This window comes from Tachypleus tridentatus, chromosome 13 (genome assembly GCF_004210375.1).
Source record: "Tachypleus tridentatus isolate NWPU-2018 chromosome 13, ASM421037v1, whole genome shotgun sequence".
NCBI lineage: Eukaryota > Metazoa > Arthropoda > Merostomata > Xiphosura > Limulidae > Tachypleus > Tachypleus tridentatus.
Window position 1 is genome coordinate 223650349 of NC_134837.1, and position 144179 is coordinate 223794527.

At 32.6% G+C, this 144179-nt stretch overlaps 1 protein-coding gene and 1 long non-coding RNA gene across 8 annotated transcripts in view; both read left to right on the top strand.

Moving 5' to 3' along the window:
* The first annotated feature begins 2937 nt into the window (after positions 1-2937).
* LOC143240327 (uncharacterized) lies at positions 2938-86852 on the top strand. Of its 7 annotated transcripts, none has more exons than XM_076482575.1 (16): positions 2940-3200; positions 11642-11746; positions 12171-12343; positions 18844-18982; positions 24485-24573; positions 49910-52904; positions 53333-53513; positions 53757-53850; positions 54466-54859; positions 58461-58594; positions 64666-64832; positions 67160-67271; positions 71527-71805; positions 72976-73119; positions 82261-82362; positions 83803-86852. In XM_076482575.1, exons 2-15 carry the CDS (start codon positions 11647-11649, stop codon positions 82339-82341), a joined length of 5082 nt encoding a protein of 1693 aa, XP_076338690.1. In that variant the 5' UTR covers positions 2940-3200; positions 11642-11646; the 3' UTR covers positions 82342-82362; positions 83803-86852. The 7 variants fall into 7 exon arrangements, with proteins under 7 accessions (XP_076338692.1, XP_076338693.1, XP_076338695.1 ...); XM_076482574.1 differs by having other exon boundaries at positions 2941-3214; XM_076482576.1 differs by having other exon boundaries at positions 2942-3214; positions 58461-58585.
* A 54056-nt stretch (positions 86853-140908) lies between these two features.
* Positions 140909-144179, top strand: part of LOC143236280 (uncharacterized) — a 6439-nt gene continuing 3168 nt past the window's right edge. Inside the window, exons 1-2 of the long non-coding RNA XR_013019518.1 lie at positions 140909-141173; positions 143119-143483. This is a non-coding gene — a long non-coding RNA (uncharacterized LOC143236280). The remainder of the gene's footprint in view (positions 141174-143118; positions 143484-144179) is intronic.

Genomic DNA, 144179 nt, shown 5'->3' on the forward strand with positions numbered 1-144179 from the left:
GAATAGTCGTTCTCCATACGTTGTAAGTAATTGTTAGGAAACATACTCATAAAACATTTATTTGGATATAATTTTGAGAAAAAACAGTAATCATTTTTCCTTTTATACGATGGACATTCAAGTTGTGATGAATAAAACTAGGCAACTAATATTACCAAAGCTGTCGAAGGTGAAACCAGCAAGTAGTTAACTTAAGATAGAGATATATATTGTTTATATATATATATAACTGAACAGCGAATCCGTAAACAAAAACATTCCAAATGAACGTGTACAACAATGGTTACAAACACTTGAAACAATAGGAAGTTGTGTATGTATATAAACACACAGACATAGTTTTCCTGTACATACACACATACGATACACACAGATATATGCACACATGCGTTCGCGCACACGCACGAACATATATGACTGTATATGTATTATAGTTTTTAAACAAATTAATAGATAGATACATAATTCACTGTTGTTGCATATTACAATTTATTTCAAATGAGTTGTCATTTTATTATGTACGTATATTAAGGTATTACTATTTCAAATAACCGGAAATTTCAATTTGAATGTAGAAGTTAATAAAGTGTTAATATGTATCAACTTTATGTTTATTTGCCAACAAGACTGATACACACAATTTCATTTTTTAATACAAACATATTAAAATGTACAAACATAAAAATAATACAATTTATTATAACGGTTATTACTAATAGTTATTACGAATGATGGTTTATATACAAAGGTTTTACATACTTACAAACGATACTGATTCTCATATCCAATCAAGAACTGAATATTTTATGTACGATCCATGCCCACGACGAGCAAATTAAGTCTGAGTTGATACAGTTACACCTCTCTTAAGCTTGCTAATTAGTTACAAGCATCAGCTTTCGCCGACGACAATATCTAATGTCCTCGCAGAAATACTAACGTCCGAAGTAATTCACTGAAGTTGAACTGTTTGTGATGTTCGAAATCTACAACGTTCTTGGCTAAATTCTATAGTTTCCCCATTAATAGGCATTGATCACAATGATAGCTTCCGAGGCCTTAGGATACTGACTGTAGCTAACAGATAATAACAGTTTTATTTCTCTCAGGCGTGTCCATTTTCATACAAGAATCACTCCAGTTTCTCGAAGTTTGAACAATATTCTAACGCGTTTTCGTATAACAAATACTGTTGATTCTCACTTTCACGAATTTTCTACAAATTCCGAGAACAGTCAAGAATATACATCACATCCAAAAAAGAAAACTACATAGGAACAAGTGTAGGCACTAAATTAAATGTATAGCAGTACATCCGTTTCACTGTATAAAACTATTTACGTGTGGATAAAACAAAATCGAGAAACATAACAAAAACTAAAAATTACCAGGCCAAAAATTATTTTTGTTTTCTTGTAATTTACACTTATGTTTATTTGTAGGGACCTTTTTCAAAACAGGTATTTTGAGATGGTCAAGGGTATGTTTGTGCAATTTGAAGTGTCGGGCCACTGGTTTAACTGCGTTACAATTTATTATATCTCTAAGATGTTTTCGGGTACGTTCTGATAATAATTTACTGGTTTCTCCTATGTATTATTTTGCACAACATGATAAGCATTATTAGTTTTATTCACACTTAAATGATTTTATACAATGAATTATATATATATATATCCATTTTTATCAAACTATAATACATATATAAATAGTAATGTGTGTGCATATACATGCACGCATGAGTGTATATATTATATCTGGATGTATCTATGCGTATATGTGTATATTTACAAGGAGAGGTATGTGTGTGTGTTTATATACTATACAACTTCCAGTTGTTTCAAGTGTCTGTTAGCATTGTTGTACAACGTTCAGGTTAGTGATACCTGAAGAAAGGCAATAGAATATATATGTGTGTTAATGTGTGTAGTTAACTTCTTGGTGGTTTGACTTTCAACATTTTTATCTCTTTCAACAACAACTAGGCGTAATTTCCCATACAATTTAATATCATCAATGGTTGCTAGTTACGCTTAAAAACAACAGAAATGTGCTTGTTCTTTCTCGAGGTTGTTTATCGCTTTTTGTTATATTTTGGTCCGTTTTCAATCATGGTCGATTATGGTGCAAATTGAAAACACGATAATAAAGTGAACTATCAATTAAATATTATTTTCAGCTAAGCAAAAACTTAAACACATAATAAACAGTGATTAAATTAAGATTATGTAATGTTCACTTGACCGAAAATGAAACCTAGAGGTGATTGGGCTTGTTTTCAAAGTTCTGTTTACTTATTTCATAACTGAAATTTGGCAACTCTGTATAGTTCAGTCATCCCACTTTGTTTACTCGTAATTATTAGTAACATAAAAAAGAAAATTACAAAGAACTGACGTTAGTAAAAACAACTGTTAACTTTGGGGGATAAATAAAGAAATCTTAGAATATATATAGATAATCTTGCTTTGTTACTTTTTGTTTCTGTTTTGACGGTGTGTATTTTCTTATAGCAAAGCCACATCGGGCTTTCTGATGAGTCCACTGATGAGAAACGAACTGTTTTGATGGGTACTAGCATAATACTACCGGGTTTACTACTAATAATAGTTAAACATAATATCAGTGAAACTAGTTAGATCAGATATATCTTGCGAAAATGTAGTTATAGCCTATAGCTCTCTGTAAAAGAGAAACTGACAACCCAACTGCATTGATGGATTTGAGGCTCATTATCGCTGTTAGCATTACAGTTAATGTCAAATAAAAGTATTTTACAATTTTCTTGAATTTAATTTTCAAACCAGTTTGCAATTACAAAGTTAAGTATTAGCTTAAGAAAACTAAACCATTAAGTAATATATTTATGATCAACATCTTGCTGCTATGCGCACCAAAGTACAATTTGCTGTTTCACACATAACAACTTCTAATTTTACTTTCATCATTCTCTTCGATCTTTGCTTTTCGTTTTTTAAGTACTCTTGTTTACAGTTTCTAATATTTAGCTCAAAATAGCTTTCTCAGTCTATAAAAATACTTATAAGTGTTTAAACTTAAGATAAAACGAATTTAATTTTAGTTACAATGTTCATTCGAAATTGTTCTAAACTGAAGATTAATTGAGAACACGAGTTAGTCATATTTTTGGAAGTTGCAGACGACGCGGAGCCTGACCACACCTCGATGTAATGGGCAAAGTAGGGGTTGTCAAGTAAATATACAATTTTAATTGAAATATAATCGAATAATAATTGTTTGAAAAGTTATAATTTAAATTAAATTTTAAAACTTTAATTTTGGTTTGTGTAGGTATTGGTAATTAAGATACATGACTATATAATCAACTTAGTCCAACTAGCGGTAGTACTAGTAGTTTTCAAGTACAATTAATATTAGAGTTACTATTAAGCCTAGTAATGGTATATCATATTTGTAACTATCTTACATAGCCTTACCTTTAGTTGTATTAGCAATTAAACTTCTAAAAATGATTCTGTAAGTGTGTGGGTTAAGATAGATCGCAGGATAGAAAAATGTACTTATGCAAGTTTGTTTAAAATGGGATTCAGTCCAACTGTATTAATCTAAATTTTATATCAAGAATGAGCTGTACCTCAAGTCTCAATGTTACAAATGTCCAAATTTCCTGAAGTTCAAAGCAGGACGCCAAACTAATGAATAAAAAATTGGTTGTATTAAAAAAATTAAAATTACTTTTCATGAAAAATGCATACCATCTTATACTTTTCATTATGTATTTTATTTAACAGATCAGGAGTGTGTTTTGAAAACATACAATAGAAAAGAATGACTTATGAAAACTTCATATCATTTAATTTTCTGTAATTATAATTAACCAAGACATGAGAATTGTTAACAAAATTATCTGAAAAAATACAAAATAATGATGGTATATCTGTAAGTTAAATGCCATTTTAGTAACTGTTTGCAGATTGGTGTGAGCCACAAAAACTTGAGACATGAAAAAAGTTTATAATAGACTGTCAAAGGAGTTTTGGACATTCAATGCATGTTTTGAAATAAAGCAAACTAATTTCATGTTGTTTTGTCAGTTATACCAATATTACTATGCACTGGTGCCCATCATGGCCAGGTGGTTAAGGAACTTGACTCATAATCCATATGTTCGAATCCCTGTCACACCAAACTTGCTCGCCCTTTCAGCCGTGGGGGCATTATAATGTGATGTTCAATACCACTATTCATTGGTGAAAGAGTATAGCCCAAGAGTTGGTGGTGGGTGGTGATGACTAGCTGCCTTCCCTTTAGTCTTACACTGCTAAATTAGGGATGGCTAGTGCAGATAGCTCTTGTGTAGATATGCGTGAAATTCAAAACAAAGCAGTAATATCTACTGAATGCTAATATACAACATTTTGATAAATTAATTGTATAAAGGTCAATGGCTAATGCCTAAAGTATTTTATGAGACAATAAACTAATTTCACATATTGTGACCTCAATAAGTATATGATTATATATTTAAATATTAATATATGAAAACAAAGGATATTATATGATTAGAGGAAAAATGTTATATAGAGTCATAGTATGGTAGTGCTTACTTACTATTATTAATTTTGATAATATAGGACATTTAAGTTAATTTTCTCCCAAAGTAAGACATTTTTGCATATCCTAAAGTTTTTGAGGATATTTGGAGAGGCAGCTTAAAAATAGGACTGCCCTGCCAGGATTGGAATGTCTGGTCATAGTATTTGCTCTGTCATCAATTGAGGAATTATTAATATATTGCTTAAATTTTCTAGTGATATTAAGGTATTGGGTATTTCTGGCTGAAAGGAGGATGCTGCTGCTTCACAAAATGAATTTAGATTTAATATTTGGTGTGTTGGATGAATAAATGGCAGATGGATTTTAATTATAATAAATCTACAGTAATGTAAGAGGGTTATCATAATATAAATTATGAGTATAATTTTGATGGGAATAATTAATTGTGTCATGGAAGAAAAGGATCTTGGTATTCTGGTTGATTAACCTTTTTGGGAGCATATCTGATTTTACATTAAAAATTTTGAGATAGCTTGACTGGGTAATGAAAAACTTTATTATAAATGTTCAGAAATAATGAATATTTGTCTATAGAGGTTATACTTATAATTTGCTGTATATGCCACTGTTCAGACATGATTTGGAGTAGTGTTCAGTCATGGGCTCACCTTAGGAAGCCTAATGAATTGAAAGAGTTCAGAGAAGGGTTACTAATGTGGTATACTAAGGTGAAATGAATATATTTTCAAGCTATTGGATAAGTCCACTCAATAACTGGAACATGAAAATAAGACTGGACGCAAATGTAACACAAACACACTGTGTGCATCTCTGTGTGTGTATGTGCAGTTTTTATACCAAATGATTGCTTTTACTGACACTTCTGTAGCTGAGTTTTCAAGTTGAAAATTTATATACCAAGCTATTTAGGTCAAAACAAAGTTCAAGACTGTATAAATACCAGGTTCTTTAATTTACAGGAAACTTTGTGTTTCTAAAATGGTACTTTCATCTGCTCACAAGATTAGTTATTCTTGTGTATTTCTGCTCTTAGTATGCAAACCTTTTTATTACACATGCCATAAGCCTTCTACAATATTTTATTGATTCTGACATGTGTCTCATGAAAATCATCATGCATCACCTATCCACCAGTAGGAGCATCCTTCACTGAACTGTCACTTCTCATTTGACAGTGATTGCACTCAGATGTCTTTTTTTATTATTCTTGTTCAGTGTTTGAGATCATATTTTACTCAAAGTGGTTTAATTTCACATACTGTTTTTTTTACATTATTTCCCTTTGTTTTGGTTGCTGTTCATCTATATCAAATGCTTTTGCTAATTAATTTGTAATGAATTCTTAAGTTAATGTTGGCACTTCAGGTGTAACACCACTGACAGGTGATATACCACAGATTTCAGGTGCTGGTGACCTGTTAGGAGATACCTCTACTTCTTTCACATGAAGCAATAGACACACAGACAGTAAAAAAGAATCTCCAACACAGTGACAAGCTTGTCAGAGATTCACAAAAATCCATTTTCATAATAAACTCTAGAAGCTGTAATGCTGTCCATATCTCTACCTCTTCAATGCTGATTTTGGCAGCTTCCAAATGTCTCTGAAGTTATCTAATTTCCACACTGATATCTTCATCAGAGAATTAATTGAAAATCTGAGTCAAATTTGGAATATACTTCCAAAGTTCTTCTTCTGTTGCAACCAACCAAAGTGTTTGGCTGAATAACAGCAAAGAATGACAGTTTGATCTGTTGCCTTAGAACAAACCTCCAATTCTTGATGAAAGCAATCAAGACATTAAAACATAGCCCTTTTTTCTTTCTCTGGGAATGTGAGACCAGTATCCTTTGTCATCTCTCCTGACATCCTTTTTTGGTGGAGATTTACTCTCTCTCTTCTCTCCATAGAAATCCCCATTTCCTCACATGTTGTAGTTGCATAAAAAATGGCTCTCTTCACAATTTAATTGCACTTTTCTTCAAGAAACAATTTTGAAGCATGGAGCTTCACAATGCACTTTTCAAGGCTGATTTCAAATGTTTGCAGTTACTTTTGTGTGAGATTAATTTCTTCCAGGATTTCATATCAGAAAGAAAGGTAACTCAAAAAAGAGAAATCACATACAGCAGATAGCAAAATCTGAACTGTACTTCAAGAGTTGAAGTTAGCTTTTCAAAATTTGCCTTCACTGGGTTCACAGCATAATAATAAACACATTATCTTGTCCAGGAAAAATCTTTTAACTGTTATGCCTACATTCTCCATCAGCATTTCCCATTGATGAGGTGAGACTGAAAAGAAGGAATAGACTGTGTCCAAAGTTCCAAAAAAATTAAAAACATGAATAATGCTTCCCAATGAGTGCATTCTGCAAAGGTTCATAGAATGATTTGTACAAGGCATGAACAATTAATTATCAATGCCATTCCATTAAGACTAATTCAATAAAGTGTGGTATAATGTTTGCTATTATAAATAATATCAGTTATAATACACCATTTCAGATTTAGATCAACAACTACAGTACTATTCTATATTGAATTAGTGCTAATGCTTACTGGCTTAGTCAAATCATTTTAGTTTCAGTAATTTTACAATGTCCAGCATAATATCAATGCAGACTTAATATGTTGTTAATGTGTTTACTGTATCAAGTATGTAAGCATTAACACATATCCATGCAGTCACATCATCACCCTCTCTGTATTAACATCACCATGTAGTTGCATGAAAAAATTATGCATCCATACCACCACCACCATCATCATAAGATCACCACATAGTCATCATAAAAAACTCACACACATCATTGTCATGGTTGCAGGAAAAAAGTCAAGCCTGAAGTTAAATGCATACTGTGACTTTCTGTGTCTTTTTACTGAACACAAGTAGTCACAAGAACCACTATTCATAAACATGAGTTTCTACAACTTCACAATGATCCATTTATTATAATATCATGACAATGCATTTATAAACACTTAAACATCATTATGATACCACATTGTCAAAAATTATTGGAATTGGTATAAGTACCATGATATTGTTATAAACACCAGCACTTTATGCTTTATCATCATTATTTAATGAAACAGACCTCATGTATGTGGAGTCAAAGTGTCAAGTGAACAAGACTTGGATTGTCAGTTGCAGCCAGCTGGCTGTGCTCAACAAATTGTAATGGTAATTTTTATCAAATACTTAAATTTTTGTTTCTAAATTTTGTATTGCCAATTAAAAAAAATTATTTTGTAATGGAAATTAACATTAAGCTGTTGTAACAGTTTCAACATTTTTATTTTTTATTACTTTGGCAAATTTATCATTTGGTTTGAAACCTTGTTCTGGTATTTCAACTCTCCTGATAGCACTCCCCTCCTGGCTGTCACTGGGGCTGACCACCTTCCTTATTACACCACTTGGGGGGTAAATGAGTTTGTGTACAATTGTAAGATTCCCAGATGACTGATTTTGGTGTCTTCTGCCCTTAGTATTGATTTATTAAAATATATCACATTATTGTGCTTAACATTTTTAATGTAATATATGTCATGTATATCTATATCTAAATTACATTTAACAAAATTAATAAATTGGGATAAATGTATAAATAATTAAATATAAAAAAAAGATCTCATTGCAGTATATGATAAATTTGGAACTGTTAAGTATTTGATCTATAATATAAATATATTATTATTATATTATCAACTATGTGTATAAAGGTCTCAGTTTTGGTGGATTGAAAATGTCAACACATGTTTGAACAAGACTTGGAATGTCAGTTGCAGCCAGTTGGCTATGCTTAACAAACTGATGATTAAAATAGTTGTACACATGTTTCAGGCTAAGATTGTTTTAATGAAAAAGTCAGTTACAGGAAGTTGATATTCTTTACTTACTCAAAGAAAATTTTAATTGCTGAATAGTTTAGTTTCATTGCTTGTCAGAATATACTAGACAGGTGATAATATTATAGCACTAAGTAATATTGTAAGTTCCATTAACTATTTATACAAAGTGGACTTCTATTTAGACCAGAAGTATTGAAAAGGGGAAAAATAAAGGACGGGCTATTCTCATCTACTGTTTAAATTCTGCCTGGTGCAGTAACTTGTTTGATTTCTTTCTCAGCACTTATATAGTTTCTTTGAGTTTATACTGTAAAATGTAAATATATTAATCACTTAATGAATAATATATGCTTTCTACATTTAAATCTGTATAAACAAATTCATGCTTAAAAGCTTATTATGTTTTCTTCAGTTTTTCAAGAGCTGGTGATGGAATTAGAAAACAATTGTGTATTGCTGCATTTTTAATATTTCTTATGAAACTTTGATTTCTACTATATGAATCAAGATGTGCCTTTGGCAAATAGTAAATTTACACTGTTTCTTGTGTTTCTAAGGTTGAAATGATTTGTATATTGTGTATAACATTATGACCAGAATTTGTATTAGTTTCATTATGTGAATTCTAAAGACAGTTATTGTTAATAACTGAATTAATTTATCTTTATGAAAGTACTGCCTGTTGTATTTTCATGTAACTGCTTTGCAGGGTGTGGATGGATCTTCACCAGAGTTGGTATGGAGGTTTATTGGATTCATGGGGAGATTTAGTTTTGACATTTGTATGGGTAGTTTTGCATTTTTTACCTCTATCTCACCTTGTGTGGATGGACCTTCACCAAATGTGGTGTGGAGGTTCATTGGGTCCGCTCTTCTGTAACCTCTTTCTTTCTTTCTGAACCTGACGATGACTGAAGAAGGTCAAAACGTTGTTTGCTCTTCTACATAAAATATTTTCTCAACCCAAATGAGCCGTTTTTGCATATATAGTCTTACTGACTGTATTGGTCATGCAACACTCCTTACTATAGTGATGAAATTTTTTAAAGTTGGTGTACAAGTGTATTGTCCTTTAAAACGTGAGCATAGTATATGAATTGTTTTGTTACCACCAAGCCATCTGTAGTTTTATGATTTAGGATTTCTTCTTGCTGACCATTCTCCCTCATTTGTGTTTTTCACGTGGGTATGTGTATATGCATATGTGCATTCATGTATATACATTCTTTTTTGCTGTGTATAGTTCTTCCCACTAAGTGATCAGGCAAATCATTTAGGATTTGATTATTGTAAGAGGGGATAAAAGAAATTTCTGAAAACCTCCAGTTTTCTATGCCCTAGAATTCTACTTGAGTTTGTGTGTAAGGATTCAAACCAAAATACCTATTAAGAAAAAACTAAGGTCAATCTCTTTGATTTTCTGATTTAAAATTAATGACACCAAATAGCATTTTGTATTATCTTCAACAAAAATTAAGTGGAATAACAGTTTTAGGAAAATTTGTAAAACAAAACCCAGAGAATTGTATTAATATTTACAGCTTGTTATAGGTTTTGTTGTTTTTATATATTTTCATGTCAAGTAGTTTAGGATAAAAACTGTCATAAATCATTTACTTGAATATTTATAACAAAATGAATGTTAGATTGAATAAACACGTCTTTAAAAGCTAAAACAAATTGGAAGTATGAATTTTAGTGTTATGTGAATATTAATTGATTGATTGAATATAATTGATTAATTAGCCCAAATCTTAATCATTTAGCAGATTCTTCTAATTGCCCAGATCTAGGCTCAGTTTCAAATCTGATTTGCAAGTACGAGGCCACAAAATGTTTCATATGTTACCAGAACAATAGTTGTTGATGCTATCAAGACAAAATGCTCTTGATTGAAAAAGAAGTAGAAAAAAAAATCCCTGAAAAAAATTATGATGCAAATAAATGCCTGGAGCAAACAGCAATATCCAAGTACTTACTGGGTGTATTCATGGAAGTTCTAAAAGAAGTCATGAAATGAGTATGAAGAAGGATTATTGGAGAGGGAGGGCAATAAACAGTGAAGTTGAGTTGCTCTTTACTATGTTTGACTTATTTGACAAATGACCATCATTCAAAGCTGCTTCATATTGGTACTTTTCACCTATACAGCCTTCAACCTTTCTATCTGGAGTGAAATGCTTGGCAAATATTGACCCTAACCATTTCTGTTATTTACTTATGATTTTATTGATTTGATAATAACTTTATCCACTTAGCAAACTACTGTAATTTTCTCTTGCTTGTTAAATACAAAAATAACATATTCAATGGAAGAAAACAAGTATACTTTCATTTGAAAATGAATTAAAATGGTTGGGTTTTTTTTCAAGTAAAAGTACAGGTACAACTGATCAAGAGGATGACAAACAAAGACATTTGCTTCACAAAAAGTTCTGACTCTTTCAAGAAACAAATGAAACTTGTTTGAGGGAACCAAAAAAATTCTCATTGTACATTTTCCTGTAGCTATCAATCAGAAAAATTGAACCAGAAGTAACTGGGAATACCTTTGCTTCATATGAAGGTATAAAGTAAGACATGCAAAGCTTTCTCTTGAATCAGTAGATAACTTCATTGACAAAATTATGCTTTAGAGAATAGAAACTAGGATTGAATTGGCACACAACTGTGGTTAGATTTAGGATGTTTCAATTTAGAAGTTTAGAAAAAAAAATTTTTGTAAGTGTGAAATAGGTACTGTTGGAAAGAAAGAGAGAGTGTGGTATATGCAAACAGCTGCCCTCTTCTTTCTTTTCTTAGGCTTGTCCTAAAGCAGACTCAGAAATTAAAGCCAGTTTTAGAAGTTGCCACAAGATTAGCTAATATAGTATGAAAATCACAAACCTTGGTGAGAGTTAATATTAGCATGTAGCTATAATAGAACAAGTATAACATGGTAATGCACGGAAATGAACCAATTTATATGAGACTAACAGATTTGACAAATGTCATCAGTGTCACATGAACTGCTAAATAAACATGTAACATGAACAAAAAGTCATTTTAAGATATAATAATGTATTTATGAGAAGGTAACAACTCTAGTAATAATAAGCCAGAAAAAGAAAAGGTAAAATGTTTCATAAATCTTGCATAGAAATTTATTTTAAGTCAGTTAGCTTTGTATCCTATATGGCAATCTGACCACAAAGCTTACCTTATTATTTGATTTGTACATTAGGCAAGATGTGTTCATCATCTGAACCTGGAAAAGTACTTGCTGGTGATGTCCAGTCTGTGAATCATCCTTATTACAAGTGGAGTATGCCAAGATTGATATGTTCAGGTAAATGTAAAGTGTATAGAAAAACAATAGTAACAACCGAAGGTTTAGTAAAGATTCATTCTTCATTGATTATTGAACTTTACAAAATTTTAGAAGACAAAATATGAAATTTTATTTGAGATTAATGTGTTGATCTTAAAGTGTTTAGTTTTGATTTTTACAGTATTTAATTTTTATTATACCTACAAAATATAATCAGTGCAAGAAAAAAAACATTGGGATTTTGAAAAAGAAGTGTTCAAATGAAACAAAAATAATAAAACCCTTTATATATACAATAGTCAATTTTACTGCAAAACAAAAAGTAATAAAATAAATTGTTAAAAGTGTGTTACTAGTATTGTTTTGTTTTTTAAAAAACTTAAAGCACAAATTCATTTTTGTCTTTAAGTTCTTACATTTAAACTCATAATTTTTTTGAAAGGCACTGCTTCTGTAGGGAAAAATGTGAGATCTCAGACAGAACCAGAAGCTCCTACTCTATCTCTTGGAGAGAGAGTTGTTTGGCTGAATGATGAGAATCCAGAATTTGGCATAGTAAGATGGATAGGCCGTATTCCTAACATTTGTTCTGACTGGACCATAGGAGTGGAGTTTGTAAGTTGTTTGGAGTATTTTTATCTGCTTTTATCAAAACCACAGACATGTATATACTCCAACTTTGAAAGTTTTTAGATGTTAGAAAATGTTTTTGATTTTATTTTTGTAGAATATGGAACATTTATCAGTACCATAATGGAAAATTAAAATCTGGAGTTTTCATGAGAAGATGTGTTTAAAATGTATAGGTATGTGATTATGTAGAGCTAAGTGGTTTAATTGATATAATCAATTAGCAATGAGTACCTCTTACATTAACTAGTGTCTCATTAGCTAATCAGTTAATTAAAAATTATGATTGTATAATTAAATGAAAATAATCAACTGATCAAAGTAAGTTCCATTTATTCCTGTTTTAGATTATTTTGACTGTTGATTTACTGGAATTATGATTAAATTGATTGTCACAATAATAATCAATTAACTAAAATTAGTGTTTCCAATTATTTGCTATTTTTGATTATACACATAATTAAAATATTGCCACAATGATTCCTTTTGTTATTAATTCTTTTCCTACTGTTTTGGTGTATTAGACCAATCATGTGACACCAAAGGAATCATCAGAGTTACCATACAATAAATCTTAACTTTTAATGTTTTTTGTGTTTTGCTTTTCACAATATTTTTCAAGTTTTTAGTAAATATTACAAGTTGCTTGTAAACAAAAAATCAGAATTATTAATTAAGTACTTTTACTAAAACTTTTGCCATAATTTAGTGGTATAGGTGTACAAGGTGTGTAAGTGTCTAAGAACGTATGTATATATATATATATATATATACACACACACACACACACACACTATTACTACGTACACACAGATGCTTAATTTTTAGCTATTTTTTCTTAAAACATTGAACAATAAATAAGAAACATGTAGAAAAACTGATTTATTATATTTATGATATTATGAAATTGACTTGTACTTGTGAATTGTACTTGCTAAGCTTCACTGTAAGTCTTATTTATTCTCTTTAAGTGGAGAGTGAATACAAATTAATTTTTGTATATTTAAAATTAAATTTTAGAAAAACAAAATTATCAGATTACTATACTGGTACATACAAAACCAGTGTAATTTATCTGGTTTTCTAACTAAGCTATATATGAGTTTAAAAACCTAATTTCTATTTAGAGTAATAATTTAGTCAACATACTTCACCATTTGTAGTGAAATTACAAGTTTCCCTTTTCAAGCCAGTTATAAATGACTGTCAGGTTTACATTGTTTGTAATGTATACTTTTTTATTTGATCTAAATATCTATCATACAACCTCTTCTCACCAACCTTTGTGAGTTTTGTTGACAGTGCTCCACATAACAAAGAAATCTTGTATCTTTGCTATTTTACTTTGAGAAAGCTTACAATGCTATGAGGAGGGTATGCGATTTTGCATAACCTCCACTCTTACAGGTTGTGTGGCCATTTACCTATTTTCATCCAAGATGTTTTACTGGATAGGTGATTCGAAGTCTGTGTGGATTGGAGACTTTCTAGTTTTTTTTGTACGGGAACTTGGAGTTCCTCAGGGCTGTATCTTGAGTGTTACACTTTTCAGTTTCAAGATTAATGCTATCACTATGAGACTTCATCCTACTATTGCAAACAGGTTATATGTTGACAGCTTGCACATCCTGTGTTTGTCATCAAACAAGTGGTTTCATGACCGGCAACTGTTTGCATGCACTTTTGCTGCCAATGGGGTATAAGCCTGGATCTCAGGTTCTGTCTCGGTGATGTTATTCTTCCAGTGGTCTCTGAGACAAAGTTTTTGGGACATGTCTTTGGCTGTAAGCTGACCTCATACCCTCATTTGAACTAGAATGGATTATGTGTCTCTTGTCTGTGGTTCCACCAGGACCTCAGCCTTGAAGATTCTATACCCTATACATCATCTGGAGCTTCAGTTCTGCATGGGGATTTTCTGCACTTCTCCAGCCTCTTTAAAAGTTTATACACTGAGTTCCATCAATCCCTTCTTCATCTCCACTGTTTGCAATTTTCTTTGTAGTTTGCCATTAAATTTTGATCCTTACCACAGCAACCCATCTTGGGTTGTTTCTTTCTCCCTCATTGGCTGTGCTCTTTTGAAATAGATGGTTTAGTGTTCTTCTCTTTGGCCTTTGTATCCAGGTGTAACTGGCTGAGTTCAGTGTGTGTCACTGGATGATGTTGCTGTCTCCACTGATCAACCCATCTTGCCATGGCTTATTACCTTCTGCACCTGTGACCTATTTTTGAATCATCTGAGGAAGACAGATTCTCCTGATTCCAAGTACAATCTTCTCTTTGCTGAACATATTTCAAACTATTTTTCCATTCCTGTTTATACAGATGGTTTGAAATGAGTTGACTGTATGGGATCTGTCATGATTTGTTTTGACTCAGTGGTTGCTTACAAGATTCCCTCTGCAGTTTCTGTGTTCATTGTGAAGTTGTATACCATTTCTCTTGCCCTGGACCATGTAGAAGCTATGCAGTACACTGATTGTACTATTTACACCAACTCTCCTAGCTCTCTACTGACTCTGGAATCACTTAGTTTTAGTTCTCACTCTGTTCTTGTTGATATTCAACTACAACAGTGGGTCCTGTATTGAAGACTTGGCTTCACGCCAGTTGGCAGTTGACGTGGAGGGAATAACAATGTAACAAGCTTTTCCAGATCAAGTCATGTTTCTCTTTGGCCATCTTGTTTCTGAGTTGAAAGGAGGAAGTTCTAACTAGGTTATGCATTGTCACAGTTTTTTAACTCATTGTTTTCTTTTATTTGAGACCGATCCACCAATGTGTGGCTTTTGTGACCCTCAAGTCACAATAGTCTGTGTGCTACTGTCATTCTGACCCTGAGCGACAACACTATTTTAGAGATGTCTTTTCTGACAGTTTTCCCCTGAAGTTAGACATTGTCATTGGCAATAGTAACACTGTTTGACATGTTTGTGTTTTTAACTTTTTATGAGCCATTGGTCTTTATACTTTTATTTAAATCTTTTTTCTGAGAGTTGGACATTGTTTTGTTTTAACTTGATTTTTTTTTACCTTTGTAATGAATTTACCATTATACATTTATTTTAATAACTATGCATGTTTCACTTTGATGCATGTGATTTATGTTGTTGGATGTGCATTGAGCAAGTCCTGACTGTTCTCTAAATTTGTAGAAGATTCTTGCGAGTAAGAATCTCGCAATGTTTATTTTATGAAAATGCTAGCATGTTCAAACTTTGTTGAATGTTTTAGGAATTCAACTTAAACTATATAAATCAATGGGTCAAGAGAAGAAGAATATTATTGTTCAGCTCCAGTCAGTGTGCTGTAGGCATCAGAAGCTATAATTGTGATTAGCTTGTTAGTCAGAAACTACAGAATATGACTAGGAACGTTTATAAATTTTGAACTTTAGAAACTGTTTAACATCAGTGAATTAACTTCAGATGTTAGTATTTATATGAGGACATTAAATATCTTAATTGGTAAAAATCAGCAGTATGAGGCCAATCAAGCTAGCTAGCTTAAGCAAAATGTAATAAAATCAACAAAGAATTAATCTACTCTTTGTAAATGTTGATAAAAGATTTAGTTCCAGACTGGGTATAAGACTTGGTATTGTTTGTAAGTTTGTAAAACACTGGTATGTAAACCATCATTTGTTATAACTGTTAGTAATAACCATTATTATGAGTTGTATTGTTGTTTTTATTTGTTTGTATATTAAAATATAGTTGTGTTAAGTTGCATCAATCTTGTTGTCAAATATATGGTTTTTAACATATAATTAACTTCTGAATTCAAATTTCCGATTATTCAGTTATTTGAAATAGCAATAGGTAAAGGATGTAACAAAATAAATCAGACTCATCCAAGATAAATTATAGTACATAACCCTTTTTTATAATACTTTTCCTTTTTTACTAGTTGTTTGATGTGGAGAGCCTTATTGCTTTGCTCCAATAAATGCTAATCAACTAAATATCTACTCAAGAGAAGTTGGCATGAGAAGATAAGAGGTTTCAAAAGAATAAAATAGTGGGTGGAGCTTCCCTGGTAGGTTTGCAAAATATGTTAATGTTTCAGCAATTATGAAAGATGGTAGGTTCTAGCTTGTTTGAGTTTCAGATTGTTAACCACAATGGACATTGTATGGTAGCTGCAATACAATATAAACTGAGTAATAAGACAAAAAGAGATGCCATATAATACATACACAAAAAAATGAGAATTTATTAATATCTTTTTTGAACTAAGAAAATAAGACATGGGTCATGTTTAAAATTTGAGCTATAAACTGTGTTCTGATGCCAATTTTATTGGCATATAACGATAAGTTGTTTAATTAAATTTTGAAAATAAAATGTTATGATGTGCCCTTCGACCTATGCATAGTAAGAGAGTTAAGCATAAAGCTACATAACAAGCAGGTGGGGTTAGGCTTAGTTGTTGCTAAATTTGTTTGTCATGTCTTTATTGTTGCAAAGTTATTAAGGCTATCTCCCACTTTCAACAATTTTGAACAACTGATTAAAGGGATGACAACTGGCTGATAATTTTCAACCCCAACTCTGGTTACTTAAGTGTTAAATTTAGTACTAAAGGTAATTCATCTATGTTGTCAGTGGTGTTTCTTAATCTTTACCTATCAGAGATGATGGTATGTTACCAGTAGTTTCACTCAGTTTCATCAGTGACAATGGAAGATTTTGATTCTGTTTTCTTATGTTTATCCACATATTTGGCTAATTGATTTAATACCTGCATTTGTATTTTTCCATGATGGCATCAGAAGATGAAGAAGAGATGATGATGTAAGCTTTTTAATCCAAAGGATCTAATACGTATCTGTAAATAAGTGTGATTCAAAGTTATATAATTGTCCTGAGTGAATTTCCATAGGCACACCAAAATCTGGCTAGGAACAACATATGTTTTTGGTTATTTGGTGAAATAATACATCACAACCATGATGCACTTATTCCCACTGCTAGTACAACAGCATCTATTTTCAGTAGTAGTCCAATAGAATATGGTTGTAGCTAACCATACTGTTTCTTTCATGGATCTTTCTACTCACACCAATGTTTTATACCAATTCTCCACAGACCATTAGCACCCAGCAGAGTAGAAACATTCTCTTGCTCTGTTGCTTTCTAAACACTGATGTGTCCAGCCATTGGAAGGCTGTGAAGATAGTGGAGTACTTCAGATTAAAGAGAATGGGGAAGTACCAACTGTTGTTGTTTTTTTCTGTCCACTGATATCTTACTATTTCTAACATAGTTAGCTCTCTTGTTAACATAAGGAATCTCACTGTGCCCATTACATCTTTGTTTTTGGGTTGTATGGAGTGTTTCTGAGGTGATGGTCTTTTTGCTATTTTTGATCCAACAGATAACTTATTTCAAACTTATAGCCTTTATCTGAGCAGCTCACAGTTGGGTTTTGGACCATAATAGTTCTTCCTTATCACTGAGGAATGACATCCCTTGGACAATCCTTTGCATTTAATAATTTGTTTTTTGGATTTTTTATTGTATCATTGATGTTCTTTTTCACCTCACTAAAGCTCTATTCTACTTTATTTTTGATTTTATCAATATTACCATTACAGCTTATTGTACTTCAATTTTGTCATTAGAGCTTCTGTAATTCTTTGATTTTCTTGTGCATTTCTCCAGATGTTATTTTGTAATCTCCCTACCTTTATTGATCTTGTCTTCAATTAGATATAATTTTGATTTAGACAACACATCTTTTTTTTTTTAAAACCTCTTAATTTCATCTAACGTTTCATCTCTTTCCTCAGATTCTTCTTCATATGTTCTATCTCTTTGTTTTTGTTCTTCTTTCCATTGTTTTATCATGTCTGGCAAGTTTCTTGTTTCAACCTGTGTCCTAGCTGGCATGTTGAATGAAAGTTGAAGTTGTTTCAATATTCTATTTTCATCAAAAATGATGTTTTTTCTAATACCAGTTGTTGAAATGTTTTTTGTCTCTTTTGTGGATTCGTTTATATTATCTGATGAAAAAATTCAATGCTGATTCCACGTGAAAAGAAAAATTATTTCTTCCTTTAACATTTTCAGTTTGAACACTTGTACACTGTCATACATTATTGTAGGCCTATCTTATTAAATTTACTGATCTTAATATCATCATTAAGATCAATGACTCCCTCTAACAAACATTTACATTACAACATTGTAAATATTGCTTATAACACTATAGTAGAGTTTAACTTATAACTATATATTCTTACATTCAAAGCACATGTAACTTATAACAGTATGCTTGCTTTGAATGTAAAAATAGCAGGAATAAATGTCACATGCTACAAAGCACAATCAATAAATATGATATTTAAATAAGTACAAAAAATAGGTGAATATAGCCAAAATGTATTAGTAGAGCCAAAAGGAGTTTTTTAATGTCTATTTGTATATATGCTTAAATACTCTTTACAATTTAATAATCAAGTAGTAATATTATTTCAGGACAATCCAATTGGTATTGGAAATGGTAGTTTCCAAGGAAGACAATACTTTGTTACAAAACCTAAACATGCATGTTTTTTACCAATAATTGGGCTTATCAAAGCAGAAGAATTCCAAGCTGGCTGTCTTAAAGAAAAAGGTTTGTGCATTTTCAAAATTTGATTTTTTTTCATGTTTTGAACTTTCTTTTTTTATTTAGTACTTATCTGGCCTGTATAAAAGCCATTCTGTGTCATGTCATGTCACACTTGATTCTTGAAATAGGAGGAGTCATAAAAGCTAAACTGCATTTATCTAGATATGATTTTAGTGATGGAGGTGGAAGGGAGTCATAAGGAGGGTGCTGTGAAACCTTATAAATGTAGTGAGTATTGGTATAATAAGTTTAAAGTAAAGATGTAGAGTGGGATCATCTAGTTCAGAGCCAAGTGTACAAAATTTAACTTGAAAGTAAAAATATTGATTCAGCTTTAAACTTAAATCATTTCTGAATTAAGCTATTTTCTGTTAAATTACCAATGATTTAAAAAACAACAACAAAACTCTAAGCAACAGAGCCTCTAAATTAAGAAATTAACAAATATTTTCCCAGTTTTGTTGTCTATACATATCATTTTATACTTTCTATACATAGATTAACAACAGTGTTATGTTATGCTTTTATTGTTAAGTGATATGACATAAACACCATTGTTGGAATATAGTTTTACCAACGTGCATTGGCTTTTGTATGTATTAGAAGTTATTAATCTAATTGTTTTCAATAATTACTCTATAAAGTGCCACAAGTTCATTTCCTGAATGATCTTAATTTTTATTGGCTCACAAAGTAATTTACTGATGTTTTGCTGCCTTGACTGCACTACTCTACCTCTTTGCTTGTCAAGCTTCATTTTGCAAACTGTATATTTTGGTTAACTACAAAATATAAGGTTAATGTACCCTATGTGGTGGAGGTGTTAGTACATGCCCATAATTTTTGATTAGCTATGAATTATTTTTAATATAAATTATACAAGTACCATGGTTTTAGTTTAAAATACTTGGAAATTCAAATTAATTAGTAAAAAAGTTAATAAACTAGATATTCCACTATATAAAATTTAATCATAAGTTACAACATTTCATAACCCTGTATTATAAGTGTTCTTGTATGTAAAAAATTATGCACCACGAGGATGTGAATTATGCATAAAGGGTTTATTGTTTTATTCACTTATAGATATTTGTTGATGAACTGTAAGTAAATCCATAGGTAAGAGGATTAAAACAAAAATTTGGTGAACAATATGGTGACTAGTGGAAATGTTTGTACTGTGGTGTCAAGCAACACTGTAAAAGGCTTATTCAGAAATATGGTAATTGTATTTGGATTTTGAAATTGAACAATGTATATTTGCTTTATACTCATTTTTACATTATTCTTGACTTGTTTTCTTTACCATGTTTTATTTTTTGAAATACTTTGATATTAAATAAATTATTGATGATAATGTGATTTATGCTTCAACTTAAATTGTATTTGTTATGACTAATACTTACTACTTTTCAAACAGTCTTCTCTAACTGTCTTTATGTCTACTAAAATGTTTAGTTTTCCTACAGTCCATACTAAGTGATTCCATAGGGGGTGATCATGTTGTCTGTAATGAGTATGTGAACCTCTTGGTGAGTCTAGTGACTTATTGATGAGCTTAACAATACTTAGTTGTCCATAACAGCATGCATTAGAGCAAGTAGTGAATAAAACAACCTATCTATATGTTTATATCTTGATATTGTTTGTGATGTTTTCAGTACTTCATTCTGTCTTCAGGCTATGTTGGTAATATAGATAAATTTTAACACTTTCATTTTTAAAACACTGTAGTGAAATTATATTGATAACGATTTTTTTTTATAAAGAATGTGGAGCAGAAAGGTTGTACAAAGCTAAGTTTTGACTCTATCAGTTTGTGAACCTTACCCTATCTTTGTACTGAAGAATAATAAAACTAAAGAAGCTCATTTTTATTGTGTGACCTTCCATATCTAAACTATTATTTTACAAAGGTCTATATGTGTGTCTACTTATAACTGGAGAACTGCTAGATCAGTTGTCACCAAATGTGACATGTACCCTTAGGGCCAGTTGGCAGTGATGTGAGGGGGTACATGTCTTTCCTGTGTACTGAATGGCTAAATTAACCAGTAACTAATATAGAACTTAAAACTCATATTCTGAAGAGTAAAAATGTAAATCACTTTGATGTAGAAAAATGAAATTTTTACTAGAGACTTTGATTCTTTAAAAATGAAATGACATCAGTAAAATACCATATGCTGAAAACTTTAAAGTTATTACTTATGCCATTTCACAAAAGAGCTTTATTTTTGAATAAAAAATAATTTTAAAAGATGGGAAAATGCATTAACAATAACGTATCTTTTCTCCAGTATTTTAGCTTTGTTAAAGTTTTATGATGGATGTTACACATTTTAGAATATTTTTATTATACAAGTCATTATAGAATATTTTTCAAGTCAGAGAAATTCACAAGAAATTCAAATGTCACCTTTTTTTGTAAAGTGAAAACAGATGCCATCAATACAGCTTACTTGGAAGCACTTCACTGTGTATGCAACTAATAATATGAATTGTATTAATTAGAATTTAAAAGAATCATAGTTCAAACCATGCTTACTTTTATATAATAATAATCTCTTATTTGTTTAGCTTATTTAGTATCATTTTATACTGAATATTCTGAAGATAAAACTTTATTAATCTTAGCTATAAATATTTCAAAACGATAAGAATTTTGTTTTTTAACAGTGAAAGTTATACAAAACTGTTTACACATTGTTTGTGTATATATATACATATATAAAATTTTTAATATATATGTAATTTTGTGGTGTTTTGGTTTGTGGTAAGGTTATAGTGATGTGCCTACATGCATATAATAATTTTTTTTTCATTCTAGTACAACTGTTTATTGTTATGTGACATTTGTAAAATAACACTAAGTGAAAAACGTTTGATAGTTTGAAAAATATATAATTAGATATGTAAGATAAATTAAATACTTCTAACAAATAGATTTGAGTAGCATTATTCTGTTTTGGTCAGTCTTAAATTATTCTATGCTTCAGTATAATAGTAGGAGATATTCCAGTTGAAGTCACAGGTGTGAACTTTTCTTCTCTTTTTTGTAATCAGAGTGGTAGCAGACATTTAATATCACTTGGAAAATTACCCCTAAATGCAGTTCTAAAAATCTATTTCTCATTAGTTATGTGCCTGTTATGTTGAATGTACCTATTCTATTTTCAGTGCACTACATTTTGCAAGTGATACTTCCCTTAAAAGACAGCATGGACATTTTGCCTTTTGGTTTGATTTTTTATTGTTTTGAATAGTGCTTCAGAATTTAGTATCCATACTGAGAGAAAATATCACTAAGACTTCTCTCCTTTTTAGTGTTTTTAAGAAATAACACTCACTTGCAAAGAAGATGACTATCATTCATCATAATGTGCAAACAACTGCCAAAACTAATAAAGTAAGGATAATGTTTTAAATTGAATGGTACAAATACTTACTTGCCATGTTATTAGATATGTGTATCACAATTAAGTGTTATTGATGATTAATATTTAACAACAATTAAATCTATTTCAATAAGAATAAGAATCTTGTCATTAGTCATCTGTTAGTGTTTAAATTATCTTTTTTTATTTATTAAATTATCCAAATAGAAACATGTCAACTGAACATCCTTATCAAGTAAACTTTAATTCTTATTAGGTATTAATGGAATGTAAATTACAAATGTAATTACTTGTCAGTTGTGTTTATATTAGATTTTGTTACTTCAGCTTCATTGAAAATGGTAAATTGTTGTTAAATGCTTATTGAATATTAACGATAATTATTTAAATATGATGTCAGGTGAATATCATTGCTATAGAATTTAAATAATTATCAAAATAATTGTTCTTTATTTAAATATATTTATATATTTAATTTTAAGAAGCACACTTATTAATGTTACTATTGGAAGTCTTTATTGCATTATTTGGTTAGCTGATGTGTGTTATGGTTTTCAATGGCATTTTCACTATAATTATTGCTAACTAATTTTTACCAGAAAATCGTAAAATAACCAAAACAATTGTTTTATCTATTATATGAGGTAATGACATTTGTATTCACAAATACCTTTTATTCTAGCAACAGATGCCAAGCTAAGTTTATATCACTTTGTTTCAGTCTGTACACGTATTCCTGTTGAATTGAAAGCCTTTTTGGTTTGTATTATGTTACACATTTAGCTCAGTAGCTTATGCCTTCTTGAAGCTGAAATATAGATAATTATGTAACACCATAACAACCAAGGTTGATAAATAATGAAAAACTAAACAAATCAATAAAAATACAATTTTATTCAAGTTACAGAACAAATTAGCACTATTTTATACAAAACTTATGATTTATTTCCTGGTGGGCTTCAAGTTTCGTATTTTGCACAAAAGAAATTCATGGATTTCACAAATCCTTATGATAATATTTGGAGCATAATGAGATCAACCCAAATTTAAAAATTGCAGTTTATTTATGTATGAATTCAATTAAAACTTTTTTATAGAAATGACTTTGAACTCTGAAGTTTTTTTAATGTTCAGAAAAATTATAAGTTTATTTTCAATACATCTTTTAATCTATTATTACAAGTTTGCCCTTGAGACAGATTTCACCCATTTAATCATGAAAGAGTTAGTAACAGTATTAATGTACCTACTGCAGTCTTTGTAAATTATGCAGTGTTTATTTTACACTTAATGTCATTCTGATAATGACTATTGTTTGTCTGATACCTGATGGACAGAATAGTTGGGACTTGTATTTACTTTGTATCTACTGTAGATTTAATAATAGGATTTGTTTTTATTTGATATTTAATGTTATTTTGGTACCTATTTTAGAATTAATAACATTATAAATGTTAACTTCTCACCAAAGTTAGCTATCTGCATAGAAAAAAATAAAACTATTTACCTAATAATAAACATAGCTAATAAAGTATAACATTTAAAATGTACTACTGATAGATCACATCGTTTTATTAATTGGGTATAATTTTCCCTAGCTATTCTTTCTGCTTCTAAATTTCATATATTTGACCATCCCAAGAGCTCTATAACCAGTGTTTATTTTGTACCTAACATGCACTTTTAGGATACCAACAGGGCCAGTAGTAATTTTGTATCTACTATTAATTTGTTAACAAAACTGGAATTTGTTTTTAATCTGCTATGGATTTGTTAACATGAAATTACCCTTTTCTTATAAAGTTAAGATCAGCAATTATTCATTGAAGAATATTACAAGAACTTTGTGTTTATCTTATATTTATGGTAGAATTGTTATATTGGGTCTCTGTATTTTTGTTTATTAAGAGGTAAGAGCAAATGTTTTTCTTTCAATTTAATTTCTGTGGAAACTCAGCTAGTGGTCATTTTATATGCTGACTGCTATTGTGTGTGGTGGCCATTTACTTAATTAAAAGCAGAAATGATTTCTGTAATTATTGTTCGTTTATGTTGATGCCCTTTGAAATTTGTTAGTAATTATTGTTTTCTCTGTTATATATTATAGAGTGCTACAGCCAGTGGAAGAATTCTCCTGGTGGAAAGATATGGCAAAAATCAGACAAAAGCCAATGTAAACAATGTGATTACAACCAGGTTTGATATATTATTGTTTGATCTGGCATCACATTTAAATGTGGGAAAATATTAATTTAAATCTAAATTCAGATCAATAATTAAGATATTGTTTTTGATTTTTAAAACATTTTTATTGTATGTAGCCTATGTATGTGCTTGAAATCATATCTTAATATAAATATAGTGGTGTATGTCATATTATGATTTGTTGTTTGAAAGAAGCATATTGCACACAATCTATGTTGTTAAGGTATTTGTAACTTTAAACACTAATGTACCATTGGGTGAGCAATAAACATAACTAATATTTTAAAATCTGTTACTGTGAGCATTTCTTACACCCTTCTGTTGTCTCTGTGAATAAATGCTTAAAAATTGCAATTATTTTTTTGTTTATTAGGATGATTAGGCCCTAGTTTTCTATTACATTTGAAGTTTAAAAAACATGAGTCTCTAAAACTGTAGGTTTTTTTTTTCTATTATTCAAACCTGCAAATATTGTAAGGATAATGATCATTTAGATCCAGTTCAAGATTTAATTGAATAGTATGTTTAACAATACAGTTTTACTTGCATATTGAATGCAGCTGACTTAAAGTGAAATATTACATGTTGTATGCATATTAATTATTATACATGTAAGGCAATCCTTTATTTAAAGAAAATGTAATATAGATAAAAATATTAACAGAAAGTTTAGAGGCTCTGTAATATTAACCTTTACCATCACATATCTGTATCAGCTCTGGTTATTGCACTGAATTGTGTATTAAAGCAATAAGAATAAGATGTACTATTGGAAATAAAACAGCAAACATTTGTTCAAAATTGTACATCATACAGGTTATGTAACTGAAGTTTGAATCCTGAATCCTTAAAAAATAAAATGGTATGTGAATCTAAATTAAGAATTCTGAATTATGCATAGACTTCAGATCTTTTAAATCCTGATAAATATATGTGTGGGTATATATAAAAGCATGGATAAACTTGGTATATGTAAATCTTTGTGAAATTTAAATTATACATGAACTTTACTCCTATTAATTCTGATAAAATTTGAAGTATATATAAATTCTGCAACTGTAAATCTGTATTAAATCTAATCTATACAGAAAATATATTTACTGCTTTAAATTTGATGAAGTATAAATAATAAATAAATTTTTCTCCTGCATGAAGTATAAACAACACACAGAAACATTTTTATTTTTGATATGGTACATTACCTCCTCTCACTATTCTTATTCAGTGCTGCTGTGTATAAACAAAAAAAAACTTTACACATGCTGCAAGTCATTTGCCTCCCCTCAATTAGAAATGATTCATTATAATGTATCTTTGGTATAAATTGTTGTGTGACAATGAGAGTACCATACATTCTCATTGCACATGTGATCCCCTCTATTCAATTCTATCAAATTGTCACATCTTGTTTGACAGTGCTTGTGTTTAGATCTTCTGAATTTTGGTCTTGTGTGCTTCATCACTCTAAATTTAACAGTTATACTTCCAGTGTTTTTTTTAATACAGCAGATGAATTTATTTTCAAATTACTTTCCAGTCTTTATTTTTTATTTTTTGCACATTTGTATTTATCTACCAAACAATTTGTTCGATTCATTATTTACCAGGAATTCTGAGACTAAAGTATTCACATGGGGTATCATACCTACTATAAGCACTTTTTCACTGCTGCAGGTGGGATACTCATTGTTGGATTTATCTGCAATTATTCACTGAGAGATTGATAATTATATGTGTCAACCACCTTCTCCCGAAGTTGCCCCACTTCCTCACAAACAAATCCAAACCTGTTCATTCTGATGAAGATTTTGATAGCCTTTTCACCTTTGGATTTTTCCATATCTTAAGAACTTGTACTCCGCCTACAGAATCAGCTAGGCCTAATACAGCATTTGTAGATATGACTTCTTGAGTATGTAATGCTTTATCCATTTCTATTATTTCCTATGGTACTCATACTCCTTTGTTTGCCAGTAGTTCTTTTTCTCCTTATTTAATTATTCCACCTTCTCCAGATATTAGTGTTCAAGCTGAAAATTTTGCTTTCCAGTTGATTGAGGGTGCTAGCATGCCCCCCCATCTTCTAGGCAATGGATCAGTTTGCTTTGGCATACCATCATGCAGACTGTTCATTTCTAGACTTTCAGTTGTTGGAGTCTGTTGTGTTAGTTTTTGTGGGGCACTTTCTGATTTTTCAGTTTTTCATGCTTTTGCGTTACACTTACTTCCCTTCTATGGTTTTTATCTACCATACATCTCCTTTAAGAAGCTATGTACACAAATCTGGAGAGTTTTTGCAGGACAGCCTCTTCCTTATTACCTCCACATTGACTTGGTTGTCATCCTCGGTTCTTGTTTTACATGAGTAGTTTCTCTTTTGTTGGAATCTCCTGGGGTGGCCTTGTTAGAGATTTGTTTGACAACCAGTTAACTTAGGGAATTATGTATAGACCCTTTGCTTAGGTGGCATGTTTTCAATCATATCCCAGACACTTTAGAATCACTTGTGAAACCCCTGCATCAACACTCTACTTTTTCTTCTTTGGCAGCTTGTTTGTCTTATTTGTAATTCATGACAAGCCCCTTTTCTTGTTTCCTGTACTGTCCATTTTCATCCATGAGCTGTTTCTTCTTCCAGGGGTTCCATATCTCATTTCTAATCAGTGACTACCAAGTCAGAGCTTGACTGTGTAACTTGGTTCCCCTTTGGTGATATTCCATCACATATCAGTGGGTTATTCATGTTTTTAAGTTCTTGCAGATGGACTTGTCTTACAATTCCTTTCCCCTCGTCCTTTGTCACAGATGCATATTTCTTTCCCTCTGCATTGGGTTTCTCTTGTCAGCCATTCTCTGTCAGAAGCAGTTTAATACCTTTTGTCTCAACAGGCCATCAAACCTGTGAATCATCTTTCTCCTGGTTTTTATTCCAGGCTATTTGTTGATTCCCAAGAAAACTAGAGACTGATGATATGTCATGGATTTGTCGTGGCTCAATCAATTTCTCCATCTCTCTTGTTTTACAGTGAAATCCTCATGCCTTGGTTGTCAATGATTTCAATCAGGATTGAACCAACAAATATCTATTTGTTTATCCTTCACTGAGTGGTTTTGATCATTTGTATCATTCTGTGTCAGGTCTTTCTGATTGCACCTTACTGACCAGCTCAGCTGTATTTTCCTTGATTTATCCATCTCCAACTTATCCACCTGCTACCTCTTTCTCTGTCTTGGTCATCGGTTGTTAATGTTAATGTGGTCTTCCATTGCATCACTTTGCATTTGTTTGAACCAATTTCTACATGCTCCTTGTTTCAGCTTACCCTTAAGACTTATATCATTATCTTATTACTCCATGACTGTTGGCAGTCTGATTTATTTACTGTCAATCTTTTCTGTACTTTTTATTATCTTACATATCTTCTCCTTTAAGCATAGCATTTTTTCCTCCCTAAAACTGTGGCATCTAAGGAGAGTAACTCCTCTTTCTTGCTAATTGCCCTTCCTTCCATTTCCCACTTTTATCCTCGGACTGATCCAAATATATTTCTCTGCCATATATGTGCTCCTTGATGTTATATTGCCTGCATGACTTCCATTCATGGTGCTCTTCCTTTTATCACTTGGCGACCATCCTCTGTTTGTGATCTTTCTCCTTCCACTTTCACCAATTGGGTTCAGGTTTTGAATACATTGGCTTATTCTTCTCTTTTTGCTGTCCTCCCATATTTTGTTGTTGCAGGCATCTTCTCATGAACTTTAATACATTTTCTCTAGTGTCTTATTTTCATTGTCCTTTGGAGTAAATTATTCAGTTGGGTATGTGGATTACACCTAATTCATGCTTCTTTCATTATTTGAATAGGTTTGCTGTCTCTTTCTCTTTGGAATATCATCTTTTGTCAGTAGCCATTCTTCAGACTTTCATGTAACTATAAGACTAGGTAAATTCTGTTTTACAATTAAAACATTTTTTAGGGCCTTTTTCCCTTTTCATCATAATTCTGATTGTTTGGATCCTGCTTAATAGTGAGAATTGTCTGACTAGGTATTCTTTAACCTTTAAAATTCACACTGCTAAGCCATGTTGATGTGTTTAATAACAATGCAATGCACACTGTTGAGATGGGGTGTTCCACGAGATTATTTAAAGTCTATCTTTGTGATGAAATTGCTTCATAAATATGCCTGTCCTGGACCATACCACCTTTGGAACTATTTGGTAAAGTAGAAGGGAAAAGTTTCTCATCTCTGCCATTCATTATATTGATTAGATCAGTATGGTATGCTTTTAAAAATATGGTTATCTTGGCATCTATTGCACTGTTTTAAATGTTGATGTTCTTCTCTGGACTCTTCACTGCATTTCAATCCCCTTGTCTTTTCATAGAGTCTAGGAGTCCTTACCACTTTCCAGTTCCAAGTGGTGGACTATTGAGGCATCCTTCTGAATGGTTTTAATTATATGAAATTCCAATACAGAAATACAATTCAGTACAGAGTATAGTTGTGATGTTCTGCTGAGGTAGATGATGTGATATCCTTCATTATTAAACATATGTAAATCAAAGAAGTGAGATGTCATTTTGCAGTTCACCCCTTTGGTTGGGGGCCATCATTGTATCTCCACATGGATGTTTATTCCCTCTGGCTGTGTTTTGGATCAACACAAGTTCTCACACATGTATTATGGATGTCTGTCTGTCTTCTTCCCTCAGTCATACTCCATCTGTGTTGTGGGTCATCGTGGTAAAGGTACTTGGGATTGTTATAATTTTTTCTGTTTTTGCTCTCCTTTAGTGTATCTCATTTCTAAGATGTTACTGCACCTGGGTTAGTTCTAGCCAGTTTCAGTTTTGAGGGAGTTCTCTGTGATAAACATCATTATGATTCTGGATATCAGATTCCAGTGTTGATATATCATTTTCTTTTCTTAACATATGCCCTGTTCCAGAGTCAAGGGAGTTTGAGATCCCCTGTGGTCTCTTAAACTTGAAGTTAAGAGAGTGTGATCCTCATTCTGCCTCCTTGTGGATTTCAGTTCCCAGTGGTATGCATTTTGGATGCAGTTGATTTGCAGAGTATGCCCTAGCCATTCTACATTTGTGGGCATTTGCTTTGTTTTTTTCCCACACCAATTGGTTGTGCCCCTCTGTATTTTGCCCATATATATACTATACTTTTCTCAGATGAGCAAAGAGTATACCTGGTTCAGAAGTAGAGCACATTAAATCTTCAGGTCGGACGATCTAGTCTCAAGGTGTATCCTTTAGATGCTTTTGAAGGATGATTCATTTATTCCCTGATAGCAGTTCCTCAAACTATTCAATGTGAGAATTGTATTTCTGATAGGTACTTACTTATGCTTAAGCTTCTCACCCTTCTACCACACTAAAAACTGGTGCTTTAATTTTCTTCCAAAACTCATAATTTGGTAGAACTGAATAGAGAGAATCACATGTGTTATGGAGTTTGTGGTACTCTCATTGTGGTATTTACACAATGATTTTCATGAGACACACATTGGAATAAATCATTTCCAATGTAAGGGAGGCATGCATAACAATTTTCTTGCATGTAAAGAGCAGAACTGTACAAGAATAACAGTTAATTTGAAAGAAAGTAAGTACCTATTGGAAATACATTTTCAGTAAGAAAATTATAACTTTCATAAATACTGATGAAATCCACATTATGCATATATACAATGACTGCTAACTCTTACATGTTCTTATGAAATCCAAATCAAACTGTTTTACTTTCTTCTATGTACAGAAATTTTAATCAAGTATATTTTCTTGCTTTATGATTTTAACATGTATATTTTACACCTATATGTTGTTACAAATTCTGAACAATACATTTGCTTGGTGTATTTTCATGGAATCTAAATCACATATAAATGTAATCTATATATCCTTATGAAACCTAAACCATACATGTGTTTACTATATTTATATTGATGTGAAACTCTAATTCTATATTTTGAAGTATACACCAGGATAGCAAATAAAAACATTTAATTATTTCTAAACAAACTTGTTCCAAAATGTAAATTTTCTGTATGTGGGTTTGTATTTCTTTTGTTACTGGGCTAGGCATGGCCTAGTTGTTAGGTTTGCTTTAAGTGTGAATTAGAGGATTCATGGTTCATAACTTGTTGCTGAAAAATGCATTTTGCAACTTGAGATCATAGGTATGTTATAAAAGTGATAGTCAACTCACAGTTTTCAGTCAGACAAGAATAGCTATTGATTTATTGTTTTCCCTTTAGTCTGTCAGTTCAGAAATTGGGACAGCTGTGAGAAGATAGTTATTTAGCATAAAATAATGCTTAAGGACAACAAAGGACATTTTGATGTATCTTGATTGTCACATGCTTTCAACTGAACTGTTATAAATTAGAGGAAAAAACATCTTAAAGCCAGCCTTTATCATTCATGTAGTTATTATGTTTGCTCTTATACACATTTATATTTATTGCCTTCACAACATTCAAAGACAACTCATTTTGGAGGTCCACCACCCTGTTAGACAAAGTGTCTTAGCTGCTTGCCAAAATTTATACTTGTATTCCTTAGCCTTACCATTCTGCCCATTGAATAGGAAAAAAATGTTGCATCATAATTGTCAATTTCCTTTACAGTTTGAAATACCTCAATTGAAAATCTGCTTACACTTCTTTCTTTCAAGAGAAAAGCTCAAAGATCTTAAACAATTTCATAAGATAGTATTTCCATCCCAGGTATCATTCTAGTAGCTTTTTTCTGAACCCTTTCCAACAATTCAGTGTCCTTTGTAAGATAAGGAGCCCAAGACTGAATGCAGCACTCCAAATGTGTCCTAACCAATTATCTACACAATGAAATTATAACCTCTTCAAACTTGTATTCAGTATTTCTGCAGATATCACTAGCAAGAGAAGACTGATTGGATGACTTAAGAGACTGGTTAACCATTACACCATGATCATTTTAATTCATAACACTGTTAAGGCTACTTCCATTCAAATTGTACTGGTAATCCAAATCATGACTCTCACATGCATAAACTTGAATTTACTACAATTAAAAGTCATGTGCCTTTTATTTGCTTAACTCACTAAATGATCAAACTCCTTTTATAAAGGAGCAACACCCAAAACTCAATATCATCAGTAGATTTAAGTAACTTATTGACCAGAATGTAAAGTGAAAAAGAATGTTTACTGTCATCTGAAGAAAAGCATCAGATAGTTTAAGAACTCTTACAGAGAAAAACAGAATGCATGTTGGTGGTGGTTTTATTGTTTGTATATTTGTTTTCCATCAGGCTTTTTGGAACTGACAACCCCATTCATTAACACATTTACAAATGAAAATAATTATGCATAGTGATAAATAAGTTGCATTACATATTTTGTATGTGTAAGGTTTGAATTTAATGCATTACTTGTACCTTATTAATTTTATATTTACACTTTTGTAGGATAGTTCTGACTGCTGTGATGTATGTGTGTGATGGCTTATTATTGACAATGCATGTTTAGTCTAGAATTGTACTAACTGAAGAGAATCATCTATTTTGGTGCAAATTGTAAGTATTTCTCTTGTATCCTGTTTGTGTTTTCGTGACCTGTGATTAGAGTTAATGACTTGTAATTCATCAACAGTGTATATTTTTGCCTTATAATCTGTACAGTTATAAAATAGTACTGTAGAAGTTGGGTAAATATTCAGACAGGTCAATTGTAAAATTGTTGCAATATTTTCTCTAAAGTGGATACAACTGCTTTAAAGACATTGAATAAACACAGACCCAAAGATTAAAATTAAATTTAATATGTTCTGTAAGAAACTAATGCTTTATCTCATCATTTAGAACACTGTTTTGAGCACTTAATTTTTGCTGCTATTTGTAACAGACATCACTTGGGATGATAGAAAAAATAGTCTACATATCTAGATTTTTAAGTATAGTATTGGAGATTAAACATAATTTTGAAACCAGTTCATCCAGTGGACAGGTGTAATTAAACTTTTCTGGTCCCAGAATGAAATTAATCTGCTAATATCGCAATATAGAAGATACTTCTACCAGTTCATGCTTAATGGATCCCATTATTAGTTATCTATGTTACAAGAATAATGTGATATTTAACATAGAAGTATCAAAATCATCTGTTAGAAATGTTCTTTTTTCTGCAATAAGTTATAGTTAATAAGGTCTTAAAATAAGTATTTATTACATATTGAAATCAGTAGTTTATGATGCCTCAATAAAATCTTATAATGCAGTGTTAACCCTTTCATGACAAGTCGTATGTCAAAAACCATGCTATTGTGTTTGTTTACTTACATTCAAAATTTTATTTAACCACTATTTTATACATTTATGTCAGTAAGTTTGGAATCAAATTGTAGATTATAATTCAAACTTTAATATTATATTTGAGTTGATTTCTTAATTTAAAAGTAAATATTGAAAGAACATGTCCAAACACAGATTTTTTAGTGAGTCACAAGGTATGTTGAATGCAGCACTGTTTAAAATTAGTTGTTTGTGATGTAGATATACTAAGTCTGTAGTTTTATAGAAATTAGGAACTCAAATTCCTAATATTATCAAGCTATAATATAAAATAAGAACCTCATATTTGTTTTATTTTGCTGAGATATGGCTTATGTATTGAACCAAACACAATGACCCCATTTACCTCTTTTTATTTTTGGAAATAGTCCCTTATATACACTTACTTCCATATATGACATGTGAATAACCAGTAAACAACTTAGAATGTCCACAGAGCAGTTTTCTCACCCATTTTAATCTTTGTAAAGACTTCCATTCTCTTTTGATCCAAGATTTCTGTGAGGTATGTTCTGTCTTTAGTCTGCTCGAAGTTTCATATTTTTTTAATCTAAATATATCTTAGTTACCGAGCTTAATAAATTATAACAGATTTGTATGGCATTAGTGTAGTTATATTTGATTTTTACGTTATTGAACTGTATGTACGAAACCTAAAAAAGTTTATTTGATATCCTTCATGTGCAAAATTTTGAAAGGTTTAGGCTTAGCTAAGCATCAACTTTAGTACAAAGGTCTTACTGAAAAGAGATAATTGGCCGCTTTACTTCTTGATTTATTGCTCTATATTTTAAGAAAAATGATTTTCATAATTTAATTGTAAATAGTAGTAATCTATATATATTGTATAATAGTTGAAATGTGACTGCATATTACAAAATACTAGTCCATTAAAACACAGCCAAGACAGGAAAGACTAAAGATCAGTTTTATATTACTGGATACATAACATGAGTGCACGTGCACCATGTGAGTGCAAGCTATGAATTTTAGCTAGGCATGGCTGGAAGATCAGTACAATAAAAATTAATGAATACATAGTGTTATGATACTTCAACTACTTAAGACTAAACATTTGTATTTTCTTGTTATAATATATGGTCACTCTAGCATCAAGAGTACATAATTTATATTTACTTCCTAATTTTGTTATGGTGTTTACAAGGTTGGACAAGTGACAGACCCCACATAAAATATAGAAAAATAACACAAAATATAAAGTCTCATTGAAAACAAACATTTGAAATGTATTTGGAAGGTTTTAAAAAATTACCAAATAATATTTGAGATTTTTGGGATGAAGAATAGTTTTTTTTACCATAACATGAAATCACTTTATTTTCAATAAACAAATCCTTAGAAAAATATTTCATTAAAAACTCTGATTTTGTATTTACAAAATACTTGTAATCTTTACTAAGTCTACCAAATTTTCTGATGATACACATGCTGTATCAAAAGTTATAGTGCAAATACTTAAGGTGTGCAAATGTTTAGAGAACTTGTGTATATTATATTGAGCCTATAGCAAAAAGGGTTAATGTGAATAAAAGTGGGCTAACTTCATAATTGAATAATGGGTTATCAAGTAAGATGGGCAGGTGTGGATAGGGAATTAAAAATGGCTTGGTAAAATTATTTTTTATCAATTGAAATTAAAGAAGAGGGATTTCTGAACAAAACCTACCAAAATGGTGCAATAAATGCTGCATAGCCTATATTATGTATTAGTTCTATTCATACAGTTCATAAATTAAACAAAAATACAATCCAACATTTATTACTCTTATCTCCTGTTTTTTTAAACAGAAATTAAGAGTTATATGACCACAAAATTTCATTAATCCTACCAGGATGATGATTATTTTGTCATACCACAAGGACAAAATTGCACAAGTAAATTGAAAGAAATTGTAGAAAAACTATTTGAACTTGTATTTCATACTTTATTATTTTAAATAATACTACAATATTCTACTTCAAAATTGTTTTACAATCTGTTTTAAGGCTCTAGAAAGTGCCCTCTGAGGTTAAAACATTTTTTCTCAATATTTAAAACAAGTTTTCCTTTGTACTTTAGAGCTTGTCCTGCCATCTCTGATCAGTATTTAAATCTGTCACTAGGGTTTGTTTGTATTTTCCTTGAAAAACAGCTTCTGGACATGTTCAACTTCAGTTATGAAATTCTTAACTTACCTAAATTGTAAGGTATCAATTTTGTTACAACATCATGCAGTGAACTGTGTCTCACACTCGGCAAATCACAAGTGTTAAGCAAGATGCTTGATGAAACATTATGTGCTGTATTTTAAAAATGAAAAGGCAGGTCTTGCTTATTCTAAAAAATTGACAGTTATAAGTTACAGTTTGTTTAGGTATTTGTCTTTTGTTACATGTCTTGAAAATTTTATGTGGGAAAAGACTTGTAAAACAGGTGCATGACTTTATTATGTTTTTATGGTACCCACAAAGGTATTATATAGTTTATCTATTTATTTTAATCAGTATATTGTAGTAGTAACTCATATATTTTTATAGAAACAAAATTGATTCACAATTTAATAGGGTTAAGAATTATCTATGTGTGAGCATGAGATGTTTACAAGTGACTTTGTGCTTTGAACTGAAAGAGCTTGTAATTTTTATATCTTCTACTTGAATTCACAGAACTAGATAAAATAAGTTAGCTCGTGATAAAAAATGTAATTCACTATTAAAGAAAGATAAATTTGTTACACCTGTTTAAATTATTTGTACTAAGATATTAGGGCTACTTGTAATATTGGTGTTTTATTTTTCTTCTCCTTCTTACTCTCTTTACTCTGTATTTGAGATCCTCCCCTCATATTTTTTCTATATAAATGAAAACAAGACTAATATGAAATAACACTAATTTTTACAAAAATTATATAATAAGAAAAAGTACATAATTGTGTACAAAAGTTGCAAATCAAGACACACACAAAAGAGGAGCATCAATGATAACCACCCTTACTAAGTACTTAGGAGTAAAAGTGTAAATTATAAGAAGGATAAATAACAAAGCTTTATAAATAAAGAAATATACTTTATACAATTTATTACAAGTCATGAGTATAATGTGAAAGAAGTTAACACTGCATTTCCACATTGTTACCAGATTAACAACCTATTGGTTATGTGGTAATGAAAAACACTAAGAAACAGACTGTTCATTTATAAACTGAAAACTTTATACAACGTTTTATGCAAATCGTGATTAGAATGCTCATGTATTTGGACAGCAAGATCTTTACTGCTCAACAGGGTTTTTCTTTCTAGCAACTAAACTAGATTTCATCTTATTTGGCATAAAAGGTATAGATATATTTGTAACTTAAACTGCATGTGAAAATAAATAAACGGTTGTGAAAAGACTAAGCACATTCCCCTAAAAAAAAGGATGAGGAAATATGTAGGGTACTTCAATAACATGTACACTGTATATCCTTATAGTAAGAGTTTTGATCCATAAGAGAGCTTGAGTATATTACATGTAGACAGTGATCAGATGGGTGTTGTACAGACTTCCTGTATTGTATTTTTTTAATGTACGTTCACTGCTAGTAGTATTAAAGTTGTGAAACCACATATAAGAACATTTGTTAAAATAAGATTGTTAGAAAGATCAAACAAAACATTTTATTTAAGTAAGTACACACAGTAGCATCCTTTTAGTTTATTACTACCATTTCTACAGCCGTGTTCAAATGCAGTGTCAGTGGGAAGAAAGATGCCCTGAATGGGTACAAGATGAGATCACAATAGTTGAACACAGTTCATGTTGCTGATATCATGATTTAATCAGTAAAACAGATAAAGGTATGGGTCCAATCAAATATAAACTTCAAGTAAAGATAAATACATTAATGATATCAGTTTAAAAGGTGTTATATATATGTGTATAGACATGAAATCCTATTTAAGAACAAAAAATATATGCTTGCTTATTGTATGGGTTTAGCTAGAAATATTATTTTTAGTCTTGTATATTACTTGAAAACACAGAAAATGCCTGATTTAAAAACAAAAATAAAAATACAAAATTCCAATATGATACATTACCTCTGATCACATAAATAGCTATTCACTATCAATGCTGCTCTCTATATACAAAATAAATTTTTATGCATGCCCCAAAAGCCTTCTATCTTCCTTCCATTAGAATTGACTGATTCCACTTTGTCTCTCATGCAAATCATCATTTGTCATACCTTCACCAGTAAAAGCGCAGCATATTCTTATGATATATGGGACCCCCACTATTCAAATTGTGCCAAGCTATTGTTTCTTATTGACAGTACTGATGCTCAGGCATCTTTTCATTAGGTGTTCTTCATGTGAATCATGATTTTAATAGTTTAATTTCTGAACTGGGATTTCTTTATTATTATTATTTTTTCTTTACATTGAAGAAAAGTTTTAACTTAATTCTCCAGTCTTACTTTTTTCTTTCATTTGTATATTTTACATCAAACCCTTTTGTTTCATTTTTGTATTTTTACACTGAATTCTGAGATTCATGTTCCAGCTTTGGATGTTATACTTCTAGCATTTTTTCACAGGCTGCAGGTGGGGGAGATCCATCATAGGATTTCTCTATTGTTATCCATCATGAAACTGATTGTTTTATGGGTTAACGTTCTTCTACTGAACCTTCTCCACTAATCCTCCTCAACACGCAATATCTGTTTGGGCCAATGAAAATTTAATAGCCTTTTCATACCAGTGGATTTTGCAATATTTCTCCCAATCACTCCTTCAGAATCAGACAGGTCTAATATGGCATTTTTCAAAATGATGTGTCAGATATGTTTTATTTTATATAATAACCTTTTTTTCTATTATTTCTTATTACTTCCATCTTGTCAAATTTATTGACTTTTGCTCTTACTTTATGGATGTGGTTTCACTGTAGTTGGGATTTTCTGAGTCATGATGCAACCTTGTCCTAGGTGTACTGGTGGTCTGTTTTAGGTTTGTCCCAGTTCATTCTAATTTTCAATCTTCCCTGTTTGATCTTGGAGTTGTTTCTCACCCTTGGGTGGTGTTTTTCTCCAGGTTTATTGATTACTAAGAGGAATGTCACAAATAATTATTTGCATATCCTGATATTTTGTAACTCTTGAACCTCTCCTTGGTTTATTCTTCAAGGGATGGTTTCTCTGTTTTATGCACTGCCCTTCAAGTTTACTTTGGCCCTTTATATTTTTATGGGTATTCAGGGAATCTATTTGTCACTTAAATGCTTTTGGGTTTTGTTTTTTTTCTTTCTTTGGTTAACTGGCTGCTGTTCATTTGTTATGAACAGGATGGGTTTTCAGTTTGATTACAGCTTGCAATGTTCTATTGCTTTTGGGAATATGATTTTCTTATTACCCTTCCTCCTACCCTTGTTATTGATTGGTGTTGGTGGTTAGATATGAAATGCATATTAGCAGGTTTCTCAATCTCTCCCTATCCAGTTTTACATATTTCATGGATGCATCCCTCTTGGGATGGAGGTTGTGTGTTGATAAACTGGAAGATTTGGAGTTTTTGTTAAGCAGCAGGTCTTGTCATATCAATGTTCAGGTGTTTCTTGATGTATGATGTGTTTTGGTTCATTTTCTTAGTTTGGGCAGAAACCATCTGGAAATATTTCATTCAACTTTTCTTCCATGGTTCCTTATTTCAGTCACCAGGGCAACACTCATTCTCCATCCCTCTGTATTTATACATTGGATCTTATTTTTGGGCCCAAATAGTCAATTCTGCTATCATTACATGTCATGTTCAGGGTGCTTTTGTCCTTGTTGTGGATTGGATTCCTGTCTGGATAACATTTGTTCAGTACAGTGACCTCTCAATCCATTTGTTTTCTAGTTTTTATTTATTTAAGTGGAATACTCCATACATTGAGAATTTGGCTATGTCTCTTAACTACAAATTGCCTTGATTTTGGTCTCCAGTTCCTTGTCTTCTTGCTCTGTGTATTGATAGGACTTGCACACTTGTCCATCCTTTCCATTTTCCATTGTGTCCAGGTGATTTCATTCATCCTTGATATTCTATGTTTAGTCTCTTTGATAGCTCTTTTCCTGGCCATTTCAACTGTGGTTTGCATAGCCTCTTAGCTGCATCTCACTCCTTTATTACCTTTTCACAGTCACTGTTGTTTCATCCAGACTTTCCTGTCTACTATCTTCATACCTGGTTTTCCTCTGACTATTGGCAAGGTTATTTGGCTACTCCTGACAGTTAAATCTTTTCTTGCTTGTTTCATTTGCCATTCCTACATAGAAATTTCTCAGTGCAAATGAAATTTTTTCATTGTTTATTTCTGGGTCCAGGGTTGATCTGTTTTCAGTCATGTGGATTTCCTCACTTTACTTTTGGATCAGGGATCTTCTGTCTCCATAATCTCAGATTTTCAGGCATTCTAATTCCACACCTTTTGTTTGTTTTTTCTGATCCTGCTAGTATTTACCTTTCCTACACTTTACTTATGGGTACGTTTCATCCAGATTTGTTATTTTCTGTGGTGACCTGCCCTTCTGGATGGGTATATTAATATGGTCTTGCACTGCCCTCACTTTATCTATGTTCAAACCACTCTCCCATTGCTTCTTGTTTAACCTTTGTTTATGTTTTCCTTCATTTTTCTATTTGCCTATGGAAGTCAGTGGTCTGTTTATTTGCCATTGATGTTTCATATACTCTTTATCTCTCTATGCATTTTCTCCTTTCTGTGGACCATTTTGTTTCCCTAACATTTTGATGACTCTTGAAGGTAACTCCTCCATTTAGCTGTTGTTTTTTTTCATCCATTTCACATCTTTCTCCTAATCCTAATCAGGATATACTTCTATGTCCTGTGCCTGGTCTTTGTTATCTTGCCTGCATGGTTTTCTTTGTTGGTGTCAGTTCCTGCCTCTTTCTTCTATAGCAACTGTCACCTGTTCGTGCTCTTTCTTATTCCTCCTTCTCTAATTGAGTTTGGCTTGACTTCTTCCTCCCATATTTTGTTCTCAGGATTTTCTCACCCAGTTTTACCCCTTAACTTTTCAATGGCATTTCATCTTTGTTGACCTTTGGAGGTATGTCTTTAGTCAGGCATGAGAACTATTCATGGTATATTTGTCTCTCACTATTCGCATAGGATAACTGTTTTCTTCATCTTTGGCTTATTCTTTTCTGCCTGTAGCCATTCTAAAATATCAGAATTCAGAGAGTTTTCTACTGGGTAAGTTTTTGTTTCTTATTTTTTCCTTTTTGGGAGCTTTTTCCCAATTTATTGATGCTTATTGATTAATCCCACTTCATGGTGAGATTTGCCAGACTGCTCATTCTTTAGCTGTTCAAATCTGAACTGTCAGGCCATGTCAACTTGCATGTTATAAGTATATGGCCATACAACACACACTGCAGAAATGGGTTTTCCACAAGATCACTTGTAGGTTTATCCTCATGATGGATTCGCTTCTTAAGTTTGCTCATCCTGGACTGTACCCATCTATTATTGACTGCATGGGTAAAGCAGAAAGGGATATTTGCTCATCCCTTTCAGGCCTTGTATTGAATAAATTGGTATGGTCTGCTTTTAAAAATAGAGTTTTGTTGGTACCCATTGTACTGACTTGGATGTTGTCCTTTGAAATCTCCACTACATTATACCTTCAAGTGTAGTTTGAGAGTCCTTACCACTTTCCAGTTCTAAGTAGCTTGGGTAGTGGACCATGGAGGCATCTACCTGAATGGGTTAATGAAATACAAACAAAAAATAAAAATGATTATAAAGTAATTCAGTTGGAAATAGGGTGATGGTGGTGGTCTGCTGGTGTGGAGGGTATGATATGCTTCAATATGAAACATAACAAATATGAGTGAGATGTTAAAATTGCAGTTTACCTCTTCATTATGAATCCCTTATTTATACTTCATCGGTGTTGTGGGTCCTGCTGGAGGTATTGCAGATTGTTAGTATTTTTTATTCTGAGAATGTGAATATGCGTGGGGTGGTTTCAGTCAACTTCATTTTTGAGGGAAATGATTTACATTATGTAGACATCTTTTTGATACCCAGATATCTGGTTCACAGATTGATCTATCAATTTATTGTATTCACATGTGCCCTGTTCATGAGTCAGGGGTACTGGATATCCCTCCGGTCTCATGCTTTGCAGGTGGAAACAGTACGGTCTTCTGTCCCTCCTTTGCCTGGTAACTATGCTTTGGATTGTAGTTGATGGTATGATCTTCATCCCGTCTCTGTGTAGATATTTGTTCCCAACAGCATGGGGTTTTGATGTAGTTGATTTTTTGTGTAAGGCTTCATAAATCTTGCATGGTTCTGATCACTTTCCAGGCCATAGTCTTCTCTCAATTGGATGTACTCCTCTGTTTTTTGCCTACATATGCAACAATTTTTACGATGGGCAAAGGGTGTACCTGTTTCAGAAGTTTTATAGCTTGCCACATTAGATCTTTGAATCTGACTGTCTAGTCTCAAGGTGAATCCTTCAGATCTTTTGAAGGATGCTTCTTTCTTTCTCTTGCACTGGTCCTTTCGTCTATTCAATGTGAGGTTCTTGCTGACTATTTATGTGAAAGGAGGTAATGTATTGTATTGGAAGTTACTATTTTTCTATGCTGAAAATATATTTCTGATAGGTACTTACCTCCAGTCACACTTCCCACTGAAAACTAGTGCTTTCATCTTCTGTCGAAACTCAAAGTGATAGTTTGATCAAGAGTTACGTAAAGTACTTACAGTGTAGGTACATTGCCATGATAGGGGGTAACTAGAATAATTTTAAAAGATTGATGTAATTACATGCTTATTCCTCATCAGTTCTAAAAAAAAAAAAGAACAACAGATTCAGCCTGATTTAAATAGTGTTTAAGAAACATTTCAGTTTGTTTTAATGGATTGTTGGCCCATTGGGAGTTTTCCTGGTGTCCCAATTTGCCCCTGGAAATTTGTATGCATTTTTGTAACTAAGAGCATTTATGTAAGCAGAAGTTATGCATTTGACTGTTCATTTACATATGCATATTATGAGGTAAAAGGGTGAAATATATTACATTAATTATGGTTTAAATTTAGTTATTACTTTTAAAGTTTGTTTGTGCTGTATAGACAACACACAAGCATACCAAGTCAGTAGATCATGCTCATGATACATTTTCTTTTGTTTCTTATTGAGGCTGATATTTGTATCGTTTGCACTTTAGGGATATGTAAAACAAGTATTTAATCCAATCATTAGTTGTTTGTTAATATTAAAAAATGAAAATAAACAGTAGTGTCCATTCTTAAAATTGCTTTTGTTTGATACATGCAGCAAAATCATAAATAGCATCTCTGTCTTTGTACTTGAAAATCTTGAAATATAACTATCACTAAATCTGGTCTTGTTGGAAGCTCAATAAATTATTCAGTGGGATAAGTAAAGGAAGCATAGATTAACTTCAGCTGACATTTTTCACATAATGTGATAAACTAGTTCTTGTTATCAAAATTAAGATCATAGGAATGCTAAACATATAATCTTTACAAAATGTTAACTTATTTAATTTGTCTGAAATTTAGTGTAAAAATGCTTATGTCTAAAATTTATAGTTGTATGTCAGCATAATCTATTTAGGGAAATGTTAGTTTTGTTTGTTATCTGATAAGTTTTATTGGCATTTTATCAAAATACTGAACAGTAGCTGCAACATATTATAATGAGCAAGTTTTACACTGTATACAAATTTTTATGTTCATTAACATTTTATGATTTTAATATTAATTTATGTGAATACTTTCAACTTATCCAAAGTAAAGAAGGAGAAACTTCTGATCATTGGAGGCAGACATTGAATTAGTATCAACTGGCCTGAGGACAGGTCATGTTTGAAACCCACTAGTCCGAGAAGTAAACTTTTTGACAAACAGTAACAGCCTCGGATGGTTGATGTTATACTATTTTGTTTACTCTTACTCTTACCGTGACTTATTTTAAGAGTTAGTTTGTTTTATTATGTGTAAATCATATCAAATGTTTATATTATCTGAGTTCTTAACTTTAAAAGGAAAGATTAAAAAAAAGTTTTTATTTTGCTGTGCCACAATGTATTTAAACTTTAACTTCTCTTGAAATTTTGTATTACCAAATATAGGTTGCTGCAGATTCCAAGTAATTAGAAACACACATACTATATTACAAACAAGAATATTTGCATTGCATACATTGATTTACTGAGATATCAATACACGACTCAAATCTACCATTGAAGTCTTTTTTTTTTCCCTCCAACTTTCAACATTATTGGTATTAAACTGTAGATATAATTCAAATTATATTATTATACATTAGCTAATTTCTTAAATACAGCTTAGTTACTAAAGCCTAATAAAAAAATAGTAGAATTCTATGGTATTGATATAGTAATTTATGATTATTTTAAAACCTAAAAAAAAGATTTTGTTTCACATCCTCCACATGTAAAACTTGATAAGGCTTAGCAAGTTACAGCAAACTGAAAAAGAGTACAATGTTCTTGAATAGAAGAGACAACTGTTTTCTGTACATCTGTCTTTACTGTTCTATGTTGTAAGGAAAATAACTGAAATTTAAGAACTTATTTATGAATAGTAATAATGTATACACATATAAAATGTATTATAACTAAAATGTGACTGTATTTTAGAAAATACTAGTCCGCAAAAATAACAGCCAAGACAGGTCATTTTGTAAAGGCTAGTTTATATTCTTGGATATGATAACATGAGTGCATGTGTGTGCTGCATTGTTGCAACTTCTGCACAGCTGAAAGGTCAATATAATAATAATAATAAATATATATAGATGTATAATGTTATGAGATTTAAGCTATTTAGACTAAACATTTGTGTTTGTATGTTATACGTAGTCATTCTAGAATGAAAATGGCATATTTATTTATTTCCTAATTTTTTACGATAGTTATGAGGTTTGTCAAATTAATAAACCCTCTACACAGTTAGAGTAGAGAAGATTTAAAGTTTTACTGAAAACAAGCATTTAAAACATATTCAGGGGTGGTTTTAGAAATTACATAAATTTATTTGAGATTTTTAGGACAAAAAGTAGTTTTTCAATCATAACATGAAAATCACTTCACACTTGTACTAGTAACAAAACAGACTCAGTATATTCACAAGCAAATCATTAATAAAAATACATCATTGAAAAATATAATTTTTTTGTGTACAAAAGACTTGAAATGTTTACTAAAAACCTACAAAATTTTGTGAAGATATACATACTTCGTTAAAAGTTAAAGTGTAATTATTTAATGTGTGCAAATGTGAACATGAACTCAAAGGGTTAACTTAATCAGAAGGAAAGCCTAAATCATCTTTTGAACAATGTAAATTCTGTTCAACCTTTAGAATAAAGTAATTAATTTTTGCTTGACACATAAAAAACAAAAAATTACTATTTTTTAATGCTTCCAAGTTAGTTAATGAGATACTTAATGACTGAGTAATTGTACTACTTAACAATGGGGTTTGACAGAATAGCATAGTTTGCCTTTTTCTCATTCATTTTATCAAACAATATTTACAGACCTTTTATTTTTATTTACTTTAAAATTTATGTGTGTTTCCATTGTTATCAGTCTTAAGAATCATGCCTCTCTCTAACACTTGAAGAATGGTTTTGGTCCATTGGCCTGTTGAATTTACTCTACATATCTTCATAAAATTTGGCAAACTTTCAGTAAACATTAAGTCTTTTGTGCACAAAAAAATAAGGTATTTTAATAAAGTACTTTTTATGAAAGATTTATGTGCAACTTTTCAAAGCCTTTAACTGAGTCAGTCTGAGTGAAAGGTGATTTTATAAGCTTAAGAGTAAGAATTCTTCATTTCATCTTATAGTCTTTAAATTTCATTTGTGTAGTCTCTAGAACTTCCTATATGAATAAGTTTTTTGTTTTTTTAATCTCTTTTATTTAGTTCATTTTATAAATAAATGAAGGACAAACTTTCTAACAAGCATTACTGTATGTGAAAAAGCTAATAAGTGAAAAGAAACTCCAGAACTGCAGCTTAAATCCAGGATCTTTGACTAACAGTACCATTGCTCAGTCAACCTGAGCTATTAAAGATGGAGAGCCATCTCCATACCTCTTTGCTAATGAGGCTTTTTAACTATGAGTAAAGCTTTTTATTGCTTTGTTTTGCCAGTAGTTGTGACAGCTAAGGTCCTGACTTCCAGAGTTTAGCTTTTCAGCATTTTCACTTACTATAATGTTTGACTGAAAATTTGCTTTCATTGATTCATAATGTGAATCAAATATAGTAGTCATGGGATTTAGATGGGTGATAGTAAAGCAACCCATTAATTGCCTGATCAGAACAATACAATGTAATAAGAAGCTTCATACTCATACTTAAAAAAACTTGTGAATGAAGAAATATTGAGATAGCTTTTACTCTTTGTAGCTCAGGTTCAAGCCCCAGTCATTATTTCTTTTCATTTATCAGCTTTTTCACTTAAAATAATGTTTGTTAAAATATTTTATTTCTTATTTTCTCCTCCTTAACACTAACTATAACAAAATCAGTGTAAAGTAAATAGCATAATTTTTATTTATTTCTTAATTTTTTTATTATGGTTATGAGGTTTGTCAAATTAATACAGTTAGAGAAGAGAAGATTTAAATACCATACTTATTGATATAAATTCATAAAATAGTAGTTCAATAAAAGTTTGGATACAAGTCGACAAATGGGATGACATAGCCGTGCTAATAGGGTTAAAGGTCTTAAACTATTTGTTATTATACTTCATGAATGAACTTGGCATTAAAACATAGCTGATGATTCATATTCTAATATAAATTTTAGGTTGTTAATTTTGTAAGGAAATATTTTTTTAAAACCCTCCATTTTCTCTAATATTAGAATTGTGACATTTGCTCTCCAAGTACCTCCTCTTGTCCAATGTATTTATAATCTCTCAAAGAAGGTAAATTGTTCATTATAATGTTGTAGTTGCTCAGGCAAAAGCATAATTTTATTACCTTTAATTTTATTTGGTTACAGAATCATAAGCTAGAAAATGAGACTCCTCTTGCCATATCCACCTTATCATATCCTCTTTATCACAAATTATGTCACTCTGACATTTAAAAATTTGTTATTTTTAACCATTGTAAAGTTAAAGTTTTAGTTTATAAACTGATGCTTTCATTACATTATGTTATTTTCAATACAGAGATTGTGTATTTCACTACCAGTTCAAACTTTATTTCCATGGGAAATGCATTGACAAACTTGGGTGGATTTTTAGTCACTCTTGTTACATGGTTAGAAAAATTATAGTAGTTATAGAACATTTTCTACTTTCTATGTGTTGTTACTTTGTGTTCTTTAATGCAATAGTACCATTAGTATAAAAAAGTAGGGTTAAATTTCTTGGCAACAAAGGAAAAAAAAGAAGACACAGGAAGGTACTGTGATTTTGTTTTTTATAAGTATTATCTGTTTATTATTAAAAAAAATACCTAAAGTGTAAAAATGAGAAATTTTTTAATGAGCTCATGTTAGATTTAGAAAAAATGAAGAAAATTAACAATAAAAAATTTTCCACAATGTACACTTGTTAGTAACTCTTAAGTAGCCATGCATTATGTAATTTGGTAGGGTGATGTAAGCTACATGTTTGTCAACTGTTTTGCAAGTTGTATGATGGGGTTATTAGTTAGAGATGGTACAAAGGGCAATAAAATAATTAAATGCTGTTATGAATTTAAAATTATGTAGGATACACAAACATAGTTTCATGTTGCAGTTTGAAGTCATTCTATAAAGAAGAAAATGGAAATTTAATTGTTTTTTTAATATTTTTATGATGATTACGAGGATGGTCTAATTGACCAGCTTTGTATAGAATGAGAGTAGAGAAAGTAGCAAGTACAATATAAAGTTTTACTAAACACAAACATAAAATGTATGTACTTAAGTGGTTTTAGAGATTATACATTAAAATTTCTGATGTTCTGTCTACAGAAAGCTTAATGATGAAACATTGTATTATGGATACACAAGTGTAGAGGACAACGTTTCAAAAATCTTCAGCCTTTCATCTTCAGATCAGTGTATGTGTGTAGGTGTTGTCGGTCTTTTATGGTGTGGTGTCCTGATGGATTGTGGAGAGCATGTTGTGATTGGTTGGATTATCACTGTTTCTGATTAGAGGAGAGATATTTCTGTAGATTCAACCAATGCCAGCCACAGGTTACTCACCTGTAATCTGGAATCTTTGTTTAGTGAAGGTTTAATAGTGTTAATATAAAATAATTCTTTGATTTTTCTTGTCTTCCAGGATTTGTCTGTGTCCGTGATTCTAGTTTTCTCCCAGTTTATTCTGTGTCCAGTTGATGTGGCGTGCTCTGCAATGGCTGAATTTTATGTTTTCACAGCTGCAATCTAAGAATCTGCTGCACAAAGCCTCCCAAACTCAATGGCTTGAACAGTTATGACATCAAACTTACACCATCCTCAGGAAACCCAAGAAACCAAAATCGACCATCACTAAACATGAATGCAGTGCACTGAACCACCTAAAATGAGACAACAACATTAAGATTCTACCACCAGACAAAGGAAACAGTATAGTCATTCTAGACATCAATGATTATGACACGAAGATTGAACAGTTAGTAGACAAACATTAATATAAAAAGATCACCAATGATCCTACAGAAAACACAGAGAGACTCATCAATAGAATGCTGAATAAACTAAATAAACAAGGATTAATTAACGAAAAACTAACCAAAGATTTAAGATCCAAGTAAAATTTCCCTCCAGTTCTACGGACTACCTCAGGTACACAAACGTAATATACCTCTAAGCCCTATCATCAGTGCTCAAAATTTACTTTGCCATCAACTTGCTACTTTCCTAATACCTATCTTATCTCCACTATGAGGAAACACTGAATATCACATTCAAAATTTGACAGATTTCATGGGACAACTCAGAAAGCTACACATGAAATCCCAGAATATTATGGTCAGTTTTGATGTCACAGACCTATTTACCAATGTTCCAACCTCACAAACCCTTCACGTCACCAGACAAGGACTGCTGAATGACAACTTTCTACTACACAGAACAGATATGAAAATAGATGTCATAATGGAACTAACAACCTTTTGCTTTACAATCAACCTATTTTCAATATAATGAGGAATTCTACAAACAAATGGGTGGTTTTGCTTTAGTATCACCACTCTTTCCAATCCTAACAGACAATTTCATGGAAGACTTTGAAGAAAGAGCCCTTTCATCTACACCTATAAAACCAAGTTTCTACAGACATTATGTTGATGACACCTTTGTTATTTGACCTCATGGTCACGAAAACTTACCAGCCTTCTTAGAACGTCTCAATTCCATAGATAAAAGAATCCACTTCACTCTGGAAATAGAGGAACAAAACAGTCTATTGTTTCTTGACATACTCATCAGCAAACAAGCAAGACAAATAACCACAACTGTATACAGAAAAACCACCCACACAGACAGATACCTACACTTCCAGTCCTATCATCCAACCTCTATAAAACTTGGTAAAATACAATGCCTAAAGAAGAGAACAGAAAACATTTGCGATAAGACATCCATTGGAGCAGAATGCCAAAATATCGTAGAGAGTTTTAAACAGAATGGTTACACCTTCTTTTTCATCAAAAACTCCTTGAAGAAGACCACAACAGAAATTAAAATCAGAAAGTCACCACTACTACCACCATTTACTTACCATACTTACAACATTTCAGTGAAAAACTCAGATGCATAGCCAAAATATTCAACATAGAAATGTGGTGGAAATTCTACAATACCTTAAGGTCCATTCTGGTAAAAACTAAACAGTGTTTTACCAAAGGGAATCTCAAAAATGTCATCCATGAAATTCTGTGTTCCTGCAATGATGCGTACATCAGAGAAACAAGAAGAAAACTTATGACAAGAATAAAAGAACATAAGATAGTACAAGACTCATGAAAACACAAAATTCAGCCACTGCAGAGCACTCCAAGCCAACTGGACACAGAATAAACTGGGAGAAAACTAGAATCATCAACACAGACAAATTCTGGAAGACAAGAAAAATCAAAGAATAATTTTATATTAACATTATTAAACCTTCACTAAACAGAGATTTCGGATTACAGGTGAGTAACCTGTGGCTGGCATTGGTTGAATCTACAGGAAATCTCTCCTCCAATCAGAAACAATGATGATCCAACGAATCATAACATGCTCTCCACAATCCACCAGGACACTATAAAAGACCAACAACACCTACACACACACTGATATGAAAACGAAAGGCGGAAGACTTTTGAAACATTGTCCTCTACACTTGTCTCCACAACAGGCAGTTGCTATTCATTCTGCAAAGTTTAATCATGAATACTCTGCCCAAACAATCTATCAAAGAAAGGTTAATGTTTACTGAAAGTTTTTGAAGATACACAAGACATGTTAGAAGTTATAGTATGTGAACTTTAAAAGTTCAGTATGTGAGTACAAACTTGTCTGATTTAACTGATTTTGCAGCAAAAGTGTCAGTGAGACCTAAAATTCTATTTCTTCATTGATAGAACATTCACGTAGTGAATCAAGTTCTTTCATTTTGTCTTATTTTACCACTTAAATTTTTCTGTTAGTGTGATGTACAGTTTTTGTTGTTGTTGTACTATTATATTACTTCACAAAATTTTTCTTCATGCTATTCAAGATGCTGTGTTGTTTTGGCAAAGTTGAAAGCAACATTAACTCTTTTTTTTTTCTTCCTTTGTTCCATCATATCTTGCAATTCTGAAAGCCATTATATTCAAAGTTTATTTATAATCACTTTAAACTCTCATAGTTGTAAAATAATATAGTTCATCAGTTTATCTTTCAAACTTCTATTAATATTTTCAGTCAACAAAACAAAAAACAGTGGAAGAGAGTCCACGTTGTCATCACTGTGGGTACTTCATGAAGGACTCTCAAGACCTTGCAACTACCTCTTCAGGGCCAAAGAACTCAGATGGTGGAGGCTGGCGAATTGATGGATATGAAAAACACACAGGTAAACAGAATAGGAGCAGGACTCCTAAGTCATGTTTGACTGACGGCTTACCTATTAATCCGCATCACAGAAAATCTGTCACCATCAAGGAAACTGTTTCTAGCATGTCTGCTTTTGGCCAGTGGGCTGATAAGACAACTTTTCCTGATAAAACTTGGCAGTCAAATAGTCACTCATTTACCAGCTGTCTGCCTGTTTTTGTTCCAGGACAAGTAATATATGCTCAAGAAATTTCAAGTGATACTTCTGCAAGTGATATTGAATACAAAGGAAGCTTTAGGTCTTTAGTATCATGTTTTACTCTTGGTAATCCTAGTAAGAAAAGAAAAAAGAAAAAGAAGAAACTGATTCTTACCTCAGAAGAAAAAAAAGTGATTGATTTAACTCCAGAAGTGCTAGTAACTCATAATTCTAATAGTAATTCAAAAAGTATTTGGAAAGATTCTTCAGAATGTCACAAGTCTTTCTCAGGTTTTGAATATGCAATAAAATCAACAAACTCAGGGTTACAAAAAAATGCCAGCTTTAGTTCTGTTAATACTTCAAATTTATCTACTTCCATGTCAGGTGGACTTCATCGTCGCTGTGCTTCCTTTGATGCTGCTGCATCCCATTTTGATGTAGAACAATTTTCAAAAAAGAAGAAGAAGGCTCCTCCTCCACCCCCTCCTCCAGATCCATTTATTTTGGAAGAAAGAGGGAGAAGAAAACATGAAAGTTCATCTGCCTACAATCTTCTGTCTAAACAAAAAGTGGAAAAAGATATAAAGTTTGGAGTAATGATGACAGCTGCATTAAGGACTTCATCTTCAAGTACAAGAAGGCCATCTAATAAAAAACCAGCTCCTCAGCCTCCTATCTCAACTATTGTATCAAAAAGTTTTGATCCTACTCTAGATAAGTCTCCAGTGACTTCTTTTGGAATGTCTCAAAGTAACATTCAAGGATTTTCTCAGGGTAACCATAGAACCCGGTTACCTAGAAATGAAAACTCAGTTTTTCGTCCAATAAAAGAAGATTCTGCATCTCCTCATTTCTCTAGTAGTATTAATGAGAAAAAATGGGAATTCCTAAAAAATAGCCCTGGGAACGTACAAACTTATTCTTGCAGAAGAAATCCAGAAAACTTATCAATGAAAAATCAAAATATTTCCTGTTTTTGGAGTGATACTCTATTGCAAAAACCAGAACCAATTAAACCTGATACACAAAACTCAGTTCTAGAACTGTTGAATTTTACAGACAGAGCTTCAGACTGCTCTGATAATAAAACTGGAATTTGTCCTGCATTGCCTAAGAAAACTGTACCACATGATACTTTAACTTTATTTGGATTTTCTTGGGAAAATAATAAAAATCTTAAATTGAATGAGCAACAAAGTAAAACTCCTTGTGAAATTGAAATAGTTTCTCAGAAACCATTTGAAATTTATGAAAATAAAATAACTGCATGTGAAAAAAATCCTCAGTCTAAAAAGCCTTTGTATGAAAACCTTGTTAAAAGCTCCATGCCAAGTGCTCTGGATTCTGCTGCAAAAAAACGGCTCTCATTGGTTTATCCTGATTTTTCTGCTACTTCTGATTCAATGAAAACCATAGAGAATGGAATAATAGAAGATAAGTCTACACCTAGTGAAGAAATGGTTGTAAAACAAGACTCAAAATGGAATTCAGTTTCTGTTCGAACAGCAGTTAGTGTTTTGAAAAGCAATCATACCAGTGCATCTGCTGCACAGATATATTCTAAAAATTGGGATTCATTAATCCATAAAAACGACATATGTGATCTAACAAATGCATCATGTACTTCACTGTCTCGTACTGAGAACCCTTCACATAATTTACTTCCCAGCACAACTGGTCTTGTTAATAATTCCTCTGCTATTAATGTTGAAAACAGTGTTTTGTTCAATTGTGACAAGGAAAAAAAACACCAGATTTCCAAACTACAAAAGGATTGTTTTGCAGGACAGGGAGAAGATACTGAGTTAGAAAAAGAGTTTGAACAAATATTAAAATCACGACCTTGTGTAAAAGATTTTGTAGCTGCTTTTAATGATCTCACTCAAAAGTATCAAGTTATAGATAACATAAGCTCTTTACCAAGAACTGAGGATAACTGTAGAAAAGAATTTGGGAGATGTAATTCCATGTCTTCTGCAATTGAAAAAGAAGGGAAAACTGGTGAAATACCCATGAAGTCTTTTCCAACTAAGTGGAAGTTCACTGTTTTAGGTTGCATGGACAATTCATTGGACTCTAAAAAGTCTGAAGACAATGTGCTATGTCCTTTGGATACTAATAGACATGAAATAGTGCCTGAAAGTGTTAATATATCTGAGGAACAATTATTTTCTTGTAATAAAATTTCTGAAGAAAAAAATGAGAAAAATATAAAAAGTGATGAAATTAATAGTTTCCATGAGGTACCAAAAATGAGTAAAGATCAAAGCAATTTTTATAACACAAATCCTTCAGCACTATCATCCTTACATAAATCAGGATCACTAGCAGAAACAAGAACTTCAATATCGTTTAATATTTCAAGCAAGCCACCTTTGTTATCTAGTAGAGCTCAACAAGACAAAATTGTAGGAAAACAGGATTTTGCTAGCAAGACACACCATCTGTCATGTAACTCTAGTGCTAAAAGTGCTCTAGAAGAGAATGACAAAAATATCAAGTTTAATTCTCTAACCCACAGTACCTTTACTGGTCAAAAAGGAAGAAGCTATAGTCCCATAGTTGTTGGAAACAGTACTACAGCTAATATTATTAAAGCTAAGCCTAAAGAAAGTTCTTCGGTAATGGAACCTGAGATGACAACAAAAATGGAATGTAATGGTATGTAAAGATAAATAATAAAGATTTACATTTTTCACAAGTAACTAAACATTTGATTGATAATGCAACATACACAGTAAAAATGGAACCAGAAAGAGCTTTCCAAGTATCTAGAGTTGGTAAACTATATACATGTAGGTAGATATTTGTGCCTTTCTCAAAGCGACAGCTGGAACTAGCTTGTGATTGAAAAAGGAAAAAAAAACTTATCAAAATACTTGTGAAACAAAACCAAATAAAAATTGTATTTAAACATTGACTCCTGAAATGTTTTGATACAAAATTTAATGTACTTGTTACTTTATATTTAAACATGTAGTTGTACTTATTTTGTGCATATTTGTGCAAATTGGATAAATTTTAATCCAATATAATGTAATACTGTAATAAAATTAAACTTGAAAATATATATGATTTTTTAATAAAAGATGCTTCAGTGGTGCAGAAATCCCAAGTTTCATCATTGTTCAAGTTATTAGAAGAAGCTATTGCAAGTGGAGAACATAAAAGGGCAGCAGCTTTAGCTAGAGAGTTAGCCTTACGAAAAGTCTCTTGTTCTTTAAGTAAGACAAGAGAGATGAAAGACAAAACTTGTGAACATCCCATAACGTAAGTAGCATTTGATATTTATGAATTCAAAACAAAACAGAATCAAGTTGGATGCTTTTACTGTACTTAAAAATTATGATAATTGAAATTCTATATATACTGTTTTTAAATGTTTCACAAGAATTTTAAGTGTGGTAGTTTAACTCAAAATAAACCTATTCCAGTCATTTTATGTGAACAAATTTTTTTCAATATTTTTGCACTTTTTATTTTATTGATAGCTCTGTAATCTCCATTTTGTAGACTAAATTTATTCGTAGAAGATAAATCATCTCATCGAGGTCCTTTACCTTTGAGAGTCCTTCCTGGTATGACACTTAAGATGCTGAAAAAAAAGGTTTGTTTTAACATATGAATTCAGGTAAAACATATTATGGTATGTGATATCTGTGAAATCAAAGGAGTAGCATATGTTCATGTGTGGGAAGCTTTTTAAACTTTATTAAACTATGAAAGAATAAAATTAAAAGTAAGGAACTATGGACAACATGTGTGTGAAGTTTTTAAATTTCATTAAACTGTTCAAAAATGAAATTAGGAGTAGGGAAGTACAGAAAACATCACCATATATGTAAGGGAAAGGTATTGAAGGAATGGATCTGTCATCCTTCAAAGTCCCATCTCAGCAGTGTTTATGTTTTAAGGTTTTGTGTGTGAATTTATTCATTTGTTTATAAACATTGACACCATCATCCTTTTGTGTTTTTGGATTTGTGCCTGATACCCAGGATTTGAAAGTATTACTAGATATGGTATGTTTTACTAAATAAGTCAGATAGTTTTGTACTTTCTGATTAGTAGTGTAACAGAACCGTCTGCAAATTTTTACAAAGAATAAAAACTTGGACACATTATTGGGAGGAGTACATGTTTATTGTGTACATTAATACTTGAGAAACTTTTCTGTTTCTTAAATGAAAAATTAGTTTTTAATGTTATATCATGTTCTTAGGTTGAAGCAGTATTCAAATTTCCTGTCCAAGTTCAGCGATGGATTTTAGGTAAAAGCCTTGCCACCAATGATGGAGCTACTTTAGCAAGCTATGGCATAAAAACAGAGGGTTGTCCAGTATTTCTGTACTTGGTAAGTTTGTGTTCAAAAGACAAGGAGGGTCAGCCACAGACAATTTTACCAGAGACAGAAGTTTGTCCACGCATTGCTCATCCAAAAGCAGGACTATGTTTATTACCTGGTCCATCAGAATACAAAGCTATTGATGAACTTCCTCAGATGGGTTTCTACACTAGTGACAGTGACTCTGATCATCCCATTGTAAACCATGGTAATGAGGAAATGGCTGATAATGAAAGTGATAAAGAGAGTAATGACTCAGACACATTAGAAGGTAATTTTAGATATGCATGTAATATCTTTTTTTTTTTGTCTCCTGCAAATTAGAACTAAATATGTATTGACTGCTGTCTCCAGCATGTAGTAAAATGTTTCTGTTGGTTTTCATTTGAATATTTCACAGAGTTGCATCTCATTTACCTTAACTACTTTGATAACTTTTTACTGTAAGAGAAAAAATGGCATTTGAACCTTCTGTATTTATTTAAGAATTGCTTTTTATTTATTAATGAACTATAAAATGTTTTTAGTGCTTGTTAACAGTAAGTGTACTACTTAGTTTAAATTGTATATATTTTTTTTAGTTATTAGAAAGATTTGCAGTGACAATTCAGCATATCATACTCTCTTACATTCAATGCAAATTCCTTTAATTTTTTTTTTTCCCTAACAGATGGCACATTTTCCTTACCAGGCTCACTAACCTTGTCATTGTCACAGTGGCTTGTGTAAAATACTTGAGGCATTAAACTCCAGTATATATTACTGGAATATAATAAGGAATGTCTTTTTTTTTTTTTTCAGTGTCAGCTAGTTCAAAAAATCAACGGTTAAGAAAGTCTAAGGACAGTTTTAACACTTACAAAGAATTGTCTTCTATATCTCTCTGTAATTTAATTGTTAAGAAATATTTCAGTAATACCTGAAGTATTAAGGCATTTTACCACTATTTAGTTCTATCTACGAACTGTTAATGTCATCTGACATAGAGAAATGCTCTTGTACTGAAGATTCTGCCTTGGTCTTTTCTTTTTCCATATTTTCATAGTCTAAATAACATCTTGGCTTAAATTATTAGATTTTGACTTTTTTTTTTTCTGTTGTGTCTGTGAAACACAAATTTTAGACCTACCAACTCTTAAGATTTAGGGGTAATAGTTCTGATATTCATTTATGTCTCTACAAATTGTTGTGCTATTTTACATTTTTCTACAAAATTCAATAATTGTTTTCAATAACCGTTTTTTTTTACTAATAATTTTCCCAGAAATAATTCACCACTCTCCATTTTCCATTTCAATCTTACAAACTCTTGAAATAGTTTAACAAAATGAAGTGTGTAGGTAGTAAGCAGCTAGGGTGTGATAATCATATTTTGAGAAGAAAATGACAGAAAGACATGGTTCTCCTTCATCTGCAATGACTCCAACAATGAAATGTTTTTAGTGAAGAGAAGTTTAGATATGAGTATTCAGAGAAGTTCAATCAAATTGTATTATTCCAAAAGGGAATAATACAAAATGTACAGTTTTTGTTTGTGATTTTTCCATTGTTCACAGAGGTGAAAATGGTATCAAAAACATCTCAACACCACTAAACAAACCAAAATCAGATAATGATGTGATAAGAGCAGAATGATCATTCACTTTCTCATTGTGGAACACAATCTTCCTTTGGTAATTTTGGACTATGCTTCAAAAAATTTTACTGAAATGCTTCAGGACTTAGAAATCACTAAAATATGTGGATGTTCTAGCCTAAACCTCTGCAATATTTCAAGAAATGGTCAGGAGTGCAACTAAGCAACATTAATGATTAACATTAAAACTAAGGCTTTCAGCTTGTCTACTGATGACACTGTACCTTATCGTAGTGACATACTTCAATGACAACAAGGAAAAAGTGATAAACACATTAATTTTGTAATCCCACTTTAATTGTAAAAATCAGTTGGTGAGAATATTGAAGGACTTTTTCAAGAAGAATTAGCTTCAAAGTCCTTAAAGTGGGAGAACTGTGTATAATTAGCTTTTACAACATAGGGAGAAAAATAAGGACTTGCAGGTTATATTCTGAAACTTAATTTTCAAATAGTGATTAGGAGATATCCATGTAACCATCTTCATTTGGTAGCAGAAAAAGCAGCAATGAAGTTGCTATATCGGTTTGATAAAATTCTTATTGACATTTATTACTATTGGATAAAAGTGCAAATAGGAAACATGAACCTAGAGAATTGTAGAATCTTTGTGGTGTGCAGACAAACTATTCTCAAGCATGTGTGTATATGCTGGGTGTTTCTTGGAAAATGATTATACAGTTTAATTGAACAGTGGAGACCTTTGAAACAATACTTTGTAATCAAGCATGATCAAAAAGTAAAACAAAATGAAGAAAAACAAAAAATTCATCTTAATGCAAAGTCTGTTCCATGCATACCAGAAGTAATAGTGGAGAAAGAAAGTGATTGTTTAGAAAAATGAAAAAAGAAAAATGTTCCAAGTAGAGACAGTCTGTCAGTGCATTTCTTGGAGAAGAATCTGGATCTTCTATGAATGGTTCCTGTAAAAATGTAGCAGACAAAATTGCAAAGGGAAATGAGAAGGTACAGATGCACCTGATATAAATAGGAAAAACGTATTTGCAAAAGGAAAGGCTTTACAAGTTACTTACATCAATGAGATATGTTGTATATGCATTATTTCTAAACAGTTGTATTCATATCTTTGGTAAGTATAATTTGAAATTACAGTGAGGACCCACTCATCCATTGCTTACAGAGAATCATGTTTGCTTTATTCATGGATTCATTAAGCAGACTTGTGACATTACTTGCAATTTTGAATTTCAAAGACAGAAAGCTTCGGTTAAAACTTAGCAAAGGAATCTTGCTCTCTTTCTAGGAAGATGCTAGAAATTACTATGAAACTGCATTGGAATATATGAAGGTCAAATTCTACACCACGATACAACTTTAAAACATGCAGAAATTGCAGACATATCTGTCAGAAAATGATGTTGTTTGGAATCAGAGTATGCACTTTAACCTAGTACAGTGGATTGTCTTCAGTAGTAATTTCTCACCTACCAGCCTGATCCATTGACTGCTGTAGACCTCATTGAATCAGCAGACAAGTGTTGGTATAGTATCGGAGGAGTGAAAGGTGAGCTGGGCAACTTTAGTTACGATAAACTTTCTGAAGTAATGAAGTCTAAACTTCTACTACAGCAATACAGGACATAGTTTGAGGATCAGTGTCAAACTACATCTTAGAATCAGTGTTGTTAAGGAAGATGAGATGGCACAAAAACCATGTTTCTCCCAAGTAATTGCAGATTATTTCCTAAGAAAGCTTAGAGTGTTACTTATGGGGTTTTTAATCAGTAGTACACTGTAATTAGTAAGTTTAGTAAGTATTAAATAAAACATAATTAGTAGCAACACCATTTCCATTTATTGTTGTTTTTCCCTTGTCCCAGTAGGGACTACTATTTTGCAAAATTTATTGTTGGCAGGTCTGAAATTCTATTTTTTATTTTTTGGGAAAACTTAATTATATTGTGTAAATCAGTCCTTTTGTTAGTAGAAAAAATATGTGCAGAGATTATAGGAGATATTATGTGTATTCTAAAAAAAGACCTGCTGAGACTGTGGAAATCAGTTTTTATTTTAAGGCAAAACCTTTTATGAATATCATAATCAAAGTTTGATGATTTATTTTTTTTTTGTATCTTAGCAGTGGACTTCACTGGCTTTGAATTTTCTTTTTATTCTAGGCAGGATTTTTTTGCCTTTTGTAATAGGAGTTTGTTGCTCAAGTTTTTAGCAAAACATTCATTGTGTATGAAAATTAGTTTATCTTTTGTATTTTAAGATAAGATGTGCAGTAACTGTGCAAGAAGTGGTGCAGAAGTAAAATGCAAGAGGTGTACTTCAGCTGGTTCTGAAGGCATTACTTCAGCAGTGAAAGAATTGGTGGCAGAACCAGAGGATGATTTAGTGAGTCATGTAGATTTATAAATAATACTGAACTTGTGCTTCAAATGCCCATTATATAACTAGTTAATCCAATAATTCTTTGGAAATAATTGCAGACTTGTATTAATTAAACTACATATTTTTTAAAAGTTATTTAAGTATTCCTCTTCTTATTTTATTTTAAAACAAAGCTTGAAAAACAGCTCTGCAAAAATAAATTGCACAGCAAATGCAAAAAACGCCCAAGAAATGTGATTATGGTTGATTTAATTTCATGTGGATGGAGTGCTTTAATGTTATGATAAAGAAGAGAGTAAGGAAGATGTTAAGCAGTTTTTATTTACTTAAATTAATTTTGATGTATTAATACATTAACCAAATCAGAACAGTGCTACTTTCCAACCCTTTTCTGTGCATGTTACTACCTTACATTCAAAATTTTATTAAACCACTTTAATGTTGATGTATTTTCTGTGATGACAAGAAAACTCACTTGTAGAGAATTATATATTTAAAAATGGCTGGTATGGGTAGAGAAATCACTAGTAGAGAAGCAAATAATACTTCATCAACATCAACAAGTTTCCTCCACAAACCATAGTAAACATTTTATATGCACACACCTAGACAAAAAGCAAAATCAACTAACAAAAGTAAATATATACCCCATGATTTAAAAAGTCACAAAACCATATACAGCTGCATACCATATATTCCCGACATCAGCAGAAAAATAACCAACATTTGGCAAAAACTAGTAACAAAATATGACATTCCAGTTAATACAAAATTTATTCAAAAACCAGGCACAAAACTAAGGTTTATATTATGTAAAAACTACATTGACAAACACAACACCAACATTATTTATAAAATACAATGTGATAACTGGCATGACTTCTATATTGGAGAAACAAGTAGACAAATGGAAACCACATTCAAAGAACAAAAAAAGTCACCTTCATACATTTTCAAACACTGCAAAGCAAATAAACACAATATAATCACAGAAAACACCCAAATACTAAATAAAGAAACAAACATAAAATGCAAAATTAAAGAAGCCTTACTTATACAACAACTCAAGCCCAAAATAAACCAATACAAAGGAACACCTTTATATTTATATTAATGTATATAATCCAACATCTAAGCACACCCTCTACATTCCTACACTCAATTACACAACTACTTTCAAACATGTGGTCAGCTACCGGTCAGTAACCCTTTCTTTCTTTGTGAAACTGTTGATGACTGAAGAAGGTCAAAACATTGTTCGCTCCTTTACTAGTGCTTTCTCTACCTATACCAGCCATTTTTTATTAAATATATAGTTGATGTATTTTAATGAAATTATTATTATCACATACATTATAATTCAAAGTTTTTTTTTCTCTTATTTAAAAATAAAGCTCTTAAAAGAATAAATGAAACTGCAGTTTTGTTTGTCATGTGATATACTTGCTGTTACAGATTACAACTTTAAGAGCTGGTATAGAAGAAATTGTGTTTAATGTAGACATTCAAACCACACTTGTACATGTTGTTTGTTAGTAATTTGAGTACTTTACAAGAACTTGTCCCAGAGAAAACCTTTGTAAACAGTCCTCAGTCAAAGATAAGCCATGCCCACTTATATAGTAGAAGCTGTTTTGTTAAATGACAGTTTTAACTTTAATGGTATTTACATAACCAATAGAAAGAGCAGATTTTGAAGAATCTTTCCTGTATATTATCTTCTACCTGCTCTGATGTAAATGTTGACTATGTAGGCATACAATTCATATGTCCCTAGAGATTGGTTGTTTTTTCTTGTCTCTGGTATATTACAGTTACAGCTCTTAACCTTTCCTTCAACTTGTGTGTTACCTAAGATTACAGCTATGATTCATTACAACTCATTATCATGTCCTGTCAGTAGTTTCAGTTTGGCAGCTAAACCCTGGTTTATAATTCTGCAGTATCTACAGATGTACCCACCTCTTCTGATTCCTCTTTTGTTATCTCAGTGGCGTACACTTGCATATCCAGAAGCTCAAGCTTCAGGCATGGATGTTATGCAGTCCTTTTTATGGCTTTGGAGATTAATTTTGAAGGTTACCATGTATCTATCCAAGTTGTTGCTTAGTCCTACAATGGACATTTAACAAGGGAAGTGGCATACATATTAGCAATAGTGTACTGAGAGAAAGTTCAACCTACTTTGACAAGAAGTGCAAGCTATAACTCATTTTGTAACCTGGATCTTTAGTAAGGGTTTTATATCTTCTGTGATCATTCTGTGTAAGGTGGCTTATTGACTATCCTTCAATACTTGGGACAAGAATTTGAGTCTCCAGTACTCTGTGGCTTCCTCAAGTTGCTTTGGGCCCTTTATCACAAATGCCCATTCCAGTTACTAAACTGATATATTACACTTACATTCCATGTCTTTACTCAACACTTATTTTTTACCTTAGCCTCATGTACCATGTATCACCTTTCCATGAAGGTGTATATTTTTGTTGTTGCTGCCCTACAGATTTTGCCAGTCAGTGTGGTTTGTGCTGATTCTTCATAGCTGTGGATGCTTTATCATTCTATATATGTTCTCTGAATGATTCTTTTTACTTAATTCACTATCAACCAGGGAAGGAGATAAACCATTTTCATCAGTATATCTGATCCCTTTTTTCACTTCTCTGGCTGATCAAATTTTAATCATTTGTTATATCCAGCAAGGGTCTTGGAAAGTTTTGTTGTCCATGTTGATATCAGCCTTTAGAGATGCTAGACAATGACTTTTTTATTCATTGGGATCATTCTATTTTTCAGGATTTACCCCAGTTATCTTGATGGGGTGGATACAGAATTGACCCATATCACTTATTTTGGGATCTCTTTGAAGGTGAGGAATCTTTTGAGAGTCCTGTAATCAGATTCATCACATTTTTATGCTCTTAGCAGTCCAGTTGAATATCTACTGGAGGAAATTCTGCAGGCTGGCATGTGGACCTCCTCCAATACTTTTATTTCATATTATTTGCATGACCTGACAGCATCTTCATCTGAGGGTTTTTACTACCCCCTGTAGTTTATTTAACCACTTCCACTAGATTGTACAGATGGGTGAGTATTTTCATTGCTGTTTTCATCTGTACTTTATCTTTCAGGGTCCCTTAACTCATTTTCATAGGATTCCACTCTGTAGCAAGTATGCTTTTATCAAATCAATTTTGTTGTAGCAGAGATAATTCAATATACAAGCTCTATAGAAATGAGATGTTCTATAAGATCACTTATAGAAACTGTTTCATAGAAGCTGGCCAGGTGGTATTGCTGTTCTATGCTGGACTGCCACTCTTGAACTATCATCAGTAAAGCATAAGGGAACCTTGCCCATCCATGTCAAACTTTGAATTGGATAAATTGGAGTCAATTTGCTTTCAGTAATTTAGGGAACGTGGTTCACTTATTGCACTGTTTCCCAAGCATTGTTCCTCAGGACTCCTCAACATGATTCTACTAGTGAAGCTAGAGAACCCATATCACACCCTATTTCCAGTCAGTAGGGTGGTGGCCAGAGGCTTTTCCTCCAGATTGTTAAAGTGAGTTTTCCTCACTTGGAGAAGAAGGCAAAGTTGGGGCCCTTCTATATGGGAGCCTATTCATAAATGCTAGGCTGTCAGGTTGGGTTGAGTGGGACCCTTCTTTTTGATCAATGTTTGTTCAGCACATTGTTCATGAAAAAGGGATTACTGTCTCCTTGTATTTCCAAATGCATAGTAGTCTCATCCTGCATCTTTGGTTGAGCACAGTTATTCCACATCCTTTCCATAATTCCAGGGGTAATTTAACTTGTCTACATGGTTGGGGAATGAGGATGAATGTTCATAACTCCAGATCAAATGAGTTTTGTTTCTTCAGGTTGAGGAGAATGTTTGTCCACTTCATTGTTTCTTACTTTCTTTCCATAATTTCCAGTGGCTCAGAATACATCACTCTGTAGTTACTGGTTTGGATCTACTCATAAGTATACATATTGCAGTTCAATCTCCATAGTCACTAATGTGGGATAAAGAGACCATGGCCCAAAAATTCCAGTCCTGAGTAGTGAAACTTTAGCTTTCTGGTTAGGGTATGGATAATAGTAATTATGGATCTTGTAAAATGCCAACCACAGTTCATGAATTACGTTCCATGTGAAGAGCACACCCATTCTGGATGTAGTGCAGATCCCTCACTAGGGTCCCAATCTTCTATTGACACACTCGTGACCTATGTAGACACATCCCTATCAATGAGGGAATCTAGCCATAATGTAAGAAGAGGGTATGTATCCATGAGATTTTAACATTTTCTTAAATATGTATTTCCAGTAACACTTACCTCCTCTCATATGCTCCCCTCGAAGAGCTGGTAGAATAAGTCAGTTTTGAAAAGTGATAACATCATCTGAATGAGTTGCTTATATATATAGTACCAGGGTAGAGAGTGCATTTATGTGAGCAAAGATTGTGATGAGACAAATATTGCTAAGGGCAATTAAGTGGGGTAGAGACTGGATCAATTGAGAAGAAAAGCAGACTGTTGTTCAAAAGAGCAAAAAAGAAACTGTGACAGTTGAATAACAGTTGTAGTATGAGTAGAGTGTGTATTATTGGAACTACATTTTCACTTTAACAAAATGTTAAATTTCATGCAGTGGTACTCAGAGCTTGTCATTGCAAACTTCTGTGCAATCCTATCTGGAAGATGATGATACTTCAAAGTTGGAATGCACATCAGCATGACATCAACCTTCAGGATCCACCATACTAAGGTAGAGATTATGAGGCTAAGCTACCAGAGTGAGGTAGTAGGATAAAGAAACACAACCAACACATGTGAAGATGTGTGTTGATTGGTTCAATTTCAATCCAAAACCACTTACCATAATCTGACATCTAGGTGATTGTAGGATGAGTGATCTGAGTCATAGGAGTGAACTGAAACATGATGGATTTACTTCCTACAGAACCAGTTCAGAACCAGTCCAATGGGGTTTGGTTTTGCTGTGATCAGCCACATTGGCACAGCCTTTCCTCTTGTCATTTGGAAATCAAATTCCTGGATGACTTTTTGTGGTTGTGGATTTGTGCCTATGTGTCCTGTTTTGTAGATTGGTTTGGTACATATATTCTTTTATTCTGCTCAACTTGAGCTAAACATGGTGTGGACCATGAGTCAGAAAATTTATGTTCAATGCTGATTTGTGTCATACTGGAATTAACCAGCCATCTGTGGTCCAATGTTTCCTTGTCATTCTACATCTTTGGGCTCATCCTTTTTTGTTATTGTTTTTTTTTTTTGTGCTCCTTCTCTTGTGTATGCAACATCTCTTTACATGCTGGGTAAAGAGTATATTTGGTACAGAAGCAGTGTGATCTCTCATGTGTGTTCCTCTCTTAATAGCAGTCAATCTTTCAGGGTATTCTTCAGATGCTTTCAGTGGATACTTCTCTATATCTTATGCACTGGTCCTTCCACCTGTTTAATGTGGGATTCTAGCTATATGGGCGAGTGGAGTGAAGATATCATATTGGAAATTATTTTGCTGCATTAAAAATATGTTTGTGACATGTACTTACCTCCTGTTGCTCTTCCCACCAGTGCTTTCTTTCTTCCTAATCTCAGTCAAATGAAGGGAACCACGTGCTTCAAGAATGTCTGTTGTGCTGCTTCAAGAATGTCTGTTGTGCTCTTACTGGATAAGAATTGTTGCATCGTGATGTACATGTGAAGACACTGTGAATCAAATTAATAATAATAATATAATTAATAATAAATGGGAGTTCAAGGCTTATGGCACATGAAAAAAACCTTTTCCATATAGAGGGCAGCACTGAACAAGAATAGTTATATGTGTTGAGAGGTAAGTATCTAAAGGAAATGTATTTCTAGTATAGGTAAATAATAACTTTAGTGGTATAAAAGTTTGTTTAAATTTGTGTTTGAAATCATAATAAAATTCAGAAGTGAGTTGAGTATTATCACAACCATCAGTAACAGACACTGTATTAGTTCTAGTTTTTTTTTTAATATTTTAAAAATTATGTTAATACGCATGTATTATTTGACAGGGTCTCTCAGATCATAATGAAAAAATTCAAGACTATCATAAATTAGTAGAACTTGATGAACAAGATCTCGTACCTAATATGGATGTTTTTGAATGTCCAGTTTGTTTTATGAATATAGAAAAGGAAAAAGGTGTAGTGCTACGAGACTGTCTTCATTTGTTTTGCAGGTGAGGACAAAAGTTTTCTGTATCTTTATCTTTTGACTAGCAGATAAAATATACTCAAGACTGGTTAGTTCTTGAAGATTGAATTTGTTTTTATATAAAGAGCACCAACATTACTGTATAAAGCAAAATTTAACATGTTTTTTTAAATTAAAAATATGTTGAATAATATTTCTTATGCAAGGTGAGACAAAATTGTCTATATAGTTGTTTCAGTTAGAACTGTTACTATGAATTGGTTTCAGCTGTTTTCATAATATTTTATGTAGTACCAGTTGAATAGTTACTTTTTGCTCCATCCTGTGTATAAAATCTTAGTTGATAGGTTTTAATGTTTTTTTGCCATATGCCATAGTAGATGTTTTATATTATATTGTTGTTTTAATCCCACTTGGGTAAAAGCTATGTTTAGTAAATTGCCAATTAAACATTAAAATACATCAAGTGGTATTTATTTTCAGTAATTTTTAAGAACATTTTTGTTTTCCTGTTACACATTACAATACTTACTTTTCTTTAAATCAATAGTTTTTGATATTATCTAATGCTTTGCTTGACAGTGTTTATTGGCAGCATTTTAAGTTATGTTGAATGGGTATCTTTTGTCTTTTCTCTTCAGTCTCTATACTATGAATTTAGAATTCAATTTCTTAAAAGTAGTCATCTGCATTCATTGGATCAAAACATTTTAACTGACTGTTGTTGATGCTAGTCTTTTGTTTAGTTTTATCATTTTCATAAATGTTTGAAATATATCTTAATTGTTTTTCTGAAGTTACATTTATGACAGGTTTAGGAATTTTTTCTGTGGCTGAAACAAATTGAACATGTAGGTACAATAAAATGGCCATTAATGAGCTACAGAATTTGTTTAGAGACTTAACAAAAATCACATATAAAATTTTATTTAGGATTGGTAATAACAGCTAGTACAGTTGGATATAATGTTGCTTAAATTTATAGCAAATAGCTGTTAGTAATTATTTAAATTGTTTGAACTTTGTATTCCTAGCATATTATGCTTAATTTCTATTTTTTTAAACTTATAATAACACCACATAAATGAACATCTTTTGACTTTTTTGTAACAAACAGTTTGTGCCTTTAAAGTGTAATATTGTTTACACAAATCAGTGTTTCAAAGGTTACAACAACAAAAAATATCCATCATTTTTAAGAAATATTTCTAAACAAGTATCTACACAAAGGTTTTCTTTCTTATGGCAGTTTGAACTTTAATAAATTACAAATTCCTGGTTGTAAGCCAGTCCAGTACCATTTTGTGTTCAGTTTAAAAGGAGACTCCTCACTAAATTGTTATTAATTTTTTTTAGAGTTAGGTCAACAAAGTAATGGAAGACTAAACTTAAGAAGAAATACCTAATAATCTCTCTGCTATGGTTTTCCATTAAGCACATCATTTATGTACATTCATCAGGCTATGGATCATTAAGTACAAGGCTTATTATGTGGCATGCCACCGAACATGCTATGCACTTTTAACTTTGAGGGAATTATAAAAAATGTCATGGCCAATTTCACTATTTGGTTAAGAACAGTCACGTAAGCAGTGGATGTGCAGTCTGCTTGCCTTCATTCTGATCAGTAATCCTAAAATTAAGCACGATTGTATATCTGAATCATCGTATCTCTCACCTGGCCATTTGTTTTGTGTTTCATAGTACCATTTATGTTTAAAATGTTTGAGGAATTAACTTTATAAAATCCATTAAAATTATTGAATTTTATTTATAAAATAAAACAGTAATAACAACAATCAAAAGTGTTACAGACTTTAAACATATATATGTAACTATTTATTTTGAAGGACTCATCAACATATCTGTGTGGTGATGTTTCATCACTGCAATCGCGAAGCATTAAAATAGTATAGAAATTATTGAAAACAACTTATTAAAATAGATGAGTTGTCAGTTCTAAAGGATATGAAAATATATTTGAGAAATTAGAATGGCTAATAACTATTTAAAGTAATTCAAGCCAATAGGAAGATCCTTGAACTAAAGTTTTATTTTGAAATTCTCATTATCTGATGGTCAGCATACAACATACAGAACTGTCTGTCACCAAATATTACAGGCCTTGTCTATGATTTAGATTGTTTTGACTGGTGCAACACATACACAAAAGTGAATAGTCATGATAATTTAACTTCAGTAATTTTCAGTGTTTGTCTGACTTATTTCATATGAGACAGAGAAGCTATTGTCATCAAGTGTTTTTAATTTCTATAGGATTGTTTTAAATGTGAATGTGTGTGGCACATGACAGTGAATGTGGTCAAGTGTTTTAATCTATACAATTTTTAGAGATTGCTTGGCTGGTGCTATTTACCATACAGAAGCAGCTACGGTCAAGTGTTTGTTTAGGAATGAGGAGTATTCCTGTGACAGCCAGTTACAAGACAGAGAAATTAAAGCAGTAAGTGATTGCTACTTATTTATCTATAGATATAATTGTCATTTCTGTATGTGTACCTATAAGTTGTTTATTCACCTACTCATCAATGTTTGTTTGATAATATTTGCAATACTATTCTATATTAATATCTGAGTCGTATTTTTGGGTACATACACTCACACACACACATCATAGTTTTCTGAATATAATACACTCCCAGTTATAATGCACACATTAATCTTCATGAACAAAGACTGAACTTTGCCTTATCACCATAAATGACACACATCTAGACTTCTGCAATAGTGCAGTTAGAGTAACTCTGATTACAAGATTGTTAGAGTGTCTGTGTAATATCTAATTGTACTTTCTATTTAATGCTTACTATTTTTGTTATTGTGACTGGAAAATAAACATTATCAAAATGTTAGAGTAACTGTAAAGTTGCTGAAAGCAAGTTCCTCTGCAACTAACTTTTCAAACAACAGATGTATAAAAAATGGAATGAGTGGCTCAACCCTGGAGCACATGCATTTACACGGTTAGGTAACCAGACCTATATTTCATTTCACAATGGATCAAAGAAGCATGGGATGTCTTTGATCCAGTTTTGCTTCATTGTGGCTTTAGCTTTTGACTGCTATGTACTGTTTAAATTCCTTTCTGCTCATATGATAATGTTTTACGAGTTACATTCAAAATTTAATTAAACCACTTTATTATCAATTTATTAATTTTTTATTTAGAATAAAAATTATAAAGAACATTTCCTGAACTTTGGTTTTGTTGCCTTGTGACACACAAACAACCAAGGTCTTAACTTTTTGTCGCTATTACATGTACACTATACACGACCTGTATGTTTTGATTGAATTCTATTGAATTTACCTGTTCTTACTTCAGATTTCTTAATTTTTTTGGAATCAATTCAGAGATTAAAAAAAACATCCAAATGTTACAGGCCTTGTCTATAATTTAGTTTGTTTTGACAGTTGTAACACATATACAAAAGTGAATAGTCATTGTAATTAATTTGTAGAGTCATTTTAAAACTAGTGCAGAGCATTTGCTGTCAATTACATGAAACAGCCTAAGCATTGTTTGCTGATTTTTTCCTCACTAGCACTTAGCATTGTTTCTTGCCTTGATACATATAAGTTAGATAAACAGTTAAGTTGTATTTAGGATTTACTTTTATATTCCAGTTAATTATTTATTATTATTTATGTTTCAAAATTCGTAGTTGAAGGGTTTAATAATTTTGATAATGTAAAAAAAAATTGCTTTGCTGTGCAAGGTTTACTTTACAAAGCGAGAGTAAAATATTTTGCCAGAGGCTAAACTATCTCTTCCAATGATTTCACTTAAAGGCATCCATTGATGTGTGTCAAGGTGAATAATAAATGATAAAGGATAGAGAGAAAAAAAAAAAACTTAATTAAAAAGGTAGAGATGTGTAATTAGCCATAAAACCTCAACAAATAATTTATGATTATTTGACAAAGAAGTAAAGACCTGGCATGGTCAGATGGATAAGGCACTCGACTCGCAGTCTGAGAGTTGCTGGTTCAAATTCCTATCACACCAAACATGCTCGCCCTTTCAGCCTTGGGGGCATTATAATGTGATGGTCAATCTTACTATTCGTTAATAAAAGAGTTGCCCAAAAGTTGGCAGTGAGTGGTGATGACTAGCTGTCTTCCCTCTAGTCTTACACTGCAAAATTAGAGACGGCTAGCACAAATAGCCCTCGTGTAGCATTGCACGAAATTCATAACAAACCAAACCATAGAATTAAAGGGAGTGTATATATTTCCACTTCTTAATTTCAAAAACTATTGCACTGTACATTAATCACAATAGCTATAACCAGTGATATAGCACAAGAAATGAATAATAAAATATAAACATTTTAAAAAAAAAACTTTTAATGCCATTTAGGAGGTTATAGAGATTATGCAAATTAAATTTGAAAACAATAAGATTAAAGAATCATATACATATTTTTTATATGTGACATGAAAATCACTTTGCACTTGAACTATTCTGAGTTTGAGTGCAAATAACTACAATGAATATTTAGAAGAAATAGTGTAAGAAATCAAAATTAAATATTTTATTTTTTGAAACAACATATTTTTAGGAAAGTTACTTTAATATGCTAAAGAATTTCATCCACCAGTTTTATTTTTCAAATTAAGTATTAAAAAGATACTGAATATGAAGAAGATGTTAGTAGTAGTGCCATTTATGGTGACAATGAGACAATAGAGAAGTTATGCTAACTATTTGGGGGCAATGATTCAGACTCAAAATTGCAAGGTTTCATGAAAAATGATTTTTAATTTTGATTATCAAGTGTAATATAATGATAACTAGTTTGTATTTCCAAGCATTTTTAAATGTAAATAATTCTTAATAATCACAAGAATAAGCACCTTGATCATTTTATTTTAAAAATTGTGTTTAATGATGCTGAAGATGATTAAAAAATGGAGACAAATTTCATTCATGTCTTATAATTAGAGAGAGAATTAATAAGACATACCATTGAAATTCATCATTTTAAGTAAGTATGAATTGTAGTTCAAAATACATGTTTGAAAAGATTGTCTGGACTGGCTGTTGAAAAAAAAGAATCAAACAAAAAACATATACATTTATTATCATAATAACTTCTAGATACAATTTTTGGGAAGAAGATGCACATTATTTTCAGAAAATTATAATACATAGATATATGTGTGTGATGGTAGATGGGTACATATAAATATATATATATATATGTTACAAAATCTTACCAACAAATATATATCAAAAGAAGGAATATCACGAACACATATTTAAACACTAAATAAAATACAGTTATATTTCATTTTCTTCAGAAAACAAAAATAAATGCACTCATAAAACAAATATCCATTGCTGGGGTGCAAATCATAAAATTGGTCATTATGTGTACTGGCTTAGTCTCAATTACTTTTAACTCAAAGGCTTAAAAAAATAAAAGAATAAGAGAGAGAGAAGGAGCAAATGTGGATGCTTAAGTCCACAACATCCCTCATTTTTACCAGCTGTCATTGTCCACAGCCAGGATGGGACTGTGATTGCTATCTTGTTACATTTAAGTAACAAAAAGAAAAATAATTACAATAAAAAATAGAGTAAATTACATCAGTGGGTGAGAAAATAAACCTTCTTGAAGTTGGAATTTTAGCCCCTGGTATGATGTTTGGATGTAAATACTAAACCCCACCTTTTGTTTTATTACAGCTTCCATCCTTCATCATGAGTATTAATGCAGCTGTATTAATTTAAACATATAACAATGCACCACCATCATTGAATTAAGAACAATAGATTATTGCAATTATCCATAATATATCAACTATATTCAGCCAAGCTATCTGTTTATAAGTTCTTTTTTCTGGCTACAAATGTTACACAATGTGAAAGTAAGTGATTAAATAAATAACAAAAGAAGTGGAGGATGGGAGCTATACTAACATTTATTGATTTATATCCAAATATCATATTAGTAGCTGGATTCCAACTTCAAGGACAGTTTACCATCTCCTTCAGTGATGTATAACACTCTTATAATTATTTTGTTCTTTTTACTATAGTTGTTATATTTCTTACTAATGTTGTTTTACTTAAATGTAACAACAGAGCAACCACCTTCCTACTTTTTATTGCAGATGGAGAAAGATAGTAAAAATACAAGATGTTATGGGCTTGAACACACATCTGCACCTTTTTCTCTCTTTATTTCCTTTTTTTTTTTAAAGCATGTTAGGCCAGCAAAGTTGAAGCTAAACTGAATAGAATGGGCATCACCAGTACAAGCTAGATCATGCTTCCGCTAGTATCTCAAAAACCTGGTCATGTTATGTTATGGTTTGTACTCCAGTATTGTATATTTTTGTAGCTGCATGTGCTTCTATGAAAAGTAAAATCTACTCATGTGTATGTTTATCCATTTATCATATTCATTAGCTTGTCTTTTTATTCATTTGTTTCTTCCATTATTCATTTATGTATATGTTGGCATGAGTATAAGTACTTGTATGTTGTTGTTTTTTTTAAATTAATTACTACTTTTTCCTTTTCTCCTGTGTAATGCAAAGTTTAATTTTGAAATGTTGCATAGTTTTGCCTCGTCTCTTAATACTATGCAATAATTTGGGAAAAGTAAATTTTATTGTTTTATAAGAAATAAGATATTTTGTGGACTAATAATATATGAGTAAGTGGTGTTACTTATTTTTCTCAGTTGGTTTCACCTGAAGAATATGAGCGCTTCCTTCAACGAAGTATTGCTACAGCTGAGAATGGTGCTGATAACAGTTTCCACTGTAAGACTCCTGATTGTAAGGGTTGGTGTTTTTATGAAGATAATGTTAATGCTTTCCTTTGTCCTGTGTGTGATCAGACTAACTGCTTGACTTGTCGAGCTATTCATGAAGGTCGAAACTGTCGACAGTACCAGGATGAATTAGAATTTGAAGCTGCAGGAAGTGAAGAAGCAAAGAAGACTAAAGAGTTCTTAGATGTATGATTTGCAGTCATATCTTGTTGAAGCTCAGATTGTCCTTTTTAAGCTGCTCTTCAATGATAACCTGTTTGGTTATATATTGAGACTAGCACAGTAGCTTTCACTTGCCTTTAGCAATTGAACTTGTCTTACTGTTTTGTATGTGTATTTAAGATTATACTACTATATTAAGGCTTCAAAATTGATTGTATTTTTTATGTTGCAGTTGTAGTATTGCATAAAAACTTGTGTAATAATTAGATTGAATACAGCTTTGCAGTCATGGGAGCTAAAATAATAATGACTGCCAAAATATTAACTTGTGCTTTAAAAGTACCTAAATAACATGTAGGATGGTAACAAAAGCAAAGTTATGGAAAAAATATCATTATAATTCATTAAGTCAGTAAGGATAAAACTCCCTGATTGGAAAGCAGTAAGTCTACAGATTTACAATGCTAAAATCAGGGGTTTTATTCCCCTCAGTGGACAGAGCAGATACCCTGATGAGGCTTTTCTTTAAATGAAGAAAAAGATACACAGTGAAGAGAGCTAATTTCGTACTTCATTTACTGCCTGTAAACAAAATATACCTTTGAGAGGCTTTCACTATGGCTCTATACTTTTCTTGTATAGTTGTGAATGCATTAGTAGACATTTCACATTTTTAGAAAGTGAAGTGTGAAGCTCTAAAAAAAGATGAAACAAAACTGATTAAGATTGTTAATCAAACATAAAGCATAAAGTTTTGACTGAAATGAAAATTATTTATTAATGGATATTTAAAATAAATTTGAAAAAATGCTGAAATAAAATGAACTTTTTAGTGCTTGTATTTTTGTTTTTTCAGAGAAAAAATAGCTAATTATTTGTGACATTTTTGTATTTTAGATCAGTTTACATTTTGTAACTGTGGGCTGTATGTTTTTCTTAAAATATTAATTAAGTTTTTTTACATATCCAGTCTACTCTCAGCCTTACTTGCATTACAGTTATTAGGTGAGTTGACCATAGACATTGAATTTAGATTTAAATAATTTGCTAATAATCCTGGATAGTTTCTATTTCATGCTTTAAAAAATGAAGTAGGTAAGTGATTGTTTTCTGTATTTATCTTGCATTTCCTGAGAGTATTTACTAGCATTTACCAGACAAATAGGGCTAAACTGTTTTTTTCTTTATTTGCAGAGCATGTTGTCACAAGGAGATGCCATGAGATGTCCAAAATGTCAAGTGATTGTGATGAAGAGATGGGGATGTGACTGGTTAAAGTGTTCTGTTTGTCAAACTGAAATTTGCTGGGTTACCAAAGGACCTCGCTGGGGACCAGGGGTGAGAAGAACTTTTTCTGTTTAAGATGTTGTGAATGGACTGTTCTGTTTATAGGATAGATAATATTAGTAGTTTTAAGTATTAAAAATGTGGTTCAATTATCTTAAGTTGGAAGGTACCTTTCAGTGTCCAATGGATGAAACTATGATTTTTCATGGTACCTCTACATGTGGCATAACAAACTCAAATGAAAAATTTCACAAAAAACTAAATGCTGTATTTTGGGTATGAATCATAGCTCGCTTTTACCCCTTGGGAACAATATTATGTATCAGGATATTTTCTTTTGTACTTAATATGTATAGTTTGATATTTTCTTATTCCAGAACACCAAAACCAAAGAGAAATTTCACCTATGTGGTTAATACAAGCTTCCAAATGAGAATGATTCCTACAGTCTCTAACATAATTTTTTGTTTTATTTTTATTGTTTCTTTCCTCATTTCTCAAGTATCTATAGAACATTTGAACTTAGAATTAATACCTAGGAAATATGTTATGCTACTGCAGGGCTTTGGAATCCATGTTTTTGCTGTACAGTAATATCTTTGGTTAATAAAGTAGATTCATTCTATGATGCCTAATGTTTATGGAAACTTTGTTAAAAGAAGTAAATTTAACATAAGAAATTGAGGAATGCATTTCAGGACTTAAGAAAAGAGGATGCAATTGATATACTTCATTAAATACAAACAAAAATAAGATTAAAATGTGCCTTAACCCATGAAATATGCATAAAAAAATACATATTATAAATACTGTAAATAAAATAATGAACCAATAAAATAACATTCACCGTTGACATCTCTTGGAGCTAGCATTATGTTACGCTGCACTTTTTGCGCAATAAAGCCACAAGCATTTGGGTGATGTAATGGGGATAATAAAACTACTTTACTGCCACAAAAAACACAATCATGTTCCCAATACGAGCCCAAGCAGCAGCAGGATAGAAAGGGAAGACTTGCAAAGCTCTTGGCTGATTGGTTACTGATTACACTGTGTAACACAAATTTTGTTTTGGATAGTATGTGTTATTTTTTAATTGCTTATGTTGTAAAAGTACAGAAAATGGCCATTATCCCCTTCAGACTTTCCTTTTGTGACCTGGATAATGAAATTTAGAAATTAACCTATTTTCTATGTAAAAATGGGCACATTTTCATTTACATAAGGCCTGAGTGAAACAACATATGAATCAAGATTTACATGTATTTATACTAAAGTTATACAAAAATGTTTAGAAGTGAGTAGTTTTTCGAGATTTGCAACTGTAATGTAAATCACCTTCACATATCAGCCCCCAAATATAGTCTCTCATCATGTTTTAATTATACACTCCTTGGTAGTGGTGTTCAAAGCCCAGTATATTTTGGTGGAAGCACTTGCCTTGTTCCTCTGAGTATTCTCCCATGTTCTCCTTGAATTTATCATGATGAGCATCAAGGATATGGATTTTCAGGAACATCCTGCAGTCCATTTTGCCGTAGTTCTTCACCAGAGCCTCAACCAGTTCCACATAATTTTTGGCCTTGTGATTGTCCAAGAAGCCTGGAGCCACTGTGACAAAGCTGCCCCAAGCCTTTTTTCACTTCCTACTGAGCGTGGGGAATTCTGTGCACTCCAGAATCTTCTTTATTTGTGGTCCAATGAAGACACCAGCTATGACTTTTGCTTCAGGCAGCTTAGGGAAGAAGTCTCAAAGGTACTTGAAGGTTGCAGATTCCTTATCAAAAGCTGTGACATATTGTTTCATAAGACCCAGTTTTATGGGCAATGGTGGGAACAACACCTTCAGGAGGTCCACTAGTGGCTCATACTTAACAATGTGCTTCCCCACAGAAAACTTGATCCAGTGTGGCTAGTGCTTCCTGTTGTAGTGTACTGCAGTGTCCTTGCTGTCTCAAAGACAAAGATAACAAGGAAACTTGGTAAAGCCTCCTTGGAGACCAATCAGGAATGCCACTATAAAATTTGTATAATATGAAATCTTAGTATTCAAGCAAGCAAAAATTGTTCATCTTAACTTCTAGAGTTTTTTTTTGCAGTGCTTACAGGTAAAATGAGGTGTTCAGGGTTTGTCTTGATCCACGATAGGCATGTCTAAACATGCCTTGTAGGCTTCACACATTTTAGCAGATGCTGTCACAGAGTACTTTTTCGCTTTTGTCTTGATGAATTGGCCACGTACATAGCAGAATGTGTCGGGAGAATGCTTGCAGCTTTTTGATGCCATCTCTGATAAAATTAGATAGGTCAATGTGTTCACTTAGGCAGCTAGAACTAAACTGAAGTGGTGAGCCTTTGTATATGTATTACTATGGAAAGTTCTAGAAAATTCTAAAAGGTTTTTGAAAATTCTTGTAAGTTCTTCAACATTCTAGAAAGTTCTTGTAAGTTCTAGAAAATTCTTTTTCAGCTACTCAGCACTGAATCTAAATGAATCAGCACTGAAACTGAAGGTTCTGGAAAAAGGGTAAATTTGAAAATTTCACTACCCAGGTCACAAAAGCAAAGTTTGAAGAGAAAAATAGGTCTTTTTTTTTTTTTTACTTTAGGCACAAGGAATTGGGAAATAACACTTTCTGCCCAGGAACAAAAGTAAAAATTTTGTTACATAGTGTAATGTAAGTAAACCCTACTCATTTGCATTTATAAAATGCACATAGTGTTTGAAATTTTACTCTTGAATTGCTTCACATGATTTCTCAAGCTAGAAATATATATATTTTCAATCTTTCTTTTGCAAAATTATGGGAGGAGGGCAGAAGGACCCTTCTTGACTGAATTCATTATAATCCTCTCTCTTATAATCTATATAGCATTCAACTATCATCCATATATCAAAATATTATGATTTTCTACAAGTCTGTATTTATGATTTCACATTACTCCAATGGATATGTAAATAGATCTTTTGGCACACCAAACAAATTTTGACAGTTTTTGAAGTGGTTAATCACTAATTGCTCACATTTGAACTTTGTGTATAATTCCTTATTCTAATTTCTAAAATGTTATCAAGCTGTTTTTCTCTGTTTTATAAAAATCAGAGACTTAATATATTGAGTTTTGAAAATTATTTTTGTGTCATCAGAAACACTGCAGTAATTTTATCATACGAATGAGATACCAGACCACTCATTTCAGTTTAACATATGGTACAGAAAAGGTTAACGTTTGTTTGTGAACCTTACTCATCAGTTTAACTTCCAGCAGAATAGATTATAGAAATATAATTAATTTATTTTGAAAACCCAAAGAAGCCCCATGTTTCATACGGGTATTACCTATGGATTCATCTAAATATATTACATTTTAGCATACTGTCATTAGTCACAAGTTAGTATTGGCAAAATCTACCTCTAACTGAAGGTTTGACTAGTATCAGAACATATTGCCATTTAGAACGATTAGTTTACATGTTTTTTTAATATTTTTGCTTATTATAGTCAAATGTATATTAATTATGCAGGTAAAAATTCTGACAACCTAAAACTTGTGTTTATGAATAAATAACCTTTCTTGTACAGTATCTCAGACTGTTATATCACTGTTTGTGTTATAAAATTACTCCAGTGTTTCAGTTTACCAACAACTGTTATCAAAACTCAAGAGTATTGATTCTCTGAAGTCTGTAAAAGATGGCTAAAAATTAAAGTGGCCTGATACTGTATGAAGGAATAGGTTAACGAAGCAAGGTTGGCATCAAAGCCTGAAGTCACTGACTACCTAAAGAAGAGCTAAATTTGTTAAGTATGCCATGAAGTGTATTGATACATTGTAAAATCATAAATACACTTGTTCTAATGCACGTAATATTTTAGTCTACACAGATTATGGGGGAGGGCTAGCATTTGTGAGCAGAAAAGTAGAAATATGGATTCAAGAGTTTTCTAGTAGGGTTTTAAATGTTTCAAGCTACCCATGTATCAATTCCAAATGTATAAAAAATAGAAAGATTAACCCTTTTGCAACAGGTCACATGTCAAAGACCATCTCATCGCATTTGTTGACTTGCATTCAAAATGTTATTGAACTATTATTTTATGAATTTATGTCAATACATTTGGAATCAAATTGTAGACTATAATTCAAACTTTAATATTATATGTAGGTTAATTTCTTAATTTTAAAGTGAATATTAAAAGAACACACCTAAATATATATTTTAACAAGTTACATGGTATATTGAATGCAGCACTCTTTAAAATTAGATGTTTTTACTGTCAAAATACTAAGTGTGTAGTTTTATACAAATTAGGAACTCATATTACTGATATTGATAAGCTAGAATATAAAATAATAAACTCATAACTTTTTATTTTGCTGAGGTACAGCTTATGTACTGAATCAAACATGATGGCCCCATTCAACTCTTTCCATTTTTTGAAATAGTCCCTCATATACTTTTACTAGAGTATATGACATGTGAATAGCCAACCAAAAGCTTAGAATGCCCCCAGCTTGGTTTTCTCAGCCATTTTAATCTGTGAAAAGGTTACCATGTTCTTTTTAACCAAGATTTCATGAAGATAGGTTTTGTCTTTAATCTGTTCAAAGTGTCATATTTTTTAAAACCTAAATACATATTAGTTATTACATTTGATAAATTATAGTAGAATTATTTTGTATCAATATACTAATTTATGATTTTTTTGTCATTCAACTATATATATAACCTAAAAAAACTTTGGTATCCTCCATGTGTGAAATTTTAAAAGGTTTAGCAACCTATGTCCAGCTGCAACCAAGTTCAAAGATCATAGCAAGAAGAGATAATTGTTTGCTTTACTTCTAGATTTCTTGTTCTATATTTATGAAAAATAAGTTTAATAATTTATTTATAAGTAGTAATAATTTATATAATGTATAATTATTAAAATGTGACTATATATTACAAAATACTAAATCACTAAAACACTAAAGAAAGGGAAGACTAAAGGTCAGCTTTATATCATTGCACCACATCAATGAAAGTTATGTAATGTTAGCTAATTATGAATGGAAGGTAATAATAAAAAAAAGTAATACAAATATATGTAAATATACAGCATTATCAGGCTTAAGCTATTTAAACTAAACATTTGTATTTTTTGTGTTATAATATGTAATCACTCTAGAATGAAAAAAGCATAATTTATATTTATTTGTTAATTGTTTTAGGATGGTTATGAGTTTCGTCAAGTAACAGACTCCATGCAGTTAGAGTGTAGAAAATAACTGAAAACATATTTGAAATATATTTAGGAGGTTTTAGAAATTATGCAAATAAGATTTGAGGTTTTTGGGACAAAGTATAGTTTTCTTAATCATGACATGAAATCACTTTGTACTCAAGACTAGAAATGAAACAGAATCTATTTTCACAAAGAAATCTTTAGTAAAAAATATTTCATTAAAAAATGTTTTTTTACAAAATACGTGTAATATTTACTGAAACTACAAATTTTGTGCTGATACACATGCTGTATCAAAAGCTGTAGTGCAAATATTTAATGTGTACAAATGTGTAGAGGATATACTGTATATTATACTGGTATATTATAAAAGGGTTAAAAAACTCAATGGGTACTATAAAGTTTGGAAATAAACAATACATGCAATGAAACTTTGCACTTGAGGCTGTAGGAGTTCCCTTTTGGAAGCTCCTATTTATTATGTAGGTGAAATTTCTATTTGGTTTTTGACATCTTTGGAATTGGGAAATATCAAAGTATACAAAAGTATATAGACTAATTGCACAAAAATATCTTGATACACCTTATAAAAATTTCCAAATGGTTACAGCTGGTTAGAAGTTATTAGCAAAACGTTGTTATTTTGAAATTTTTCTTTGGTTTTATATTACTGTTGCAGTAGATTCTTGCAGCAAAGCATATGGTGACTTCAACTTTCTTACTTGGGTATCAGCAGTTTTATTTTTTGCTAGTCATTGTGAAGTTCCAGTTAAATATAAGTGATGTCTTTGTAAACATTTATTGAAATGAGAAGATGCAGAAAAAAAACCATGTTAAATTCTTATCTGTAAACAATGAGCAAAATGATAAATTCTTCACAGATAAATTTTACATGACCCAGATAATATTTATTACTATGAGGAAGAGTCAAGGGAGAGTATGTTAGAGATTTAACATAATGCAGACACTTTGTTGATTTTAAATTATCATCATGAGCATGAGAGATTGAAATTGATATTTTTTTTCATTTAACTTTACTTTGGTTACAAACTAAGTGACAAACAGTGGAGTTCAGCTGTGAAACAAATGAGAAATATGTGGCTTTAAAATGAAAACCAAAACAATGTTTCAATTGTGCAATAAAAAAGCCAGTCTGACTGACAAACAACATTATAGGATTGTTTTGCTAATTTTATGCTGCTATCATTAGGAGTAAAAAAAAATATGTGATAAATATGTAATTCTGTAAGGAAGATGCTTAACTTATTGTAATCGTTAATGCTAGCCTGAATATTTTTTTTAAGGTTGTGTTTCAGCACCAACTAATCTTTTGTCTTTATTTATCCCTTGAAGTGAATTCCTGTATGTGGTGAGGGGACCTTCTAGGGAAGGTTCTGTATTTTCAGTTTATTTTCCCTGGGATCTAAACATCCACCCTTGTGTTTGGTGTGTATGGTAATCCGTGAATGGGAGGAGAGGATCCTAGTAATTAAAGGGCCCAACTCCAACATACCACTTTGACCTTGAATTCCTTTAGACAGGTGACCTTGGAGTGGCCTCCCAAGATAATTCAACTGGTCCTGTTGAGGTATGGTCAATCAAGTACCAGTGTTAGGCACTCTCAGCAGATGCTGTGGACATTGTGTCTATTGCTGGTGTTTGAGTGTAGTGCTCATGAAACATTGGCATTTCTGCAGTGTTTTTGTTTGACATCTTAGTGCATCACCTCTTTGGAATCTGTGGTGGGTGGGATTAGTCGACACTGAATCTTCTATTTATTATGGATACTCCTATCCTTGGAAAATAAAATAGTGAAAAGAAATAGCATATAATATGTAGTCATTCTAGCAGGAAAAAAAAAACATAATTTATATTTTTTCCTAATTTTTTATGATGGTTACAAGGTTGGTCAAATGACACCCCACATAGTTGGGATAGAACAAAATAATATGAAATATAAAGTCTTACTCAAAACAAACACTTGAAATGCATTTAAGAGGTTTTAAAGATTATTGAAATAATATTAGAGATTTTTGGGATGAAGATTAGTTTTTAATTGTAACATGATATCACTTTGCACTCAGACAAGTAACAAAATGGAATCTATTTTCACAAACAAATCTTTAGTAAAAATATATGTCATTAAAAAAATCTGATTCTTTGTTTACAAAAATCTGGTAATATATTTACTAAATGTATGCCAAATTTTGTGAAGATATACGTGCTGTGACAAAGGTTATAGTACAAATATTTAATGTGTAGATAAACTTGTGTATATTATACAGATTCCATAGTGAAAGGGTTAACCTAAGTAGCTTAAGTCTGATAATGTCATGTATTTATTATTTTATATTATATTGACATTCTAGTTATGTCTCACTAACATTACATGACTTGCATTGATGTGGTCCACATGCACTCATGTTACCATATCCAATAATATTAAGCTAACCTTTAATCTTTACAAGGTGACCCTGTCTTGTCACATTTCAATTATTATATATATATAGATTATTAATATTTAGAATTAAGTTATTAAACTTATATTTCTTAAAATATAGAACAATAAATAGAGAAGTAAAGTAAGCAGTTATTTCTTCTAGCTTTGACCTTTGAACTCGCTGCTAGATGTAGTCTACTAAGCCTTTAAAAGTTTTGCACGTGGAGGATATGAAACAAAATATTTTTTAGGTTATATAGTTGAATAACAAAAAATAATAAATTAGTATGTTGATATCATAGAATTCCACTATAATTTATCAAATTTAGTAACTAAGTTGTATTTAATTTTAAAAAAAACACAAGAACTTTCTATTAGGCTAAAGATACAACCTACCTCCTTTTTGAGATCTTGGTTCGAAAGAACATTGTGGCCTTTTGACATATTAAAATGACTGAGAACACCACCAGGGCACATCCTAAGCTGTTGATTGCTTCTTCACATATCATACATTGAAGCAAATGTATATAAGGGACCATTTCCAAAAATGGAAAGAAGTGAATAAGGCCACTGTGTTTGATTCGGTACATAAGCCATATCTCGGAAAATAAAATTGAAATAAAAAAATAAATGAAGTTCTAATTTTATATTCTAGCTTGTCAATATTGGTCAGTTGAGTTCCTATTTCATACCAAACTCTAGACTTAGTATTTTGACATCACAAACATCTAATTTTAACAGTGTAGTATTCAACATACCACATGAATCACAAAACTCAGTATTTTAGGTGTGTACTTTTAATATTCACTTTTAAATTAAGAAATTAACTTATATAATGTTAAAGTTTGGATAATAATCTACAATTTGATACCAAACTTATTGACATAAATTCATAAAGTTATAGTTCAATAAACGTTTTAATGCAAGTCAACAAACACAATGACATGGTCTTTAACCCCTGACCCATCATGAACAGGATAAAAGTTGCAAAAAAGTGAGGAAAGAGGAGTACGTATGGCTAATCCAGTATTATACTTTTTATAATACTTTACTGTCAATAATTTCAGTTGAAAAAAATATAGAAGTTTGAACTAATCTGTCCTGAAAGCAATTTATAGAATCTTCTACTGAGACTTTTGTAAATGATGAAACTGTGTCAAATTATACTAACATAACAGAAGGATTGGTTTTTGGCCAAATTAGGTTTTTATTGTGTATTTTAAACATTGTTCTTGCTCCTATTTTAAGACTTCTAGCATAAGCTGTCTTGATAATGAAATTGTTGAGTATGTGGCTGTCTAATTTCATTGTAGACATAATTTTAGTTATTGTATTTTTGTTTCATTAAAAGAACTTCATATTTTGTATAATTATTTTAAACAAAATTTATATTATTGTCATACAATGAGTTTTATTAGTTTTAAATGTTTTTGATTACATAAAATAATCAGTAAATTTATGTTTTAGTAGTATTAATTAGTATTATAATGGGTTGGTTCAATTATTTATCATACAATGTAGGGAAAAGGAGATACATCGGGTGGATGTGGCTGCGGAGTCAATGGTATTCGTTGTCATCCTAAGTGTAATTACTGCCATTAGATGGTGCTAAATAACCTGAAGGTAACACTTTTTTGTAGGTTTATTTAAACATAATGAAAAAAATCTACTCTAAATGTTCATTAAAATTAATTTTATTAATACTGTTTTTAGCAGTAAAGAGTTGAGTGTTGTAAAGAGTAAGTCTGTTGACTTACAAAAATACAGGATTTTGTTTCCCTATGGTAGACAAAACACAGATAGCCAGTAGTGTAGCTTTGCACTAAAAACAACACCTTGCTAGTAGTTCATCATTACTTGGATCCAGCTGTATTTTTATTAAAGGTATTTGTATGGAAACTTACAAAACATTTGTATGTACTATCTACCAGAATGATTAAAAAGATTATGTCATAGAAAGATCTTGTGATAACATATCTACATTTTTTTTTTATTTTAGCTAGTTAGAAATTAATTATTTATACAATTCAACAGCTCTTGAATAATGCTTTTACTGAGAAATGTTTTTTAATTGATTTTAATATTTGCACATAGTTAGGAAAATTGTATTAATATTCTTTGGTGAAAGTTAAACAGCTTTTAGATATGTCTTTGTGTCTACACAAAGTCAGGAAATGTCAAACGTCTTTGAGATATGTCCACTCAATTAGAACAGAAAAAGGACAAATAACTTTTGTTATCAAAGTTGTTTTAACATATAGCTAGGACTATTTCTGCTCACAAAATCTGTAAAATTAAACAGCTTGAAAGCCATTTTTTGTATAGTCAAGGGGCTCTAAAAGGGTAAAGATTCCTAATAAATGCAATTTCAAAATGTAATATCAATATTTTTTTGCTTTCTATTTAATTTCAGTGATATTTCTGTTGGATTTAATTTCATTCTTTGTTTTAATTTTGGTTAGAAGTTGTTTTAATGATACAAGTTCAAGGAAAACTTTATTTAATCAACATACCTGTTTTCAAAGGTATTCTTTCTGTCTTAGTTGTTGTCAGTGCTTACATGTTTATTTTTTTTTTCATTCTTGCTGATGTACTTCTGCCTAATATTGTAAATATTTTAGTGGATATATTTACTGACAGTGAAACCTACATGTGTGTGTGTGTATACATATATATACATATATACGTGTGTGTGTGTGTGTGTGTGTGTAACAAGATCATAAACGAAAACAATATGTTGCAGCATTGTCACCTAATGATCATCTAGTTAATGTTTAACAAAGTTTATATAGTGAAACTTTCGTGTGTAAATTCTGTACTGTTGAAACAATTTATATCAGATATTTTCCATTTAAAAACATTGCAAAATTACAATTCAGCAATTCCAAAGCTAGAAAAATATTGCACGATTATGTACGTCACATCGGTTATTTTTCGTAAAGATTTGTTGACATGTGTACGTAGGTTTTAGTTTGAATGATCACTTATATTGAGCATTGACATTTTAAAACTATAAAAAATTATGCCCTTTGTTGAAAAACATTCTGTTTCTCTTTCTTAAAGATTGCAGTTCCTGAAGCCTTATATAACGTGAAGCCATCTACAATTGCTGATGAGATGCTTTATTTTGGTCAGAATAATGAACAATCTAATTTAATATGGTGTATTTACTGAAACCTGGTAAATCTGGTTAACCTTTTTATCAGAAAATCATACATAGCTGTGAGATCACTGATTTTGTGCTTTATTGCAACAGATTAGGACTTTTATTATACCAAAATCTGTGTTGCTATTTATCAGAAAAATATCAAATTGTTTTATGATTTAAGTTTGTAATATTTCTTTAGATGAAGCAGTTGTTGACCCTGTGATATTTAAAAAAATTACATTTGTGGATGCTGCATTGAATAGTGGGATATGTATTCAAGAAATTAGATTTAAACTAAGTCATTAGAAAATGTTTAATTGAAAGCAGTAAGGAATTTTTATTTGTACTGAATGACTCTAGTGTTTACTTTTGCTCTTTTATGATGTTTTGTTGATCAAAGTTATTTTTTGATCTAAAAAATAATTCTTAAAATGTCCCAGTTGTTAGCATGCCAACCATGTGGATCTAAAAGTCTGTTGTTCATTTCCCATTACCACCAAAAATAATTATGTGGATGATGATCAAATCTCAATATTCAGTCTAAGAAAAGTACCCCTAAGGGTTGGTGATGTGTGCTCTTGTCTAGTGAATCAGTTCCCAATTAAGGATGGGTAATGCAGATAGCCATTGAGTACCTTTGCACAAATATCAAAAAAGAAACTTAAGCAAAAGAAATGCAAAGCAGCAATAAATATTAATTTCAACTATATTTATTTAAACTTGTATTTGTAGATGTTTGTTGTATTGTTCTGGAATATTATTTTCAGCTTAAAGTCAATTGTTTCTTGCACAAACACATTATTACAGTAATTAAAATAAAACATTCTTGAAATTTTCAGAATATATTTATAATTTGTTTGTAATTACATCAGTTTTCTGAATATTACTTTCAACATGCAAGTATTTCAGGTGACAACTGATAATTTAAATATGGCAGGAATTTAAGAAAAAGAAGCAGCTTAGTTGCCTACTCTACCCAACTGGGATGTTTGAGAACAAATGTTTTCCTTTAACTCTGTGCATGAGAATAGTTCGCCACAGTGGCTGTAATAGTGTTCAGAAACACTAATGGGAAGTTTTGGAGAGAAATTTGTGAAAAAGGTCAGTGAAAGTTTTCTTTTCCAGTGGTGATGGTGAGCAAAGATGGTGAAACTTCCATTTGCAGTGATGCATTTTTATAAATTTTGTAATCTGTGATAGATTATATCAAGTATAGAGCAAGCTTATTTTAGATACAGGTGACACTTCAAATGGTGAAAAATATGAAAGTGTCACTACAAACCTTCAAATGTTTTTCAAACAATCATACTATGAACATTTGAGCTTAAATGTAAAAGTTTAATAATAGGGATTTTATTTCCTGTAATTTAGAACTGCTAAATGAATTTATTTTGTCACACAGCTATTTTGATTAAAAGACCTTATACAAATAAAAATAATGCATGGCAATACTTTATATTATACAGTACAAGAACTTAAAAATTGTTCAGTTACACATTTATACTACTGAGCTCATGGACAAAGAATTTATGTTTTTCCAACACTAACCATCTAGAGAAAGGGATAATATAGAGAGTATTTAGCTGTTTTAATTCAATATTTGTTGTTAATTTATGAAGAATTACATTCTCATCTGTCCAGTAATGGTAATTTATGAAGTGTGTGTCACACCTGCCTTATGTATGTGTTTTAAGTATTGTTTAACTGATTCATTGTCCGTAAGGGAAGCTTATTATTTGGATTGTTTAAACTTGTTATTATTCTTATACTTGTTCTGTATGATTAGAGTTTTATGATACATTTGAAGTTACCTGCTATGGTATATGTTCCTGATTAAACAAGTATCTGGACTGTTCATAAAGTACTGTGGAACAGCTCTGGTAAAGAATTGTACAAGTAATCCATGCTGCAGAGACAAATGTTTTAATAAGTATATTTATATTAATCACCATATAGATGCATAACAAGGTTAATAGAATAATATTGGGGTGTCAGTAAGAAGGACAACATAACTAATAGCAGAGTAGATTAAGAATAAGAGGAAAATACAGCTAGCATTAATAATATGAGAAGCTAGCAAAGCTGAGGTAAGTTGTTTAGCAGTCTGATATGGTCTAATAGACAACTTGGATCTATAACAGTAGTGTTGATAAGAGTTTGTTATATTTGCTAAAAAATATTTTCAAAAGGTAATTTTACATTCATATTTTGCTTTGTGTATTAAAAAACATCTATCGTTTGGATAATTACCATCATTTTTTTGTGGTGCAAGTGCTAACTAAGTTTATTAAAGGTATGGATAAGCAATTTTTTCAGTGCCATCCAGTGGTGGTAATTTTTGTTATTATTGCTTCTAGTCAGTTTATATTTATTTATGTAAGGAGTTGCATGGAATAACTGTTAACTGCAGTAACACAATATTGCAAATAAAATTCCAGTTTTAGTTTTCATTAGTTTCAGACTGGCCTCTCAGTTGAATAATGATATGGCATTTGTTTTAAAATATTATTTTAATAATGCAAGTATTGATAAGCTGATGTAAAACTGTTTACAAAAGGAAATAGTCTGTTTGATAGTGCAAACATAGTTATTAGTTGGCTCTTGGTGTGTAAGATCTTGATTATTTAATTGAGTAATTGAGAGAAACTTGACGTGTTAAAGCAACTGCCTTTGTTTTTTTAAGGTGGGGGGTCAAAACTGTAGTTCTAATTGAACATCTGGATACCCATGGGCAGATGCTATGGAAATAAGTTTGTTTTAAGCATGCAGTTTAAACACATCTTCAGTTAAACATGTAGTTAACTAACTTTAAATCTATAGATTAAGTTGAAAATTACGAAAAAGGTTTATTAAAGGTGAAATCATATACAAGTGTTTAACAGTTTGCAGTCAAAACAGAAGTACAAATACTGGTCTTCAGTGTTATTGTTACACTTTTGCAAAACAAATAAATAAGCGTCCTTGAGGTACTTGTGTATTATATTTATTCTGTTAACTATTTCACAAGTAAAAACAACATCACACGTACAAGAAGTAGGAACAGGCGACTGTCATTTTATTCAGAAAGACTGGTAATAACAATTAACTGACTATACACAAATAAAACATTGTTTTAAATTTAAAAGTGTTTCTTTATTTTTTATGTACTGACTGAAGTTTGTCAGATGCTGAGCAAATAGTTTTAAGCTTTCTTACAGTTTTTAGTCTGTATTGTGCCAGTATAACTCAGAAGCAGTGTTTTTTTTTTTTCAGAATTTCGCGCAAAGCTACACGAGGGCTATCTGAGCTAGTTGTTCCTAATTTTACAGTGTAAGACTAGAGGAAAGGCAGCTAGTCATTACCACTCACCGCCAACTCTTGGACTACTCTTTTACCAGCAAATAATAAGATTGACCGTCACATAATAACGCCCCCATGGCTGAAAGGACGAGCATGTTTGGTATGACGGGAATTAGCCCGCGACCCTCGGATTACGATTCGAACGCCTTAACCCACCTGGTTATGTCAGAATTAGTGTTAAGAGTGTTAATTAAGACCCTCTTACCCGTTTTACGTAAATACGTGCTTGTCAACAATCAGCGTGGTACCAGTTTTTGTACCGTTGACCGAAACGCAGCATCACACGCACCGATTCCCCACTGTGCTTCACCAAAACGTTGGTACAGAACAATACAGCTTTTATTTTTTTATATAAAACATACACATCTCCAGCCTTTTTCATTGCTCTGTTTGTGGTACAATGCCCATTTAAACATTTTTTGTTTGGTTATTCCTTCTAATCAGTGATGTACGAACTTGTTCATTGAGAGAACCGAGTATATAACTTTCTCGAAGTGACATTCACCCATATTTGCAGCAGATCTCAATTCGACGTCATTTGTCTCGTAAAGAATTAATCCTAAGATGCTTAAAATCACTTTTGAAGAGTTCTTTGATTTTTTTTTCTATTATTAACATTACCAGTTTTGCGTACCCTGTGCAGTCTTGTTACAGTTTCTACTGAAACTGACTTACGCCATAATTTCTCACGTGGAGTATCTATTCTTCCCCTACTGTAACTTTGATTTGTAAATTCTCAACACGTGACCGTATTTCAGTGCAGTTCACTTTTACACTAGCATTGTTGTAGTACTTGCAGTTTATACCCTTTTTCCCATCTTTCCATAAGTATTTCAGATAAAAAACACATACTGCTAACTTACGGTATTACAACAGAGTCAAGATATCGAAAATTTAAAACCTTATCAGCACTTTACACTCTATAGATATCTTGGTAATTTCTCAATTAATCAATACTGTCCTCAACTTTGCATCTACTTTTTTCTAAAGTCAGTGAAATGTGAAAGTGGTTGATGCGCTCGTGTTTCCAATTACTTTAAAACGTGTTGTACCTTGAATAAACTTAACAGTGGGATTTAGGCCTACCACACGTGGTGTTTTTCTCCTCTGTGAATTATTATTAGGCTCGGCATGGCCAAGCGTGTTAAGGCGTGCGACTCGTAATCTGAGGGTCGCGGGTTCGCATCCCCGTTGCGCCTAACATGCTCGCCATTTCAGCCGCGACGGTCAATCCCACTATTCGTTGGTAAAAGAGTAGCCCAAAAGTTGGCGGTGGGTGGTGATGACAAGCTGCCTTCCCTCTAGTCTTACACTGCCAAATTAGGGACGGCTAGCACAGATAGCCCTAGAGTAGCTTTGTGCGAAATTCAAAAAAAAAAAAAAAAATAACTCTACCCTCTCCCCGAAACAATTTATTCTATGTTTAACCAGCTAGTAGCATAAACTTTGAATAACGTACTGTTGGTTTAAAATGCATTATTCTATTATTATTAATAGATGACATGATAAACATGGGGATTCTGGACTATTCTATAAGATAAAACCCTTATCTTTCTTCAGTAAAAATATGCTTATGAAAATTTGTTTGAATCATGATACAATTTCACGTTATATTTTATCACAAAAAAGAATTTATTAGCTTTTCAACCGTATTAGTTTGTTTTTTTTCTGATAAAATTTTATGTACTGTTTTGTTTTGGAAAAGTCCGGACCTCACTTCATATGTGAGCAAATTCGTTTGTCGGTGGCTGTGATTGTCATTGGCTCTGGCTAAGATCTTAACCAAATTGGTAATCTTAGGTTACTTTGCTCTTTCACATACAAAATTTTTCTTTTAGTGGAACTAACGTAATTAGATGACAGCAAGGAGAAGTAAATTTATAAACAACAAAAGAAAACCATAATGCTGGAAATTATTAACTTTTACTGATTTTTCGTAAAAGAAACTTAGGTGACAAATATCTTCACTAATCCATAAAAAGGCTGTACCTATTTCAGCTCACAAAATACTATGCATTGTTAGTGAGCTTTGGAGTATCCCACTGCCATGCTCTTCAACAGACCTTAGGCCTCGCCCTTTGTCGTCAGCCTTGCATAATATAAGTTAAGTACATTATATTTGCACATTCTATAGGCAAATGCGACGTTCTTATCTATTATAATTAAGATTTTGGTCAAGGACAACAGTGAGCAGGTCCTACGAATAAAAGAGTTTTCTTGTATATAAATTGTGGCCTGAAATCATCGTTCTCTTTTATGCTGGTAGTTTAATACAAAAGGTACAAAAATGCAGTTTATAGTACCATGGACGAAAACTTTATACGTGTTACTTAAGATTTTTTTGTAATAATTACGAAAGAAAAATTTAAAAGTGATTACATACTATGTTTGAATTCAATGAGTCTCGCTGGAACTGTGATAAGGTATAAAAATAAGAACAACAGCGATTTTGTTTGAATTTCGTGCGAAGCTACTCGAGGGCTATTTGCGCTAGCCGTCCCTATTTTAGGAGTGTAAGACCAGAAGGAAGGCAGCTAGTCATCACAACCCACAGCCAACGCTTGGGCTACTCTTTTACCAACGAATAGTGGGATTGACCGTAACATTATAACGCCCCCACGGCTGAAAGGGCGAGCATGTTTGGTGCGAACGGGATTCGAACCTTGATCCTCAGAGTACGAATCGAGGGCCTTAACCACTGGGCCATCCCAAGCCTGAGAACAGCCACCTTTATGATGTTTAGATTCTTTTGAACACTTACAAGGTCCTCAAGTGTACTCTCACAAAGTTTAATAGCTTTACGGATTTTTATTATTGTAATCACGTTCGGGGTATACACAATAAAACAACACTGCTTTAAAAACTGGATTGTATTAATCTAAAGCCATGCACTCCTTTTTCTGTTAATTAAACTTATACTTGTTGAAATCTCACGTTTGCTTCTTAGCAGTAAATAAATAATACCAACAATATTTCTTGTCTATATACTAAAAAAGATTGATTATGTCTCTTGAGAAACCGCTTTCAGTAAATTAAAATTTAAAAAAATCTTTATTCATAATAAATACACAAATTTGATAAAATTAACTCAAATTTACAAATCTTCTGAATACTTCCTTATTTGAATTAGTGTGTTTGTGACTGGAAGAGATGATAAACTGGAAAACTTTGTCTATTATCTAACAAGAGGTTTGGCGTGGCCAGGTGGGTTAAGGAGTTCGACTCGTAATCTGAAGGTCGCGGATTCGCATCCTTGTCACACCAAACATGTTCGCCCTTTTAGCCATGGAGGCGTTATAATGTGACGATCAATTCCACTATCCGTTGGTAAAAGAGTAGTTCAAGAATTGGCGGTGGGTGGTGATGACTAGCTGCCTTCCCTCTAGTCTTATACTGCAAAATTAGTAGGAATGGCTAGCGCAGATAACCCTCGTGTAGCTTTGCGCGAAATTCAAAGCAAATCTAAAGCAAAAATCTAACAAATTATTTTTTAAAAACTAAAAAAATATCGGAGATGTATGGCTTTATACTTATGTCAATTTTTTTGGATTATCGAACTCGTACTTTTGTTTTTCACAAATATATATAGTTTGTTATAAACGAAAACAAAGCAATAAAAAAAAAAAAAAAAAAAACGCTGCACCTATTGAAAGGATCCCCAGGATACAGGCTGTAATGTGGAATATAAAATGTATCATTGGTATTGGAGGTGACTACTATAGTAGAACCCACAGTGTGGTGGAGATACAACATCTATCAGCTTAACCTCATTTCATCATTCTCACCTAAAGAATAATGAAACAAAGTAAGAAAAGGGATAGATATTAGAAGAGCGAGATGTGAATACTCAAGCCCACAACGTCCCACGTCTATATCACCCTTTACTGCCTGCAGACTGTTGTGGGAAGGTAACTGCTCTCCAAAGTAAAGAAGAAAATAAAAATAAAAAGAGATATATATATATATAGTACATGATATTGTTGATCGTTTAGCTTTAGGTTCTCTTCTAACATTTCACGAGTTAAAATGTATTTGATATGTGCTGCCGTTGCTTATTTTGTTATACTGAATACTTTGTTCTCCGCTATTTTACACGAATTTTTCCAGAAGATCTTGATGAATGGTCCACCTTCCATTGGTCTTATCGATGTTCAGTAGACAAATTTATAGCAAAGATTACACCAGTGAAGCCAAGTTGGCCCATAAATATTTCTAAGTGTCAGACATACAAAACCACAAGTTCTGAGTTTACGATCTTTAACAACGATGGCCCTTACAGATCGATTACTAGACTATCGGCTCTTGTAGGAGTCTCTGAGTTATGTTGTGGTATATCGATGCTGGCCAATCAGTTTCATGCTATAGGCCATTTAGGAAATAAAAGAACAAATGGACATTTCCTTCGGTCTTCCTTACTCTTTTCGACACACCCTCCATAACCAAGAGGCTGCAGAAACACTACGACAATAGTTTATTAAAAGCTAAAAACAAAGCTTTGACCTTCAATCAAAATTAGATGGAAAACGAGCATACAAATAGCCATCTTTCACACATCGACCTCATTAGTACATCAAAACTGATTATTTGTTCTAGATTTACAACTTCAAACTAACATCACGGTACTTCCATTATATTTCTGTGGAGTTGTGGAAATATCTGGTCGATTTTATCTCTGAATGCTATATGTGCCATACGAAATATCTGTGAATACTCTAAATGTGGAATTTTATAATCTAGCTTTCTTACTAGCTTAGCGTTCCTGTGTGATACATTTCACATTATTATTTACAAGTGCGCTTACATGTATTTCTGTATAAATATTTTATAACTTCTTTTTCACAGCATTTTTGGCACGTATATGTAATCACTTCAACTTTATAATATATACAGAGGGTTGAAAGTTTTATACTAAAACGATTCTCAATATGCAAACTAACAAGTTACGTAGCAGCTATAGTCAATTTAAATTTGCGTTGTCACGGATTCTTTCAATATTACATTTTGTTTTGTCTGACGGAGGTAGTGAGATACCACCGAAAAACCGAACGCTTTGGGAAGGATTTTTTGTTTTTTTTGAATTTCGCACAAAGCTACTCGAGGGTTATCTGTGCTAGCCGTCCCTAATTTAGCAGTGTAAGACTAGAGGCAAGGCAGCTAGTCCTCACCACCCACCGCCAGCTCTTGGGCTACTCTTTTACCAACGAATAGTGGGATTGATCGTGACATTATAACGCCCCCACGGCTGAAAGGGCGAGCGTGTTTGGCACGACGGGGATGTGAACCCGCGACCCTCAGATTACAAGTCGCACGCCTTAACACGCTTGGCCATGGTGGGCCCCATTGGGAAGGATATTTAATAGTCTCTTCGGGAATACTTTCTTCAAATAGGTGATTTATAATTTCCTCCTGGCCAGGTGGTTAAGGTACTCTACTCGTAATCCGAGGGTGGCGGGTTCGAATCCCCGTCACACTAAACATGCTCGCCCTTTCAACCGTTGGGGTGTTATAAAGTAACTGTCAATCCCACTATTCTTTGGTAAAAGAGTAGCCTAAAAGTTGGCGGTGGGTGGTGATGACTAGCTGCCTTCCCTCTTGTCTTACACTGCTAAATTAGGGACGGCTAGCGGAGATAGCCCTAGTGTAGCTTTGCGCGGAGTTGAAAAACAAACAAACAATTTACGCGAAGTATATGCGAACAAAATGAGGCAATGTGCATGTATATGAATTATAATTCCGAGGCGTGATTTAACAAGATTTTACACGTATAACTGTGTGCACTGATAACCAAGTAGGAAAGAAATTCTTATTAAATTTGAAGAATATCAAAACTTCTGTGAATCTAAATGTATCATAAATTGGTGTTAACATCTACTATCTTTAGCGAATCGTACGTTTATCGTGTTATAACAGTTTAAAAGGAACACGCCGCTACAAACATTGTTCAACTACAACAACAATGACAAAAAAATCACAATATGAACATTTATCTAAACACTATCAATAAACAAGTTTCTGGACTCCGCGCCAATATTATTAAATCAAAAATAGTAGAATCATGAAATGTGAAACACTATTCTTAGAGACAGTTTCATATTTAATGAATGTGCATACTCTGCTGCTTCTTTAATAGTATCTGTACATCACCGCTTGGGAAGTTGGTGTCAATTTCATCATGCACAAATATTTACTTAAAATACAAATGATTGCTTAGAGGGTTTAATGCAACTGAATAATTATAGATAAACGACAGAAGGAAATAATAAGTGAACGTTAAACATGACTATAATGTAGCACAACATTTATTTTGTGACATTAACATTAATTTAAAATGATAAATTGCTCCACACATTGTGTAGAAATTGTAACTGGTAACTTCAGTATATAATCCGTGTACTAATTTTGAAAAAAAGTTATAAAAAACAATTCTGAATGAAATGGAACATAACGAAGAATGTTTAAAGTGATAATGGAAAGAAAAAAAAAGTGTTTTTATTAGATAAAACTAATCAACAAGATGTTTCACCTGAAAAGGAAAAGCTAGCTGTCACATTCTACACTTAGAAGTGTCATGTTCATGCCAAGTTACAATTAAGTTTTATTACATGTTTGTAATCTCACAAATGAAAGTTTTCTACGTAGTGTTACGTGCTATAGTTCATCGCGGTAGAACCCCCCAGTTTGTCATGTTACGTATAATATATCCCGGAGAAGATTCCTACTTATTACGTTACCTATTACGATTTCAAATAGCTTAGAAATTTTAATTTAGAAGTTAATTAAATGTTACTATGTATTAAATTTATATTTACCAACAAGATTAATGCACAACATTTTATTTATTTTAAACACAAATGTATTTTAATATACAAACAAAAAATAAAAATTTATAATAACAGTTATTACTATGAGTTATTACAAATGATAGTTTATTTTACAAGAGTTTTACAAACAATGCTGAGTCTTATATCCGGTCCAGAACTGAATACTTTATCGACGAGCAAATTCTGAATTGATACAATCACACACCTCGTATAAGCTATTTAGTTTGGTTCTTGTTTGGCCTCACGCCCTTACAAGCTGACTTTTCTCGGCGAAGATATTTAATACCCTATAAGAAATAATAACATCCGAAGTAATTCGTTAAAGTTGAACGTTTGTAATGTTCGAAATTTACAAACATTCCTGACACAATTGTGTAGTTTTCTGAGTATAGGCGTTAATCACAGTTATAGCTTTCGAGGCATACAGCATTCTGACTGTAGCTGGCTAGTAATATCTTAATTGTCTCTCGGCGCGTCGGTTTTTGTATACCAATCACGCGAGTTTCTCGAAATTTCAACAATGTTCTACGCATTTTCACAAACAAATGTTGTTTATTCTTATTCTCAATGGGCCCAGCATGATCAAGTGGTTAGGGTGCTCAACTGATAGTCTGCAGGTTCAAATATCCATTACACCAAACTTGCTTGGCCTTCAGCCATGGGGGCATTATAATGTGACAGTCAATTCCACTATTCATTGGTAAAAGAGTAGCCCAATAGTTGGCAATGCGCAGTGATGACTAGTTGCCTTCCCTCTAGTCTTATACTGCTAATTTATAAATAGCTAGTGCAGATAGCTCACGTGTAGCTTTGTGTGAAATTCAAAAACAAACAAACTTACTCTCAAGAATTTTCAACAAATTTCGAGAACAATCGAGACTTGCACAGTACACAGTCAACAAGAAATATTTAATTGCAAAAAAAAAAGAAAATTACACTAAAACAAACGTTGGCACTAAAATAAATGTACAACAATAAATCTGTTACACTTCCGTGGACCCGGCCTGTCCAGGTGGTTAAGGCGCACGACTCTTAATCCGAGGGCAGCGGACCGCGGATTCGAATCCCGGTCACACCAAACATGCTTACCCTTTCAGACGTGGGGCGTCATAATTATTCGGTCAATCTTTCTATTCGTTGGTTTGTTTTTGTTTTTTTTTTAATTTCGCGCAAAGCTACTCGAGGGATATCTGCGCTAGCCGTCCCTAATTTAGCAATGTAAGACTAACTGGGAAGGCAGCTAGTCATCACCACCCACTGCCAACTCTTGGGCTACTTTTTACCAACGAATAGTGGGATTGACCGTAACATTATAACGTCCCCACGGCTGAAAGGGCGAGCATGTTTGGCGCGACGGTGATGCGACCCTCAGATTACGAGTCGCACGCCTTAACACGTTTGGCCATGTCGGGTCTATTCCTTGGTAAAAGAGTAGCCTCAGAGTTGGGGTGGTCGGTAATGACTAACTGCCTTCCCTCTCGTCTCTCTGCTAAATTAGGGACGACTAACTCAGACAGCTAGTTTCACTGTGTTGGTATTTGGGTATTGATGTTAAATACCCAGGAGGGTCAGGTACGTTTGACCTCTTTCTCCCTCCCGAACGATTATAGCGTCTGTCTTTAGGGTTTTTTTTGTTTTGTTTTTTAAGCTTTGGGCCAGAGTAAAAGTATAACATCATACTCAGGCCCATTTCAGGGCTCAGTCCATGCATGGACGAACAAGAAGTTTTTTTGTTTTCTTTTTCTTTTTCCTTTTATTATTTCTCTTGTGTTTTTTTTTTCATTTTTTATTTTTTATTTTTTGTAGTTTCATATATATATATATATTTGTTTTTGTATTTTTCTCCTTTTTCTTGATAGAGAGAATGCTACTACTACTTGTAGTAACACACACACACACACAAAGTAATAATAATAATTATTATTCAATACTTGAATAATAATTCAAAAAGAGAGAAGAAAAAAAATAATGATTAAAAAAAGAAAATAATAATTATAATAATAAAAAAGAAACAAGGACTAAGTGTCTAGTGCATAGTGGCCAGCTTGTGTTACATTTCTTAAATATATGTTAAAAGGGGAGAGGTATTTAGGACCATTTACATCATGTACGTGATATCTGTCGAGATCACACATTAAGTCATTTTTATGCCAATTCTTATAGAAATATTTTAGAGAATTATGCAAGAGTCTTTCAGATATTGTGTCTATGTTTGCATACTTGTGCATGAATGCGGTTGAGGTGCTACGTGGTATTTTATATGCTGAAGTTAGTACTGAATTTTGTATACGTTGAAGTTTCTGTACATGTGTGGGTGCTATGTTAATCCAGGCAGGTGATGCATATTCTATTGTTGGTCTAATGTACGTTTTGTAGATTTTAAGTATGTTGTCTGGTGATGTTCCTTGGATTTTACCTGAAAGACTTCTTACATAGTTTGCTCTTTTCCAGATTCGTATCAGTATATTTTTAATATGTGGTAACCACGTTAATTTTGAATCATAAGTTAGACCTAGAAATTTAGCAGAAGTAGCAGTCAGTAAAAGTGATCCATTCATATAGAGTTTTGGTGGATCTTTTTTCAGCTTATTCAGTCTGCTGAATAATATGACTTGGGTTTTTGGAATATTGATTTTGATTCTGTATTTCTGGCAGTATTCTTCGATGTTATTTAGGACTGGTTGTAGGTTCGTTGCTGCTATTGACGGAGTGGGGGCACTTTTCCAGACTGCTACATCGTCAGCGAACTGTGATGCATAACCTAAATTTAGGTCCGACAGAGGCATATTACTCACGTACATGATAAACAATATAGGGCTAACAACTCCTCCCTGCGGGACTCCTGCTACCGGTGAAAAGGACCCTCAGAGCTATCGCGTAGCTCTGCGCGAAATTCAAAAACAAACAAACATACACTTTCTTACTTGGAGAATTAAAAATTGGCGTCAGACAATTTTTAACCAATATGCTATATATACATATACATTGAGACTTAGCAAGTTTGCTGTTGTAAATTTATTTTAATGCCTTCGTTTGTTTTTGCACAGTTTTCTTTTTTACATGTGACATAAATTATTGATTGTATATTGCGCAAGTTCCGCCTGTTCTCGAAACTTGTAGAGAATTCTTGAAAGTGAGAAGCAACAATATTTGTTTGAGTAAATATGTTAGATCACTGTTGTCAAGCGAACTCTGGTGAAAGTTCCAGAAACTCAAGTGATTTGTACAAAAGTAAAGCACCAAGAATAGATTATTATTGGAAAGCTAAAGTCAGTAAGCTCTAGGCCTAAAAAGCCATAATTGTGATTAACGTTTCTTCATCGGAAAACTACAGAATTTGACCAGGAACGTTACAGAATTCGAATATTACAAACCGTTCAACCTCAGTGAATTACTTCTGACGTTAGAATTGCCACGAGAACATTACATATCTTCTACGCTACCCTGTGAGAAGCAATCAAGAAACGGTAGCTAGCTAGCTTAAGCGTGTGTGACAATAAGAACTCAGAATTAACGTTCGTCACGAATCTGAGTCGCCCATAAATTATTTGGTTCTAGACCAAATAGAAGATTCAGTATGGTTTCTAAAACTGTGGTATATAAATTAGTATTTGTAATAACTTTTACTAATGTAATAACTAATAACCATTATTGTAAATTGTATTATTTTTATGTTTGTGTATTAAAATATATTTGTGTTTAAAAAAAAAAAAAGGAAATTGCGTGTATAAATATTGTTGGTAAATAACATAAATTTAATACATATTAGTATTTAATTAACTTCGAATATCGAATTCACATTTCCGGTTGTTTGAAATAGTAATACGTAACATAATAAATGGGAGACTTGCCCGAAATAAACTATAATACGTAACACGACCAATACATTAAATACAATAAATTGTCAAATAATTATACAATTTCAATCATGACAGTATGTAACACAATAGAAATAACTTTATGATAATAAAATTACTATCTCATGAAAGTGTTTAAACACAAATGTTACCTTTTGACTTAACAATCAATTATTACATGACTGAGATATCCTTCAAACGTTGCCATGCGTTTTCAAGGAGTGACAGAACTGTTTTTATTAAGTTTTCTAACTAATTGACAAGTTTTACAAACAAAAGTGAGAAACATTTTGGGTAATTTTTGGCCAAAAGAAATGTCTCATAATTTTGTCACATGTCTTGCGAACGCTTAAATGACCTCCCGTGGAAAGTTCATAAACAACGATTTGACAAATTACAATCCACTCCTGTGAAGCTGGCACATTTGGTGGTTTCCATTTTCTCACGAGGACACCATTTTTGAAAAGTAACCATTTTGAACTGTCACCAGTTCATCTTTTGTGAGTGCATATTTAAAATGTGAAGAGATCTGTGGATTATTTGCATGCTCATTGATCAGTTTGCTTCTAGCAAATGGCATTTCACCAGGTGAACCAGATACGTCACGTTCGTCTCTGTAACTCATCACAGACTTGTCAGTAGGACAATCATTCACAAGATCCATATTGTACTTAAAAATGTCCTGAGAAATCGATAATGTCGTCCACTGAATAATGTTTATCATTTCTTTTTTGGCTTAATTTATTAGCCTGAGCTCAAGTTACAGCAGACTGGAGAAACACCTTCAGATTCCCTTTAACAACATTATCCTTAGATGAAATACTAACTGGCTCGCTATTCATTACGTGTTTGGTAACAACTTTTTGACCAGTCAACTCATTTCCCAACAATAATGATGCGGTCTTAATTGGGAGAGTAGGTGTCACTCCAACAACAACTGGTCCCGAAATTATATCTGATGTTAAACAAATGTTATGAAGAAGAACATTAACTAATCCACCCTCAATACCCTGAACACTAACAGACCCATTAGCGGCAAAACTCGAACCTAAAGGCTGCATGCACCTTCTGACAACATTGATTGAGTCGCCCCAGTAACACACAAAATACGTATGGCTATGAGATTACCAGTGTCATTTGTCAAAGATACAGAATCAACACACACATACACACAAACTCTAAATTCCCCCCTAACTATATCAGCCTTTTTATCAGTGGCCAAATCAACAACATAAGGTGATCTGGTGAAACGATGTCCATACATGGACACAAACGCACTGTGTGTTGCCTCATTTTCTTTTTTTTTTTGAAACTCCAACAATCGGAAATAACATGACCAAATTGTCTTAATTTGTCGAAACTGTTGCCAGTATGCATAGAATTACACCATTGATCAAAATAAATTTCTTTCATGGGCGAATTTCATATACGTTTGACTATCTTGCTTGTGATAACTTCGGAACTTTTGGCGATGAGCCTATAATACTAACACGTATGCTTTGAGGATAGCTGCTTTAACCTTATCATAATCCGTACAGTCTTTTAGAGAGAAAGTAGAATAAGCTTCTTGTGCTTTATCAGTCAAAACACTTTGCAATAATAATGACTATTTTTCGGTGGGCCACTCCATGGTTTAAGCAACTTTCTCAAAATGCTGGAATATTTACAACTTTATTTGCGTTAAATGATGGTACTTTAATATATCGATTGAGTTCAAAGTTGTCATTTTGCCTTGGCCGATTGGAGTTGAATAAAAATTTCAGCCTAATTTTTTTTCTCGGCTGGAATATGGGTTTGTTTGGCGTCTAGACATTTACTCTCTCTTTCAGTTTCAATATGGGTTTGCTCTTTCTGGACTTCGATGCAGGCTTAATGTTTGTGGAAATTTTAATTCTAATTTAGTAGTTAATTAAATGTTAATATGTATTAAATTTATGATATTTGCCAACAAGATTAATACACACAATCTTTTAACAAAAATATATATTAACATACAAGCAAAAAGTAATACTAGCTATAATAACAGTTATTAGAAATGATATTTTATGTACAAGAGTTTTATGAATATACAAAAAATACTGAGTCTTATATCCAGTCTTCAACTGAATACTTTATTGACGATCCTGGCCCACGACGAGCAAATCAATTCTGAGTTGATATTGTCACACACCCTGCATGACCTAACTAGCTTGCTTCTTGTTTGGCCTCATACCCTTACAAGCTGACTGTTTCCTGCGAAGTTATTTAATGTCCTGTTAAAAATAATAACGTCTGAAGTAATTCAATAAAGTTGAACGGTTTGTAATGTTCGAAATATACCAACGTTCCTGGTATAATTCTGTAGTTTTCCAATTAATAGGCGTTAATCACAATTATAGTTTTCGAAGTCTGTAGCATATTGACTGTAGTCTCCAATAATATCTTGATTGTCTCTCGACGTCTCGGTTTTTATATACCAATCACGCGAGCCTCTAGGAGTTTCAACAATTTTCTGGCGCGTTTTCATAAACAAATATTTTTGATTTTTACTCTCAAGAATCTTCTACAAATTTCAAAAACAGGCGGGATGTGCGCAATACACAGTCTCCGGAAACTTTGGTTTATATATTCACTCAAGCTTCTCGAACGTTCAACAATGTTTGAAAACACGCTAGCGTTTTTATAAAACAAATTTGTTGATTCTTACTCTCGTAAAACTTTTACAAATTCAGAGAATAGGCGGTACTTGCGCAAAACACATTTAACTTAGTACGTTGCAAGGATTAAACTGAATCAGACGTAGGTATTAAAATAAATGTGTAACAGTAAATCCGTTACAGTACTATCCTGTGTGGTACACAACTAGTAGTTTCATTACAGAAAGGTCACTTAAACAGTACAGTTGTAACTGGGCAGAATGCGTGCAATGCCTAAAGATCCGGGCCTTGGAGCTGAGGTCCGCATTTAGTTGTTCGTTCTTTGATGCCAGGTGTCTGTAGCATTAGAATAGTGACAGCTAAATCTCACTATTTGGTCTGGCCAGTGACGATTGGTGGTGGTGACTATCGGCTTTCACTTCAGCATTAGGAACGGCTAGCAAAGATAACATTCGCGTAGCATTGTACGAAAGCCAACAATCCACAACTTTTTTTAAGCATATTTTTTCTTATGCATATCAGACTGTTGCATATAAAATGTTGGAATTTTGTCTTTCTATTGTTTAATTTATTTAACTAAAATAAGCTACATTAGACCCAATACACTTCTGCCAATGAGTTGTAAGTTTTTAAATGCCATATTTAAAGATATAGACATCCTGTGGTGCAATGAAGTAAGTCTTCGAAGGCATTTTCAATTGACCTTGGGTTTGCAAACGTTTTCTCCTTTAAAAAATGGCCACGTGGGTTAAGGCGTTCGACTCGTAATCTGAGGGTCACGGGTTCGAATTTCCTTCCTACCAAACATGCTCGCCCTTTCAGCAGTCGGAGCGTTATGATATGACGGTCAATCCCACTATTCGTTGGTAAAAGAGTAGCCCAAGAGTTGGCGGTGGGTGGTGATGACTAGGTGCCTTTCCTCTAGTCTTACACTGCAAAATTAGGGACGGCTAGCGCAGATAGCCCTCGTGTAGCTTTGCGCGAAATTCCAAAACAAGTTTTAAAAATGCCCAAATGTTTAAAAAAAATGTAATCTATAATGGAAAAATCTGGTGAATATGGTGAATGAGATATAGCTTCATACTAAAGTTCATTTAGTTTTTGGAAAGTAACGCGTGAGACATGAGGTCGAGCATTGTCATGAAGCGGTATTGGTTCACTGTGGTTAAGTATTGTTGGATGTTTTCATGACAACTTTTAATGCATAATTTTAAGTTACAACAATATTTATCTGCTGTGTTTGTTTCTTCTTGGCTGAAGAATGAATAATGGATCACACCTGCTGACGACCATCAGACACTGACCATAAGCTTCTAAGGTTAAGAGCTAGTTTTGGCATATGTTTTTATGCCTCTTCATAGCCAAGCCACTCTTTGAATCATCGTCGACCGACATAAAGAATTCATTTTCCATTACAGGCGAGAATTCTGTGGAGAAACGGGTCGTTTATTTTGCGAGTGAGGAACAAATTTTAATTCGCATTGTTTGATGGTTTTCAGTGAGTTCGTGAGGTACCCATTTATCGGTTTTTCTCTCCTTACTAATTGCTTTAAGATGTCGGCAAACTGTTGAATAATGAACACTAAGTTTGTCGGCAACTTCTTTCACGGTTTGGCGGATGTCTGATTCAACTAAGGTCTTCCATTCTTCTTCATTAATGGTTGTCTGAGGGCAGCCCCGAGGCATTTTGTGTTATCAAAGCAAAATCTCCTAAACCAACGCTGTGCTGTGCGCTCATTAACTGTACCATCACTAAATGCATGATTGATATTACGAGCTGCTGTCGCCGCATTGTGATCAAACTTGAGCTTGTATAAAAAACTTACACGAATATCAATATTAATATAAATTTTATCCACGGTGGCAAAAATTAATATAAATATGATTTAGTTTATAAAATAGGAAAAATAAAGTGAAATAAAGGGGTGAAAAGAAAATTTCTAGTGAGATACAAATAAATTTTGATAATAAATAAAAGACATAGTCCAAATGGCTACTTGCGATAATCATGTTTGTGCTTGAAATAATAAAAAATATTTGTATCTCCGACGTCTACCAATAGTTTGAGTGCGGTGATTCTCCATACTGGGTACGTGGGGGAATCCATAGTTACGTCGTCAGTACTTGTCAGCCAATCAGCGCTCACGTAGATGGGTATTTCTCGTTTTCTAAGCGGCATAGAAACACCAATGCGATCGTTTACAAGCTGGAATAAAAGAGGCCTCGTTCACCAGATTGTCTTGTTTCTGGCAAATCTAAAAGGACTAAAACTGTGAATCAAGAATTTAGGAAAGAGTATAGTGCAAAATATCCGTTCATTGCATCAAAAGTCAGTGACAGTCATGCGTTTTGTACAGTTTATCACATCGATTTTTCTGTGGCGCATGGCGGGATAAACGATTGTTTCAACATACAAAATCGGTATCTCACCAACAAAAGGCTGAGGCGAAGACAAAAACGATGCAGATAACAATCATTACGCTCAGTTATTTGAAATAGTTGGCATCTCTGCAATTACACTTGAGAGTCTGTCAACATATGGGAGTATCAGGTAGAACTGGTAAACTGCTATCAAACCCACCAGACTCACAATTCGCATTCATCGTGAAAACGGTATTCAACCCGTCTGGATTGAAAAGTTCAGTCATCTCCATTGGATCATCCAATATTGAACTTTTAATGAAAAAAAGTTTATTTATTATGAAAGAACTCCCAACTCTAAGTAATAATACAACTTCGCTACAGTTAAGCCTATTTTAAATAACTTCTATTTTTACATTTGTTGTACTATCATACTCTTTCTTATTTTTTTAATTAATTGATTTCTTTCTTTTACTTTGTATTTTAGTTAATCTTTACAAAATGCTAGAACTTTACAAAGTTTATGTACTTAATATTTTAACTTCTTAATGAAGTTTGCTGAACATTCTGAAAAGCCCATGAATTAAATGTTTCTTGACGTCACACTTGTACCAAATTGTTGTTGTTGCCAAAATATTTTATTATAAGAGGTGAAAACGAGAACGATAAAGAACAGGTTGCTTGCTATTTTACTTTTTCCTGGTAATGAAGAGTTTTTTGTTTTTTTAAAAAAACAAAACAAAACAAAAACTGTGTTATGGACGCATCGAGCGTGCGAAATTCTATCAATGTGCGTTCCAAGCGCGTACTGCTTACACGTGTATCTGCTCTTGGGTAGCGTTAAATCAGGCGTGCAACCGCTGCCCACTACTAGTTCAGAGATCTCGTTCGAAATTCTGCGTGAAAGATTTAATAAATTAAGGTAGTCACGTAAGAGAGAGTCGTCTGAAGTAATGCAATTAGAAGATCAGAACGAAACTTCAGCTATTCGGACATATTCTTATTACTGTTAGACCATTGCCCATCGTTCTGTAACTAGGACAACGTTGAAAGATATGTATCATGGTCGCTAAACGTCTCAGACATATATAAAGTCATAAATACAATAACAAAGCTATTCGCTTTGCTGAATTGTAATCCCGCTAGTATCGTCAGGCTTATCCGTTATATCCCATGTCATGACATTTCTTACAATCAAACTAAGGGTTTTCAAAAGTTTGAAGATCGTTATGGAACATTGGATTACAGGAGTGGTCATTGTACTTTCCAACTTCATCATATGTTATTATGTACCTGTTCTAAAACGTTATACGCTGCACAACGTGTTACTGTTTCGTTGGAGCACAGAATACAACTTAGGACTTTTTGCCGTTAAACTTTATTTATGTAGGTACTTGTTATCAATTGCATAAATGATACAAAAATAAGTTACCATTAGCGGCACTATTAAAAATAAACTGTTAAATTTTCTTTAAATTATTCCTGCGCAATAATCGAACGTAAAAATGAAACTCAAAATAACACAAACCGGTTTCACAAGTTAATATCTAGTCGGCATTCCCTTGTACTTCAGTACTACCTCACATGGATATGGTGTGCTTTTGATGAGTTTGTGTAGGTATTTCTGAGTGATTGACTGCAATCATTCTTTGAGTACTTCAAAAAGTTAATCTTCCGTGTTTGGCTTGTGATATTTCGTTAATCGATTTAACTCAGTTTATAAATTTCCAATCGGATTGATATCAGATGATTGACCTGACCATTCAATAACATCAGTTCTCTTAGTTCTAAAATATATTTTAACGACTCCACAATTTCAGAGAAACTTCTTTCTTTATTTTGTAGACTAATTGTAATAAGAAGATCTAATAAACTACAGCTTCTTAAGCAATTTCTATTCTGATTAATGGAAAATACAAAACTAGCATCATCACAATAATCAGTAATATGACACCGCTTTAACAAAGTACATTGGATAATGCTTGTAAGTGAAGGAGTCATTATCATTAGGAGATGTAACAATTCTGACGCTGGGATAGTGCATCATAAAATGATATATACACATGAAACCAAGGACACTCTTCTTGTAAAGGAAATTTGAACCCTCAGTATTTTTATTCTGAATAACTGCTCAACTTGTATCATTTTCTTATAAAGCAACATATTGACGCCTAAGCCAGTAAAACCTGTTTTACAAAAGCTCCAACCCAGAAACGTTATTGTCACTAAACATAGCGTCGAAAACAAAAAGATGATAATCAAAGGCAAGAATATTATTGTTATGAAAGGACATTTAAAAGAGTAAGAGAACACAATTTCTATTCAAAAATACTTTTAATTAAGTCAGAAACATTACAAATTGAAACTCTAACCTGAAGAACATTGTTTTGGTACACACAGGTCTCAACTCTGAAGGCTTCATATGGCTGGGTAGTTAGGTGCTTTATTCGCAATTTGCGTGTCATGGGTTCAAATCCTCATCACCGAACATGATCACTCTTTTAGCCGTGAGGTTATTATTATGTTATGGTCAATCCCACTCTATACTGGTAAAAGAGTATCCCACGTGGTGGGTGGTGTTGATTAGCTGCCTTTCACCTAGTCTATCACCGCTAAATTAGGTATGGCTAACGCAGATATCCCTCATGTATTTCTGCGCGAAATTCAAAAGAAACCAAAATAAATTAATTTCAAGCCTAAAACATTACAGTTTGGTTAGAAAAATCCTCGTTACAATGTGGCAATGTAAATGACATATTACTGATACTCGGAGTCCCAACTCCAAACCAAGAACAAAACAGTTTAGTCTGAAACATCATAATTCCAAAGTGAAAATTTAACTTCAAAGACATTTTTATGATATATGGTATTTTAATTCCAAACCAAGAACATTAAAGGTAAGTCAAAAACATTTTCATTTACCATCAACTGCTCTGTTTCTAGACAGTACTGAGGCACATTTCTTCTCTTCATTCACATTTCAGGTGTTCGATTCTCCTCGGTAAACTCAGCAGATAGCGCAATGTGGCTGTGCTATAAGAAAACCACATACACGCTTATATCTGTCATTACATTCTTTCTTCATCTGTCTATAAGACCCATCTTGTTGAACATCATCATTACAAAATGACAACTTGAAGAACGTATTCTTGATACACAGATATTCTAATTCTAAATCAAGAACGTTACAGAAAAATTAGAAATATTAGTAATGGGTTGGATGTCCTTTGGCGGTATTGGCAAAAGCTTATTAGGGGTAACATTGGTAACATATTAATTTGTGGGAAGTGTATCAGATTGCACTGCAGATTGTACTTAACAAATTATCGGATTGCAGACCTGGAAACAAGAAATAAATCTCTTACAAGTATAATTTGGCGTTATTTTAAAGAGAGTACTTAAAGGTTAATTAAAAACAGTGAATTGTTTTCTGTTTGTTTGATTTTTGAATTTCGCGCAAAGCTACTCGAGGGCTATCTGCGCTAGCCGTCCCTAATTTAGCAGTGTAAGACTAGAGGGAAGGCAGATAATCATCACCACCCAATGCCAACTCATGGGCTAATCTTTTACCAACGAATAATTAGATTTACCGTAACAATATAACGCTCCCATGGCTGAAAGGGCGAGCATGTTTGGTGCGAAGGGAATTCGAACCCACGACTCTCTGATTGCGAGTCGAGCGCTCCAACCACCTGACCATGCCGGGCCAAAATAGTAAATACTTGTGATACTTGGATGTTTAGTGATATACAAAATTCATGTGTAAAAGTATAGTTATTCACAGAAATCTAGAGTGAACAAAAATGAATACACACACACACATATATATATATATATACTTTACATACTGGAATTCTTCCATTTTATATCTGCACAATACATACTTGTGTGTATTTACGTTATCTGAAAATCTTAATTCAATACACCAGCAGCTGTGTGAGTTCATCAGATGATTTTGAGACCATGTCTACGATTAGACTGTTTGGTATCTTAGCTACAATTCTGGTTTCAACGCTTAAGGGAAGGATGGCTTCGAAATGCTTAGCTGTCAACAGGCTCCGCAGTCTTTTTTTTATTATATTTAACTTCGAGAAACATTTCAACAGTGAACCTACGTGATGGAAATTGTCAGAAAAGAGTGATAAACTTTAGGTTAATTGTCACATGTTTTTAATGTAACGTAGTTCTCAAGCAGCTGAAAAGCCCACGTTCACTCTGTTTATATCTCTGAAAGGTTTTATACAACTGTCTCCCGTCTCAAATTAGAGCTTCTGTATTGGTAATGGCAAGCTGCTGCTCCATCAGTGTTTTTGAAACATACTTGTTGATATGAATGTTGTAATCTATAAATACGTTTTTTATTAGCTTGAACAGTCTTTATCCACTACCAATAACTTTCCCACCAAGAAAATACCGCTCAATTACAGCACATTGGTCAGTTGTAGTGAGTTTGTTCTGAGAACATACCAGCATTTCTAATTATATCTGATATTATGTTTTGAATAATATTCTTAATTATAACAAGCAGCTTGTTGGCTGTTCTTTTCCTAATTAAAGTAGCTGAAGTATTTTTCCCAGTAAGTCCAGATTTTTTTGTATTTCTTGGAGTAAGTAATTATTTTGTTCAAATCTTCGATAATGGCATGTTATAGTGAATCAGAAGTTTTATCAGTTCTAAGAAAATGCCCTGATTTATTTAATCTTTTTTTCATCTCGTGTGAAACTTCACCTCTGTGTTTTTTGAATGGAAGGTTAAACTTTGCAATAACTCTAATGACAGCAATAACTGTATCAATAATTTTATGATTCTCCTGAACTTCAAGTTTTCGTTTATTCGACAACGTGTCATGTACATAGGGCATAATGTTTACACCTCTTATATTCATCACATGCATTTCATAATTTTGTGTGTATTCCTTAAATTCTTCATGAACATGGTACTGTATCCACATGTAAATCAAGACCTGATATTACTGCTTGAGAAGTATAAACAAACAGTGCAGAAAAGCTTCTGTTGTTGATTGAATGAGAGAACCACTGTTTGTTAATTGCTTTGCCATTGGCTGTTTTCCGGTAGTACACATCCAGGTTTTGATATTTTCAAGTGGTTAAACCAGATATCGGGGAAAACATTTGCTGTGTATATTGTGACTTTATGGTTTAGAAAATATGTTCACATGATCAGATTCTTTACTTGTTGAGAGTTATACGCCCCTGTTTCTGTGTCATTTTTCTTACTGTTTGTGGGTTTTTTGTGTTTGTTGCAACAGTTGTTGTATCATCATTATTTTTGTGTGAACGAATAGGTCGCTAGTTTCAAAAACTACTTCATGATTTGCTGCCTGTGTAACCTGTTGATTAGATTGGATGTTCAGTATGGGAAGTGATTTTATAATTCTCTTTATAAGTGAATAGATGTGATAGTGTCCTTGTATCTTGTAAGAATAAAGCGTGTAACATTATCATGTGGGAATAATTTACTTACTAATCTTATAACAGTAATTCAGTCTATTGTACTGAACAATATTTGTTGAATGGCACTGGAAAACTTGGCAGATATTAGGCAAAATTCGCCAACGCTATGTACTTACTATATACTATGACAGTGCTTGTACTAAGCAACCAGAGTGGTTGTTATTTCTTCATGACACTTCGCATAGGGTCTTAAGTGTTTTAGAACAACTGATGAAATATATGTTTGTCATAGAAATTGTTATTATTTTTTATAAATGCCTAAACGACATTTAACGTGATATGATTTATTTGTTAGAAATATATATTACTCTATTGTATATGAAATAATGACAATGAAAAAAATAATTATACAGATACGAGATTGTTTTGCACTTAAGTGATTTTCCTACGACATTGTTTCGTAATTTCGAATATTATGATTTATCAACCGCAGACTCTATAATAAACATTAATCTTATTATATGAAGGACTGTTAAACATTATACTGGTTACGTTATATGCAAAATAATTATTTATACACGAACTATTGGTAATATAACAATTTTGCAGCTGAAATACAAACTAACGATATACCGTTCAGTCGTCCCCCACTGGTACAGTGGTAAATCTTCAGATTGACAACGCTAAAATCAGGGGTTCGATTCTCCTCGGTGGACTCAACAGCTATAAGAAAAAATGCATACACATATGTTGTTCAATTCCATTATGGCTAGTGTGATTTGCCAAATTCAGGTGAGATTCGCCTGCAAAATTGCCAGGCATAACAAGTCTAATTGGTTGAGTATATAAAAGTACATTATTATTATCTATTATACAATCTGAAGACATAGAAGTTTTACACAAGAATAATTCTTGTATCAATTTTAGCTGTCAATTTTAATATTTTCGTGGGCAAAATTATCTTAAGTTTATCAGGTAGGCCTATCTTATGTACGGTGGTACGCTAAGAATGGAGCGATACATAATATTGTTCACTCATATATACCCTCCAAATCCAAATAATAATTCTTTAAAAGTATCTAAGAGATATCCTTAGATGACAAATACACCTCATGCAAAATTATAAATCATAGTGTCACTTAAGAAAGTTAGTAGAACTAGATACAAATATTTATAAAACCATAAATTTCTAAATCTTGCTGACCAACATTATTGAATGCTTCTAGCTGTGTAACAATAAAACTTACCTTACCAAATAGAACAATAGCACAGGAATTACGTGTTTGTGTTGTGCTAAAGTTTTTCTGTACTACAAAAGAATAAGTAATTTATCAACCCTTAACGTATGCACACAACCATAACTCGTACTAGATCGCTAAATGACAAATGTTTTAACAACAGGTTCTATCTCGCTTCACACATCCCCATTTTTTGCAATGAAAATTAATAACAAAAATATCTTACTGAAATAATTTATTTAGCATGCTTTAAATATTTCCAAATCGCAACTTGATTATGATCAAAATCTTTATTCCTTCTACCTTTGACCCTATTGTCATCAGCTGTGTGGTTTTTTTCTCAGCCACTTTTGAACTGAAGTCAGATCCCATGAATCCAATGGGAGACCAATCAAATTAATTGTCATCAGATTTACCACATTTTCAACTGTAAAGCGGCTTCTTTTATCTAAATATATGATATTCATTATTGAAAACCCTATTTCTGCCTCTGCGGAACTAAGATCAACAGTATTGACAATATTTTTACCCTTTTGTACAGTTCTTGGAATCTCATGATTGTGGTGATTTCGTAGAACATGTTCCATACAGTCACGGAAATCATAAGTACTGATTTCGTGATGAAAGAGCTTACTAAATTCATACATTTTTTCTTCGGCGGCTTTTCAAGGAACAACAACTTCATCAATATTCCAATGTTTACCAGTTTATGAATTTTATTGTGATTTTCTTGTGCATTATTTTTTTATTTTAAGTGATCATAATTCACCAGTTTGGCTTGCATAGTTTTTTATTACTGCTTCCAGTGGTTTTTGACGAGGAAGGCTTACATGCCTTTGGTTTTCAACAAACTCAATATTCCTAAAGGTTTGCAAAGGTTCCTCTACTTTCTTTGAGCATTTTAAATGCCTTAATGGCCCTTTTTATTAGTTTTTTCAGCTTTTGCTAAATTTAAATTTCTGGCTTTAAACGCATAAGAAAGTAAAGAAATTTCTTGTAATATATCTATCAGTATTGCTAGATCCTTCAGAAAGAAATTGTTGAAAAGACTGGCTAGCCATTCCTGAATATTGTTTCTCAGTAGAAAAATATTTGTATAATACTGGATGAGCACACCATATAGCAAGTGTTGATCTTAGGCTGCAAGCAGCCCATCTTGGTCCCAAAACCCTACCAATCTTCAAAATTTCAAGGCCAATTTCTTCCAAATGGTGAAAAGTTCCATTTGGATTTTGTTTGATTGGTGAAATATCGTGTAGATTTTATCTATGAACACTTTGAAGTGATTCACTTGTTTTATATCAGTGACAGAATAATCTAAAATCAGTTGCAAGTGGTGATTTAATCAATGCCCAGTTATGATGTCAGGAAAATCATTTTTAAGTTTAGTGCTCGCCCCTGACTTGCGGCCAAGCATTACACTTTCACCATATGAGCAGAATGCGACCATATTATTTTTCAAATATCCACTATCAAATTCTGCATCATGCAAGCTTTTTTATACAAATATGTGTATAGTTTCAGCATTATGGCCTTTCAACTCAACCAAAATAAGAAAAAATTTTGGCGAAAGATCACGATCTTCAACCTTTACAAAAATTATGATCACTGGTTTATAAGATATGGTTGAAGCTTCATCATTGATAACACAGAATTTTAAATTTGTTCAGTTGTTTTAGTAAATATTTCATTTTTAATTTCCTTTGCAATGTGATCAATTGTTTTAAGAGCAGTTTTCCGACAATGGAGTCCAACCCAATTTTCATTTGTAGCTCAATTTCATCTTCAACGTCAGAAAATGGTCTGCTTCGTTTTGCTACACTGTAGATTGTATTAAAAACTTTACATGTAGAGCTGATATATTTTTATTTTATCTAAAATCTAGGCATTTGGCAATTGCATCGTTTGCACGATCTTTCAATTGCATTCGATGAAAAATGCTCATTCACTTTTTTCTTCTGAGAGATGCTTCCTGGACGGTTCTATTCCATCCTGATTCTTCAACACTGTAGCTTCTCCATTCCATCGATACGAGAATTCTCTTCATGTTTATGGAATCAAATTTAAAGCAGTTATCACAACCAAGTTTCTTGCTGCGAACAACCAAACCATCATATTTTTTCTTGAACTCCTCAGTCTGCTTTAGTCCAGAAGAGCAGTTGCTGAATCTTCATCATCTCTAGTTTGCGCAGTATTAGAAGCGGAAGTTTCATCGCTTCTTGAAGTTGTTGGTGTTAGATATTCAATTGGATCTTGCTTTGAAGTTTCAGTTCATTGGGTTTTTCTTACAAACTCCAGTGTATCATGTTGCCGCTTTATTTTAAGGGCTGAAGTCTAAAATACTAAAATTCCTTTATTCAAAAATAGATGTATTAATATAACTTCTTATTAAAGTTTCACCAAAAGATCTAGAAATATAGAATTATTTTTATATGAAAACTATTTTTATAATCATTTTTAATTTTTTGGGCATTGTGTGTGTGTGTGTGTTTTCTTATAGCAAAGCCACGTCGAGTTTACCGAGGGGAATCGAGCTCCTGATTTTTAGCGTTGTAACTCCGTAGACTTACCGCTGTTCCAGCGGGGGACAATTTTCTTGGTGGCATATAAATAAAGAAAAGTAATTTAACTGTTTTTGTAAATATTGTTTTCAGGTGACTCTTTTCAACGTACAAATGGAATTTTATATGATAAGTACGTATCAACAAGCATAAATATAGTGAAATATAGTTTTACCAAACCATACAATTATAACACAAATGTAGTACTATGGTGTTATGGTTCATGTTATATTTATTATTGGAAGAGAGATCCAGTATCCCGAGCAAAAACATGAGATGTATTTTATTCCCTCAGACGGTCAGGTGTCATCAAGTACTTCGTTTAACATTTTTGGTAATATACATATTTAAAGAACTTGTCCGTGTCTGAATAAATTAAATGTTTAACCAGCACAACTTGGCTTTAAAAAGGTGAGGGGCAGCAATATTAATCAACCACTACTGAAAAGATCAACAATAAAAACATCAATCCACGCTAAATCTCCAATCCATGATTTTGCTCTAGTGTAGTAAAATCTACAAAATAACATTAAGCCTCACAGTTTAACGTTAATAGCGCAAAAGTCTACATAGACTACATCATTTTTCTAACTCACCTTGTTTTCTCTGTCTGCTCCAAGTATAACAGATGACTAATGTCAAATATTCACACAGGAAAATGTAGGCCTATATTAATCTACGGCAATACTCTTCTTCTTTCGTGTAAGTTGGCTGATCTGTCACTTGTAGAGGTCCGTGCAAATCCTGCCTCAAACGTTATCGTACTAATTTACAATTGTGTTATTGCACGTGACTTTACGTATCAAGAATCCCCATAATGACGGTCGATTACGTAGTATGAATTCCCATAGTGATATAAGTTGTATAAATATGCATCGATTAAAAGTTTTTGACAATTTTACCTTTACAAAGTTAGGGGTTATTTGTTCATTTCTACATTGTTGAATGAAATAGATGTCATTTCTTCTGTTGATAATTAAACCAGAGATTTACGGACTTATACAACGAAACATAAACCAAATCAACACTAAGAACTACAGGGACAAAAATATCTGCCACGACAAAAAACTCGAAAAATTTAGATGCAAACAACAGAAAAAACACCAACACGACAAATCATTGACTAACCTCATAATTAACAGATCTGACCGACAATTAAAACACAGACGAGATACATCTACTTAACAAAGGATTCAACTTCGCAATAGCACCTAGGTACATTCAAATCTTAGAAATTAAAACATGTTTAGAAGACCTAGCCAGGAGACTTGTGATACTTCTCCACAGAAAACAAAAACAACAAGAAAACAGCCGAAAGCAACCAACGGAAAGAAGACAACTTCGACAATTCTATTTCCATCCAACAGCCAAACTTTCCAGAAAAAATTAAAAATTAATATTTTCCAGAGACACATAAAAACAACATCTTAAACGATTTTTTTCAAAGAATCTTCTCACAAAACCATCAACATAGTTTCACAAAACAGAAAACTGAAAAACAACTTTACAAAAAAGAGAGATTAATTCCATTAAACACCTAAAACAAGACAAAAACATTAGAATTCTAAAATCAGATAAAGGAAACGCTATAGTCATAATGAACATGAATGAATAATCCAAAAAAATGAAGAACATCCTATCAGACACAAACAAATTTAAACCAACAGACACAAATCCAACAAAGACATAATAACCGCAACTAAACAAAATACTGCTAAAAATGAAAAAAAGCTAACACAATTTCAAAAAACACTTTATTCCTACCTAAGCAACACCAATTCACGGACACAACAAATATACGGCATTTCCAAACCTCATAAACCAGATTGTCCAGTACGACCAATAATTTCAAATAAAACCTTAATCATAAAGCCTTAGTGGCCAGTTTCGATATCATATCCCTCTTTACAGAAGCTCCAACCGCTGAAGCCTGCAAGATAGCCTTAGAACTCTATATCCGAGACTCTAAAGATTCTAACCCATCAATAGACATTCCCAGCAACCAATTAGCAATCCTCATAGAATTCCCAAGATGAAGATAAACTTCATGTTCAACAACCACAACTATACACAAACAAATGGCCTAAGCATGGGCAACCCAGTATCACCAGTTCTAGACAATATTTTTATGACACAAGTTAAAACACAAGCAATTAACACAACATTACATCCACCACCATACTGGTACAGATATGTAGACGACATGTAAACAGGAAGAAAGCAACCAAATATCATTTCTTAACCTCAAAATTACAAGAACCGACACACAATTCAAAACAGAAATCCACCGAAAAATCACCCATTCTGGACTATACATTTCTTGGTACTCAGCACATGAAACAAAACAAAAACTCAACATACTAAGAAACCAAATAAATACAGCCATAAAACTATGCTCACCAGATAAAAGTAACAACGAATTAGACAAAATAAAACAATACTTCAATCACATTAACTCTAATCATCCCAACATGAACTTCACATGCTAACAAGAAGAAAGCAATCAAATGTCATTTATTAACCTCAAAATCATTAGAACTGATAAATAATTCAAAACAGAAATCCACCGTAAAATCACCCATACTGGACTATACATTCCTTGGTACTCAGCACATGAAACAAAACAAAAACTCAACATATTAAGAAACCTAATAAACACAGCCATAAAACTATGTTCACAAGATCAAATTAACGATGAATTAGACAAAATAAAACAATATTTCATCAACATCAATAAGTTTCCTCCACAAACCGTAGAAAACATTAAACGCACACACCTAGACAAAAAGCAAAATCAACCAACAAAAGTAAATATATCCCACGATTTAAAATATCACGAAACCATAAACTGCTGTGTACCATATATTTCCGACATCAGCAGAAAAATAACCAATATTTGGCAAAAAGTAGTAACGAAATGTGACATTCCAATTAATACCAAATTTATTCAAAAACCAGACACAAAGGTAAAGTCTATACAATGTAAAAACTACACTGACAAACACCACACCAACATTATTTATAAAATGCAATGTGATAACTGCCACGACTTCTGCATTGGAGAAACAAGTAGAAAAATGGAAGCCAGATTCACAGAACACAAGAGTCACCTTCACACGTTTTCGAACACTGTAAATCAAATCAACACAACATAACCATATAAAACATTCAAATACTAAATAAAGTAATAAACATAAACAAACACAAAATTAAAGAAGCCTTACTTATACAGAAACTTAAATCCAAAATAAACCAATACAAAGGAACACCTTTATACCTATATTAATAAATATGTCCAACATTTAAGCACGCCCTCTACATTCCTACACTCAATTACACAACCCCTTTCAAACATGGGGTCAGCTATCGGTCAGTTACCTCTTTCTTTCTTTGTGAACCTGACGATGACCGAAGAAGGTCGAAACGTGTTCATTCCTCTACATAGAGCTTTCTCTATTAATACCAGTCGTTTTTACATATATAAATATGTAATATCGCCCTTCAGATTTGTGTCTGTTACTCGTTTTGGCTTAATTTTTTCACCTGAGCTTGAGTCACAGCACACGAGGGAAATACGCCTGGATTCTCCTCAACAACAAGATATGATGAAACAGTGATCGGCTTGTTTACCATCTTGGGCTTGGCAACAACATTTTTCCCAGCCAAATCGTTTCCCAACAATAATGATACACTCTTCATTGGCAATGTCGGCCTTACTTCTACTACAACTGGTCCCGAAACTACGCCTGATGTTAAATAAATGTTATGAAGGAAAAAATAAAATCACCCTCAATACCCTGAGCAGCAACAGACTCATCAGTGGTAGAACTCAAACCTAAAGGCTGTATGCATCTTACATCAACAATGACTGAGTTGCCCATTATCACGTAGAATAGATTCGGGTGTCATTTGTCAAAAACACGGAATCAACAGACACAAAAGATTCCTCCCTAACTACATCAGATTTTGTAAGTTACAAAACCAACAATATTGGGTGATCTGATGAAAATACGTTCATTGATACACACAATTTTCTTTTTAACACAAATATACTTTAATATACAAAAAAAACAAAACAATACAGTTTATAATTACGGTTATTACTAATAGTTATTATAAATGATGGTTTATTCACAAGAGTTTTACAAACTTACAAACTTATTGATATTCACGGAGAACAAATTATTTTTTTGTTGACATAACTGTACATTTCTTTCGCCGACAACAATATATAATGTCCTTGTAGAAATACTAACACCCAAAACTAATTCCCTGAAGTTAAATAGTTCGTAATGTTTGAAATATCCAAACGTTTCTGGTTCAGTTCCGTAGTTTTCTGATTAGTAGACGTTAATAATAATATAGTTTCCGATACTGTAGCCGACTAATAATATTCTCGGCGTGTCGGTTTAACTAATTTAAAGCGAGTTTTTTAGAGCATTCAACAATGTTCGAAAACACGTCAGCGTTTTTATGAAACAAATATCTTGATTCTTACTTTCGAAAATCTACAAATTTAGAAAACTGACAAAGCTTGTGCAATACATTTCCAATGATATATGTCACGTGCATAATAAACTATACTGAAGCAAACGTAGGTATTAAAATAAATGTATAACAGTAAATCTGCTACAACACACACCAAAAGTGAAAATAATACACATTAAACACACATTCTCATACCATAAAATTATGGTACACACCCATACTGATGACATACATACAGGATATCAACACTAATGAATGATGCATAAGATCGTGTCACCTTGTTTGAAAAAGTGCATGAACGAGTGGAAAAAATGTTTGGAAAAATTAAAAGTATTTAAAGGGGTGCATCTAAAAGTGATGAAAGGTAAAAATCAGTATAGCGTAATAATGCTTACACTGCCGATTTCATAAACAGAATTCTGAAAATTGACTGATGGCTTATAGAATGTGATGCGTTTAGCCATTTAAAACACTTGCCTCAAGAGGCTCTGAATGTATTTTGTATGTTTGTATGGCAAGGCCTGCAAGAAGGGGGTATAAATACTGGATGCATATTATAGATCTAAATATATTAACTTTTTATTATAGTACTACGCATGAATTTGACCATTCGAGATAGATAGGACACCGGTTTTAATTTATAAGCACAGATGTAAATGCAACGAAATGGTAAAGCATAACATTCACATTTGTCCTCATAAATTAAAACCAGTGTCATTTATCTATCCCGAATGGTCAAATTCATGTGTAGTATTGTTACTGAGAGTCGTCCTCATTATCAAGTGGCAATTTAAATTGAAGAACATGTAGTTGGTATTCGGATATTTCAAATTTAAACCAAGAAAAAATATATAGAATAGAATATTTCACTTCAAAGTTAAGTTTGTTTTTACCACTGATGTATAATGTGTATGTGATTCATATATTTAACAATTCACATATATATGAAAAGAACTATCTCACTTTGATCATTTTATGTTGATTTTTTCATATAAGCAGAAGGCAGTATTACATAAAACGTTTTCCTTATATTTTTGATAGGTTGAACTGTTCATTGGGTAAAACAAACTAAACAATGGAACAGTAAAGAAGCATCATATAGGTTTCAGACAATGCCATTTTCTCATTCCCATTTTGTAAAGACACACTAAACACTTGAACAATTTAAGTATTTAAAATTTGTTGCTATTTCTGATATTCATTATTCAGCACCAAAACAAAAATCAAGAATCAAAATATTAACATTTCTTTGGTTTTTTGTAATCGATTCTACCTGTTAAGTATAAATTTTTTTAAAATGAATTATATGTAGCTAAGGGAGTCGTTACGTTTGCTCACTAGAACTAATGATTAACATGCTTCTAGCCATATTGTTTGAACCAATTAAAAAGTTGTTTCACCATCTCTTTGAATTTAAATATGCAGTAATAATGTCTTTTTATTTATGCGTGGCTATCTCTACATTGTATTCTTCCTATAAAACTTTTAAATTATACCTATCAAGAGATAATCTAAAATACGAACCAATTTAACATGTCTATAAAATTTAGTTAAATAAGTGAGACGCGCACAATATAAAGAACACTCGCGCAGGTTTTCATGTTTTATTAATGTATCTAAGCAATTGATGCCGACAGCAAAATCAAGAACTTCGCTGTTCTTGAAAACTGTTGGTATTTGGAGGAAGAAGTTAATACGAACCGACCCTCCCGGATCTTTATACCCAAATTCCGACAAGAAAGAGAGAGAAAGAGAGTTAGTATTTTGGCCATTAGTGTGTCGTAAATAAATATACGTGTATGCACATGCGCAAAACATATTTAAAACTTGTAAAAGAAGAGATCTGAAAAAGTATGTTTTATGGATGCTGGTCAAGAAATTTAGATCTAACGATTTGAAGATATGCTCAGTTTCCTTAAGATATCTTATTAACTTGCGGCTCGGAATATACACATTTCTTAAATTTAATTTTACTGTGTGAATGTACTTTTTAATTTTGGACCAGAAAAACTATTGTTGATCGTAAATACTTACAGATGTTGTTGTTCAGTGGAAACTCCATCTTCGGCTCAGACTCTTGCTACCGATTTTATAGTAAGGATAACAGTACAAACTTTTTACTCACTGTGTCGCGGCTAGATATTATACAATACATAAGGAGTACAGGTTTCGGTTAGATGTTGCTCATATTACAGGCATGCTGCTTTTGTACAGATTATGTCAAAGAGCCATTTTATATCCTGTGTAAAGACTAGATGTATTATAAATACATAGTGTACGAACGTTTTCTTGGTCTTTGAATCATGGTACAGACTCATTGTTATATCCTGAATCAGAGTATGGGTTTGCTTTTTATTTTGAGTAATAGTATAGATATATCGTTATATCCCAAGTCAGTGTACAAGTTTATGTAACTTTCCGATGACGGTACAGATATATTTTTATATCTTAAATCTTTATTATTATTACTGGTTTACGTGTAATAAAAGTACAGCTACAACTGTATCCTGAATCAGAGTATACATTTCCTGGTTGATCTTATATCGTGGCGTAGCAATACTGTCCTAAAAATTACAGCACAGATTTTGATTTTTTTTTTTTGGTTCTTGTATCGTGGTACAGTGGAATTTGTTTTGACTGAAGTACAGACGTTTTGTTAGACCCTGTATCATGATTAGAAGTAGATTACTAGCCTTAGGTGTATGCTATTAGATTGCATAGTAGAAATTATAAGAATGTATTGTTAGTTTTGTGTTAAAAACAGCTGATGTGTACTATTCGAACGTACTTACAAGCTCAAGAGTTAAATGATAAGATACATTAGTTCATATATATATATATATATATATATGTGTTTTTTTTTTAAAGTTTAAGTATTCCAATGAGAGATGCTACAAATATCGGTTGTAAGGCACTATAACAAACTCTACAGCTTATATTTAGACTATAAGTTAGTGAGTGTCTACTATAAATTTTACAATGTTGAATTGATAAGCTGTAAGTGTTGTGTATTATAATTTGTCTCGGACGAGTTTCCGATTTATTATGTTACATACGTTACGTATTACGATTTCAAATAAGCGGAAATTTGAATTTAGAAGTCAAATAAATGTCATTATGTGTTAAATTTATGCATACAATTTCCTTTCTGAACATAAATATATTTCAATATACAAAAAATAATAAAAATACAGTTTATAATAACGGATATTACTAATACTTATTATGAATGAGGGTTTATATGCTAGAGTTTTACAGACTTATAAACAATACTGAGTCTTATATCTGGTCTAGAACTGAATCTTTCATCGACGTTCACGGAAAGCGATTGAATTCTATGTTGATACACCTGTACACTTCTCTTGACGGCTAAGCACACGTAAGTTTTCACTGACAATATCTAATGTTCTCGTAGGTATATTAACGTCCACAGTTAATTCCCTGAACTTGAAGAGTTCGTAATGTTCGAAATGTATAAACGTTCCTGGGAGTTTTCCGATTACTAAGCGTTAATTACAATTATAGCTTCTGAGACTTATAGTATGCTGACTGTAGTAGACCAACAATATTCTATTATTGGCTCTTGGCGCGTCAATTCATAATATTTAGGCTAAGCCCTCGAAAGTTTATTTGGTGACAATGTTGATTCTCACACTCGAGAATTTTCTACAAATTTAGAGAACATGTGGAACTTGTGCAATACACATTTAACAATATACGTTATATGTATTAAACCGAAACGAATGTATAACATTATAATAATAATTATAATATTATAATAAATGTATAACAGTAAATCTGTTAAACAGGTCACTACTGGACACGGTTCAATTACACATTTGTGTTTAAAAATAAAATATGTTTCATATACATATATGTGGTTCACAATGAGACAAGCTACACGATTATATATATATTTTTCTTTTGTGTGTGTGGAGAAAGTCCTGGTACGCTGTTCGGGAAATAAGTAAATTTTGTTACACGGTCAATCCGGTAGAGATCTATTGTTGCGTCGCCGATATGGATAATTTGGTTGCCAACGGCAACCATAGGAAATGAGGACCTCTTGCTTGTTACAGTTTCCAACTGCCGCTTCTTTGTCGGCGACTTCCGGCAAGGAAAAACCGCCTTAGTTTAACCACCGACAAACTTTACATTTTTTTTTTTTTGTATTTATCTATGAAATTTTACGAAATACACCCAGGCATAGTCGCTACTATCTAATCTAACATTGTTCAAAACAAAGAGAAACGTTATGTATAAGCAGATTAGAAATAAATTTAAAGTAACATAATATTATGAATCTTTAAATAAAGCTCCATATTTTCATAAGTTGCAGTTATCAAACATGAGGTTTTCTTATATAGTAAATGTTTCGTGCTTAATAAATCTCACTCTTTTGCTTGCAGTATTTATAGATGTCTTGAAAGAGTATTTGCGAATAATATTTACATATAGTATCGTCTATAATATATACCTTAAACATCGAGAAATCGTTTCAAGTTGTTTTTTGTGTGTGTGGTCAATAGAGACATGAACATTTTGATAAACTTGCAGAGCTAATGGAATGCAATTTATATAAGTTCTCCTTAATAATAAATGGTTGCAGATGAAATCATTATTTCAATAGCTGTTCGGATTTCTTAACATCTAATGTCTTAATATATATATATGTACTGTTAACCTTAAAAATCGAAATATCGGTAAACGTGTCTCTCTGCTCTAGTGTTCCCTGCGAATTCGTTAGATCTAGTGCTTAATGATAAACTGTGAAAGTCGACTAATGATCAAGCCACTAGAAATTAAGTGTACATTTAACGATGCTTGTAGACCAGAGGGAAGCAAGTAATGAGCGGATATGTGAGCTAGAACTGTGGGAACCAAGACTTTGGTAATGTGGTCAATGAGAAAGAACGAAACAGTCTGGCGATAATAGAGGGCGTTATGATAAATTTGTTGAAACATAGTTGTTGAAGGTAAGTTGAAGTGGACAAATAGCAGTTAAAAATCAGACGAATACTTAAAAAGAAAAAAAAAGTACATACGGCTGCCCAGTTAGGGTTAGACAGATCTACATTTTATGATTAAATATAATCAATAATATCCAATACTAAAGTTATGTCATAATAATTTGGTTTGGTTTGTTTTGAATTTCGCGCAAAGCTACACGAAGGCTGTGCTAGTGATTTTAGAGCAATATGTTATTAACATTTTATTATTCCTTTACTTTTCGAGCTGATTTCGACGATTTATTTATCGAATTTCATCAATAGAATCTTAAAATTGCTATTATGTTGAACTGGGCAAACCTAGTTCGAAGTTTTGCTCTGAAACATAAAATCTAAGCTTGTTTTCTTGCACATTTGAGAAACGTTTGTTGCACTAAATGTTAAGGATAAGACTGCAACTTCATTTCTATGCAAGTATAAATAAAAATTGATAAAATGTTCCAGTAAAAAGTATAGATCTTAAATAATGAGCTAGTTTTTCAGTCGTTCCAAAGCGGTCTTATGGTCTGATGTTGAGAGTCTGGTGCCGGAAATTCTAGTGTCTGTATAGATAATTATTCTATAAGTAGTTATGATGTTATACTGTAGTAACTAATATTGGTGTAATGGTAATGAATAAATAATATATAACTGTTGTTTTGAGTTTATTGTTATTAACAGTTGCAGTTAGTTGTAAGAATAGCTAACTCAGTGGAACTTTGAGTGATTTGTTCACGTGCAATTCTAATAAATTATTGTTTTTGTAGTATGGCCTGGTATGACTTGGTAGTTAGATGTTCGACTCAAATTTAGCTGGTTCTGGGCTCGAATCACTTCCCCAAAATACTCTTCTATCAGCCTTGAGGGTCGTTATACTTTGATCGTGAATCTCACTTTCCTGTGGTAAAAAGCAGTTCAAGAGTTGACGGTGAGTGGTATTGACTAGCTGCCTTCCATCTAGACTATACTTTATAAATTAGTGCGCCTAACACAGATTTTGTTTGTTTTGGAATTTCGCACAAAGCTACTCGAGGGCTATCTGTGCTAGCCATCCCTAATTTAGCAGTGTAAGACTAGAGGGAAGGCAGCTAGTCATCACCACCCACCGCTAACTCTTGGGCTACTCTTTTACCAACGAATAGGGGGATTGACCGTCACATTATAACGCTCCCACGGCTGGGAGAGCGAGCATGTTTGGCGCGACTCGGGCGCGAACCCGCGACCCTCAGATTACAAAGCGCACGCCTTAATGCGCTAGGCCATGCCGGGCCTCCTAACACAGATAGCTTCAGGAAATATTTTTCAAAATTGAACAAAGGGATTAAATTGTGTTGTAATTTCAGAACTTTTAGTAAATTAAAGCGTTAATTAATCATACGATGCTTTAAGTAAGTTCTTCACCTATATCAGTTATTAAACTTTAAATGTATAAGGCTAACAACCATGATCTTCCAAAGAGTCAGTTCCCTGTAAACTTCTTACTGTCTGAGTAATTTTAGTACTTATACTATGGCATTATAGAAACTACTGTATAGTTGTAGAACTTGTAATAAGCCCGTCAGCATAAGTTAATGATGTAACATTAACGTTGTTAATGTATGTTGTGGTCTTGACGCAGATTATATTGTAATAGCTTTCATGAATTGTTTTTATAAATGCATTTCGATTCAGATAGTAAATATGTTGTTCAATAATGCTAAAGAAACATCTGATAAAGTACTATTTAATTGTTTTTTAAACAGTGCATAACAAGTAATTATATTGTAGTAATATAGTTATATATATTAAAGTGTTCAGGGGGTTAATACTAAGGACTGAACTGAATAACCAATAATTTGATAAAACAAACAAAATTAATCGATCAATTAAAGTTATCAAGCTTTCTCTTAAGATCACTTAAAGGTATCGCGGCCACAAAATTCGAAGACAACACGTTCCAAAGGCCAACCATCCTGCTAAAAAAAAGTTAGATCCTACCCTGTTAAAATTTATATTTCTGTTTCCTAGTCCTACATAAATGCCGTCAATTCACTTAACACACTTAAACACCTCAATTCTTCCTTTTTAAAGAGAAACAGTTTCGGGTATCTTAACCTCTTATTGTATGACAATGTCTTCTTCCCAGGCACCATTCTAGTAGCTCTCCTCTGAACCCTTTCCAACAATTTAATATATTTCCTAAGGTAATGAGCCTAAGACAGAACACAATACTCGAAAAGTGGTCTAACCAGTGGCCTATATAATGAAATTATAGCATCTTTAGACTTTTATTCAGTATATCTGTACATATAACTTAAAATCTTATTTGCCTTACCACTAGCAAAAGCACACTGCTAGGAGAGCTTAAGAGACTGTTCAAACACTGCATCGAGATAACTATCTTTCATAACACTCTTAAGATTATTCCTATCCAAATTATACTTATAGTTCAAATTACGATAATCCACGTGTATGATCTTGCATTTATTATAATTAAAACCCATTTACCATTTATTTTTCCAACTCATTAAATGATCTAAATTCTTTTGTAAGTCAGCAGCATCATCTTCACAGCCAGCAACACCCAAGACCTTGATATCATCAGCAAATTTAAATAATTTATTGACCATTCCTTCATCAATGTCGTTGATGTAAATAAAAGAAAAGATCAAAGGCCCTAAGATTTACCCATGAGAGACTCCAATGTTGACATTAATCTATTCTGACTGAACTCTATTTGTAACAACCCTCTGATTTTTCCATCCAGCCACTCTTCTGTCTAATTAGACAACTTATCTCTCACGCACATATAGAAATAATTTTTGCAAGCCTTTTGTCAAATATTTTCTGAAAATCTAGATATACCAAATCTATATCTTTGCCTTCATATATATAAGCAGTAACAACGAATGTCAGAAGGTTTGTAATTCAATATTTTTTCTCATTAAAACCACATAGAGTATCCAATAAAATTTTAAATTTTGTTTTTTTTTTTTTACTTTGCAAAGGAACTTTCATAAGACGTCCCAAAACTTTTCCCACAGCTGATGTAAGACTAATAGAATTATAATTACAGGGAAAATTTTTATTACCTCCCTTGAAGGAAGGAGCAGCATTAGTCACCTTCTAATTTTCTGACACCTGTTCGCTATCCAAAAACTTGCAAAAAATAGTATTTCACATATCCAATACTTAACTTCGTTCAAAACTCTTAGGGAAATATTTTCTATCCTAAAAGCTTTGTCCCAATTGTTTCCCAACAAGCTCAGAATTAATGTAATCATGCTGCTCGATCTTGTTTCAATCTATTAACTGTTCAATGAGAGGAACGTTGCTTAAATTGTTATTAGTAAAAACTAAAAAGATATCAGAATTTAATAACTCAACCATATCAGATAAGAGCCTTCCATTAAAACTTTCAAAAGTCCTATCGTCATCCTATTTTTTGTTTGCTCTTATTATATATTTAAGAAATCTTTACTCTTAATTTTAACATTTTTAGCCAACCTTTCTCACGCAACCTGTTTGGTGTCCAAATTTTTTCTCGACCAATTTTTTTATCTTCTATAATTGTATAAATTTTTCGTCATAGCAGTCAATTTAAATGTTTTAAAATTGTGATGTCTTTTTAAAATTTTATCTCTTAAACCTTAGGAGATACAACTTCATTTTTACTTATAATCACCCCTTTTTCAATAAGGAATATGTTTATCTCGAATATTTAAGGCTCTCGACTCGTAATCTGAGGGCCGCGGGTTTGAATCCCCCTAATACCAAACATGCTCGCCCTCTCAGCCGTGGGGGCTTATAATGTTACGGTTAATCCCACTATTCCTTGGTAAAAGAGTAGCCCAAGTGTTGGTGGTGATGACTAGCTGCCTTCCCTTTAGTCTTACGCTGCTATATTAGAGACGCCTAGCGCTGATAGTCCTCGAGTAGCTTTGCGCGAAATTCAAAACGAACCGAATATTTATTTTTTCAAAAGGTTTCACATTTTATCAGCGTCTCTATATAAAACAGCTGCCATATTCAAAACAGAAATTCTTCATCTATTCAGTATTTTTTTTGATATTTAAAATCAAAGTATCTGTTTGTTTGTTTGTTTTGGAAATTTCGCACAAAGCTACTCGAGGGCTATCTGTGCTAGCCGTCCCTAATTTAGCAGTGTAAGACTAGAGGGAAGGCAGCTAGTCATCACCACCCACCGCCAACTCTTGGGCTACTCTTTACCAACGAATAGTGGGATTGACCGTCACATTATACACCCCCACGGCTGGGAGGGCGAGCATGTTTAGCGCGACTCGGGCGCGAACCCGCGGATTACGAGTCGCACGCCTTACGCGCTAGGCCATGCCGGGCCTATCAAAGTATCTTTATCCATGATGTCGATATGCAGAAAAAACATCGAACTTAATGGGGAAATAATCAGTTGCCTCCAAATGCTCCCCAGTTTCCGCCATCTTTGCCATTTCTATATTAGAAGTTTACAGTGCCCCCAAAATAGCATTGTTTCTAGCCGGTTCTTTGACAAAATGGTGAAGATAACCATCTTGAAAAGCTTCCAAAAACCTTTCTCTTTAATAGATTGATTCTAATATTTCCCAATCTATATGTCTCTAAATTAATATCAGCCATAACTATGAGGTAATTAACAGTTGGAATCTTAATCTCACTGTAAAGTTTCTCATTGATTTCATCAGAACCATCTAGTGGTCTGTAACTAATTCCTACTAACACACAGTCTTTTACCCCTATATTCACTAACACAGAAAAACAAAAGGATTTAATCTTAGTATTATTATCTTTGACATCCTGAACTTCGACATGATGTTACTCACATTTTAATATAAAGTCACCACCTCTCTTTTATACTCTATTCCTATTAAGTAATCTATAATCCTGTATTTCAGAGAAATTTCTATAATCCAAATAGTTTACGCTTAACCGTGTTTCATTACGCTTAACGATGTTTCACTTATTCCAAGTATATCGAAATCCTTTGTCTCTACCAGCGCTCTTGATTCGTTTATTTTACTTCTTACATTTTTAGCATCACACCCTACGTAACATACCCTTACAATTGCGTCTATACTTAGTTCTTATGCTAAAGTTTTCTCTACATCTTATTTTTTTTACATTTAGTTTATCCTGGCCTTCACCACTTCTTCGTACTGGCTTAAATGTTCCCTTACAACTGAGTTAATACCCCTTACAAACAACACAACTCTTACCGTATTTAAATGTAATCCACCAATTCCATAAAGTTCTCTTATTCCATTAAATTGATCCTATAAGTCCAATCGGCAAATCTGCTCATCCTTAGGTATTACCCTAAGCCTAGTTAGAGAAGTTGGTTTTGTTTGAAAGTGAGGAAAAAACTTTTGAAACTGTTTAAAAATAAACTTAGTAAATGTTGATAAATTTATAAAAATATGTAAAGTAATGCGTCTTCACAACTTATTCCTTATTTACTTGTTTAAATCTGTTTATTTCTACATAAAACACTTTATTAATTCCTATCATACTATTTACTAAACGTTTATCTCAATGTTTCCCGTAATTTTTTTACAGTTAGCTAGTTTTTCGTTCTTTTTTTCCTTGTTTTGCATATTAATGTATATGTATACTTCTCATTATATAACATGTGTATGTCAACAAGTTATATAATGCTAAACTTCCATCTTCTATCTACATTCTCTGATATTACGATATATCAAGACACACGGAATAGTTACAGACGAGTTTAGTAACTTATTGTATAATCGGTTTTACAACAAATACATAGTACGGCATATATCTGTATATTATCCAACTGGATAAAAGAAAACAGAAAAACAAAGGCTTGCAAATAATCATATTACCTTATTGATTTACACAAGACAAAATAGCAATGTCACATTAATCTAATAGACGTAACATGTTCAGATGATGCTGAACAATTATTAACTCGAATATATATAAGTACAATATAAAAGTGGGTTACTCCTAATCAAATTCAGGTTTAATGTTTTCATAATTTTTTACGCAGGTATTTTTGCATTAGATTATCGATCTTGGTTTGGTTTGCTTGTTTTGAATTTCGCGCAAAGCTACACGAAGGACATCTGCGTTAGCCGTCCCTAATTTAGCAGTGTAAGACTATAGGGAAGGTAACTAGTTATCACCACCCACCGCTAACTCTTGGGCTACTTTTTTAACAACGAATATTGGGATTGATCGTAACATTATAACGCCCTCAAGGCTAAAAGAACGAGCATGTTTGGTGCGACGGGGATTCGAACCCGCGACCCTGAGATTACGAGTCGAACACCTTAACCCACCTGGCCCTACCGGGCCATATTATCGAAATTGTACATATTACATATTATAGCGGTTACTTGTCTTTGGACACTTGAATTACTTTGTTTGACACCAGGCTGTGTTAAAAACTGGAATTAAACAGCGGTCTTGCATCAAAACTCTGAATTAACAAACTTATAAGAATTTATTTTAAATCTTTTTCAGACACATCAGTGAAAGAGTTTTTATTTTGCGTTACATTTTATACATTTAAACATGTTCTTTTAAAGTTGATATTTGCACGTTGTATGTAGTAACTTTTTTAAATTTGAAAATTTTAACTTGGGTTTTACTCATTCAGACAAAAACTTAAACTTTCAAGTTTTAGGTGGCACTTGTTTTAAGCATACAAAATATTGCATTTTTATCATGTACATTTTTACATTGTTACACATGAAAACTCATCGTTTTTTACATTATATATAGAACAAGTTTAAAAAATCTTAGTTATTATATTTGAAAAGTTTTCAATATTTTTCATTTTATCACTTTTATAAAAGTAAAAAATATCCCATTCAGAACTTTCATCTATGATCACAGACTCTTCAGGGTAGCTGTGGACGTCTTATTGGTGTAAGTAGTCTTATTTATCAATTTCTTAATCTTTTCCAGATCCTTCTTTGTTCGGGTTAGCTCCATACGGACCTGATGAAGTTCTTGAGCTATCCTGGAACAGTAATTTTGGTGTTGGTTCCCTTCTTCTATTCATTGTTTGGTCATATGGTTCAAACTTTAGTCAGTTTTGCCTGTCTGGTTTTCGACTTGAGAGTTCCAGGTAATGCTGATGTCTGTGACATGACACTGGCCTCTTCAACAATGCTGTGGAAGAGACACGTACATAATATGCTAAGCATCTGCACTCAAACTTTTATTTGGTGTATTATACACTAACTGAAAAAATCAACTCTGTGTAACTTGCTATACGCAAAACCATATGAACTCGGTTGACTCTCCCCGAAGACCATTATCATCAACAATAATAGCCACTTTAAGAGAGAGGAGAATAAAATGTTAAAATAGACAAAAATTATATTTTAAATTTGACACTGATGCAAATTTTGTCTTTATATTTTGCGAGCAAGTAAAGATTTACCCTTCTAAGGTAAAGGAAAATAAGCCATCAAGTATTTTTATACCACCACCGCAAATTGTTTCATTTCACAATATGGTGATCATGGAAAGTTTTCTTACATCGATATCACAATGAAGCTGGAGAACCAACAGCTAAGGTGAGAAACATGGTTAAACATAAGTGAGATCTAGGGAAGATGTGTCATACATCAGGGAATCACATCAGTAGTAGCGAGCTTTGTAAACATTTTCAAACTGGCTTCAAAAGAGCAGCTAGGGGACATTCAATTTGGAGAAATGGCTCATACGTTATTGGACTATTAGATGTGGAGGAATGTGTTTTTTGAAAAATAGCTGAGCTTGACTGAGACAATCTGTATAGGTTTCTGAGATACATATTGACTATCCCAGTTATTGTCAGATACTGATCAGAGTCGCTTACAATCGAAGAAGGAGTTGAGATGGTTATATTTTGCAGTGTATTCCAGGTAGAGTTGTAACACCGAAGGATGGAGCAGTCGATGTATAACATGGGGTATAGCAAAGTTGGGGTATTCTGTATCTGTGAGATGATTTAATGATGTTCTGAGGATATGGCCAGCAACTGAAGTTACAACAACAATATACTTGATTGCATCACTGTATTTTACGGCTCTCACCCAAAACATACAGCCCATCACCTGTGTAGCTGAACTCCACTCTTTCGTTTTACCCCCACGGCAACCTTAGATTGAGAATAGAAATATATAGTTATTACTTCATAAAGTAATTCTCAACATGTTGACTCGACGGAGAGGTGTAATTTTACGAGGAAACAGAGACTAAAGCCGAAAGTTAAATTTCCCTAGTGTATACTCGAAGCAACTGTGTGGGGTGTTAAATCGTTCTGTAGCGCTTAGCGTTAACCAATAAAAGATACGAATCCAAGTCACATGATTTGTATAACTACGTGTAAAAAATATAAAATATGGCTGCAACCAGTGCAACCAAATGTTTGTATCACACACAATGAAAATCTAACTCCTTTTAAGGTGTATAGCTGGCAAACTTTTGTCAACAGTGCTACTCAGTAGAACGAAATAAACACAAGGCAAAAAGGTGAAACAGCTAGATAATAAGAGCCCCAGTGGAAGACTGCCAAGGAGGAAAACAATTTCTACACGTTCTACCATTATCGATACTACTAAGATTTTATCAAATAATCCTTAGTGATATATAACTTTCCTCAAGCATAAAGCATTAGCTAAAGCATAAAAGAACCAATAATCGCCGTATGTGAACTAATAACACTAGGCCTACATAATTTGTAGTTACGTTGTTACCTAGTTTAGGCTATAGGTTACCATCACCAATACGAGTGCGAACAAGTTAGCCTATAGATTTCGAATGTCGCGCATATGAACGAACCTTTTGTTTTCAAAAGTCTCTTAAAACGAGTTGTGAGCATGAAATAATATATTTGCTAAATGTGTTATTTTTAAACAGAAATAAGTAAACATATCTACTTTAGAGGAAAATTGTGGGCCTAGGTGACCTGAAAGGGACAAAACTCTGAAGCAGTGGGAAGTGAAGATTTCTTTGTTTCTGAATTTCGCGCAAAATACACGAGGGCTATCTGCGCTAGCTGTCCCTATTTTAGCAGTGTAAGACGAGAGGGAAGGCAGTTAGTCATCACCACCCACCGCCAACTCTTGGGTTACTATTTTTACCAATGAGTAGTGGGTTAACTGTAACTTTATAACGCCTCCACGGTTGAAAAGACGAGCGTGTTTGGTGTGACGAAGATTTAAATCCGCGAACCTCGGATTACGAGTTAAGTGTCTTAACCACAAAGGGAAGTGAAGCACCAACTTTTTTAAACTCATTATGATCGAACATCAGTTGCTGTAAACTGTGGGATGGTTGTAACCTATTTATTTATATAAAGTTATTTGTTTTAGTTTCCCGTATTTGGTTCCGCATCGTATTTTGACTCTTCCTACAGTGCAGTAATTTTCACAATCATGTCATGACGTAACTTGTGATGATTAGAAGATTAAAAATAATGCAATTTTCCATAAAGTAGCGTAAAGTACTTTGTAGAAACATCTGAGTATATTTGTGTGTGAAATTACAAACCTCATATTAGGAATTTGACACTAATTTCAAGTAATTTTGGGATAATTAATTTTAACTGAACACTTTCTGAATGACTAAGAGAACTGGCTCACCAGTTGCATAGCTCTATGTCTACGGACTTACAACGTTAAAATCCAGATGTCGATACCTGTGTTGGACAGAGCACAGATAGCCCTTTTTCTAGCTTTGAGCTTAATTACAAACAACAGCAACAACCAAGAGAACTGAAGAAATATTTTCATCACCACTGCAAACCTGAATATGTCAGGTAGTGCCTTTAGGTATATCTTTCGTTTTATTTGTGTTGCAGATTCTGATAAGACAACTCCTTCAATACTCAAATGGACATAAAGCAGATCTACCATTCTGTCACGTAAATGCATCTTCCACTGATCATCGTTACTACAAAAGTTATGTAGCCAGTCAGAATTAAAGTTATTCAAATGTCACAAGAACTGGGCAGCAGGGGATGTTACTACAACGTCTTACACAATATGTAACTTCTAAACTTAAAACTCCTGCAATTGTTAACAATGATGAACGTCTTCTACTTTTCATAAGAAATGTTGACCTTATTGCAAGTGAAATGTGCTACCACAAGTAGTATTATGCTTCATACACTTTAAAACACACAAAATACGAAACAATTGTGCAAGAAGACGAAGTTACCATGGGTGATGCTCCCCATTTTAGTGATACTTTTGAGAAACTTGCAAACGAAGTTGAGAGTACAGTGACCATTGTTATGGAGATATTTTGAAGGAAACAAGGTTAAGAGAAAAATGCATTCAGAGTTTAGCCACAAAATTTTTTTATCGTCTCAAAGAGGTAGTTAATCAAAAAATTGAGGTAGAAAACTGACTTTTGGCAATCAAGGATAAAGTCTAAACGTGAAAGTAAATACTCTGATCTGATACCGAAGAGAGAGTTACTTAAATATAGGAGTAGAGTAAAACAGAATAAGCCTCTCAAATTCAAATACTTGAACTTTTTGTTATACATGAGCGGATGTGTAATTTACTTAAGAGAAATATCACAAGCACTACTGATGTCGAAGTTCCAGAATTAGAGATCAATCAGTAGGAAGCTGATATGCTACTTCTGTTGCATGCTGCCCACGCCTCAAGATCTAGTCAAGCAAGTAAGAGGTATTCACAGTCTCAGTCTCGTCACAGTGATTTCTATCAGTAGAAAAAATCCTTGAAATTATATTTTCATACTGGTAATGAAAATAGGAGATAACTGGTATTCATCACTACTCTGATTTTACGTTTTCACTGTATGTGATGCCATAACCTCTTTCCTAGAGAAAGGTAATGTTGAAAGCTATAAGCTGATGATGAAGAACAATCAAGTAGTCAAAGTTATGAGCGAACTTGAAGCAGCATCTACAGTATCATCTGATTTTTTCATTCTTGCGAATAATTTATCTGCAAGCTGTATGGACTGAAAACTGTTGACAGTGTTAATGTACTCAGGCAATGTTCAGAAAGTATATAAGAAGTGACCTTCTTCTGCCAGAATCTGGATTCCCACACTTTGAATTGAGAAAGAGCTAAACCACCAGGCATTTATTTGGCGAAATGCATTACAACCATTTCCAGAAACTCCAAGTCCAAATGGGATGGGCGGAAGATATCCGAGGAAATTCTCCTCCCAGCACTTCAAGCTATTTTAGAACTAATGAGCTGTGGTTGTAAGAAAAACTGTGCATCAACCAAATGTCGGTGCTTGTAAGTGTTCCTTCCATGAAAATATAATGGCTGATGAAGACATTTCACAAGATAAAGAAGATGACAGTAAGGACGAAGATGAATATTATTTTTTAATTCTATTCTTGTATACGATAAGAAATTACACAATTTAATTTCGTTCACTACAGTATCATTTCAAATCCATTGATGCTGAACACGTAGGTAGAGTTTTTCAAACTTTGCCTGTCTATAGAAAATTTCTAATTATGTAAAAGTCTTGAAGGGTCAAGGTTGAATATTTTAACCAAGGAATCTTAAGTTGATTGCCTTAATTTTAGGATAAACCACTAATGTAGAGGATTGTTTGTTTGTTTGTTTTTTGAATTTCGCACAAAACAACCGTGACCATGTAGCACCAAAGTTTTGATGAAGTGGAGAAGGAAACATTGGGAGGTTATCATTAAAAAATTTTAGGAGGCTAAGAAGCAAATCCATGTGTTATTGTTTTGGTGTAAGAGACGTTTCATTTCTTACAAAGGCTTCTCCTGTGATCATACAGCTCAAGATAGTCATTAAACCAAATTCTGAAGCTGAGAAAAAACAACTACGTATAATATGGAATTTTAATTACTTATTATATGTTTCTCTTATTTGAATTTTTTGTAATCAAACAGAATCTTTTTAAAAGCACGATTTTAATTAATTTGACACCTGTTATGTATTTAGTTTCACTTTGTTATAGCTAGTTGTATTTGATTATTATGAAGTCTTTTAATTCTTGTATTTTGTCATGCTTCGTTTTAGTTTAAGTTACATTTTGACTTAGTTTATTCATCACTATTTATCAACTGCCATCCTGTAATTCACTATTTATTTATTTTATTTTATCATTCATAAATTATTATTTGTATACTTAGGTACATCTTATTTTAATCATATCTTGATAACTGCTTTTTTATTTGCAGTTACGCACAATTTTGTTTTTTAATTTTATTGTCATTGCACGTGGCGGATTAATTATCCTCGCTTCATCTAATTTTTTTTGTTTTGTTCCCAAGTTTTGTATTGTTTGTTTATGCAATACCTTTATTACGATGTTAATTTGTTAGTTTATGTTTTTTTAATATTTTGGCTAGTGTTTGTTTACTGTATTTAAATTATTTAGTTTCAAACATATCTGGTTGCTCGTTGTTTTATCTATAGTTATTTTTCTTATTTTGATTCTACATTTTGTTTTTAGTTTAACCTGAGTTTTTAATTACTATATATATAGATTGATTACTCATTACTCTGCCAGATTACTTATATTAGAATTTAATATTTATTTTGTATGTAAATAATTCCCTAATATACTATTTACATTCAATTTTTAAAGTTTTATTCAGTCTTAATAAGATCCTAAGATAAATAAGAGTGTGGTATTTTGAAACTGCCGTTGTTTTACCTTTCTATACTTAAAATATTAATTTACTTTTATTTGGTGTGTGTGTTTTCTTAGAACAAAGTCACATCGGGCTATCTGCTAAGTCGACCGAGGGGAATCGATTCGCTGATTTTAGCGTTGTAAGCCAATAGACTTATCACTGTACCAGCGGGAGTCCCTTTATTTGGACATTTTCAGGTAATACGTTAGTAGTATTGTATTTGTACAGCATTTTGAAAGATGGATGATATCAGGTCTGTTCTGCCTTAGTTTTTGCTGCAGAGATGTTGCACACTGTATCAACCACTTTACAGCTAATACTTGCCTGTTTCTAGGATTGGCACGATACTGGTGGCTACGAGTGTAGTATTACATACCATTATATGACAAATGAAACTAATATCTGATGTTGGTAAATAAGATTGTGGAATATGAAATTAAGGAGTTGTTTTAGTTGAATAAGTCCCCACAATAGCACAATTGTAGTTCCACGAATTTATAAAGCTAGAAAACTCGTTTCGATACCCGTGAAGGACAGAGCACAGATAGCCCATTATGCAGCTTTGCCCTTAACTAACAAATAACATTTGCTTGAATAAAGTCAAATATTACTCAGTACTTCTAGCTCTTATCCAGAAAAATATATTTTATCTTTTTCCACCAGCTAGAAACTGTGGGAGTAGTTAGGTTGGCATTTCACACCATTTAAACAGAACTATCATTTTATTCTAAGTGGACTAAAAGACTCTGAAAGTTTTTCAGACATAGTATATAATAATCTATGCTGTGTAATAAATTAGTCATTTGAACGTTATTTAAAGAACTTTTAACTTTCAGTAATTATAGTGTAATGTGCATATGTAGACTTCATTATTAAATATATTGTGTATTGTAACTATGATCTAATTGCATATATTAAGAGATCTGTAAACGTAAGTACTGATTGTTATAATATTATTATGATAACCAATGTTTTTGTTGCAAACATTGAACTGTCATAATAACTTTAATGAACTGGTCCTCAGACAAGCAAGCTAATTATTGCAAAACAGACTTTGTCTTTCTTATCTAATGTTTTTTTTTTTAATTTTGTATATTTTTTGAACCAAGATGATCTGTTGCCTTCAATATAAAATAATTCGGACTGTCATACTTTACTTACATTTCTTCGAACTCTGTTCTACTTCTACCTTCCAACACAGTACTTTGCAAACCAGACAGTTTTGGTCAACTCAGAAATGATCTCTGGATGAATCATCCTTAATAAACTGTGTATTGGTGACGTCAATATCCCCAAGGTGTTATGGAAGAAAGCTTTACGTTTGATCCTGTGTTGTCACAATAATTGTCTATATGCGTATTGTAGTTGGACTTCTGATACGGATTTGCTAGTTTTATAAATTTATAGTAGAAACGAAATGTAGTAATTTGTATGTGTGTTTCATGATAGACAGTCTGAAAGTTTTGGTATTTTAAGTATTAGTAAGAGGTAAGTCGTACATTTATGATATTTAGCTGTAGAGTGATTATTTATTATATATGATTTGTGAAACATTAAATGTTCTACAAAACATCATCTGAAAGAAGCTTTGAACAGTTTAAAAATGTATTCACAAGTTTTGTGTATGTTTACCAGTGATCCTGGTTATTGAGAAATTGGACAAATATAGTAAATCAGTCATTTATTAGTTTATTACAGATAATGAATTAAATATAGATGTTGATGACTTATAAAAGTGCTCTCACAGTATCTTTGTTCAGATCATACGGTAATAATAGTTATTAAGGATATGTGAAAATCCGTTTTTGTAAAACATATGTGAGCTATTTTGTCACAAATTAGTAGAAGTATTATTCTATGATAAACGTTTTTGATGATGTAAAATATTGTATAAAGTATATGCTTTGATCACACTATGTAACACAAAATTTGTTTCTGCATAGTATGTGTTATTTCTTAATTTCTTATGTTGTAAAAGTACAGAAAATGGTCATTATTCCCTTCCAACTTTGCTTTTGTGACCTGGATAAAAAATTTAGAAAATAACATATTTTCCATGTAAAAATGGCCAAATTTGCACATTTTCATTAAAACAAGGTCTGAATAAAACATCATATGAATCAAGATTTGCATGTATTTATACTAAAGTTATACAAAATCTGACAAAAATATTTAGAAGTGAGTAGTTTTTCGAGATTTGCGACTGTAATGTAAATCACTTTCACATATCAGCCCCCAAATATAGTCTTCCATCATGTTTTCGTTATACGCTCCTTGGTAGCGGCGTTCAAAGTCCAGTATATCTTGGTGGAAGTGCTCACCTTGCTCCTCTGAGTATGCTCCCATGTTCTCCTTGAATTTATCAATATGAGCGTCAAGGATATGGACTTTCAAGGACATTCTGCAGCCCATTTTGCCGTAGTTCTTCACCAAAGCCTCAACCAGTTCCACATAATTTTCGGCCTTGTGATTGCCCAAGAAGCCCCGAATCACTGCGACAAAACTGACACTTCTTCTGACTTACGGCTTGCACACTTTCATCTAACCAATCCCACTCCTTGAGCCTAGGTGTCAAAAGCTGAGCATTCGACTTTGTTAGACAAAGATCTCTGACCAAGTCATCGAGGTATCTTTGGTTGGGGTAGTATGGGTTTCTCTCATAGCTGCACCTATGAAATTGTAATCTGGATTTTCAACGTCTACCTCCTCTTCTGATTTGCTGCTCTATACTGAGGATGGCTACGTTTTCTCTGGTGGAGTGGGTGCAGGGAGCTCAAGGCAGTGTAGCACTGGGGCCATGGATGATGGAAGGTCCGGATACATGATAGCAGATGCATTTTTGCCAGCCTGACGTTTGGAAGGGCCCACTATGCAGAAGTAGCAATTTATTGAGTGGTCAGTGGGTTCACGTCAAATTCTTGGAACTTCATGGCTCTCTTTTCCCCTCTGTACCATCCAGTAAAATAGCAAAATAAAATTGTTATTATGAAGAATAAATTTATTTCATCCACAACTAATGTGTAAGAGATTCATGCAAAATATTTTATATATGATATTCTTTCTATACTATTGGAAATTAAAAAAAAAGATATTTAAATTTTAAAGGTCTAAAATTTGTATAATATAAAATCTTACTATTCAAGCAAGCAAAAATTGTCCGTCTTACCTTCTAGAGTATTTTTGCAGTGCTCGCAGATAAAATGAGGTGCCCAGGGTTTGTCTTGATCCACGACAGGCATGCGGAAATATGCCTTGTAGGCTTCACACATTTCAGCAGATGCTGTCACAGAGTACTTTTTCGCTCTTGTCTTGATAAATTGGCCACATACATAGTAGAATGCGTCTGGAGAATGCTTGCAGCTTCTTGATGCCATCTTTGATAAAATCAGATTGATGTATGTGTTCACTTAGGCAGCTAGAACTAAACTGGAGTGGTGAGTGATGAGTCCCTGTATATATATTACTATGGAAAGTTCTAGAAAATGTTAAAAGGTTGTTGAAAATTATCATAAGTTCTACAACATTCTAGAAAGTTCTTTAAAATTTTTGTAAGTTCGAGAAAATTCTCTATCAGCTACTTAGCACTGAATCTACCTGGAATGTTCTGGAAAATGGGTAAATTTGAAAATTTCATTGCCCACAAAAGCAAAGTTTGAAGAGAAAAATAGGTTTTTTTCTTTTACTTTAGGCATAAGCAATCGGGAAATAACACTTTCTGCTCAGGAACAAGTGTTTTTTTTTATTTCGCCCACAGCTACACGAGAGCTATCTGCGCTAGCCATCCTTTAGCTGTGTAAAACTAGAGGAAAGGCAGCTAGTCATCACCACCAACTCTTGTACCAACGAATAGTAGGATTGACCATCACATAATAACGCCCCCCACGGCTGGGAGGGCGAGCATGTTTAGCGCGACTCGGATGCGAACCCGCGCCCCTCAGATTACGAGCGCATGCCTTAACCCGCTCGGCCATTGTGAAGTATCATTCTAACTCCTTGCGAGACTTTTATATCAAAACACAAGAAAAAAAAGAACTGTGACCTGACTATTTCACAGATGTGAGTTTGTTTTATTACATGTAGAACATTTTCTTTCGATGTTCTAGTTACTTATGGGAATTATAGTTTGCCTGTCGGATATGAATGTGTCACAAGATTATACTGAATTACAGGAGCGAAAATCTCCATAGTCCATGTACGTTCAATTCATGTCAGTGTTTCATGCGAAATGTTTGTTTGTTTTGGAATTTCGCACAAAGCTACTCGAGGGCTATCTGTGCTAGCCGTCCCTAATTTAGCAGTGTAAGACTAGAGGGAAGGCAGCTAGTCATAACCACCCACCGCCAACTCTTGGGCTACTCTTTACCAACGAAAAGTGGGATTGATCGTCACATAATAACGCCCCCACGGCTGGGAGGGCGAGCATGTTTGGCGCGATTCGGGCGCGAACCCGCGACCCTCAGATTACGAAGCGCACGCCTTAACGCACTAGGCCATGCCAGGCCTGCGAAATGTAATACGCGTTTCAAATTTATGGGCGATTTATAATTAAAATGTTTCGTGGTTTTCTATTAATCAATATTACCATAGAAATGTTATATGGAATAACAATACCAGCAGTGACATTTTAAAGCTTGCCTTGCTATGGCATTATATCTATGTATGTACATTATTTATTTTTTTTTTTGTAATTTGCAAAATGTTAACTGAAGTACGTTATTAATGAAACATGCTTTATAAGAAAGAAATGCCTTTTAACTTCAGAAAAAGCGATACTTTATTAACAATATAATTTTTGCATTCTACTGTATCTTCAAAAGTCGAACATACGTTTATATGAAATATTTTTGCTTTAATGAAAGAATAAAATTTGTCAGTACAGGGAATACTTATTCACCATTTATTTGCATAAAATGAGTACTCGCTGAGTTAGAGTTAACATTACTGATTTACAATGTTAAAATGCGATGTTAGATACTCCACAGTGGACAGAATAAAGATAACCCATTTATAACTTTGTGCTAAAACAACAAAGTATGAAGTGATTACATACAAAGTCAATCACTAGTTTATAAAGATATTTGTTTTTAAGTTTGGACTGTTTACGATGTTTTCATGCTATTCTTGAGTTTTGTCCATCGTAGTATTTCAGTGTTGTGTTTCCACGGAAATCAGACTCTTGTTTGTTTGTTTTTGAATTTCGCGCAAAGCTACACGAGGACTATCTGTGCTGGCCATCCCTAATTTTGCAGTGTAAGACTAGAGGGAAGGCAGCTAGTCATCACTAGCCACCAACAACGTTTGGGCTACTCTTTTACCAACGAATATTGGGATTGACCGTCACATTATAACGCCCCCATGGCTGAAAAGGCGAGCATGCTTGATGTGACGGGGATTTGAACCTGCGACCCTCGGATTACGAATCGAACGTCTTAACCCACCAGGCCATGCCGGACCGTTCAGACTTTATGACGTCATTTCTAGTAATTATTCCCAATCCCTATTTCACTCAAATTTTAATTTAAATCTGAACGATTATATCAAACAGCTGGAAATGTGACCTATAGTTTTTGATATATATTATTAGTAAATATCATGATATAATCTTTGCAGTAATTAAAATACAATTTTGTAGCTATTGTCAAGGCAATGAAGTCGAAGTTCGTAAAGAAAACAAGTGTCTGTTTCAACGTGTTCTTATCATTATTAATAGCTTTTACCAGCTTATTGTCTCCCGTCTCACTAAATATGGTCGCCCTTTTAGGTGTGGGGGCGTTATAACGATACGATCAATTCCACTATTCCTTGCTAAAAGTGTAGCTCAAGAGTTGGCGGTGGGTGGTGGTGACTAGTTGCCTTCTCTCTAAATTAAGGACGGCTAGCGCAGATAACTTTGCGCGAAATTAAAAACAAAACAAAAAATAAGCATGTTGCAGCCGGTGGTTCAGTGTTAAGTGCCTTGGGACTTGTAAGGCTACAAATTGAGTACTTGATACTCGCGGTGAAAAAAAACACAGTATGCTTCACAACAAACAAGTACATTATCTTTATTAGCTATAATATTGCAACCTGCCTGACCTCTGTTGTTACCATAAGTAATAGTGCTTCCTGTGTTTCTATAAAATGTTGATTCAACATTTGTGTAGTTATTACTTAAGGCTGTTGCTTCCATGAAGTACTTTTATATATCGTTCTCTTGTACGTAAAGATAAAGTTCAAAGAAAGAATTGATTACTACGTTCTTTTTGAGCAAGCATACTAAATGCCAGTTTTAAATTCTTTATTCTGAGTGTAAATGAAATTGATAATTCTTTCAATTAAATTTGAATTTCAAACAAATTTTGGTAATTTTACTTTAAAAAATTTAATTCTCAAGGGCACAGTTTATTCTATTAATGCTATTATGTGCGTGAGGTGCAACTCACTTTAAAATTTATTGGTTTATGTCAAATATCTATAGCGAAGATTTCAGTTCTAAAACCTAATGACCTTGAAGTTATTGAGTGATTTAATAAATAACTTTGACCACGCTCAGAGGTGTTAATTGTTTATGCGAATTTCATTTACCCCAAGGATAAATACATTTTTTGGAGGGGACATTAAAAGCAGAGTAAAATGTTAAGATTTTCCTTAAATTTAAAGAAGGTTGCTTATACCAAGGAATGTAGGAGTTCGATATATTTCTTTTCAAATCAGCTGTGTCACAAGTTGCGAGGTGGGAGAAGTCGTCGATATTTAGCAGAAGGTTTCAAGGAACAAGGTGTTGTCCAACTTGTCTTTACGACAATTTAATATTTGACGGTTAATTTTATCATGAGATCGAAATAGTTGATAAAAAGTCATTATTTGTCCAAGAGATAAAATTGTGCTACGCCTAGTCTTATAATGATAAGACGTACATCTAGCAGAGATGTGAATCAGAAATTTTCTGTCAAAACAGCTTAATGTTCGCTGTGTTTGGTAAGTCAAAGTTATACATTTATGAAACCCAGTATTCTGTTCTCACATAGTAAAACGTAGGAGTAATCGCCCATATTTAATAGAAAACCTTTAGGTAATAAAATTTCACAGCAATTTGTTCATATTGTCCGACAAGTCTGTTTATACCATAAGCTGCGAAGCCGATTTGTACACAGAAGATATTTTTTCTTTTGGAAATTCGCGCAAGAACTATCAAACCAAAAAAACATTTTAGGTCTAGGAAAAGAAGTGCAGCCGAAAAATGATGGGGTGTGTGACGTAAAGAAATAAAATCAAAGTTAGCAGCTCAACTGATAGCTACAATTATAGCACTGATAAGAAATTATTCATTCAACTAAATATTCATTCAACTTGGGCTATGATGGTGGGTAAAACAAAATATCAACAGGAGCTTTAGAATCGCAACCTTATTCAGAACAATTATTTAAGAACCAAGCATATTCTTTAAGAAATATGTTGTTGCTTTTCTTTTCTAAAACATAGTTAATACCTTCCTTTATAGTAACGGAAACTAGACTAATAGTTGCTTGTCGTCACCCTCATGCACTCGATGTAACCGTATCAAGCGCCAGTACTTATGCGAACAGTTTAAGCTAATATCACGTGACGCTAAACGCCTCTAATTAGGATAATTTCACAAATTGAGCTAATTTACGCTTAAACGTTGGTAATAAATAACACTATGTAACACAAATTTTGTTCCTGGATAGTATGTGTTATTTCTTAATTGCTTATGTTGTAAAAGTACAGAAAATGGTCATTATTCCCTTCAAACTTTGCTTTTGTGACCTGGATAATGAAATTTAGAAATTAACCTATTTTCTATGAAAAACGGGCAAATTTGCACATTTTCATTTACATAAGGTCTGAATAAAATAACTTATGAATCAAGATTTACATGTATTTATACTAAAGGTATACAAAAATGTTTAGAAGTGAGTAGTGTTTCGAGATTTGCAACTGTAACGTAAATAACTTTCACGTATCAGCACTCAAATATAGTCTCTCATCATGTTTTCGTTATCCGCTCCCAGGTCACAAAAGCAAAGTTTGAACAGAAAAATAGGTCTTTTCCATTTACTTGAGGCACAAGCAATTAGGAAATAACGCTTTCTGTCCAGGAACAAGAAAGAGTATTTTATTACATAGCGTAATCAATAATAACCATCCACCCGCATGAGTCTTTTGAAACCTTGAGCTGGAAACTGCTCATCTAGTTTGCTTGGCCTAAACGATATTTATATATCTGTACGTGTTTTCAACCTATATTTTTGATACTCATAATTAACCGTTTATAATTGAAATAATAAAAACTAAAAACAGTCCACCTTTACTCATAGGTGAAATTGTAGTAAAAATTTCAGATCGATAGCTTCCGTGATTTTTTTTTTTTTTTTTCGTACAGGTGCACAAAGATTTTGGTCAAACTTGGGCGTTTTTGTTGAATAATATTTTATTTAGATGAAAGTGGACACCGAATGTAGGTTGTAAAGATATATCAACGTACTAAACTTGAAAAAACATCCATGCATGTTGAATATGTTTTCTACCAACTAATGTTTTCGTACTTTTGGCATGAAGTACAAAAAAAGGGGAGGAACTCAATCAAAATTAGATATTTTATATCTTTTGTATTTTTTAATGGACTACCTTGAAGTAAAGATCCAGTAGATCACATACGCTAACAATTTTTGATAGTTTAAATTACCAGTTTCTAAGCTACAGAAAGCGGAAAACGGCAAAAACTGTCACTTCTGTTAGTAACACACTCCAGCAGGTGGGTTTTTCGGTTTAGGTATTCTAAGTTGCAGTTACCAACTAATAAGGCCACATTTGTGTGTGTGTGTGTGTGTATTTTTGAAGTTAATAGGGAGATCTTTTTCTGGCCCAAAGAGTAATATGTTTTTCGCATATTTTGTTTTAGCACTACATTGGACAGATATAGTTGGAGAATAAATCATCAAGACCCGATAAAGCGGAGGTGGGAAGGCTCCTAGATGGTGACCCTGTTTAAAACTTCCTGTAGACTAAATGACAGGTAGATAGTCAATAGTACCCGCAGTCACCTCTTGGACTACTCTAATCAATCAGTGGGCTTTAACCGTCATTTTTATAACCCATTTCATGGCCCTATAGTGCTGAATGTTTTGTGGACAATGGGACAGGAATAACAGTTGCACAGATTCAAAGTTAGCAGACAAACAAATCACTAAACCACACCCGACCCACTAAAAATGGGTGAAAACGTTATTCATGATGACGTTTGAAATGGATATACTCAAAATACAGGTTAGTTTTTGATAAAGGTATTATACTTTGCATATTGTATTTGGATAATAAAAAATAGAATGATTTCTAGGATGCATATTATTTGATTTTGTTGGTAAAGGAGAGTTAAAAACCTGCATTTTATCATATAATATCTCTAGGAAAAATTCAAAGAAAAGAGGGGCAAGACTATCGTTAATTTTATAATGTTCTTTAATTTTACAATACAAAAGAAGTAAACCAAATTAATTCCAACTCCAAGTGGCTTTTGCTTAAACAAATTAAAAATATTCTTAAGAAATACAATTCATTTGACTTTTTATTGTCTGTATAAACAATAAATAAACACGTTGCTATTGTTAGACGTATATGTCGGTTATATCAGTTTTGAGCACAGGAAACCCTTTACTTAGACATCAGAAACACGAATATATTTCAATCGTTCGTGCTACAAAGCGTAATTTATCGGGTTATTTACTTTCAGGTGTTTTTAGATAGATAGTAGAAGTGTAGTGTGAACGGACAAACAGACAAGTTCCCCGCGTTAGGTGCAGTTAGAAAGGGACATTTTAAATTCTTTATAGTTTCTGTTACTTTTTTGCTGTTATTCTTTAGTTAGTGATGAGATAACGAGTGAAGTTCAATTATATGAGCAAGATCGTTGTATGTGAAAAGCAATTCCAAATATAAATGCAATGCTTTTTCTATAGTAAACTA

Coding starts and splice junctions, on each gene's coding strand:
- LOC143240327 (XM_076482575.1), top strand. CDS start 11,647: ATGTGTTCATCATCTGAACCTGGAAAAGTACTTGCTGGTGATGTCCAG. Junction 24,574..49,909: donor AACAATGTGATTACAACCAG/GTTTGATATATT, acceptor TAATATTTTCAG/TCAACAAAACAAAAAACAGT. Junction 58,595..64,665: donor AGGATGATTTAGTGAGTCAT/GTAGATTTATAA, acceptor ATTATTTGACAG/GGTCTCTCAGATCATAATGA.